We start from the raw sequence: 144,179 nt of genomic DNA, 5'->3' as shown, positions 1-144,179 counted from the left end.
CTGCCAGTATACCACTGACTTGTACCAGTACCAACCTGTCTGCCAGTACACCACTGACTTGTACCAGTACCAACCTCTCTACAAGGATATCACTGAATCAACACTAACCTGTCTGCCAGTATACCACTGACTTGTACCAGTATCAACCTGTCTGCCAGTATACCACTGACTTGTACCAGTATCAACCTGTCTGCCAGTATACCACTGACTTGTACCAGTACCAACCTGTCTGCCAGTATACCACTGACTTGTACCAGTACCAACCTGTCTGCCAATACACCACTGACTTGTACCAGTATCAACCTCTCTGCCAGTATACCACTGACTCGTACCAGTATCAACCTGTCTGCCAGTATACCACTGACTTGTACCAGTACCAACCTCTCTATGAGGATATCACTGAATCAACACTAACCTGTTTGCCAGTATACCACTGACTTGTACCAGTACCAACCTGTCTGCCAGTATACCACTGACTTGTACCAGTACCAACCTCTCTACGAGGATATCACTGAATCAACACTAACCTGTCTGCCAGTATACCACTGACTTGTACCAGTATCAACCTGTCTGCCAGTATACCACTGACTTGTACCAGTATCAACCTCTCTACGAGGATATCACTGAATCAACACTAACCTGTCTGCCAGTATACCACTGACTTGTACCAGTACCAACCTGTCTGCCAATACACCACTGACTTGTACCAGTATCAACCTCTCTACGAGGATATCACTGAATCAACACTAACCTGTTCACCAGCATACCACTGACTTGTACCAGTGCCAACCTGTCTGCCAATACACCACTGACTTGTACCAGTATCAACCTGTCTGCCAGTATACCACTGACTTGTACCAGTACCAACCTCTCTACGAGGATATCACTGAATCAACACTAGCCTGTCTGCCAGTATACCACTGACTTGTACCAGTATCAACCTGTCTGCCAGTATACCACTGACTTGTACCAGTACCAACCTGTCTGCCAGTATACCACTGACTTGTACCAGTACCAACCTGTCTGCCAGTATACCACTGACTTGTACCAGTATCAACCTCTCTACAAGGATATCACTGAATCAACACTAACCTGTTCGCCAGTATACCACTGACTTGTACCAGTAGCAACCTGTCTGCCAGTATACCACTGACTTGTACCAGTATCAACCTCTCTACAAGGATATCACTGAATCAACACTAACCTGTTCGCCAGTATACCACTGACTTGTACCAGTACCAACCTGTCTGCCACTATACCACTGACTTGTACCAGTACCAACCTGTCTGCCAATACACCACTGACTTGTACCAGTATCAACCTCTCTACGAGGATATCACTGAATCAACACTAACCTGTTCGCCAGTATACCACTGACTTGTACCAGTACCAACCTGTCTGCCAGTATACCACTGACTTGTACCAGTATCAACCTCTCTGCCACTTGTACCAGTACTGACCTCTCTGCCAGTATACCACTGACTTGTACCAGTGCTGTACTCTGCTGACCCAGATCCATGTAATTCCTCAGCAATCCCTGATGAAGGCTGATGTTTGATGCCTCTAACTGTATGGCCCTCTCGTAACATGCCAAGGCATATGTCAGCTGACCTGTAACAGCCAATAAAAATATCCAGAGTGAGGCACCTGTAACATGCACATGAAATGGGTTTTATATACCAACCTGAAACATATGTGGACATGATTTGTACGCTGCATTTTACAGTTGGTTATGACAAACTATAACAATTGGTTATGACAAACAAAAACTTCAAAAAGCTACGCAACAGATAAACAATTGCTTTTGTCAGTTTGCATTAGGAGGTAAATTTATTGCATGTGCTGATCAGCCAAATACCAAGTAGTAAATCTGAATTCATCATAATGTGCAACTCCTCATTCATATTAGAATAACAGCAAATACCTTTGATTTGTGGTCAGACACTCAGACTTTATCTCATGTACAATCCTATGAAATTGCAATAAATTAATAATGAGCATTATTTGTCTTCATAGACTTATCTTACACCCGCAAACCCCACCCTAAATACCACAGCACCACAGGTCACAGGTGAACCCACACATACATGTACACCCACCTGTGACCCTAGCACTACTCCCCACAACCACAATCACCTGTGCATTCATGGACAAGGATCTCCTCGTGAAGTGTGGCCTGGGAGTGACGAAGAGCTGCTACACCCTGAACTCCGTCAGCCTCTCCCATAGAGGCATAAAGTTGCTGTCAACAATACAGTACTAGTATTATCATCAGTTTATAGAACAGACCAAACCACAGTATGCAAGCACCAGACCCACATTTAATTCATAACCTTTCTTTTTGTTCGTCTGTTATTTAAACCCATGTGCAAGTCCCTATTTAACATGTTCAAAAGGCAACAACTCTGTATGTAACTAGTGTGGCGCAACCCAAATAGCGTGTTCACATGGTGACTGCCATGTCTACAAAGTTTCGTCAAAATCCAATCTGAAGAGTAGCAGCAGATGACACGGCGTTGACAAGATATTGATTACCGATAATACGTAGGAGGGAAAAAGTTTGCAAAAATAAAAAGTATCTTAGACAAAGTTTTCAATGGTCCGTCATAAAGATAATTACCTGAATTTGGAGAATTCTTTGTTTTTAAAACCAACAGAAATTTTGATAAACTATCAGTACCTGTAGAAAGTCCAGGTGCTCCTGTAAATCCTGCTTGGTGCTCGTGATGTAATGCTCAAAGTACATTAGTGCTCTTGTATAACCTTTACAGTTAAACGAGGCTTCTGACAGTCCCTCCAATGGGATGCCGCCCAGAAACTGACTGACAGCTTGATAACTTGCATCAGACAAGTAGGCGGGGTCTGAAAGGGACAACAACTTGAATCTATTTGATTGGTGTTTTACGCCGCACTCACAGCAAGTTATAAATCCTTGCTTTAACTGCATCTCCAAATATTAATTTATTTACTCGATTGGCATATTACCCCATACTCAAGAATAATAATGGGAGGAAATCGAGCAGGGGAATAACACACTTTCTCATGCCTGACCAGCAATTCTTTCAGGAAAGAACTAAAACTGTAAAAAGAGTAAATACAAATTTTACTCTTCCTAGAACAAAACATTTCAAGTGTAACTGTGTTTGAATGTGTCAAGTTGTCTTAACACCCATCGCTGCAGCCAGCTACTTAATTTTTTGGCCTGACTGCTGGGCCTTAATAAATAGATTAGCCAATATTCACACCATAAGAAGAATGCTGTTGCTTTACATGTTAGGCCATATCATATATGTTATAAGAAATAAAAAACACGCATTTCATGTATTCTCTAAGAGATAGACAAGAATATGTTGATTTACATGTTCATGTGGGACATAAATACTAGAGCATTTCACAGAAATATGAAAAATGTACTATGGTAGTCGATGTTCACACACCTCCCTTGGTGTTGCCAGCCTTAGCTGCGATCACTTGTGCTCTCCGCTGTCGCCACTTGTTCAGGTAATCGAAGATGGAGTACACTGTCTGCGCACTCATGTGGCGGAAGTCTGAAGCACTGCCATGGCGAGTTTCTGGTTTCTTCACCTGACTGATCACTTCCAAGATTTCTGTGTATAACTGAACGTAAGAAAAAAAAAAAAACACCTATTTCTTACAACTCATCATGAGATCGTTATGTAAAAGAGATAAAATCAATGACATTTCTGCAAGGTTTAGATTTGGAATCTAATCCTGATTACAGCCTTATGGGCTTGCATCAGGAAATCCTTACTTTCAACTTCGAAATGTTGGACAAATCATATACTATACTGTGCCTAAACAAACTTTGGCAATACTTTAACAACTTTCAATGTGGATATGGCATGCTGCTAAGTTTGCTGTTTCTTTTGTGACTATTAACAAATTCAACTCTGAAATATGAGGAAAATTTGAAAAGGAAAGCTAACTAACTACCCTTGTCTAAAAATTCACATTTTTATGGTCGCAAACACCTGAAAACTTTTGCAACCAACATTTCAGATGAATTTTCTTCAACATCCATTATGTCAAAGTATACAAACAGCATGCCATCACCTTTTGACCTGTCGGAATACAACTGCTTTGTCAAAATCAGCAGTAAAACAAAAACACTCATAACTTGTAAAGTTATTGTAAATGCACGAAAATGACCAAACCTTAAGCATGATCAGTAAATTGCCATGGTGAAGCCACTGGCCAAATTTGAATGAAATATTACTGAATTTAGTTTAAAAAAAAGAGCTCCATAATTTTGTCAAAAATGAACGAAACTTCAATCTGATCTCTAAGTTGTCAGGGTGAAGCCATATACCAGCTCTTGCAGACTCCTTCTCTGGCCGTACATGGGAAGGTCTGTCAGCAACCTGCGGATGGTTGTGGGTTTCCCCCCATGCTCTGCTCCGTTTCTTCCTGTTATAATGCTGGCCGCAGTTGTATCAGTGAAATATTCTTGAGTATGGCATAAAACACCAATCAATCAATAAATAAATAAATACTTTGATCACCAATTCAGGAACTTCAGAAATTCAGACAACAAAATTTCAAGACTAGGGCAAGCGCAAACCCGGGACAACACTTCATGGTGATCGTAAATCCCCCATTGTTACCAATCCGTGCGTATGAGCTGTCTGCCATACCTCTGTCCTGTCATCCTCAGTTCCATCTAGCAGCACGTAGAGAACAACATGGGGCAGTAGGTACAGCGTGATGTGAATGTCTTGTTTGATCTGGGCAGCGCAAGACAGGAACACCTTCCTCGCCTTGTCCTCCGTCACCTTGCAACAGATGAAGAAGTGTGAACAGGGGAGGTAATACAGGTATGTATGTTTGTTATTCACCATACTCCATACTCAAGAATTTTTTCACCTGTGCAATAGGATAGGTGGTGAGGTTTACTGGTGGAGTAAAATTTATTTATTTATTTATTTGATTGGTGTTTTACGCCGTACTCAAGAATATTTCACTTATACGACGGCGGCCAGCATTATGGTGGGTGGAAACCAGGCACAGCCCGGGGGAAACCCATGACCATCCGCATGTTGCTGACAGACCTTCCCACTTACGGCTGGAGAGGAAGCCAGCATGAGCTGGACTTGAACTCACAGTGACCGCATTGGTGAGAGGCTCCTTGGTCAATACGCTGCGCTAGCACGCTAACCAACTGAGCCACGGAGGCCCCTGGAGTAAAATGGAGAGGTCAATATAAATCACTCATTAGCAAAGGCACAATCTCTCTATACATGTGGTGCAGCATTGTTATCTGAGAGCAACGTTTAGTTTCCTTTCACTGCATCTAACGGTTTCTGGTTCAAATCCAGTTAATTCCTGCCAATCTTTTTCTCTTTCTCCTCCCCCCTCCCCCCCCCCCCAATTATCATGAACTTTATAGACATCAGGCTACCAGAAGTGATAAAATACTAGCAGCCTGGACCCTGGCAACACTGTTAGATTAAAGCTTTAATTTTTATATTATTTTGGCTGACAACCTATTTTTCAAACACAAAAACATTCCAAATGCATTCTAAAATGTAAGCCTACAGCTCCTGCCCATCTCAGCAACCTGTTTATTTCCAGCTCACCTTTGACGTGAGATATCCTGTCCATATGGTGACCCAGTCCTTGAACTTTGACCCTTTCTTACTCATGTAGATGGGCTTCTCCAGTTTTGACCAGTCCTGATTGCTTTGTAGGACATATCTGAAGAAGGGGGACAATTCAGTTGAGACTTACTTACTGTCATTACCTGTATTATTACCTGCACTTGGCAAGCATACGATGTAGGAGAAGCAACATCTAAGACTAAAATGTAAGCTCGTACAAATTTATATTTTTGTTTCACAGGTAAAATGAACCTTTTTTCCAATGACTGGTATAAAAATAAAAAGTAAACTGACAAATCATCTCATTTATGAGATATGTGGACTGTACCAGGAAATTTTCTGTTGAAGATCTGGAAACAAGGAATACAATCAGTACATACCTGGAGCTGAGGAGTGGCAGCAGTATCTCCTGGGTCTGCTCTGGGAAACGTCTCCACAGTTTATGTCCCGAAGATCCTGGTTCCTTATCTACTCCAATGTTATAAATCTGTAACAGTTCCTGCAGAGCCAGTGCTGAGCAGTTCTGTGTGAGGAAATGACAAACTGATGTTATAAATCTGTAACAGCTCCTGCAGAGCCAGTGCTGAACAGTTCTGTGTGAGAAAATGACAAACTGATGTTATAAATCTGTAACAGCTCCTGCAGAGCCAGTGCTGAACAGTTCTGTGTGAGGAAATGACAAACTGATGTTATAAATCTGTAACAACTCCTGCTAGCCAATCCTGAACAGTTTTGTGGATGGACTGATGTCATAAATCTGTAACAGTTCCTATAGGACAAGAGTTGAATAATTCTGAGGGAGAAAAAAAATATGTTCGGAAAACTCGAGCACATTGTGTGCTTTTAACAATTCTTGTACAGATAGACAAAGTAATCAGTTCTGAAGAGGGCAAAGTCTAAGTACCTAACCAGGTGTGGCTCACACTGCCTGGTTGTGTCCTGTTTCTTTCACCTATAAACCTGACCATGGTTATATCAGTAAAATATCAATCAAACCAATTAATAAGTAGAAGTGCACCTGTCTCAGGATGTCAAATCCCTTACCTGAACATCTGGCTCTGTCGCCGCAAGGAATGCCCGAGTGACATCATTGATCAGATCAAAGGCAAAGTTGTCATCATCCACACTGGCATGGAAATGAGCACTGTCCTGTTTTGGGTTGTTAGCAGCCAAATCCAGTCTGTAAAGATGACAACAGACCAGATCTGGGGTCTATTTAATTTTTCCAAGCTTAGCTTTCAGAAATGAATTTGTACTCTCCCATGTACTAACCTGGAACATGTTTTTATTATTTTTTTTGAGAATCTTATCCTTAAAATGTCAAAACTGTGTGTGACAAAAACATGTTTCCTTCAATCCTACAGTACAGCTGACTCCATATCAACTAGTTATTAATGAATAATGAATACCTTACTGTCAGAAAAGTATGTATCAATATACAAAAGTTACTATCACTAAACCAAATAAAGTTAATCTCCCATTAAGGTGGTTAATTTATGCTTAAATCCCATTCCACAATGTAAAATGCATATATACAGTACAGCTCAGACTAAAAGTCAATTGTTTACCGCTTGTATCGCGCTCTGAGATACTGAATAACACTCTGGCACGTGACAAACCCTCTACTGGGCTGTGCCAGAGACCTGCTGAGGCGCACAGGATTATTGTTGAAAGGCGTGGATAAGTAGTAGTACAGTCTCAGCTATTTCAACATATACTAGCCGTGAAAAGGGGCAAGTTTATCTTGCAATATGTAACTTACCTTTGCACAACAAAGTCAAATTGACTGAGTGAATAAATATGTGATCAAAGTCATCTACTGTCAACAGACAGCACTAATTTTGATATACATTTATATTATTCCATATAGAGCCATGCAACAGACATTTTCTAGCAAACTGGCCGAACCTTCCCATAAATTTCACAAACCAATGCAACTTTCTTGTGAATAAAGCACATGTAATAGTGCACGCTTCACACCTAGGACCTTGCCCCAACGCCGGCAGACAGCACTCTCGTGTGGCCGTGCCTCTGTATGATTTTTCATGCTCATGCCTTACCATTAGTCACGTTTGTATAAAGGTGACGTCTAAATGACATTGTGTATTCATATCACTGTAAGGATGGGCAGACAGCAGTCTTGTATGGCCGTGCCTCTGCTTGATCGTTCACACTCATGTCTTATCATTTGTCGCATTTGTATAAAGGTGACGTCTAAATGACATTGTGTATTCATATCACTGTAAGGATGGGCAGACAGCAGTCTTGAATGGCTGTGCCTCTGCTTGATCCTTCATGCTCATGCCTTACCATTAGTCACGTTTGTATAAAGGTGACGTCTAAATAACATCATGTATTCATATCACTGTAAGGATGGGCAGACAGCAGTCTTGTATGGCCGTGCCTCTGCTTGATCGTTCATGCTCATGCCTTACCATTAGTCACGTTTGTATAAAGGTGACGTCTAAATAACATTATGTATTCATATCACTGTAAGGATGGGCAGACAGCAGTCTTGTATGGCCGTGCTTCTGCTTGATCGTTCACACTCATGTCTTATCATTTGTCGCATTTGTATAAAGGTGACGTCTAAATGACATCATGTATTCATATCACTGTAAGGATGGGCAGACAGCAGTCTTGTATGGCCGTGCCTCTGCTTGATCCTTCATGCTCATGCCTTACCATTAGTCACGTTTGTATAAAGGTGACGTCTAAATAACATCATGTATTCATATCACTGTAAGGATGGGCAGACAGCAGTCTTGTATGGCCGTGCCTCTGCTTGATCGTTCACACTCATGTCTTATCATTTGTCGCATTTGTATAAAGGTGACGTCTAAATGACATCATGTATTCATATCACTGTAAGGATGGGCAGACAGCAGTCTTGTATGGCCGTGCCTCTGCTTGATCCTTCATGCTCATGCCTTACCATTAGTCACGTTTGTATAAAGGTGACGTCTAAATAACATCATGTATTCATATCACTGTAAGGATGGGCAGACAGCAGTCTTGTATGGCCGTGCCTCTGCTTGATCGTTCATGCTCATGCCTTACCATTAGTCACGTCTGTATAAAGGTGATCCTTCACATTCATGCCTTACCATTAGTCACGTCTGTATAAAGGTGACGTCTAAATAACATCATGTATTCATATCACTGTAAGGATGGGCAGGCAGCAGTCTTGTATGGCCGTGCTTCTGCTTGATCCTTCATGCTCATGCCTTACCATTAGTCACGTTTGTATAAAGGTGACGCCTAAATAACATCATGTATTCATATCACTGTAAGGATGGGCAGACAGCAGTCTTGTATGGCCGTGCCTCTGCTTGATCGTTCACACTCATGTCTTATCATTAGTCACGTTTGTATAAAGGTGACGTCTAAATAACATCATGTATTCACATCACTGTAAGGATCGTGTAAGCCTCATGTCAAAAGAACAAACAAAAAAGGACAACTCGAACACATTGGTTTATGTACAGATCAGACTCGGGCATCATGCAGACCTTTCACTATACACTACCTCTGGTTGACGGAAATGTAGGCCTAGGCGCAGCAAACGATGTTTTCCACAAATAACCTGAAATGGCTGGTGTATTTTTTTCTTAAATCTGACTGGTGTGTCTATGAAGCTTTCAAGATTAGCCTAAGTGACTGACTGTCCATACAAACATGCTCAGTTGCTGATTGATTTGCCGCCCTTAAAGTTGTACAGAAGAGGAATTTACACACAAACGGTGAATCCAGCCCCAGCAGCCAGTTTTGAGAAATTAGTTTATTCCTATTGTTTACGATTTTCAAACCCACAGAGTGTGTGTCAGTTAATAAAGTTTGACACTTGTGAGTATTACTTACTTACTCCAATACAACATACCTATTATTCTTCAATTTTGGTAAAGTGTCACCGCTGGACACTAAGCCTGCATGAGATGTCTATCTTAATCCCAGATTATGCCTACAGTGATCCACTATGTACGCTACTGCTGCTTATTAATCACCTATGATATTTTTTCACATAAGGATAGTAAACATCAAAACATTACAGCTTTTTACAGATGTAAGCTTTTCACAAACATTTTGCCACAACTTCACAAATAAAATTTGATATCTGAATTCAACTGGGTATGGATCAAATCATATTTTGTTAAGCATTAATTAGCAGAATTAGAATGAAATCCATGAAGGCATCTTGTATTAGGCCTAACACAGAGTCAGGAAAGAAAATATTTAAAGATTAGGTACACTGTGTCTGGTAAGCCAAAAGTTCGAGTAAAGGGTATTGGTGCAAATGGGAATTCATTAGTTCGTTTTTTTGTGATTCAAGTGAATCACTGTTTTTTCTTCATGCGTTTGCTTTTCCTACATGGTTTCATACCAGCTACAGATTCTCCACATAGACAAAATTTAAATTGTCTTGCAACATGTTTTTATTTTTTACCAGTTCTGTACGTGAAATTCATATTGTAATACTGCGTTGGTGTTATGCTTGCACAGCTTGTCAGCTTCAAAGTGTCAATTTAGTGTTCTAAATCACTGAGTGGCAGATAACTTCCCACTGCCAAATGATTTCTACAACAAGAAAAATCTTCTATGGAAGAAAAGAAAGACATTTGTCCATCATTTAACTTGTTATAGTAGATGAAGAATGAGCTCATTTTAGCAATTGTAGTGATCCATTACAAATCTCGCATACACTCACTCGTAAATCACTACATAAAAGAAGATTGCCACTTTGCGGTTAAAAACACACACATCAGATATTTTTACTTCAGTTTCACATATTGTTTTGTCTTTCAAAAATCTTTTTAAATCATTCTAGCAAAGAACTATATTTTCCGTCGTCAACTTTCCAGAGTCAGCGCGTAGGCCTACAAATGCTCAGCCACATGTGTGTGATCAGTAAGAGGAAGGATCACTGACTCTGCATGTGACTGTCTATCTACAGGCCCTCTACAAACTCTATACAAGACCTATATGATCGTGCTAATCTCCTGCCTGGTTTTGACTTTTAGCCTGAGCTGTACTGTATGTGATACAGCGTAAAAATCAGATATCTATCTAAAGTCTTATGAAGAAAGATGGGCAAGGTTCTTGGATACTTCGTACCACTTTTCAAAAATGGTGTCAAAACATTTGTACCCTGTATCTTACAATATAGGCTCCTAGTCCTATGGGGATACACATAAAACCATTTTTCCGTGGTTCTAAGTTCTCTCAAACTCTGACAATCTCAGGTATTCACACTCACCTGCCTGGGTCTATGGCACCTAACTCCCCCAGACACTCTGCATACAGCAGCTGGGCTCTCTGATCGGACTCCCTGCATCCTGTCAACAACTGATACACACAAACTGATGATAATAATTGCTTTATCAATTTGCAAAGAAACTATTCTTTACCACAGGCTCCCAAATACATGGCATACTAATAATTCATCATAACACATACTACATGTAATAAGATTTATGTAAAAAAAAAAACATTTTTTTTGTCTTTTTTTTAAAATCTATAATTACATGTTCTTAAATGCAGTAGAGAAAGCAATATAGGTTCTGCTGTTAGATGAATTACTCACCACGGAAACCAGCTGTGATATGATGGGGTCGGCTGTCTCATTCCCGATGATCAGCTTGTGAATGGCAGACTGCAAGGACAATAAAAACACCATATCAGACCTTCTCACAGAGCAATGAATATACATGTCTAATATGCTCTTGCTATATAGAAGATTACTTTAATACTATGACGGAGTGAGCAGAAGTTACAGTGAGAACAAGGCATTTTTTCTAATCCTATGAGGTGGCACTTGTTAACCAGGATCTTGAGCCATGGGTACGTCAAAAATGGACTGCAACGCAACATGTACAGCGTTACAATGCATCAGTTTCTACTCCAATGTCGTATGGTCTTTAATGTGATGTCATTATGATGAGCTAGGAAAGGGACATTTGAAGTCAATAAAATGACATCAAAGTCAAGCTGCCAGGCATTTGACACATCCCCATTTAAGCCTGGAAGTACACAAAAGCTTAATACAATCTCAAAATATTTTGACTACTAACAAAACTGAAAAGCCACAAATCTTGATAATCATTGTAGAAATCTTGACAGCTTCTTCTTCTTTTATCACATAGCAACAGAAACAAAAAGTATACAGCAAACAGAAATCCTAATACTATTCGATGATAGTCATCAAGCTGGATTGTAGAAAGCAAAGATAATATTGCTTCATCTGTTTTCGTATGTTGCATTGAATTAAGAGAAATAGCAGAATTCAACAGCATTAAAACTTCATCAGCCAATAAGACGAACTGCACTGAGAATGAGGCTCTACCTGATGTTGTTGTAGCAGCAGTCGGAGCTTAGACAGCGCATGAAGGCGGATGTCCAGATTCTCGTGCGTCACACCCTTCAGGAAATGAGTGATTTGAGATCTCACATCTGATTGGCTGAAATTACATGTGATCTGCATTTACTGGATTGGCGTTTCATGTTCACGTACTCAAAGAGTTTTTCACAAAGTTGATAAGCTTTATGGGTATGACAAATCTGAGTCCAGATTCATTGATTGAATTTTTAACTTATATTATGGCATTCACACTGCTTTACAATCATATCAGCTGCAGCATCTCACCTTGAGGGTCCCTCTGTTCACTACATGATGACCAGATTAGCAACAGTATCTCACTCTGAGATTCCTCTTTGTACTACTTGATGACCAGATTAGCTACAGTATCTCACTCTGAGATTTCTTTGTACTACTTGATGACCAGATTAGCAACAGTATCTCACTCTGAGATTCCTCTTTGTACTACTTGATGACCAGATTAGCTACAGTATCTCACTCTGAGATTCCTCTGTACTACATGATGACCAGATTAGCTACAGTATCTCACTCTGAGATTCCTCTTTGTACTACTTGATGACCAGATTAGCTACAGTATCTCACCTCGAGGGTCCCTCTGTGTACTGTTTGAGAACCATATTAGCATCAGACAGTTCTGGTATTTCTGGCAGAAAGTATATCTCATGAAAATGCCCATGGAGAACTTTCCTGAAATGCCAGTCAAAAGCACCAAATCAAACAAATATTTACCTTGCAAAAAACATGCATTGTGTCAAGGCTGGAAGGACTCATTTGTTGGGTAATTGTGATAAGCAGTCAGATAAATCAAATAAAGTATTTAGCATTGATTGTTAAAAATACTTATCTTAACTACATCTACATATGATGATGGTCAGGTGAATGGGTGGAGGTAACTGACATGTTTTATAAATGTACAGTGGTTTAAAGACATTATGGTGGGTGGAAACCAGGCACAGCCCGGGGGAAACCCACGACCATCCGCAGGTTGCTGGCAGACCTTCCCACTTACGGCTGGAGAGGAAGCCAGCATGAGCTGGACTTGAACTCACAGCAACCGCATTGGTGAGAGACTCCTGGGTCAATACCCTGTGCTAGCGCGCTAACCATCCTAGCCATGGAGGCCCCTGATGTACATGAAGTGTAATGTACATGTATTTATTTTGCTAACGCTAACCGACAGAGCCACAGAGGCCCCAAGTACTTGAACTGAATGCTTGGGATATTGTACATGTATTTTCTAATGTTTGTTCAGAAACCTACATCAATAAAGCTGGTGCTCTGACAACAGTTCCATACTACTACATGTGATAAAAAAAGGAGAAAAACTAATGCAAGTGTTCATAACCAATCAAAACATCACCTGTTCTCAACAATCAGAAAGTTAAATATGTCAGCAATTTGTCGGGGGAGTGTCTGAATGAGGGACAAGAGGGCAGCAATGATCTGTGAGAGGAGAGGCCCCAGGGACGGGTAATCCACACTGAAACAAACAAAACCCAGAGGAAATCATTCATCTACATTTTGTTCTTTACCTGTAATATCACACAAAAAGCAAATAACGGTAATGAAATATTATTTTGGTGCTGATAGTCATATTTTTCCAGTAGGATTCCATCTTATAAACCTCAAAATATATATCAGCTATAAGCAGAACATTACGAATCCAGTAAAATGAGTAAGTTAGTCTGAAACTATAAGTCAAATACACTAAATCTATGTATACCTGTTTCAATTTGGAAAAAATTTTCAGACAAATTTTTGTTTTTTTTGAAACTCCCCAATTCCTGAAAGTAATACTCAAGCACTGCATTTCTACAGGTCTTAATTTGCATCCACTGCTGAAAGTCATACAGTTGTGATACATTCCTTGGTGATAATTGTGAATAGGGGGATCCATATTCCTGATAAGTTTATACCTCAAAACGTACAATGGTGCATTTTCCCACATTCTGAAGTATCCTACCAGTAACATGGTGCGAGTTTACCTTCTTACCTTCTGACAAAACAGTTCCAGGCTCGACAGGATATTTCAGGGAAACCCTCCTCCGTCAGTTCTAAACTCCGCCTACAACAGATTAAACATAAATTAATAGAATACAAACTATCATTCAGTGACCTTGACACCGCACTCTCACAACACTGGTACCTCTGGGTCAGAATTTGACAAAATATTCCCAAATTCTGCATCTCAATATACAGAAGACTGATGCACTAATGCAGATAATACAACAGTCTGACAAAATCTGAAAATGTACGCATAATAATGCTGAAAAGAAAAGACAAGAATAGACAGAATGTATATATGCACCCATAAAGTATCCCAGATAAAGTTTAAAAAGCACTTCTTATTTCTGTGATGTTGCAAAAGAGAGATATCCAAGTGTAACCAATCAGATGCCTATTATTTCTGTAGACTGAGAATGTTGACGTCAAATGAACATTGTTTTGCGATCTAGGCACATGACTGTGGGATAAGGACATAATTCTGGTTCCTCTAACATGGCACCTCCCATGGCCTGGTGAGAATTCTAGATTAAAGCTTGATTGACATGGCTACAGAGGTCATCAGCTCAACGTTGTTTTGGGCGTTTTTGTCTCTTCCAAAACAACAAAGATTAAATCATTTGCTGTCTTTTCTTTTAATATACTATAGACTGAAATACTCATTTTTTCTACATACCAATGAGAATACAGATACACTGGCTTCTTTTAATTAATTAACATAATAGACTGATTTTACTCAAAAGAGTATCAAAAAGTATCAAAATTTCTTACTAGTCAGGCATAAACCTTGATGCCAGTCAAATTATTCTTTATTCTCTTAATCAAATAAACAAACAGAAGTCCAAACTAAGGTGATGAGCTGGTTTAAATGTTGACACATATTTGAGTAACTGAACAAAGAAACACTGCTGGCCTATGAATGCAGGACTTTTGCCACATGATGTACATGTACATGTAGTCCTGTTCACAAGCAAAAACACTAGAATAGACGAAACAGTGCGTGGACAATACATCAAGGGGAGGTAACTGCTGATACCTGAGCGTGGTGATCACTTTTAGCCTTACAGGTGTGATATGTTTCACCCCCATCAGCCTCATAATTGATATCAGGCTTTCCAGTGCCTAAATGAAGACAGAAAATAAATCTCCAATGAAGACATCACATATTCCAAATGGGACAAATGAAGGCTGAATACACATAAAGCTAACAAATACAATCAGTTTCCATCAGTCAAGTTTAACACCTTAATGGTGTTAAATTAATCTTTCACAGTTTTGAATGGACATACTCCTGGTAATTCTGGTAATATGGCTCAAAATAAGTCATTCAACCATAGAGTTAATAGGGTAGAAGATATACAACATGTTGATAAACATGTATTACTTCAGCAAAAATTATCATAGTTTGCATGGAAACAAGAGGCATTAGAGGAATGATTTGTTGGTAATTTAGAAAGTTCTAGTTCTCAATGCTCTTCTAAGAGATATTTAATTAAAATCCAAAGTAATGACATGTACAACTAACAAAATAGTTCCTTCAGAAACATCATCTTTATCTTTCATACTGATACTGTTTGTTAGCTCAGAAAATGTATTACTCGACCCACCAGTTTCTTGTCCTCTATGGGGACATGATTATCTGCCAACTGGACATCAAAGTAAGCCAGGAAGCCGAGGAGGCGGGGCTGAAGGAAATCGGCCTGTTGGCAAGACAACGGGCAGATATGAGAGGATAAGTCAGAGACACATGCATTCATAAGAAGTTGTGGCCAATAAAGAAAAGGAAATCCATTTGTAAGTCACTTGTACACAAAAGGCTGAAACTAAACTCAAGACTGACACATACTAAAGTACACATCTTGATCACACAAGCAAGAAAACGAAAATCTGTCTTTTTAAATTGAGAGATTTCTTAAAACAGGATGGATGATATATGAACATACCATTTCATTGGAGGTGTTGATTTCTCTGGGTTCCTTGTCATGTGATGCCAGCATCCTCAGACCCTGGAAAACCTGAAATCCCACAGTGCGTTTAAACCAGGATTTGCACAGGTGATAAGAAAATAAATTTCAGGACTCAAGAGACTAAATTCACCCACCTACCAGACTTCAAAATCTAAGTGATACATGTTGCATGTTACACTCGCACACAGGCCCTCAGTCCCTTTCCAGGATCTTTACTAAAAAACAGTCAATTTAAAGGACTTTCGAGGCCTGAGGTTTCTAATTAAAAAAAAAAAGTACTTCAAGGTTTTCAAGGACCTGTGCGAACCCAGTAAACAACACACAGTATTACTCGGAAAAACCATTATTATATTAGTACATCTGATGTATACCCAACACAACTGATAAACTAAACTGTACATACATGTATGTAGTAGAGTTACTGGCCTTCATGTAAAATATATGACTAAGTCTCTGCTGTAATCGTAAAATATAAAATTTTAATCACCTTACAGCCAACAAACATGGCTCATAAATACATTTATACAGAAACTATACAAAATAAACTACTACAATGTCTTTTTTTATTCTCCATACCAATATACAAAGTCCAAGTAAACACCTGTATACATCAACATGTATAATAAACAGATCTTCAAGATCTTCTTAGCTGTACTTTGTTTCAGGTTGAGTACAACACACTCCTTTGTACAAGTCTGAACTCCTCTACAACTCACCTGTTGATAGTTTGCACAAAGGTACAGCAGTAGCTCATTGTGTACCTGCTGGAAACGTAAACGCAGAAGGGAACCGAGCTCAAAGTCTGTCTCTTTCTGTTTAAGGATGAAGACAAACAGATAAAGAAATTACACATCCCAATCACAAACACATTCTTAATGCATATACTCTTATATCTTCAGACAACAGTGAGATGCAAGATCTGGCATAAATCACTCATTTATTCAAAGGGGAAATAACTCTGTTGCACAATGCCTCTGCTTGTAATTTACTCACTTAAATGATCAAGTTGAGCCCCTTTGATAAAGCCTATTTTTTTTCTTGTTCTTAATGACCAATTTACAGTAGCCGTTAACATGGAAAAAGTCCCTGCAATATCATTGATACCAGCTAATATACTCTACTGACAAATTTTGACACATTTATCCCCCTTACTATAAGGCCATTTGAGAGAATTTTGTAAAGTTCAATTAACTTTTCATCAGAAACCTTGAGTGTTGGCATCAAAAGTATCATTAAGGCCTTTATGTGCTTCCTGAAAGAGCATTTTTACATAAAAACATTGTGGTGAAATCCAGAAAAATATGGTCTATGATGCCCACTTTTTGACTTTTTTATAATCACCGTAATGTTTTTTGTCCTACATATATATACACTCTGGTTACTAGGACAAAGCTGAAGGGCGACGACATACCTGTAGAAAATGTAGAGCCTTCTCTAACTCTGCACCATGACACGACCTCACCAAGCATGAGAAGATGTACTGTGTGTTGTTTATCAGGATCAACTTACGATTCTACAAAGACAAGCAGGAAAAAAGACAAGCAACACTGATAAGAACATTTAGTTATGAGTGCACATGTAGTAGCACCAGTTCACGCTAACTCTTCACATGAATTATGCACAAATCGTTCTGACCATCTGCTGGGCAGGAGTTATCATGTAAAAAGCTCATTTTCACCCAAAAATGATTTGGACACAGAAGCTGACCTGTGGAAATTTTCAATGTTCGGGAGGTCAAGGATGTTGCCAATTTTCCTGCTTGCAATAACATTTATTCACAGCAAGAATATATGATATTACATGGGTGCGTTCTAGATCAAAATGCTTGGGTGAAAATATCTCATTAGTGTTTGATGCTAGAAAAAAGCTGTAAAGAAAGATACCGTGCAGCCACAAATTCATTTCTAAATGGTACTGTTTGAAAATAAAAGACGTACAAAAATGATTAAGAGCATTACCTTTGCCCCCATAGCAGTGGCCAGTATCTTGATGATGTTAGAGGCTGTCTGGGTCGCCTTGCTCACAAGGTATGGTAGCAAATATTTCTTAGAGACCTGCAGCAAAGATTGGGGAAAAAATTACAACAAAAAAGGCACGCAGACATGTGTACCAGTATCAGAAAACTTTTTAGTGAGATCTGTGTAAAACGGAGAAATAAGAACCAACTCTTAAAAATTTAGAAACAAATATTCCATATTAATAAATTTGACAGTGGTCAGTTGTATGGGTGGATGAATAGGAAGTGCCCGGTGCACACCACCGGGCTTTGACTCACAAACTTCCTCACATATGACATATACACCATAGTTGTGAAAACCAGTGGTTTTCAACATACATTTGACTGCGCATACGGCTTCACAAGTAAACCACTTATTGTCACGAAGGCAACACGACCAGTGAGAGGTTTGAATTAAGTGAGTATAAACACTGTCATAAGAATTCATACCTGTATAAATGATTTGAGATCTGGAAAGTCCAAGACATTAGTGACTTCCTGTAGGATGTGCTGGGCACCTTTTCCTCTGCTATCCTCCTGGGCATCATGCATCGCGTTTGCCAAGAACTGAAATATAACAACTCACTGACCAGACAAACGTTCATGATTCACCTCCTCCACACTGCGAATTCCAACCTACACAGATAGGGTACACCTAGGCCTTTCACATAACCCACTATTATATCCAGAGCGCTGTAGCCAAGGTAACCTAATACTAGCCTGAGACCTCGGTCTACCGGTGGCTTGTATATACTGAAACGTGGGGACCGCTGACCACCCTTTGCCCGAGAGCTATGTGAACCTGATTCCAGTAATAATGCTTACAATGAGCTATCTCCTCGTTTTGAATTTGTCCAGAATATACAAAAGGCACAGCAATTCTGAAAGCTAAATTGCTACTTTGCCACAATCGCTACTTGCCTTAACATCACCACTCTCTTGTAAATCTTAGCCAAAAGTCAAAAATAGGCTCACATTTAACAGGTTGTAGTACGCTGCCACATCTTTAAACTCTGTGCATGCGTAGCAGCAGTTGACCTTTCCGTGAAATATAAAATGGACAGGATGCCGAAGATAACACCTTTTTTAATGCAAAGTTGAACTTAATTTGACAGTTCGCACAAACTGTGGGATCCGTCATTCTACTCAACAGCCTTCAGTCAACTGTAAATTCGTGACTCCACAGTATCTGTCTATCTGACTTTCTATCTGTCAAAACTGACAGCCAGTTGATCAAATCATGGTAATGTTGTGAAAGGTCAACCACGCATGCGCGAGCAACAACCCAGTTTATAAGGTCACGATATCAACACGGCATGTGAGCTTAAGTCACAACTGTGAATTATCTTAGATTGACTTGGTGAAAATAATTTATTGGATTTTTACCCCACTGGTGCATGTATTGATTCATTTTGCAAAGATTTTAGTTATGTGGAGTTTCTCCACTCTAGGCTGTTCTTAAATACCAATATTTCAGCCTGGAAGACTCCTCTGCTGTGATATACGCCTAACCCCACATTAAAACATCACAGCCTAGATCCTTGGCTATTTTGATATCATTTCCCAATGAGATCCAACTTTTATTTAGTGCAAAAGTCCTGCATTGAGGATGATTTCTGAAACTTTCATATCTGATATAGACATATTATTTAGCTTTATCAGTGTCCAGCAACAATTAAACTGTGAATTAATAAGACAATCTGCCAAAAAATAATTAACAAAATTGCCGTTTGTACGAGAGTAACCAGACAGTGTAAGTATTCAACTAACAAGAAGAACATACCTGACACACTGGCTGTCGGAATCTCATAAACAAAGTCTGCATCTTCATGTCTTTGCTCTTGGCCAGCTCTTGAAGCTAGAGAAGAAGACATAACACTGAGCCTGATTGTAACTTAATACATACAATATTAACATTCTGAAAGGTTTGTCATTTTTATAAACCTGATAACAACATTGCGATGTGTTGTTGACACATGCATGTTCTTTGCTAACAGAATTTATTTATTTATTTATTTGATTGGTGTTTTACGCCGTATTCAAGAATATTTCACTCATACGATGGCGGCCAGCATTATGGTAGGTGGAAACCTTGCAGAGCCGGGGGAGAAACCCACGACCATCCGCAGGTTGCTGACAGACCTTCCCACATACATGTATGGCTGGAGAAGAAGCCAGCAAGAGCTGGTCTTGAACTCAAGCAGAATTTAAAATATCTGACAACTGTACTACAAAAAAATTGTCAGAAATGTCAGAATTGTCAGATTTTACTAGAAAGTCTGGAAATAATTTTTGAGTTTGTGCCGGATATCAAGGTTAACATTCCAGCTATTCATATTATTCAAAAAGTTACAATGTTATGCACATGGCAGTTTTGTCTTGTACCGAACAGTTGGCCCCTGCCAATATACTGTTTAATTTTTATTTTCTGACTTTAGAGGCTACACACCAGGAGGTATGCCGTGGCAGCCACAAGTGGGGCCTGAGACAGCATACTCTCCAAGAGGTTAATCACAACCACCAGCAGTCTGTCCCCCTCGGATACTCTGGAATAGACAACGTAATTGTGAAAAATACACACATAGGTGTCAAAATGTCTGTCTGAAGAAGATAACGCAATGGAGAGTCAACAAAGAAAACTGTCAAAATGTCTGTCTGAAATAGATAATGCATTGGTGAGTCAACATAGAAAAGTGTCAAGATGTAGAGAAGTATCAAAATGTATGTCTGAAGTTGATAAAGCAGCGGTGAGTCAACACAGAAAAGTGTCAAAATGTAGAAAAGTGTCAAAATGTTAGTCTGAAGTAGATAATGCAATGGTGAGTCACACAGAAAAGTGTCAAAATGTATGTCTGAAGTTGATAATGCAATGGTGAGTCAACACAGAAAAGTGTCAAAATGTATGTCTGAAGTTGATAATGAAATGATGAGTCCACAGGGAAAGGAGTCAAGATGTACATCTATGCCTGAAGTAGATAATGTAATATTCAGTAAAAAGGGTAAAGTGTCTGAACATGCCTTAGCTAGACAAGGTACTGTCTACACAAGCCTGCCATAGGCAATATAATGATGGGTCAACATGGAAGTACAATGGTCAGTCAACAGGAAAAAGTTTCATATTATGTGCAGATTAAATTCCGCTTTCAGGCAAGTAGTCAAAATGGCTATTACTATCACGTTGCCACCGTGTGCTACATGTTCTGTAAAAAATACCCCACTAAAATGAAGCACAAATACAATAAAAATCTGAAAGGTGCTTTTCAAACATCAAATTCTATGGTGGCCTGTTGGAACTCGGAGGATATTTAAGAAATGACATCCGTAATTTTTGTTTGAAATATGAAAGAAATAAATCAAATCTATTTCCTTGGACAGTCTTTAATGGTGCTTCATTTTAGTGTTTGGTATAACTTTAGCCGTTTTTCCCTGATGATGAAGGAACAGCTAGTCTCAAAAAGTTTAAACCACTTTGTATCAAACATCCTGTTCTAGGTTACATGTAGGTAACACTTAACCACATACAAATGTCACTGACTTGCCGAGGTTGCCCGAGGTCAGCAGGATAGTCTCCTGGAGTTGTGCATCACCATCCGCTCGAGCGCGGGAATACGCCTCCTTGACCCGGTTAAAAATAAGTTGGTCTGTGGTTGACTTTGAACATTCAGTTATGTCTCCTGATATCACCTGGCCAATCATCTGACTGCATAAAGGAAACAACCATAGTACATGTACATGCACGCCTTTCGTGTTAATCAGAAAATTGATGTTTTTTGATTGAACTCAAGATTGCTTCACTTCTACAGCTTTTTTATGGTAGAGTTTTCACTCTATATTGCTCTTTACCTGAAGTTTCGTCTGATATGATAATGAGGGTTTTCCCAATGCCGTGCTATACTACATGTATGTACTACCTGAATATTAATCTGATAATCACAGTCTTCCATACTGTGTACATTGCTCTTTACCTGAAGGTGCGTATGATATGATAATGAGGGTTTTCACAATGCCATGCTATACTACATGTATGTACTACCTGAATATTAATCTGATAATCACAGTCTTCCATACTGTGTACATTGCTCTTTACTTGAAGGTCAGTCTGATATGATGAGGGTTTTCACAATGCCATGCTATACTACATGTATGTACTACCTGAATATTAATCTGATAATCACAGTCTTCCATCCTGTGTGCATTGCTCTTTACTTGAAGGTTCGTCTGATATGATAATGAGGGTTTTCACAACGCCGTGGTATACTACATGTATGTACTACCTGAATATTAATCTGATAATCAGTCTTCCATACTATGTGCATTGCTCTTTACCTGAAGGTGCGTCTGATATGATAATGAGGGTTTTCCCAATGCCGTGCTATACTACATGTATGTACTACCTGAATATTAATCTGATAATCAGTCTTCCATACTATATGCATTGCTCTTTACCTGAAGCTTCGTCTGATATGATAATGAGGGTTTTCACAACGCCGTGCTATACTACATGTATGTACTACCTGAATATTAATCTGATAATCACAGTCTTCCATACTGTGTACATTGCTCTTTACCTGAAGCTTCGTCTGATATGATAATGAGGGTTTTCACAATGCCGTGCTATACTACATGTATGTACTACCTGAATATTAATCTGATAATCAGTCTTCCATACTATGTGCATTGCTCTTTACCTGAAGGTGCGTCTGATATGATAATGAGGGTTTTCCCAATGCCGTGCTATACTACATGTATGTACTACCTGAATATTAATCTGATAATCACAGTCTTCCATACTGTGTACATTGCTCTTTACCTGAAGGTTCGTCTGATATGATAATGAGGGTTTTCACAATGCCGTGCTATACTACATGTATGTACTACCTGAATATTAATCTGATAATCACAGTCTTCCATACTATGTGCATTGCTCTTTACCTGAAGGTGCGTCTGATATGATAATGAGGGTTTTCACAATGCCGTGCTATACTACATGTATGTACTACCTGAATATTAATCTGATAATCACAGTCTTCCATACTGTGTACATTGCTCTTTACCTGAAGGTTCGTCTGATATAATGAGGGTTTTCACAATGCTATGCTATACTACATGTATGTACTACCTGAATATTAATCTGATAATCACAGTCTTTCATACTGTGTACATTGCTCTTTACCTGAAGTTTCGTCTGATATGATAATGAGGGTTTTCACAATGCCATGCTATACTACATGTATGTACTACCTGAATATTAATCTGATAATCACAGTCTTCCATCCTGTGTACATTGCTCTTTACTTGAAGGTTCGTCTGATATGATAATGAGGGTTTTCACAATGCCGTGCTATACTACATGTATGTACTACCTGAATATTAATCTGATAATCAGTCTTCCATACTATGTGCATTGCTCTTTACTTGAAGCTTCGTCTGATATGATAATGAGGGTTTTCACAATGCCGTGCTATACTACATGTATGTACTACCTGAATATTAATCTGATAATCACAGTCTTCCATACTGTGTACATTACTCTTTACTTGAAGGTTCGTCTGATATGATAATGAGGGTTTTCACAATGCCGTGCTATACTACATGTATGTACTACCTGAATATTAATCTGATAATCACAGTCTTCCATACTGTGTACATTGCTCTTTACCTGAAGGTTCGTCTGATATGATAATGAGGGTTTGCACAATGCCATGCTATACTACATGTATGTACTACCTGAATATTAATCTGATAATCACAGTCTTCCATCCTGTGTGCATTGCTCTTTACCTGAAGCTTCGTCTGATATGATAATGAGGGTTTTCACAATGCCGTGCTATACTACATGTATGTACTACCTGAATATTAATCTGATAATCAGTCTTCCATACTATGTGCATTGCTCTTTACCTGAAGCTTCGTCTGATATGATAATGAGGGTTTTCACAATGCCGTGCTATACTACATGTATGTACTACCTGAATATTAATCTGATAATCACAGTCTTCCATAGTGCGTACACTGCTCTTTACCTGAAGGTGCGTCTGATATGATAATGAGGGTTTTCCCAATGCCGTGCTATACTACATGTATGTACTACCTGAATATTAATCTGATAATCAGTCTTCCATACTATGTGCATTGCTCTTTACCTGAAGCTTCGTCTGATATGATGAGGGTTTTCCCAATGCCGTGCTACACTACATGTATGTACTACCTGAATATTAATCTGATCATCAGTCTTCCATACTATGTGCATTGCTCTTTACCTGAAGGTGCGTCTGATATGATAATGAGGGTTTTCCCAATGCCGTGCTATACTACATGTATGTACTACCTGAATATTAATCTGATAATCACAGTCTTCCATAGTGCGTACACTGCTCTTTACCTGAAGGTGCGTCTGATATGATAATGAGGGTTTTCCCAATGCCGTGCTATACTACATGTATGTACTACCTGAATATTAATCTGATAATCAGTCTTCCATACTATGTGCATTGCTCTTTACCTGAAGGTTCGTCTGATATGATAATGAGGGTTTTCACAATGCCGTGCTATACTACATGTATGTACTACCTGAATATTAATCTGATAATCACAGTCTTCCATAGTGCGTACATTGCTCTTTACCTGAAGGTGCGTCTGATATGATAATGAGGGTTTTCACAATGCCGTGCTATACTACATGTATGTACTACCTGAATATTAATCTGATAATCAGTCTTCCATACTGTGTGCATTGCTCTTTACCTGAAGCTTCGTCTGATATGATGAGGGTTTTCACAATGCCGTGCTATACTACATGTATGTACTACCTGAATATTAATCTGATAATCACAGTCTTCCATAGTGCGTACACTGCTCTTTACCTGAAGGTGCGTCTGATATGATAATGAGGGTTTTCACAATGCCGTGCTATACTACATGTATGTACTACCTGAATATTAATCTGATAATCAGTCTTCCATACTATGTGCATTGCTCTTTACCTGAAGCTTCGTCTGATATGATAATGAGGGTTTTCACAATGCCGTGCTATACTACATGTATGTACTACCTGAATATTAATCTGATAATCACAGTCTTCCATAGTGCGTACACTGCTCTTTACCTGAAGGTGCGTCTGATATGATAATGAGGGTTTTCACAATGCCGTGCTATACTACATGTATGTACTACCTGAATATTAATCTGATAATCAGAGTCTTCCATACTGTGTACATTGCTCTTTACCTGAAGGTCCGTCTGATATTATACTCAGGGTCCTCTATCAGATCCAAGCAGGAGGTCAAAAAAGTTATAGCAGCATTCTTGCTCCCTTTGAACGTCATATGAGAGAAAATTTTGCCCAAGTTCTCTACCATTTCTAAAAAAATAAAATAAAATAAACTGAATAAGAAGACAAAAGCATTACATTTGCTTCTAACATTGATTTTTTGCATTTTAAGAGAAAGGTGAACAATCATGTGTCACAAACTGTCATACTCAAACTGCTGCCTTGTCCTTACAGAACATCATTACGACTTATTTGTTTCAGCTTCATTACTCTCATCAATTTCAGAAACGGCAGCATGAAGTTTAGGTCAAATGGTAAAATATGTACCACAAACTACAGACGACTTGTGCTCTATCTACATCTGAAACAACAATTTAACTGGAACTCACTTGTTTTGACTTCAATACTCTCTCCTGAGAGAAATTTCAGAAATGGCAGCATGAGTTTTGGGTCAAAGGGTGCAACTTTCTTGTCACTGTTATCAGCAGATGATTCTACAACAAAATGTGCAACAGGTATAACAGCATTCAAAAAAACGACAACATATAAATATTTCTTTTAAAGTAGAACTCCAACGATTTTATTTCACACTAAACATTCCCAAAACAATATTTATGCCATGTAAGTCTGAACTGCATTTACAAAAATTTTATGTGAACTAGTTCCATTTAAAAAAGCCCATTAAAGTTGGACATTCTGCCTATCTTGTCTACTGCACAGCCCTGGCCAGGTGACGTGTTGAAAAACCGTGCAAAGCACAGCCGAATCCATGCATTTGACCACCGAATGTGTGCTTTTCCAGAAGCTATCGTGTGATTTAATCTGTAATTTTACCCCTACGTGTACATCTTTTAATTAGCACCCAGAAAAGCATATAAGTAAAACAGTTTTACAACAAATATTTTCAAAGATAGGATACCGGAGATGTATTAGATCCGTGAAAAGCTTGTACAGCACAGCAATTGGGTGATACTACGACCGATCTTTGTGCACATATCGGCCACGTAGATGACACAAATGCGCTCCCGTCTGGTTTGTCTTACATGAATTGGACATCCACTGAATTATGGTAGTATATGTGGAGGATCTGGCATGGTTTCGCAGTTAGCAGACTATAATTTTATACAGCTAAGTTGAGCGATACCGGCTGTGACACAAAGATACATGGAGTCAGGCCAGTCGATTGTGAGTTACACCGACTACAACAGTCTGTCAACAACTTAACGGTGGTAAAACTAACAATCGAGCTAAGCTTTCTTGTTTAAAAAAGTATCACTGGCAACTATAAATAAGGCTTGAATTATAGTGAATGGAAACAGCGATTGGTAAAAATTTTACTTAATTTATTTGTTCCGGTGTGAACTGAGCTGGAGGGCTGCCCTATAGCCTCATGGCCATTGTAGGGCAAAGGCTAGTGGCTCCCTACAGTTCGTGTCAGCCTGCTGTTTCAAACAAGCAACTAGCTAAACAATTTATGCATTCAAGGAGTGAAAATCCAGAAGTCTTTTCCACTTGGCTTTTGTGGAGGATATTATAAGGCTTATCTTTCAGCCTTTTCTTTTAAAAGTTACGGCTGAATTAGCAAGTCTCATAGGACCACAATTGAATCCCTCCTAATCAAAGGGCGTTTCTGACGAGGTCTGGTCCATGTTCTGTAAATCTGTGCCATGTTTAGGCCATGTATGTAACTTTACAGTATCCTGCGTTGTGTTACTGCACTCACAAGCCGCACTTGGGCATGGAATAATGTGGAAATTATCCGTAAAAGTATAGCAACTGTTTCCTGCTCTGTGTTGTACACAGAGAACCCTCAGATGCCTGCAGGGAATGTACCGCCATGACGTCACAAGGTCAACGGTGGCTTGATCGTAGCGGGGTAGATTTTCTGATGTTTGATGACCAAAGTCTTCTGTTTTTGACATTTTAAACGATCAGAATAGATTCAGGGGACAACAAACTATTTGTCTGTAGTTTACAAGGCTCAGCACTGGGGATTCACTTCAAGTAATGAAATATTTGTGTTCATTTATATGTAATAAAATTTATTAAGAAAAAAATAACATATGATTTATGGCAATAAAACTGACCATACAAAATCCACGTTACAGAACACAAGGAATTCATGCACTGAGAACATAATACTGAAAATGCCACATGATCATTCTTCCCTCACTAAAAATGGCTTAACAGCAGATTAGCTTCTTCACTGTATCAAACCATGGTGAGTAAAGAACAGAAATTAAAAATAGAAGAAATACAAGAAGCTCCTGATCAGCTAATGTCTGTCTACCTGGGTTTGGGTTGGTTCTGCACACTGAACAGATAACAGTCACACACTGGGACACGGGCTTGGTGATGTCAGGCTTTGATGTCCTAGTAAAACAAAAAGCATTACAATAATACAATTACTTGTTTTCAGAATGTAAGAGTTGTTTAGTTGTAATTAACTTATTTGGAGCGATTTATTACATTTAATATCCATATCTTGTGTTATAGTATTGCGGAAGTTAAAATTAAATTAATCAGAACTGGTACATGTATATATGTATATACACATATACACACACACATCTATGTGTGTGTGTGTGTGTGTGTTAAGATTTTATGCCAAAAAAATAACATACTCTCAGTAATTTGATGAGATAGAAATAAGAAGTAATACAGTACAGCATAGAAGATAATATCATAAAGTATGTATACATACAAACAAACAGAGGCATGTTTAGAAAGGACACACGCCACGTCTCCTAACTGTCCAGCAATCTTCTCTAGCACCGGACTGGTTGTGGAATCCTGGGATATCAGAGGGCTGTAAGCAAATCAGCTTAAATACCTGAGTGACTGGCCAATCAAGCCACAAGAGAACAGTGACATGTCACATAGTCCATGTCACTCAACTAGTTTTGAATAACTTAAAATGTAAGAAAAAATTAACACCATTTAATACAGAAATACATACTTTGTTGCCAGCAACAGAAGGTATTCACACATAAGCAAAACCATAAATACAAACAACCTTATACAACACAATAATTCTTTTGCTTTACCTTCAAACAATTTACAATGCGGAGTCTGAGATGAACCAGTACTTGCCACACAGTGTCTGATATGAGGTAGTACTTACTAAGTAGAATGTCTGTGATGACGTCATACTTTCTGTTTGACATCTGCAAGTGTTGATGAAGTAGGACTTACTGTATGGAGTCTGTGACATAAGACTTACCGCATGAAGTCTGGTGTAATTTAGGGTTTACTATATTACGTCAGTGATGACGTAGGACTTTCTGTATGAAATCTGTGATGAAGTAGGGCCTACTTTATAAAATCTGTGATGATGTAGGACTTTCTGTATGAAATCTGTGATGATATAGGACTTACTGTATGAAGTCTGTGATGATGTAGGCAATGTTGGTTCCCAGCGAGCACAAATACAAGGGCAGATGCCTTAAGGCTGACGTCTTCACTTCCATGCGGCTGTCACTCTGAACATGACAATGGAAATTACAAAACTTCCAATAAATTTGCCCCACTGATAGAAATGGCGAATGATACATGATTATGAAAAGTAACGTTTTATAATCTTTCATGTCATATCTATATTCTTCCAACTTGAAAATGTTACAAATTGTTCTCAATACAAATCTTTCACATTGCGAGCTGTACTGAAAGTTGATTTGACTTAGAACGCCAAACTTGTGCTCAGGGGTTTTTAACTAATACAATGGGGGTTAGTTTTACAGGTGGAGGAAACCAGAATACAGCAGCTAAACCACAGACTTCTTGCAACCTTTCCTATATGTGATGTACCAATATTCACACCACACTGGCAGAAGCTTGACAAGTGATCTTCAACAACATTTAGTTTGTGAACATTTGCATGAAAATTGTCAACTGCTTATTGTCCCGAAGGCCCCACAGTGAGAGTGGAGAAATCGACAAATTCTCTGTCCATTGTTGGCTTTTTCCGAGTTTGAATTATTTATTTACTTGATTGGTGTTTTACGTTGTGCTCAATAATAGTACACTTTGCATTATGGTGTGAGGAAACCGGGCAGAGCCCGGAGGAAACCCAGAGTCATCCGCAGATTGCTGGAAGACTTTCCCACGTAAAAGTGGAGAGGAAGCCAGCATGAGGCATACTTGAACTCACAGCGGCTGCATTGGTGAGAGTCTCCTGAGTGACTATAAAGTGCTGGCATGCTAAGCCCCTCGACCATGTAGGTGGAGTTTGAATTATGAATGGATAACATACCAGGGCCAGGCATAACACACGAGCCCTCCATTTCAGCAGGACAGTTCTAGGAAAGCAGCTTAATGCATGAAGACACTCATCCAGTGTCTGCAAATCTGCACCAAGAAACAAATCACATAATTATGCAACGTGTTGCCCAGTGAGGACTTCACTGGCAAACAGGAAGGAAAATCTGACAGCATCGCAATGAAGCCATGTGTTTGGATGGATTCAAGCACACCACCTCAATGGTCAAATGCCTGGCAGTTGCAGTGAACAAGTCCGTTAACCTTTTAATGGATTTTTTACACGACAAACAAAAACGATTTTTTTCACGATAATATTACGAATGAAGGAAGACTTCTTCAAATTAATAATCTGGAAAAAAATGGTGAGGTTATTCAGTGAACTTCACTGTTCATGTCTACCCTCATTCCTCAACCACTTCACATTTACAAGAGCAACTTTCAGTGCTAATGATGCACACTTTTAATTTGATTTTGGACACAAAACTACATTGGTTGGCTGGACCAGTTTCAGGCCTTCACAAGAAGTATAATTTTATGAGTCAAGGAGGTATGCTTGAATAAACACCTTGCACACATGTGAAAAGCTTGAAGAATTACAGTATTTCTACTACATTTATCTGATTGCTGCTCGTGGTCTTCAACAAACATGAGACTGGCTTCTTGACAGCTACAAATCCCACCATGCAGTGAGAGAGAGTGAGAATTCTCTTAAGAACATTTAATAACACAAAAGCACAAGTGCTGAATTCCTAAGCATGTACATGTAGGTCATGAGTTAGTCACCTAGCCTTTGACTAAGGGCTGTAGCCAGGTCAGCCACCTGCCTGGAGTCCTCGGGGTTCAAATCCAGCCATCGGGACTCTGCCTGAAGACACAAGGGAGAAGTCATTTTAGTTGGGAGTGAAAGGCTCTAACTGATTTGAAGTTCTTCCAAGTGAATTCAGACTCTTAACATTTATTTTTTACTTTTGTTTTTTTTTCTTTAACCATTTTCTTTTCTATATTCTTTGCTGCACATCTGTGTACATAAACTTACAGTAAATGTTTCAAGCTCAAACCCTTTCGTCATTAAAGGTAAAGACAGTCCTACTGTATCATGTTGTTTGTGCAAATTTTGAGGCAGCCTTTGTTGGCATTAATTTACTGATCACCTCTGTATTTAAGAGGTACTGCACTAATTCCTTTAGGACCCTCTCAAGTCACAAATGTTCAGCTCCACAATTTTCTCCAGCATTCATTTACTCTACATAAAACCTTGTGAAACTTGTTTGCAGAGGCACGTGTTGCGTTTGTCTGTGCTCAAAAATAGTTCTATAACATTTCTGAGAGGTCACATGACACAACTGAATTTATATTTTACCTTAAGCGCTAAAAGAGTTTGAACGTCAAACAACTGGCAGGATGATGGTTGTGTAAAGAGTTTATCCTAAACTTGCGGTACTTCACTTGTATGCATATTCAAACCTAATCTACACACTTACAGGCAACCACATAAGACTGAGTATCCAGCAGAAAGACTGGAAGTGCTCTGACCTGAATGTTGTTGAGTCATGTACTAAAGAGGAGAAAAAGGAACATAAATATTCTTGTTAGCAAATAGGAATTCACACATCGGTCATCACAGGTGACAATGATTAAGAATGAAAACAAATGAAAAAGTTGAGTATTTACAAGTGTGGTGCAAAATGAACATTTTACAGTATCACTGTAATACACAACTTTTCTTCACTACATGTATGTTATTCTTTATTCTTTTACAAAACTTTCCTTACTCTTTTTTGCTTTATGATTTTTTTTTTTGTACTTTTCATTACACTTAATGAAACTTAAAAGAAAACACTGTGTGAGGATTGGAGACCTTGTGCATTCTAAGCTCTTGGTTACAACTATTAAACTTACCATGTAAAGCCAAGAGTCCTGACACAGAACGAGCCATTTTCTGTAGACCTCTATTCAGCTTGACCTTGTCTGAAGAACGAACCTGTTGACGGAGAAAAAGCCTCCACAGACAGAAAATCTGACACAAGTCTGACTCTGTGCAGAAATTCCAAAACGTGTTGGGAGAGACTGACCTAAAGGAAAACAAAATTAACCCAGTTTACACATGTAGATATGTAGATATGTATGTGTATCTACATGTGTGTATATGTATCAATGCTTGGGGCTTTACATCGTGCTGAACAATTTTACAGTCAAATGATGATGAGGAGTCATTAGGTGTATACATTTAGGGTGATTCCATGTCATCAGAAGTGCTGCGGCCACTGAAGTATCATGCTGAAGATATCCTGCAGTATTTTTCAGATGCCATCCCGAACATTTCCTTTAAAATTAATTTTGTCATACACAATACAGCACATCAATGATGGAATATCTCCCTTGAGTTAGCAAGCTCTACATCTTTACAAACACTCAGCTCAATACATGCAGTACTTTTTAAGATACCACCCCTAGCATTGCTCAGGGTATTACATAAGTTATGCCCGCTATTGGATGCCCACGTTGCTCAGGGTATGACATAAGCTATGCCTGTTACTGGATGCCCACGTTGCTCAGGGTATGACATAAGCTATGCCTGTTACTGGATGCTGACATTGTTCAGGGTATGACACAAGCTATGCCTCTACTTGGTACATTTTATACATGTATGTGAGCTAAAAGCCAGAGGAGACGTCAACAAAGTTGCCCTACCGTATTGCTGTTGCAGTGGGCTGGGCGAGAATACAATGAGCGCACACCTCTGTGAACACACTGACGGTTTCCAGGTCTGTCAGCCGTATATCCTAATAAAAAAAAAACAGAGAACCTGCATGATAACACAGAAAATAAACACAGCATTCAACCACTGTTCTGACTTTCATTCTACAATGATGTTCAATTTGACATCAATCTACACATAACTATAACAGAACAAGTAAATATTCTGTCCAAGTCAAAACGTTTTTAAGTTTTTTTTGTTAAAAGATCTAGAAAACAAAGATCCTAGCAGTGGCCTTATTGTTATACACACAAAGATAAAACCCAATCCCAGATCTTTTCTCGGTGAAAGTTTCAAGGCTATCCAGCCAAATAGTCCTCGAGTTATCCTCCAGACAAAGCTTAAAAGACACATGAAAAGGAACTATACAAGAAAGATTATGTTTCTATGCCACATGAAGAAAATTATGCCCCAAAATTCCATTCTGAGGGTATTTTTCTACCTCCTAATTACCCTCTATATTGTGCACATTTTCTGTCAACTTTTGGATTTTTTCAGAAATTACACCATCACTGATCTTGCTCAGGACTCAGTGAACACCCTGGAAGTGCCTCAAGCCCAGTGAACAGTGTCGCTACATTGTTGGCAAGGTGACATGTACACAGATACTGCATGGCATCTTCGAGCCCACTTAGCGCCCCCTCTGCGTCCCTACACCTGCACCCATTCGATCTGTTCCCCACACCCTTGCCCCCCGTTTTATCTGTCCCCCGAGTTCTTTTTAAACAGGGATCATCATTGAGATCACCACTGCAAGCAACTTAATTTCTGGACTGACCACTGGGGCCTTGAGAAAACTGTAATCTGAAACCATTTTTATCCCCAAAAGTGAAAATTGAAAAATTTATTTGCAAGGTTACACGTTATTACACATGATAATTTGCACATTAAGAAATAAAATCAAAGCGTTACATGTATACATTAATGGTCAAAACAGGACTGTTGCAGCCATCTTGTTTTTCAAACACCTTGGTCAAAACTTAAGCATTCTCTCAGTGATGTCGAACAAATGTCCCTGTTTGAAGGTAATCTTTCATAAAATGCCCAAGTTATATAATCCTGACAAAAAATAACTGCCAAACAAACAACACAGACATTTTGTTTTACGCATACAAGTAGACACTAATCACAGCTGTCATCACACCACTGACCATGAAGGTAATTAGTCAAGAAGTTCTCGAGTCATCGTACAGACAAGATTTACTGCAACAATGTTTGGTGCAAACAAAAACCAGACGCCCCTCCATAATGTTACACCACTGTGTGGAGGTGAACAGTGAAAAACAGACAAATCCATCATATGCTGATGAACTAAAACTACTTAACATCAGTGTCTCTTTCAAAGCTTACCTCACCACGATATGACGGAGATATTGCCAATGTGGCGTTAAGCCATAATCATTCACTCATTCAAAGCTAATCTCCTTCCCTGCACCTTTACCTTTCCACTTACCCGTTCTGCCATCCCTGAGAAAGCATCCCTGAATTTGGTGTACACAGATTGGAAGGTCTTTGAGTTTTCCGTGACATCAGCACGCTCTTCTACATCTGATACTTTCCTAATGAACGTAGATGAGAAGTGTTTAAGGGGTGAAAATCCAAGTGTATCATGCCATACCACTGATTCAAGCCAAATCGAACTTTCCCAAAGCAAAACAATAATATAACCATTCCATAACAAGCTCAGGAAAAAAATACAACAAAATCTTGCTAGGTAAGGAATTTCTTTTACCTTCCTTTTGTTCGACTTTTGGACAGTTTTTTCCTTTCCTCCTCACAGGAAAATACCCTTAATTTCTTGCTATTTAAGGAATTTCCAATACCTTTTCTTTGCTCAGATTTTGGGCATTTTTTTTGCATTTCGTGCTCCCATCTAATCTTTTTGCATTTCTTGTTCCCATCTAATCTTTTTATATTTCTTGCTCCGATCTGAACATTTTGAATTTCTTGCTATGTACAGAATTTCTAGTACCTTTTCTTTGCTCGACTTTTGGACAGTTTTTTGCCTTTCCTGCTCCCATCTCTCTCCTCTTCTTTCATTGGCTGCGAGGACCCTGTTGTTTCAGACGATTTAGGTTCTTCAGGTTTATTCGCCATCTCTGATTGGATACATTTGACAGCAGGACCCACAATACCCTACAAACACAATTACTGTCAGTTTTATTCGCCATCTCTGATTGGATACATTTGACAGCAGGACCCACAATGCCCTACAAACACAATTACTGTCAGTTTTATTCGCCATCTCTGATTGGATACATTTGACAGCAGGACCCACAATACCCTACAAACACAATTACTGTCAGTTTTATTCGGCATCTCTGATTGGATACATTTGACAGCAGGACCCACAATACCCTACAAACACAATTACTGTCAGTTTTATTCGGCATCTCTGATTGGATACATTTGACAGCAGGACCCACAATACCCTACAAACACAATTACTGTCAGTTTTATTCGCCATCTCTGATTGGATACATTTGACAGCAGGACCCACAATGCCCTACAAACACAATTACTGTCAGTTTTATTCGCCATCTCTGATTGGATACATTTGACAGCAGGACCCACAATACCCTACAAACACAATTACTGTCAGTTTTATTCGCCATCTCTGATTGGATACATTTGACAGCAGGACCCACAATACCCTACAAACACAATTACTGTCAGTTTTATTCGCCATCTCTGATTGGATACATTTGACAGCAGGACCCACAATGCCCTACAAACACAATTACTGTCAGTTTTATTCGCCATCTCTGATTGGATACATTTGACAGCAGGACCCACAATACCCTACAAACACAATTACTGTCAGTTTTATTCGCCATCTCTGATTGGATACATTTGACAGCAGGACCCACAATGCCCTACAAACACAATTACTGTCAGTTTTATTCGCCATCTCTGATTGGATACATTTGACAGCAGGACCCACAATGCCCTACAAACACAATTACTGTCAGTTTTATTCGCCATCTCTGATTGGATACATTTGACAGCAGGACCCACAATACCCTACAAACACAATTACTGTCAGTTTTATTCGCCATCTCTGATTGGATACATTTGACAGCAGGACCCACAATACCCTACAAACACAATTACTGTCAGTTTTATTCGCCATCTCTGATTGGATACATTTGACAGCAGGACCCACAATACCCTACAAACACAATTACTGTCAGTTTTATTCGCCATCTCTGATTGGATACATTTGACAGCAGGACCCACAATGCCCTACAAACACAATTACTGTCAGTTTTATTCGCCATCTCTGATTGGATACATTTGACAGCAGGACCCACAATACCCTACAAACACAATTACTGTCAGTTTTATTCGCCATCTCTGATTGGATACATTTGACAGCAGGACCCACAATACCCTACAAACACAATTACTGTCAGTTTTATTCGCCATCTCTGATTGGATACATTTGACAGCAGGACCCACAATGCCCTACAAACACAATTACTGTCAGTTTTATTCGCCATCTCTGATTGGATACATTTGACAGCAGGACCCACAATACCCTACAAACACAATTACTGTCAGTTTTATTCGCCATCTCTGATTGGATACATTTGACAGCAGGACCCACAATGCCCTACAAACACAATTACTGTCAGTTTTATTCGCCATCTCTGATTGGATACATTTGACAGCAGGACCCACAATACCCTACAAACACAATTACTGTCAGTTTTATTCGGCATCTCTGGTTGGATACATTTGACAGCAGGACCCACAATACCCTACAAACACAATTACTGTCAGTTTTATTCGCCATCTCTGATTGGATACATTTGACAACAGGACCCACAATGCCCTACAAACACAATTACTGTCAGTTTTATTCGGCATCTCTGATTGGATACATTTGACAACAGGACCCACAATGCCCTACAAACACAATTACTGTCAGTTTAATTTAGCATCTCTGATTGGATACTTTTGACAGCAGAACCCACAATGCCCTACAAATACAATTACATGTACCTCTTTTCAAGTTTTCAAGGCTTTCTGATCACAAACACATGTCTTTAACAAGAACAATTGCTAGGACAGTCCACATTTACCGAAAATCAGATGATTTTTTGGTTTTATTTTTGTTCTCTCTTCCAAAAATTAAAAAATATTCATTCTGCCCATAAAACAAAAATATTATTTGGTGTGGTTTTGTTATCACCTGGATTTCAGAGCACGTGCCCAGGTCCTTCATAAGGCCACTGATGAAGCTGCGCCTTACTCCCTCTCGACCAATCAGTGAGGGAGGTGTCAGTCTCTCCATCAAGTGACAAGAGAACTGACCAATGGCGTTAGTGAGGTCAGGACAGCGGAGATTATGGAGCCCGTGTTCTGCGAGAGTGAGAGCAACCTTATCGTAGTAGAGTCTCAGATCCATCAGTGAGAGTCTGGTGATAGATGTTGTATTGCTATCCTCTGTCACCACCTGTTCACACAGTCTGGCTGTACATTCCTCCATCTCATCAAGCTCACTGGAAAACAAGCAGCAAACACTTACAATTAACAGAATAAATAAATGAATGCTTGCGGTTTGACGTCGTAGTTAACATTGTTTCAGTTATATGATGACAAGGAGTCATTAAGTGTGTGTACATACATTGCGCCCTCTTGTGGCAGGCCGGGCGAGTGCAAATCACTTCTATGTGACAGTAAGTTTGTTCAAAACTAAATGGTTTGACTGAGGCCTTACTCCAATGGGTCCCCTTGTTCTCTCTCCATGCAGAGTCTTTCCAGAAGTGCTAAGTGACAACTGATGAAGTACTGGAGCAGATTGCCTGTGGGTAGACCATCTATCTGTATCACCCGGACCATGACCAGCAGGGACACCTGCAACATACAGGGACATGATTAGTAACACACAGCTGTAATTCTCCAAACTTTCCGCACATCTGCAAGATTTTCATGGAAGAATAGTTTGAGGCCATTATTCTATGTAGTCTGATAAATTTATACTTAAGGTAAAGACCTGAAATTGGCCAACTCAACCTATATAATTTTGTCTCTGAGATCAGATAAGGATGGTTTCCTCTGACCACAATGTTGGCTGCTGTTGTATAAGTAAAATATACTTCAGTACAGGGTAAAGCACAAATCAAATTAACACAGTACAAACAATGCACTGAAATATAGTCTATCATATGTGTAAATGTTGAGGAAATATGGGACTGTGATCAGCGGGACAAAACCAACCTGAAGCATCAATGCGGGAAGTTTTCGCTTTCTTATGAGTTAAAGACCATGTCAACTTGTCCTTCACCAATATAGCTTGTAAGTCTTCATGTTACATAATGGAAAGTTCGTCATGAACTGGCCAGCTTACATCTGACAAGTAGAAGTTTCCTTCACACATAAAACTGGCCACCATTATATAAGGGCAAAATTCTTAACAATCCTTGACAGTGCAATTAAATGAAGTCTTGAAATACACTGTGAGATTGTGACTTACAGATTTGAGCGGGTAATCTCCGTTCTCCAGGTGGCAGCAAAGAACGCTCCAGAAAAGCGGAATTCTGTTACTGGTGAACTGACAAACGTCAGGCACAAATCCAACCAGGATACGCCTACAAAGAGGAAAATGTGAAATCACACTAATTCTCTGAAGCACGTACACACTATCAGAGCTTTAGATTATGATATTAAAGGGTAAAATAAATTGTACCCAAATTGCTGAAGAAAATGTGTCAAAAGCTTTTGTCAATTATACTTTAGATAATCAATAAAACTTCCTTAATTGTAGAGGTAATGCCCAAACAAGATATTCTGACATATCCATTATGTATAAAGTGGTTTAATGCAGAAAGGATTAATTAAATTGACATTACATGCAAGAAGGGACAAGCCTAATCATTGACTCATGCACGATACCTAAGGAAAACTTACACGTAATAGAAATATCATAATGGTGAACTTGACGATTGTATTAAGACCAGCATCACATCTCATTTAAAGGTAAGACTGGAAATGGGCAGGAAGACTGCGTCAAATATTATTTTGTCAGTGGCATAGGACAAAACTGCCACACAACAACATTGTAACTTTTTCACAATGTGAATACCTGAAAGATTTGCCAAAGTATCCTACACCAACTTAATTATTTTCAGGCTTGAAAGGAGACATTTGCTTACATGATGTTGGTCTGTAGCAGCTCACTGGACTCCAGGCTGGAGAGGACATGAGGTACATCACTCAGACTTACCTCTGGTTGTTTACTGGCCTACAAGTAGGAAAAATATCTTGATCACTGCACAATAACAAGAAACATACCTAGATCACTAAGGCTCACATCTGCTTGTTTACTGGCCTACAACTAATAAATAAATGATGGCATGAAATTTACCTGTACTATGTCCGGCAGCTTGCGTCATGACAAGAAAGTTACCAGTCCTGTACCTGGAGTTAACTCTGCTGAGTCAGGTAAATTAATCATGTGATAAAGAGTTACCTTCCCTGAGGTAAGTCCGCTGTAGAATGAGTTATCTGCCCTTGTATCTGGAGTCAGCCATAAAATGGAAAGTTACCTACCCTGTGTCAGGTAAGTCAGCCATATAATGAGAGTTATCTGCCTAGTGTCGGGTAAGTCGGCCCAAGAATGAACGTTACCTACCCTCTGTCAGGTAAGTCAGCCACAGAATGAGTTATCTGCCCTGTATCAGGTAAGTCAGCCATAGAATGAGAGTTATCTGCCCTGTGTCAGGTAAGTCAATCACAGAATGTGAGTTATCTGCCCTGTATCAGCTAAGTCAATCACAGAATGAGAGTTATCTGCCCTGTATCAGGTATGTCAATCATAGAATGTGAGATATCTGCCCTGTATCAGGTAAGTCAATCATAGAATGAGAGTTATCTGCCCTGTATCAGGTAAGTCAATCACATAATGCGAGTTGCCTGGACTGTGTCAGGAAGTCAACAATGTAATATGAGAGTTACCTGCCCTGTGTCTGGTAAGTCACTTCACTAGTGAGGAAGTAAGTCAGCCATGTAAGTTACTTGCTTTTTCACCAGTGAGACGTACATGTAAGTCAGTCATGTAGCAAGAGTTACCTGGCTTGTGTCTGTGACACTCTGCTGCAGCAGGTGTAAAGGTACATGGAAGCTGGTGACAGTCCGAGTTTGGCCTTTGGACCGCTCAAACTGATCACTAAATTCCACTAATTCTGCAAATAAACAGACAGTTGTCAAAACATTTGTTCATGTTTTTTCTCACTTCACATCTTCACAATCAGTCATGTCAGTCACTTTCCATACAGAGTTCATGGTATAATTGTGAATTTGACACCGATGACTTGCCAATGGTTCTAAACCTAGAATCAATTTACTACTAGAGTACTCAGTTGATGTACTATTCTGGCATTACCATTAAATTCTATCTTTTTATAATATCTCAACTTCACATTGTCAGAATAACCATATATACCTGGTTTAAGATATGAATATGTCATCTAACTATGTACAAGGCAACAGCCTGACCTACCTGCCGCACAATGTATGAGCTCAGAGAGAATATTGTGGAAAGCAACAAGATCCCGCCACTTGATGACCTGTAGAAACTGTGAGATGGTGTCTCGGCACTTGTGATGCAGTGAGGCGCAGCCTTTGTGAGACAGCAGGCGCAATATCCGCGAAATACACCAACAGGTGAATGCTACAAATAGAACAAACATAAAACAGGAAATTATTTGATAGAAATGTTTGACAAAATGAAACACAACACAGCTGTAGACAGAAGAAGCATATCCTACATGGTGACCTTATCTGGGTTTGGACTTTGATTACAACAAGGTACGCACACAAAAAATTACGAGGATACTGTACCAGGATGATGAAGTCTGAACGCCCCAAGTATGATGAAGTCTGAGCACCACAAGTATTTCTTCCAGTGAAAAGTAGACAGACTTATTTATTTGATTGGTGATATACTCAAGAATATTTCATTTATGTAAAGGCATCCAGCATTATGGGGGTTAAAAAAGGAGGACAGATAACTCTTGAGATACAAAGTCTTGACCTATTTATCCATATACACTTATCAAGCAAAATTAACTATACACAATAATAGTTTATTATTTATATTTTGATGATTTTGTCCATCAGATTATGCCCCATTTTTTAGATTTTGTCATATGCAGAACTATTCTGTGATGTCGTACATGACCCTCATATGACACAATGTTTTACTGTTATATGATGTAGCAATGTAAAATTTATTGATTTATTTGATGGCAATCGATTTTATGGGAGGACACCAGAGTGCCTGAGATAAACCACCAACCTTAGGCAAGTAATGATGAACTTTCTCACAAGTGACATACTGATATGAACACTATATACTATATCACCGAGCTCCACCTCATCCCGATGTTCATGTTAACTCAACATGAGATTCCTTCTCATCACTGAGCTCCACCTCATCCCGATGTTCATGTTAATTCACCATGAGATTCCTTCTCATCACTGAGCTTCACCTCATCCCGATGTTCATGTTAACTCACCATGAGGTTCCTTCTCATCACTGAGCTCCACCTCATCCCGATGTTCATGTTAACTCACCATGAGGTTCCTTCTCATCACTGAGCTTCACCTCATCCCGATGTTCATGTTAACTCACCATGAGATTCCTTCTCATCACTGAGCTCCACCTCATCCCGATGTTCATGTTAATTCGGACCGGCCCGGATAGCACAGTTGGTAGAGCGTCTGCTTCGGGACTGGTAGATCCAGGATCAATCCTTGATCGAGTCACACCTAAGACTTTAAAAGAGGAAGTTGTAACTTCCTCACTTGGCGTTCAGCATGAAGGGGATAGTGCAACGACTGGTTGACCCGTATCAGTATAATGGCTCGGGCGGGGCGGCTTGCTTGCCTTCGGTAAGTCGTCTCAGTGAGGCAGCACTAAATAAAAGAGCGGTGGAAATCCGTCCTGCAACAAGGAGGCACATTACACGTACATGCACCCTAATGATTCCTTCGTCGTCATATGACTGAAAAATTGTTGAGAACGACGTTAAACCCCAAGCACTCACTCACTCATGTTAATTCACCATGAGATTCCTTCTCATCACTGAGCTTCACCTCATCCCGATGTTCATGTTAACTCACCATGAGGTTCCTTCTCATCACTGAGCTCCACCTCATCCCGATGTTCATGTTAACTCACCATGAGGTTCCTTCTCATCACTGAGCTTCACCTCATCCGGATGTTCATGTTAACTCAACATGAGGTTCCTTCTCATCACTGAGCTCCACCTCATCCCGATGTTCATGTTAACTCACCATGAGGTTCCTTCTCATCACTGAGCTCCACCTCATCCCGATGTTCATGTTAACTCACCATGAGGTTCCTTCTCATCACTGAGCTCCACCTCATCCCGATGTTCATGTTAACTCACCATGAGATAACTTCTCATCACTGAGCTCCACCTCATCCCAATGTTCATGTTAACTCACCATGAGATTCATTCTCATCACCGAGCTCCACCTCATCCCGATGTTTATGTTAACTCACCATGAGATTCCTTCTCATCACCGAGCTCCACCTCATCCTGGTGTTCATGTTAATTCACCATGAGATTCATTCTCATCACCGAGCTCCACCTCCTCCCAATGTTCATGTTAACTCACCATGAGATTCATTCTCATCACCGAGCTCCACCTCATCCCAATGTTCATGTTAACTCACCATGAGATTCCTTCTCATCACCGAGCTCCACCTCATCCTGATTTTCATGTTAACTCACCATGAGATTCCTTCTCATCACCGAGCTCCACCTCATCCTGGTGTTCATGTTAATTCACCATGAGATTCATTCTCATCACCGAGCTCCACCTCATCCCAATGTTCATGTTAACTCACCATGAGATTCCTTCTCATCACTGACCTCCACCTCATCCCGATGTTCATGATAAGCTCTCATCACTAAGCTCCAACCATCCCCATGATCAGGTTATCTTATCGTGAGATTCCTTCTCCTTGTCAGAGCTCCACCCCATCCCCATGTTCATGTCAATTCATGGGGACTCCATCCCTTCATTACTGAGCTGACCACAACCCCTTGTTCATTACAACTCACCATGAGACTCCTTCCCCTCTTCACTTAGCTCCACCCCATCCCCATATTCATGCCAATTCATGGGGACTCCATCCCTTCATTACTGAGCTCCATCACATCCCTATGTTCATTACAACTCACCATGAGACTCCTTCTCCTCTTCACTGAGCTCCACCCCATCCCCATATTCATGCCAATTCATGGTGACTCCATCCCTTCATTACTGAGCTCCATCACATCCCTATGTTCATTACAACTCACCATGAGACTCCTTCCCCTCTTCACTTAGCTCCACCCCATCCCCATATTCATGCCAATTCATGGGGACTCCATCCCTTCATTACTGAGCTCCATCACATCCCTATGTTCATTACAACTCACCATGAGGCTCCTTCTCCTCTTCACTGAGCTCCACCCCATCCCCATATTCATGCCAATTCATGGGGACTCCATCCCTTCACTACTGAGCTCCATCACATCCCTATGTTCATTACAACTCACCATGAGACTCCTTCTCCTCTTCACTGAGCTCCACCCCATCCCCATGTTCATCATCACTGAGTACATTCTGACCGTGGACAAAAACGGCAGGGTTCCGTCCGGCATACCAGCTCATCAGCTGTAAGGTTGGCACATATTCGCTAGCCTCTCCAATCCTTGCAATGGTAGAGGCAACTGTAGAGTAGAAATTAACTGATTTATTGATTTTCAATGCCATACTTAAGAATATTTCAGGTGCTCAACACCACTTGTTGTATCATTGTGCTCAACGGCCAGTCAACCATCATACCTCACCAGAAAGTAACAAAAATCTTGTGATCAGAAAGATGTCAGGATTGTCCTGCCAGCAAGGGATCTTAGGAAAGTCAATAAGAGAAACACTAACACACAATGTTCAATACACAATGTGTCCCATTTTGGGATTACAAAAATACAAAAGACAATGCAGATACATGTACCTCTTCTTCAGTCAGTGCACCATGGGTTGTTTCTAGGTGGCTCTCAGCAAGCTTTTCCACATGTGCAAATAATATAGTTTGATCAATCTTTGGTATGCCAGGAAAGTGAGAGAAAAGTACGTACAACTTGTGCTGGCTTCCAATGAATGTTACTTTGACACACATTTCCCATTGGCTGTGTGTATCCGGTGGACCACTTTTTTTGTTTTTTTTGATTGGTGTTTTACGCCGTACTCAAGAATATTTCACTTATACGACGGTGGCCAGCATTATGGTGGGTGGAAACCGGGCACAGCCCCAGGGAAACCCACGACCATCCGCAGGTTGCTGGAAGACCTTCCCACTTACGGTGGACCACTGAGTGAGCTTCAAACAAAGTATGAACTATATACAACAACGCACAGTCGTCTGACAACTGCGCAATGTTAACCCTTTCTGACCAGCTACAGAGGACGATTAAAACAGAAAACAATCCAAAACTAATCGTGCTGCTTGACTGCTTGAATGACTGGCTCTGATAATGGCGAATTTATATGTTTTACTGCTGAACAGAACTGCTCGAAAGGTGACAGGTCACTTTGCCAGTTGAATAACAGTAGGCCTGCATGCACTCTCTCGTCAATCAAAGGCCAATGCGAAAACAAGTAACACCTCTTTGAATACTGCTCACAGTAGAAATGTCATCTTCTTAGATGACCATCCCCCATTGTTTCAATCTCTGATCCAGATTACGAGGATTAGCGACACCACAGGAAACAAAAGAGAATTATAGCCACTCTTGATGATACCTGTTTGACGTGCTTGAGTAATTTCGGCCATATTATAACCTAGTCTTAAGATTTTTTTTCAGTATTACCTCGATACCTCGAACCCATCTTTGAAATAAATCCACGAAAATAAATTCCGGTGAATAAGAAATGCTTTACAGTAAGCTAATAAACCTCCGATCTGAATAAGCCTTGTCTTTTGCATTTGTAGACCTATGTATGTTTATTTTTTATGTAATATTTGTTAGTTCCTTTCTTTCTAATATTTATACCAACAAACAACTGAACATGTATGGTTTATAACTGTTTCACTAAATACCTCTGAGCAGGATAAGCCTTATCTCTCTATTTTGAACATGTTTACTCTTTGATATTATGCCTGTTAGTTCCTTTCTTTTCTTTAATGTAACAACCAACAAGTTGAGTTTCCAGTTGTAAAAGTTTGGATTTCTATGAATCCCTTAATTTATGTATATCTCATAGCCAAACCTATTGATATCTTTTTCATAAAAGATGGTTACCTGCATCTGTGTTGGTCAGGACCTTCTCCACCAGGATACTGAGCAGGCCTCTCACTTCCTGGACACTTGTGTTCTCATTTTTGGCACACCTTTGAAAGAAAAACAAAACAAAAACAGGAATCAACCCTCTATATTATTTGACACAAATGGTGATTCTCCTGGAAAACTTGAGTATGAATTACATGTTTCAGCAAGTAGTCATAATTTATACTATATTACTCCAAGCCATAATCTGGTTCTCCCAGTTTACAAAAGGATTTGCTGGAAAATCTTAATATTATCTATAAGATTAACATAATCTTATATATTAAAAGCTTAATATATAATATAATAATTTAAATTTTTATGAAAAAAATTATCGTTATTATTTTCTTTTATAAAATGTTACATTTATATATAAAAAATGAACATATACAAGAGTCAGGAACGTCTCTGTTAGGAACAGTTTAATTGGCTGAAGGTCTGTTACATTTATGTAAATATTTGAAAACTGTAACAGGTTTACATTGGTATAATTTTATACACTTACTCTCCAAGTCTGTGTGAGATGGCTAACACTTGTCTTGACATCTTTAGATAATTTCGCTTCCAAATGTCACCCAGTGTATACAAATCATGCTTCCTCACCGACCATAATGCTTACAGCTGTTAGCAATCCATCTGAAATTAAATATTTACGAAAAACTTACCATAAAAACTACCAATGTGCAATGGAGATTTGAAAAGGTGTAACAATAAGTACTGTTTAATAGTCTGCAAAGACTGACCAGCAGGTTAAGAAATATTTACACACGCCATGACTTGCATGAAAATGAAGTTTTGTAACATCTTGACGAATTATCCCACCTACATGTGCCATTTTAAAGTTTTGACACGCCTGCCTGTCAAAAAAATTGTCACATAATGCCGAACACCAACTCGATGGAACATGAGGTCAGTGCTGCTGGCACCCAAACTTTAATGCACTAAACATGCAAGTTCTATTTCATGAAATTCTGGCTTGCATTATGAAAACTAAAGTTGTGCCTACTGACAGCAATGGAAATAATAGTTTTCTGGAAGATTTCAATGCCAAAACAGTTATATTTCAATCCCACAAGTAGAACACTTGGATGTTGAATACAAGGTACTTGGTACCACCAAAGTTCTAGAAGTCAACGTGACCACAAGAAAGCAAGATAATTACTTTTGTCAGTGAGGATAGCAAATTAAGACAATTGTATTCGAGATTCCATAGAAAAATTGCCTAGAAATTAGCAGAGGTAATAGGTTAGATTGCCATAAGTGGGAAGGAGATAGGAGTGTGAAATCCTCAAAACTGACACGGAGAAGTTTTGGTCCAGTGTATGTACGCATGACGAAGCATATCACTATACTGACACAGATCGGATGCAGAAATGGACAAGGATTACTTACAACCGTGTCCTACAGCAAACAACAACAGCATGTTGAGGATAGCCCACTGAGAACCAAGCAGTGCAGGGTAACTAAGTCAATGTACATACTGCTGTTCTAGGAGAGGACTGCCTTTACTTCAATTAAATTAAATGAAGTCTGTTTTTAACAATTTCTGATATGTACATGTACCTGCCTCGACATTTAATCACTGAAGTGACGAGTCCAGTCTGTTCTGCAAAGATACATTTGTTCTGCACTTTACGAAACAAAGCAGTATTTTAAATCATTTCTAAAATGGCGGCATACCGATGACGGAGGAAATAATCGTTAAACCTGTCACTTAAGCTGGCCGCGTGGTCCGGTCTTGTTAGGTCAATTTCCATATATTTTATTTTGTAGTTGCCTGACTTTAGCACATCCGACTGAACAAAGTTATTTTAAAGAAAGAGAAGGAATATTTCTGTGGATTTTAATAACATTTCCACTCTGGAATGAATGGCAATAAGGGTCCTATATTCTCTGCCTGTAACAAAAATTGATGTATGCTGTAAGCTGTTCAAAGTGGATTTAAAGGCCCACGAGAATTTAGCGGCATGCACTGACTGTTTTTTTTTTTTCAATTCAACGATTAAATGTTGAGGCAGATTGTTTACAACAGACTCCAAGTTTAATATAATTGAACTACAGTGCCTCGAATGGGAAGGAGGTAAAATCCTCGCCATGTTTTGTGAGAGGCAGGAATGGCGTTTCGAAGAATGTCTGAACTTTAAAATAGCACCCTGGGTCCATCTAGCAGGGATAGATCTACTGTAGGTGGGTAGTTCTGTCACCACATGACACTTCACAAATTAACTATTGAGTGTTGACATTAAAACGTAACAGGGATAAAAGGCAATGTTGATAGTAATGGTACAGATCTACAGAAAGCCCGATACATCCATGTTATCAACTGAACTGAAGATCGATTTAGAAAACCTTCGGTATTTCTATTACCCATTTACTAAAAAATATCCTGAAAGAGACGAAAATTTACCATATCTACTGGCTCTAAACAAGACACATTCCCTTCGCGCCATTTGCGATATATCGTTGATGTGTTAGCCTTCAGAGCTGGAGAGTCATGATCAAGGGAGATAACCCGGAAATGTTTGTCTAAAGGTTAAAATGTTCTGTTTTTTTTTATGAAAACATCACTCATATGTTGTTAGTCTTGTTTGATAATGCCACACTATAACTAAAAAAAAATTTATTTAAAAAACAAATGAAAATATGTCGGTAATGCGTAAACTTCTCACAACTTGAATAACACACTTCCGTTTTTATCAAATACTGTTGTGTAAACATTTAGCGGTTACAATTTTAGTAGTTCCCATAAACTCCAACCCCGCGGATTTCAACCAAGTTCAAGATTTTGAGCAGGCTGACAGACGATACTAAAATCTGACGTAAAGATTGGTCTCCTCTGCCGCCGATGACGTAGCCTTGTCTTTTATTCACTGGTAATGATATCCACAACAACACAACAAATTAACATGGGTGTTCATCCCATTCCTTAAACTCCATCTAAACTGAACCTGCAAGTGCTGTTTTAGAATTCTGACATTCATGTACTGCAATGTGTTTTTCATTGTGAATATGCAATTACTATTTATGCTTTTTCAAAAATTACGTCACAGTTATCGGAGTATGTGCGCTGATAAAGCATAAATGAAGTACATACCCACGGCAACATCACAGAAGATAACGATGCGTTCTACTGCTCGTCCTCGAGTCTCCCATTTGTCACAGCAGTATTCATTTATGAAGTCTGCTTTCTTTAAACCTACATTTTTGAATTTAATGTGCAAAAACAATGCAAAGAATCATGTTCATTGAAAGTATTTGATACAGTGCACATAGTTGAATTGAATGACATTTTGAGGTTTGTACACCCAGCTAGTGAGAGATGTTAATTTATTCCAAACACATCTCTTTTTTTTGTATTTCAGAATAGGTAACCGCAAGGATAAAAACAACCATGTCCCGCACCACATTCAACAGCTCAGTGATGGGGGTTAGGACCCGTTCTGCCCTTCGTTCAGTGTTTGACGATAGAGATGTGTCAATGTTTACTGCCTCTGGGGACATGGGTAGTGTAACTGGAACGCCACTGTTGTCCAATGGCCGGAGTGGGGTGGGCATCTCTCAGGTCAAGAATATCTTGGAGCAGAAAATGAACAATGAAATACTGGAGGTCGAGGACAAGTGTAGCCCAGGACTGGCTAGGTTACGCATGACTCCAGGTTAGCTAACCACATTTCGGAATTGCCCAGTTTCTTCATATGATAATACTGGCCGCTGTCATATAAGTGAATTATTTTTGAGTTTGACGTAATACGCCAATCAAATAAATAAATAAAAAGATCACAGTTGGTGTTTATATCAGCAACACAGGATTTATGAGAACATGGAATATAATATATGTGGGAGCAGGCCAGTGCTGAGTGGTTGAGATGCCTTTCAATCTAAGTGTGGGTTCAAACCCAACTGTGGACTGAATTTTGTAGATTTTTTGACTTTGATAACAATCAGCAGTTGAGGAGGATCGGGTGGCAGTTTGTGCAGTGTAATTGCCATTGAAGGTCAGTTATCTTCCACCAATATCATATGGCCTGTAACTATGTATGTCACATGCAAATGTTCATCTGTATGTCACAGTGAGTTACCACGGGAACTCTGGTTTCCTCTACCCATGAAACAGACATCCACCATATTAGTGAAAAGTGTGGCAAAAAATATGGATGTGACATAACTGATGCCTTCTGTGTCATTACAGACAAACGCAGTATCTGATGCTTTAACACTATTTTAATTTTAAATTCTAAAAAAAAGTAAATCTAGCTTGTATTTTCCTGGAAAGTTTTATGATTTTTCATCTGATATATACTTCATATAGGGGTTTCTTTGCTGTTAAAAATAAATGATTCCTGATTGGCTGATGCATTCCATTTGTCTGCATGGTGATTGTTGTAAAGCTCTTTCTTCAGAAATTATGACAATCGTAAAGACTTTTTCTGCTTTGGTTACAGGAGGTCAGTTAAAACAGAAGCAAAAGATGCTGATGAAGAAGCATGAGGATGCCAGGAAGCAAGCAGACAAACTAAATGTTGGTGGAGGCGTGACACTGTGGCCAGAGATGGAAGACATGAGGCTGAGTCAGGGGGAGATAATCAGGCTTAGTCTTGGTTGTGTTGGGTTATTGCTTGTAACATTGGCCACTTTCTCCAAGCTTCATGGTATGTGTCAGTTTTTATTTGTCTTGATCAGTTCTTTGTAGACTAGGAGAGACTGAGATTGCCAAAATACATAGCCATGAATTTAATGCTGGTTAGTCAGTAGTGCTTTAGAAAAGTCTTCTCAGTGGCAAGTCACTTTGAAACAAATTCACGTCCACACCTATGTGTTAAAATACTATGATTTAGACTGTTAACTCAAATAACTCTCAGGCTTTGCTTTGTTACTGCCCATCCTATCAATCGTTTAAGCAGTAAAGAAAGTACATTAAAGGCCAAAGTAAGAAACAGGCAATTGATCTCATGATATTTTCAAATCACATTTATAGTTGTCATTTTTTTACATTGTGGGTTAAAGAATTTTTATTTTGTTTCTTGGGTGTGACTTCACCTGAAGGGAAGATATGTGCACATTAATCGCTTTGACTTATAAAATCGAGTCTGAAGGGCTGGATAGCTGCAACTGTCAGACTCTTGACCAGTGCATTTCTGTGTTCAAATCCAGCTCTTGTCGCCACAGACCTTGTGAAGGGTCATGCTTTACTCTTAGCACTTTACTTTCACACATAAACCTGACCGCTGTCATAAAAATTGAAAAATTATGATGTTTAACACCAATCTCTCATCCAGTCATCTCTGAAGATTGCAAAAGAAAAAAAAATGGCGACCAGCTTGTATTGATCTGATAAGTACATGTAAACAGCATATTTAGAGATCATTGGCCAGATCGTCTTTTCTATTACCCCAAACCAGAAGTGAAACTAACCCAAAGTTATTTTGTTTTCATTTGTTCTTTGCAGGAAATTTGCTGAGGCGTTTATGGCACTACACCAGTAAGTTTGTAACTTTCTCTGATCACCACCCCATAGACCTGACCTCAGAGGATCTCTTCCACAGTAGTGTCGTCAACTGGCATATACAGTACAGAAAACTACTGGTGAGTTCGGATGAGGATTCTGTAATTAAGATGAGCATATTCTAATTATGACTGATTGTATACCATGTGACTTTATTTCATTATCTAAAAGACTGACCTTAGAATGGATAGTCATTATTAGTCAGCTGGAAAACCTTTTAATGGAACTATATCATCTTAACGGCTATCTTAACTTGAGGCCATTTCCTCTTAATACCCATATTGGAGCGTTTTGGTGGCCTAATGGTTAGAGCTTCCACTGCGAAGTCTGGAGACCTGGGTCAAACCCGGGTCAGGTCATACCAAAGACTTCAAAAGTACTTGTTGCTGCTGTGCTTGGCGCTCAGTGCTGAGAGGTTAAAGCAAAGAAATAGAACCGGTTGGCTCGGTTTCAGTATAATGTGACTGGTTGGGGTGTCATTGTCCTGTGTCTTCGGCCTGCCACAAGAAGACACGGTATATGGACACACACCAAATGACCATTCGCTGTCATACGTAGGCTTATAACATTTCTGTACCAAGAATTACATCATATGTTTACCTGTGTTTACACTATCTTTGTACAAAAATTGTATTTTATATTTACCTAGCTCTACCTACATGTATGTGTATTATACACTTCTGTTACTCTATATGTATCCCTGTTATCAGACCTGTAAGTGGACTCCTGGCCTTTTGGCTCTGAATATTAATAAACCATAAACCATGAACTAGCATGACTGAAAAATTGTTAAGTATGGTGTAAAATCCCAGGCATTGATTGATTCATTCATTCTTTCATTCATCCTTAATACCTATATGTGTGGATAATTAGTAATATTAATGCTTGCTTAAATGAAAGGGTAATTAAAGAATTAACTCTGTTTAGCATTCAAGAAAACCATTTTGATTAAAGAATTAACTCTGTTTAGCATTCAAGAAAACCATTTTGATTATTAAGGTTTTTGGTGTTGAGCATAGCTTAAACTTGTTTAAATACACAAAATCATGATATTGTCAGAATGTAAATAATAAATAGAATACATGTTTTTATGTATGTCATTTTATGTGTTGCTTTCAAAAAAAGGCCTTATGACCAATAGTGAAGTAAAGATAATATTTCATTGAAATGTGAGAGCATATTTCCCAGCCACTCGCTATAATCAATATACATTATAGATTATTAGATGTAGACTTGCTGCTCCCATAATCTCTCCAGACTGGCCCCGATGGCTCAGTTGGTAGAGTGTATGCTTCTGGGTCAGGTCACACCTAAGACCTTAAAAGAGGAAGTTGGAGCTTCCTGACTTGGTGTTCAGCATTAAGGGGATAGTACAACAACTGGTTGACCACCTATTAGTTAATGGCTTGGGTGGGGAGGCTTACTTGCCTTCGTCAAATCGTCTCAGTGAAGCAGCACTAGATAAAAGAGCGGTGGAAATCCATCCTGCAACAAGGAGGCACATAACATGCACTCTAAGGACTTCTGCATTGTCATATGACAGGAAAATTGTTAAGCACAATGTTAAACCCCAAGCACTCACTCACTCCCATAAACTTTCCAAAACATGAAATCTGATAGATTGGAAGCAGCATTGGTTCTTTATGCCTGATAAACTTTAGAATTTAGGTATAATACCAGAGACATCCATACCCTAGGTGAATATGTCAATACTCATGGATAATTAAAGTTTAAGAGTTTTGACAATGATAGTAATGACGTCAAAGCATCACCAAGTAAATGCAAGAGCTTTCACAAGCTGTTGACCCACTTGCCATGTTCTTTGAAAAGTCGTTCAAAAACTTGTTAAACCTTTTAGATTTATGTGGTGATTCCTCAATTTCAATATTGTCAATGAATCCACATACAACTATGAGTCTAAAGCTTTAACAGTGTTTTCTTTTGTTGGGCTTTATATTAGTTTCCTACATCATCCTTACTTTATGTAGGGAAAATGTTGCAACTATTGAAATTTTTTGTCTCGTAGGTTGAAGTCCACCAGAGGTTTGACATGTCCAGCCTCTCTGTGGGCTACCAGCTGTATATCCTTATCTACATAACAGGTGTGGGTGTCCTGCTCTACTTTCTCTGGGACAGCATGTTCTCCACCAACAAGCTCTCACCCAGGCGCATCAAGACATGGTAAGGTTTAACATACACTCTTCTACAGTGTTGGGTGCACAAGTTGGGAATCAGAATTTCTAAGACGACATTCCCCTCTTCTTTTTGTTTTTTGGGGGTTTAATGAGACTATCAGCATGGTTAAGGTCCTGGCATGACCATGTATTCGGGTAGCTGGCTATTCCAAACGTACACATGTTAAAATGCTGTCTCACTGGTACACCATGCTTCAGATGCCAGACATGAAACCTAGTCCAGTGACAGTGTAGTGACATCTGTCCGAACACTACTTGGCCTGTCCCCTTGACTAAGGAGTTCCAAGATAAAGATTAACACTTTCACAGCATGGTTTTTTTGATAGAACACTTTTACTTATTATAGGTACGTGGCAAGGGTCTGACAGCAACCTGCGGATGGTTGTGGGTTTCCCCAGGGCTGTGCCCGGTTTCCACCCACCATAATGCTGGCCGCCGTCGTATAGGTGAAATATTCTTGAGCTCGGCGTAAAACACCTATCAGATCAAATCTACTTATTATAGGTTATAACTGCTAAGCCACTCCAAAGCAGTCTCTCTGGTGTGTTTTGTTTCTTCATCTATTGTTATTTCATACATGATTGTAGGGTGTCCCTCTTGCGTGAAATGCAGACATGGACACTGCTCATGGCATTCCTTATAACTGGTGTCCCTTCATTTATTGTTTCATACATATACATGTTTGTAGGGTGTCCCTACTGAACACTGCTCATGACATTCCTTTTGCTCTCCCTTCATGTGTTGTTGTTCATGCGTGTAAAAGTTTGTAGGGTGTCCCTGCTGACTGGAGTGGCAACTTGGCTCATGACATTCCTTTGGTTTCCCTTCATGTTTTGTTCTTCATACATGTAAATGTTTGTAGGGTGTCCCTACTGACTGTAGTGGGGACTTGGACACTGCTCATGACATTCCTTTTGGTGTCTGCTCAACAACTGGAGACAGCTGTGGAGGTAAACATTCTCAAACTCAGTGAGACTTTGGTAAGTCTTAAATTTGTATGCAGTGTTGTAATTTATTATTATTTACATGGGCATTTTATTAACTTATGCAGTTTGGAGCTAAAAAGAAGGCTTAACCTTACACCAACACTGACACTTTTCCCCCTGTAACAATACCTTGCCTTACTTTGTACAGGCGAGCTAAAAATGAAGTGCCTGAGTAAACCACCAATTTTCAGTAAGATAATGACAGGACGGGCCTACCGAACTGCATAAGTACATGTAGAAGACCAAGAAGGGTATTGGGTTCCTCTGGCGATTTGACCATTTCCCTGTTTTGTTGACATCATGCACACATTCAGATTGACTTCGTTCTGGCCTCCTGTGAACACAGATTTCTACAAGCCTTTCTTTCTAGCGCTACAGTTTCTTATGCAGTCACTTATTTAGATAAGCTTTTTGTCTATTTAGCTACTTTACCAGATTTATAGAGTGTAAGAATTTTACATGTTGTACCTTGGTGTATACCATTTTATCTAGTTTACACTGTATCTGTAGAAAGCTCCCCACATCTGTATTAGTACTTGGGCCTATGACACTGACCGATGCATGTGTCTTCCTATACTATGACGTAATGTTTAAACCATTAATGCAGACAGTGATTGTTGTCAGCTGAGTATTTGCTGAGCCAATCAGAGGGCTGCAGCTGCCACCCATAGTACATGGATTGCCAATCATGGGAAGCAATTTGCATATCAAAGCAAGTTGGTACTTGAACACCCCACAATGAAGTTTTTTTTATTACCATAGCTAAACATTTGCTCAGCAATTCACAGCATTGAAACTGTTCACTGATTGCCGCATGCAATTCACAATTTGCATATCAAAGATCACTGCCTAAGTTTTGTGCCTGAACTCCCCCCAATGACGTCTTTACCACCACCACCACACTTTACAGCTTTTATCTTTATTCTGATCCCATTGTCTAGTTGACTGCTATACCAGGCAAGCTGGTGGGATTGTCAGAATGCCTTTTGATTTTTTGTTTCATGCATAAAACTGACAGCCATTATATAAGTGAACATTTCTTGAGTATAATGACAATGAGCTACAATGCAAATAAACATATCCTCACTGACTTGCATGTAACTGTTTCAGGGGGATATTGTACACACAAACCTGAGGACTGACACATTCGAGACAGTACTTCAGTACTGGAGGACAAAGTGCCTCCCCCCAACCACCCACGGGGTGCTCACCATACTAGGAGTGTTACCTGTGAGGGATGTCATGTACTACCTGCAGTATTACAGTTTACCTGTCATCATGGCCCTGGTTACACCTGTGCTTCGGCTGCTCTTAGCCCTACGCAGTGTCTACACTGTAAATGTGTGATAGTTACAAGGGGAGTACACCAGTCTATTTGTATGTTTGGTCAGAGTTTTAAAACTTCAATGCTCTGTTGTGTTATGGATTAGGCAATGTATGTGGTTTATATTTTTACAATCACTGATGTAAGTGCTTGAAATTTACCTCCTTTATGAGCATGAATAAACATTCCAACAGCAGTTTCAACAGAATTTTCCTCAAAGGTGAAAATAAAAGTAGAAAGACTAATTCAACATTACTGGATTTAAACGTTATCAATGCCACTATAAAATTTGAGCATCAAATTTCTTTTGTTCTTTAATATTTTATTTTTAATTTATTAGTGAAATATTCTTGAACCCAGCCTGAAACTCCAAACAAAGTAATAAATAAATAAATTCATAATTCAATATGTGCTTACAGTTCATTGTACAATAATGTATATATCTTTATGGTTTTAAGTAATAGCCATCTCACATAATCGTTCAGGGTGTTGAGGCATTATCCAACCACTGCTGCTTAGTGACGGTTGGTGGTAAAACCAGTGCTGATTGGTAGGAGTACTACCAGTGAAGGTTGGTGTGAACAAAACCAATGCTGCTTGGTGTGAGCAAAACCAATGCTGCTTGGAGTGAGCAAAACCAATGCTGCTTGGAGTGAGCAAAACCAGTGCTGCTTGGAGTGAGCAAAACCAATGCTGCTTGGAGTGAGCAAAACCAGTGCTGCTTGGTGTGAGCAAAACCAATGCTGCTTGGAGTGAGCAAAACCAATGCTGCTTGGAGTGAGTAAAACCAATGCTGCTTGGTGTGAGTAAAACCAGTGTTGGTTGGTGCGAGCAAAACCAGTGCTGGTTGGTGCGAGCAAAACCAGTGCTGGTTGGTGCGAGTAAAACCAGTGCTGATTGGTGTGAGCAAAACCAATGCTGCTTGGTGTGAGCAAAACCAGTGCTGCTTGGAGTGAGCAAAACCAATGCTGCTTGGTGTGAGCAAAACCAATGCTGCTTGGTGTGAGTAAAACCAGTGTTGGTTGGTGTGAGCAAAACCAATGCTGGTTGGTGCGGGTAAAACCAGTGCTGATTGGTGTGAGCAAAAACAAATGCTGCTTGGAGTGAGCAAAACCAATGCAGATTGGAGTGAGCAAAACCAATGCTGCTTGGTGTGAGAAAAACCAGTGTTGGTTGGTGTGAGCAAAACCAGCGCTGGTTGGTGCGAGTAAAACCAGTGCTGATTGGAGTGAGCAAAACCAATGCTGCTTGGTGTGAGCAAAACCAATGCTGCTTGGAGTGAGCAAAACCAATGCTGCTTGGTGTGAGCAAAACCAATGCTGCTTGGTGTGAGAAAAACCAGTGTTGGTTGGTGTGAGCAAATCCAGCGCTGGTTGGTGTGAATAAAACCAGTGCTGATTGGTGTGAGCAAAACCAATGCTGCTTAGAGTGAGCAAAACCAATGCTGCTTGGTTTGAGTAAAACCAATGCTGGTAGGTGTGAGTATTGCCAGTGCAACATTTGTTGCCATGATACTAAATATGTGTACATGTCTCAACAATCATATTTGTATTTCTTCAACAAATGACAATAAAAAGGTTGAGCATTTTGGGAAAGGTAAATAAGTAATGAAAAAACTGAAGATATTGTATGATTGTCAGTGACCATGTTGTAATGTATCATGCAATAAAACCCCTGTCTTTCAATTTTATATGTGTTTATAAAGTTGTTTATTAACATTTTTTAGACATTATAATAACAATGAAATCAAGGCATCTCTACTTTAATTTTACATGTTACACAACTTTTGGATCCTATGCAGAAATCTTTATCAAATGAATGACAACTTTCATTTCAGTTTGAAATACAAGTTGTTATTCACCTGATCAAGATCCAGGCATGAGGATCAAAAATGTCTGTTGATATGCATTCACTTCTTCATTGTTTTTACTGAACCCTCTAACAACTTTTACTTTTAAGTCAGAAGCAGTATATATTACACATTGTTTAGCCACAAGTTTGTGACTTAGTAAAAATATCTATGAACATGTATATTTGAATTGAAGAAAGTGTCAGAGGAAAAACTAAGTTAAGTAATTATCATTAGATAAACACATTCATTTATTTTTAACAGAATATGTGTCTACCAACACATGCTTAGCTATTTGCACTATCTTACATACATTGGAAGCCATTTGTCCTCCACAAATGTGACATAGTATTTTTATGAACGTCACAAAGCGCTCATATTCAACAAATACAGAAAAATGCCTTGATCTCACATGCGAAAATCTGTGGGTTGCACTGGTGGGGAAAGTAATACAATGTAATGAAAAAAATCATCATACCAAAGTATGGCCCAAAGCTGTTTATAATAACGGACAAATGATTTTACATATTTAGTCACATATACATCTACTTAATACTAGCGTATGGATAGATCTCACAAATATAGAGTTTGGCGTGAAAACATTTCTTCATGTCAACAAATACCAAAATGTGGCAGAAAAAGCCCACCTTCAAATCTGCACATATAACTGAATATTTCTTGTTGAAAAAAAATCTTTAAAAATTAGTATATGTCAGTTGGGTTAAGGAAAATCAGGATTTTCAAGGTATCTAATCTTTTTCAAAATTGCCAAATCTAATTGTTTCACTAATGAATGTCTTGCAACTAGTGGAGGAGGTTTCAGTTGATTTTAATGGAAAAGATTCTCTTCCCTGCATATGTTAAGTATAGTTCCCTTAGTTTTTTTTTTTTTTTTTTTTTTCATTTTCACTTCAATACGCCAGCAAGAAAGTTCTACAGGTGTTAAATTAAAATGATAACATTAGACTAATTATTATGTGCAACTGGTTTCTAAGTGAATGTCAAGTTTTGTTCATTATTATTATAGAGTTGTTTGTACAAGATAAAATCACCTTTTTCTGACGGCCATCCAAGCATACATGTGCATGTGCATTCAAGACTTGCCCAGACTTGCTCATCCCAGCAAAATAACCACTTGTGAAGAGCTCTAGATCATGCCCTCTACCCCCCTGTTTTACACCTGTCACTGTGCTTTGTGAATGGACTACACTTGTTTAGCGTGTTAAGTGAGACAGCAGGTAGCACAGAGTAGTGGTTGTTTTTATAATATGAGCATGTCCAGATCTTCTTATTTAAATTTGTCAGTGGGAAGGTCTGTCAGCAACCTGCAGATGGTTGTGAGTTTACCCAGGGCTCTGCACTGTTTCCTCCCACCATAATGCAGTCTGCTGTTGTATAAGTGAAATATTCTAGAGTACAGCATAATAACACCATCATCAAATAAATAAATATATCTTATTTAAATATTTACACAGCAGTCATTTCTGTGTTATTTCACAATGACAAGACACAAGACATATACAAAACTAATGGCTTCTTAAGTTTTTTTTTTATTTCAGTCCTGTTTAGCTGACTTGTATAAAACCTGACACCAGTAACACTATCCTGAGTCTAAAAAATCAGTAATGACTCATGAAATATTATCCTACTTGTTAACCAATCTGTTTGTTTGAACTATTCTTACTTGTGAACAGCATGGCAAGAGAGGGCAAGATTTTTACCCCTGGAAAAGAAAGTTTATATATGTATATCAGGTAAATGTAGCACTTTATATATATAAAACATTAAACCACAATCCATCACAGTAGGGAGTTAATATTGAGTGGGTTGACAGAAGCACTGTGCAGATTCCTGGGGGCACAGTTGGTCTCCAGTTATACAGGAAAACTCTTTGAAGTAAAGCTTGAGGCTCTGTAGGGGGGTCATGGGCTGGCAGGCCAGGGGTGCAAACACACAATCCAATTTGATAAGTGTGTATATACATATTGGTATACGATCCCATAATTATGCCTCCTCGAAGTGTAAACGCTCATTCAGAAAATGCGTACAACCGTTAGCTGGATTTGGATGAAGTCCCTCGGTGTCTCTGGCATGAATCCCTCTTGCCCATTGTCCTTGGCATGCATTGTTAATCTGCTGTATTGATATCTACCTGTGCATTTGTGTCAGCATGTCGGCAAGCCTTTGACTGATCTCAGCCAAGGAGTCGCCGCTATGAGGGTAGGGCTAGAGCGCTGAGGCCACATGGTGGACTGTGAGGGGTTATAACAGGAGTAATTAGAAGATATTTAATAGACACCCAAGATAAATGAGCACTACCTGATCATTTCTGCTAACATTGAGGTATGTTAGGTGAGCTGTCTGCCTCCTGGCACCAGTCCGACTGGGAAGACTGGGCGAGAAGCATGCTGGACTACCCCTCAACACCCAGGGACAGCTTCCTGCCAGTTAACCCCAGGGAAACCTATCCCAGGGGACAGGAACATGCAGTGGATGACTGGACAAATGGGTTAAAATCAATGCCCTCTAAGATCAACAAATTTTGGTCAACTCCAGACTTTTCTGTCAAGAGGAAAAACTTGGTAAGTATTGTTTTTTTTGAAATTTCATTACTTGATTTGCTGCTCAGTGAATACAGATTGCTTATCAGTTTGCATACACATGACATCATGCTGTTAAATCTTAACTGCTGGTAGTATTTCACCTGAAGTTCGACAGGTAAAAATGCACTTTTAGAAATACATGAAGGTGTTGAAATGATACTGAGATGCTAACAGTTAAGTATTTTGTGATAAGAAATTAATGAAACAAAAAACTCTTTAAGTGGCCCTTTAAGGAAAATCAAGCAAAACATGTCACCTAAAAAATGCTAAATAGTAGATGAAATATGAAATGGGATGCTGTGTCCATATATATATATGTATGTATGTGACACATTGTATCTATGTGAATAACTTTTATAGTAATGTTATGTAATACATTTTGTACAAGTGTGACATATTTTACTCAAGTATTTGCTTGACTTGTATGGCATATGTCGTATTGTCTCAAGAGGTGGGGTTTAAGAAATGTGACACATTGTGCACAAGTATTCACATGACTTATATGGCATGTGTTATATTGTCTCACGAACTCTTGTGCGAGAAATGTGACACATTGTACACAAATATTCACATGACTTATATGGCATGTGTTGTGTTGTCTCAAGAACTCTGGTGTAAGAAATGTGACACATTGTAAACAAGTATTCACATGACTCGTACAGCATGTGCTATGTTGTCTCAAGGAGTGTGATGTAAGAAATGTGACACATTGTACACAAATATTCACATGACTTATATGGCATGTGTTGTATTGTCTCACGAACTCTTGTGTGAGAAATGTGACACATTGTGCACAAGTATTCACATGACTTATATGGCATGTGTTGTATTGTCTCAAGAACTCTTGTGTGAGAAATGTGACACATTGTACACAAGTATTCACATGACTTGTATGGCATGTGTTGTATTGTCTCACGAACTCTTGTGTGAGAAATGTGACACATTGTGCACAAGTATTCACATGACTTATATGGCATGTGTTGTATTGTCTCAAGAACACTGGTGTGAGAAATGTGACACATTGTAAACAAGTATTCACATAACTCGTACAGCATGTGCTGTGTTGTCTCAAGGAGTGTGATGTAAGAAATGTGACACATTGTACACAAGTATTCACATGACTTATACGGTGTATGTTGTGTTGTCTCAAGAACACTGATGTGAGAAATGTGACACATTGTACACAAATATTCACATGACTTATATGGCATGTGTTGTATTGTCTCAAGAACTCGTGTGAGAAATGTGACACATTGTACACAAGTATTCACATGACTTGTATGGCACGTGTTGTGTTGTCTCAAGAACACTGGTGTGAGAAATGTGACACATTGTACACAAATATTCACATGACTTATATGGCATGTGTTGTATTGCGTCAAGGACTCTGGAAATGAAAGAAATGTAACACGTTATATCCATGTGTATTACATAGTGGTGCATACATGTAGCTCATGTAATAGGGTTATATGACATGTACCGATAGACACATTTTCCTCTGCAGAGTGATCAGAAACATAACAGAAAAGACAACTACAATTTAGGTCTAATCATATTATTATATAAGAACATGTGTTAGATGTAATTTAGTTTATACCATTTGGTATATTTCAAAGAGAATTTTTCACTTGTTCAATCAGATTTTCCTCTTCATGTTTTAATAAATTTATATTCATTCCTTGGCTTCATAAGTACTGGTAATTGGTTTTGAAATTTAATTAAGCTGCCAGGGATCATAATAATTTAGGTGAATAACTGATAATAAGCTATAAATACCCTTTGTGTTAACTTCTGTGCCCCCAAGCTTTCTGTTCAGGGTTTATGTTTAGATTTATGGCTATTATTGTCTAATATTAGAGCAGTTGAGCTATGCATGCCTGCTTTCAGACTCTCTCCACAATGGTAATATTCATGTAATCTTCACCATACTGCATCCCGTCATGTCTAAGCCCTATTCTTATGAGACAATCTTTGTCTTGTTAACCTACTGGTAAGTTCTGATTTGTTTGCATTTGCTAACGGGCAATCTGCATCTGAAGTTGTGTAATTTAGTCCTCTCCTTTCTCATCCTCTTATTGGTAAGTATAATCAATATCCCACTTCCTTTCCTTTGTTGTCCATCCATTTTAGAACTGATCTTATTATATCTTTGATACTTTTTTTCTCCCCATCCACTTTTATAGGGGCGATCTCCATCTCACTATGTATACCTGAATACACTTCTGAATTTTGCAATCCACATAAGGCTAACCTACACCTTTACTGACTTTAGAACCAGCTTTCTTTTTTATGTTTTTTTCCCATCCTGTTGGCGGCATACTCCATTTGACTGCCAGTACATGTAACTTCAGTTCTTTTTTCCTGTCAGTAATAAAAAGAGCTCTGTGTAAACAACCTTTTCCCTTCCTTTCATGTTCTGTTTTCTATCAGATTCCTTTTTCTCTTTGGCCCAAATTTTTCTTTCCTTGGATCGTGCTTTCTTCCAACATCCACTTGCCATTGTCTTTAGTCTCTTCATGTACAGTTTTTCCAACACATATTTCCTTCTGGATGCTCTCCTTCCCAATACCCTCAGCTGACTGTCACTTTGAAGTTTCACAGTGCTTTCTCATTTTCACCACTTAAACTCTTTATGACCAAGCTCTTACAGTTCAGTTTTATGCATCTCAATACAACATTTCTCACCCATCACTCACTGTATCTTGTCCCTCTGAGCTTACCTCTATTATAGTTACTGGTACAATGTCTTCTTCATCACTGATCAACTCCATCCACAACTGTTCACATTTAACAGTTAACAGTTCATGCCTCTGGACACGCCATTTGGCCAGAATTTTCAATTCGGCAGGTTTGATTTGAATGGATCCGTTTTAAAATAATTGCCTTTAGACAGCACTACTCAATATTGTACACATGCTTGAATTTGTCAAAGCTGCGCATCCTTATTTGACTTGTTTCGTCCGTGCTTGTTTGGCCAGGCATTATACCCCACCTAACCTGTGGAGGTTTGTATTGGGGAACAAACCCCGACCCACACACATGGACGCTAATGATATTTATGGCTGACAAACTGGTCACATTAATGGGCTGTGTGTAAACAGTAGTGGTGATAGATTTACTGTAGCCGGGGACCTGCCACCCAGATCCACTAAGGAGGGAGCGACCTACCACACGCCCCATGGCCCACCATTGCTCTCCTTTACCTCAGGTCTTATACAGGTAACACAGGTCAGTTTACAGGCTACTTTGACATGCAGACTCGCATAACAATATCAGGTAGATGTTCTGTATATACACATTTTCTAGAAAGCTTTAGAATTAGTTTCTATTTTCTGATGGTTGTTTATATTCATATTTTTAAAGAGACACATAAGAGCTTGTTTACAGAAGAACTTATTCTTCCCTACAACTACAGTCAGATAAACTGTTTTAATGGATCATGGGATTTAAGTTTTGTGGGATAATTAGCATGATCGTGCATTTTAATGATTCCATTTAGCAGTCTAGAATTCCTGGACTGTGCATATTTTTGGAGTTATTTTGCAGTCTGTGTCTGTCAGAACTATTCCGTGTTCATAGTACTGTGTAGCTATGCTTGTTCCATTGAAAGCAAATTCAAATATTTCAAGTCTTTTTTATAATTTATTTTAATTGTTTAAATGTTGGGTGTATATATTAGGTTTCCTCATTAAAGTAGTTCAATAATACAAGCTATTTTGGGTAATGCTTTGTCCTACCCATAAATTAGTAGAAGGGTTGAGGTAGAAAGTCACCACTTGCCACCATTCACGTAATCTTACCATGTGTGCTTGTCCCAAATTCAAAACCTAATGGTAACTCATGGTATATAGAACTAAATATACATGTATGTAACACTGAAGGTAACAGTTTTTAATTATTTATGCAATGGCTTTATTTATCATGGGTAGGTTATGGCTGAGGTACATTTTTAGCTGCATATAACAAAGACATTTACTCTAGTCCTATACATACCGGTATTTAGGGCGTACCTGTACATATGTAATAGACACGCCTGTAGATGAAATCCCCATGAATAATAGTTAGTTCCAGAACCTGCTGATATTGGAGAAGACTCAAGTACATGTAGACACAGTCTGTGCTTACACGTCTCTGCATGTTTTGTTTTTTATCTGCCTCATTGTCTAATCATCATGGGTTTATTTCATTATTGGTTTTACAGAGTATAGTGTCATTTGTGGACAAACATGACATTTTTGTTCTGGTAAACACAGACATTTTAACAATCACCACTTCTTAGTCATGTGATAGTCTTATTGTGTGTGTTAATAATTAGCTGTTCAATAACATAGGATATGTCATACCTGGACAATTTACACCTGGGACTGTAAGGTGTGCATTGTTATGGCTGGCAGGTTAAAGGTCCAGTGGGCTGTTGCATAAAAGCAGGTCAAAAACAAGCAGGACTTATGGTCAAAATCTTGAAGTCTGATTAAACATTTCTTTTTGGATCTAGGGGATTGATTTTGGAAACAGTAAGCAGTTATGTGTAGACAAATCTGTCTGCATCACCATAGTCGAAACTTATGTTTCCAATATATACGTTTCACACTAAAGTCTTAAAAATAGGCTTAATTTAAAACTGACTCTGTAGAATCTGGCTCCAACATTGGTTTGCCAGCTGTTGGTAATAAAGTGGACGAAAGTTACATGTGTGAAAATGTTAATGAGAATTTATGAATTGTTTTGTGTGAATTGGGTGATGCATGTACTTAAATTGTCTGTGTTTAAGTTTAATATGATGCTTTACTTGAGACACTTTGGAATCTTTCACCCATTAATGAACATAGAAGTGAACAAGCCTTGAGTGTGATGTTAAACACCAACAAAGTAAATAGATATTTCATCCGTATTCAACTGTTCTCAACTTATTACTGTATTCATGCATTTCATTTCTGCACTTGCACTTGAGACTTAATCCCCTGTTATGGAGCATAGTTTACTTTTCAGGCCACACAGATTGGTTCTAATTGGTTAAATACCTTTCTTTAAATATTCTGCTCCTGACAGTAATGTTAGCCGTTCAGAATGTTTCCATTGTCCACTAAGGCAGGTCTGACCGTATGGTCATCTGTACACCACAGTTGATTGTCCACGTTTGTTGACTGTATTACATGAGCACACACATACCTTTTACACAACTCACACAAATAGATATTTGTGTAGCTGTTTAAATATTCCCCTCATTTTCAGTTGTTTAGTCCCGCAGACGTAAGTGTATATCTTTGAGAGTGGTCAGCCAAGCATCGATGGTTGTTTTCGTGTGGTCTTTTGTGTCCTTGGTCAGTTATACAATGGCAGCACTGACAGGGACAATAAGTTGTTCAAGCCTCTTGTCCACACAATTCTGTAAACATGGTGGCCGTTGGCGGGGGAATGCTTTGTGGCACCACTCTCAGGAAAGTGTCCAAACTTTATGTAAACACTGTTTGTTAATGGCTGAAAGGTTTTCATAAAGGAAGTCAGGCCTCATTGCCTATGGCGTTATATTAAATGATGTCATAAAACTCCATTTAGTGACATCATTCTGATGTAAAAAAATACATTGACAAGAGCCATGAAATGATAAAAAAAAACAAGGGTTAACTGTTTAATTCATTTGCAATTTGAAGCATTAACACATTCAAAAATCCCAATCCTGTTTTTTTTCCCTACAAATTGCATGAATTGTCACTTTAATAATAGCATTATGTATCTTTCATTATGATGTTAAAATGAGAAGAGATTAGACAGATTACTGTGTAGTACCTGTACAACAAAATATGTTCAGCAATATTTAACATAATTTGAGAATCTGATATTAGTGTGAGGTAATAATAAAAAGAAATCTGCTTCGATTTAGTTTCCGTTTAAAGTTTCTTCTTCTGTTTCATTTTATTTTTTTGTTACATGTTTGTTATCAACCATATTTGTATTACAGTACCAGTATGTGAATGATAAACATCTTACCTGTACAGGTGTACAGATTGTGTCCCTCAACTTTTATCACCCTCTGGTTCATTTAGTGGTGTGGATAGGTCTCCCCTGAGCCATTATCATACCCTCTGTTCTCTACTGTTCAAATATTGAGCCAACAGTTAGGGTGACTAGAGTCTGGGAGGGGGGGGGGGGGCTAATATGTACCTGTTTGTCAGGTGTGTTGTGAAGACAGTCCCCTGTGTACTAGGGTCCCTAGAGTGGAGGGATGTGAAAGGATAGCTGTGTAGCTAGCTGTGTTCTATCACTCACTTAATAACACTCAAGCTTTCTTTCAACAATTTCAATAAGTTCTGGGTTTATCTGACACGTTAAAGTGAAATCAGTAACAACAGCTAGAATCTGATATTATCCAAACAAATATCAGATTTCTTGCAGCAGAAAACTCTTTTTGAATGTTATTCTAGAAGATTGACTTCCCACTGGTTCTGCTCGGTTTCCTTCCACCATAATGCTGGTTGCTGTCACATCAGTGAAATATTCTTGAGTACGGAGTAGAACACCATTATATAAACACATAAATAAATAATTAGAAGACTGTTAATTATAATCTAAAAAGAATGTGCACTTCAATGTTGTTCTTGTACATGTATATGATATTTACGCCAAGTATAAAGCAATTAGAAAATTAATTTGCTTAGTAAGCCACCTGTGTATGAATGAATTTTTGAATGATTTATTCTGTTTTATACTGCTTTTGTAATTTGTTCCAATAAATCGCACCCTCCTATTTAAGTTGACTCTTCTTTGTGAGATGGGCCTCTGTGGCTCAGTTGGTTAGCGCGCTAGCACGGCGTAATGACCCAGGAGTCTCACACCAATGCGGTCAGTGTGAGTTCACACCCAGCTCATGCTGACTTCCTATCTGGCCCGTACTTGGGAAGGTCTGGCAGCAACCTGCGGATGGTCATGGGGTTCCCATGGGCTCTACTTGGTTTCCTCCCACCATAATGCTGGCACCGTTGTATAGGTGAAACATTCATGAGTACATCATAAAACACCAATCAAATAAATCAAATAAATAAATCTTCTTTGCAACATTTGCCTTGAATGTGATTGCAAAGGTATTGTTCTTGTTATACATTAATGGGTGAAAGATTCCAAAGTGTCTCAAGTAAAGCATCATATTAAACTTAAACACAGACAATTTAAGTACATGCATCACCCAATTCACACAAAACAATTCATAAATTCTCATTAACATTTTCACACATGTAACTTTCGTCCACTTTATTACCAACAGCTGGCAAACCAATGTTGGAGCCAGATTCTACAGAGTCAGTTTTAAATTAAGCCTATTTTTAAGACTTTAGTATGAAACGTATATATTGGAAACATAAGTTTCGACTATGGTGATGCAGACAGATTTGTCTACACATAACTGCTTACTGTTTCCAAAATCAATTCCCTAGATCCAAAAAGAAATGTTTAATCAGACTTCAAGATTTTGACCATAAGTCCTGCTTGTTTTTGACCTGCTTTTGTGCAACAGCCCACTGGACCTTTAACCTGCCAGCCATAACAATGCACCCCTTACAGTCCCAGGTGTAAATTGTCCAGGTATGACATATCCTATGTTATTGAACAGCTAATTATTAACACACACAATAAGACTATCACATGACTAAGAAGTGGTGATTGTTAAAATGTCTGTGTTTACCAGAACAAAAATGTCATGTTTGTCCACAAATGACACTATACTCTGTAAAACCAATAATGAAATAAACCCATGATGATTAGACAATGAGGCAGATAAAAAACAAAACATGCAGAGACGTGTAAGCACAGACTGTGTCTACATGTACTTGAGTCTTCTCCAATATCAGCAGGTTCTGGAACTAACTATTATTCATGGGGATTTCATCTGCAGGCGTACACGTGTGTCTATTACATATGTACAGGTACGCCCTAAATACCGGTATGTACAGGACTAGAGTAAATGTCTTTGTTATATGCAGCTAAAAATGTACCTCAGCCATAACCTACCCATGATAAATAAAGCCATTGCATAAATAATTAAGAACTGTTACCTTCAGTGTTACATACATGTATATTTAGTTCTATATACTATGAGTTACCATTAGGTTTTGAATTTGGGACAAGCACACATGGTAAGATTATGTGAATGGTGGCAAGTGGTGACTTTCTACCTCAACCCTTCTACTAATTGTGGGTAGGACAAAGCATTACCCAAAATAGCTTGTATTATTGAACTACTTTAATGAGGAAACCTAATATATACACCCAACATTTAAACAATTAAAATAAATTATAAAAAAGACTTGAAATATTTGAATTTGCTTTCAATGGAACAAGCATAGCTACACAGTACTATGAACACGGAATAGTTCTGACAGACACAGACTGCAAAATAATTCCAAAAATATGCATAGTCCAGGAATTCTAGACTGCTAAATGGAATCATTAAAATGCTCGATCATGCTCATTATCCTACAAAACTTAAATCCCGTTGTATAGGTGAAACATTCATGAGTACATCATAAAACACCAATCAAATAAATCAAATAAATAAATCTTCTTTGCAACATTTGCCTTGAATGTGATTGCAAAGGTATTTTACTTATTTATTTATTTGATTGGCGTTTTACGCAGTACTCAAGAATATTTCATTTATACGACGGCGGCCAGCATTATGGTGGGAGGAAACCGGGCAGAGCCCGGGGGAAACCCATGACCATCCGCAGGTTACTGAAAGACCTTCCCACGTACGGCCAGAGAGGAATCCATCATGAGCTGGACTTGAACTCACAGCGACTGCATTGATGAGAGACTACTGGGTAATTACGCTGCGCTAGTGCGCTAACCGACTAAGCCACGGAGGCCCCACAAAGGTATTTCATCTGAAATTAAATGTTATCAGAGTAAATACACAGTGATGATTGTGTTACATTTTTGTGTTATTTTATATGTGTATCAATTTTTAGCCTATGTTCTGCCAGAAATAAACTAATTAGGAGAGCCCATAATAATTTGCTCACAACTCTGTGACTTTTGGAATAATGTCACATGAAAGTGGCCTCCATATTTCATTCGTCTGCTCGTTAACAAAAAACACTACATTTTTTGAAACCTGAACAACATCTTCCCAAATACATTTCATTGGACTATTGTAAAGATTTATATATAATTTAATGACTTTGTGACTACTTTCACAAAGGAAACTAATGCTTTCCACAATTAAAGAGTACAATTAAACAAGGGGAGCCTGTTGACAAAAGTTTATGGAAAAAATGACATTTCAGATCACCATTTAGAAGGCTACATGTAGTTCTCATGGTTTCAGGCTAACTGATATAACTAGAGCTTATATCAGTTAATATCATTGTTCATGAGTTTCCAATTTATTTCTAACCCCCAAATGATAAGCTGTAAATACCCAAGGCACATCACCTGTATCTACTTTGTTCCCCTGTTTATTTCCTTGAGACAGGTAGGCTCTGTGAGTAAACCCCCGCATATAACCCAGGTATAGTTTCATCTTTCTGAAATCAGAAACCTCTACCAAGGGCATGTCAGTGGCGAGGTACAGGTGTGATTCTCACCTGTCCAGCTTATTGTCTGATGATTGATTGGTTTAATGTGCTGATCACTCCTCTGTGCTTACAGGAAGTCATAGCCCAAGTCATGCAATAGTATTGATTAGAATCCCATTAAAGGCTGTGTATGCTTGCAACAGTCCATTACAGTTATTAACGTGATGCTTGTCAGAGAATACTGTGATTCCAGAGATGACAGAGATTGGTTTTCATAGATGGGTATACATTTGGCTTTCCTGATATTTTTTCATGCATTGTAGAACAAGTGCATGAATATTCGTTTCTGTATACTAGTTGTAACTGAGTGATTTAGGCTACATGTCTCTCTTGAGACCACTAGAGATGGACCACAAAGATGCTGAGTTCAAATCCAACTATGGGAACCTGTGCCTTTTGGAAAAAGGTGTGTCATGTAGCTGGTTGTGTCTTATGGCAGAAGGTGCGCCATTTACCTGGTTGTGTCTTAAGGCAGGAGGTGTGCCGTGTGCCTTATGTCAGAAGATATGTCATGTACCAGGTTGTGTCTTATGGCAGGAGGTGTGCCATGTAACGGGTTGTGTCTTATGTCAGAAGGTATGTCATGTACCTGGTTGTGTCTTATGTCAGAAGATGTGTCCTGTATCTGGCTGTGCCTTGTGTCAGAAGATACATCATGTACCTGATTGTGACTTATAGCAGGAGGTGTGCCATGTACCTGATTGTGTCTTATTTCAGAAGGTGTGTCATGTAGCTGGTTGTGTCTTAAGGCAGGAGGTGTGCCGTGTACCTGGTTGTGCCTTATGTCAGAAGATATATCATGTAGCTGGTTGTGTCTTATGGCAGGAGGTGTGCCATGTACCTGGTTGTGTCTTATGGCAGGAGGTGTGCCGTGTAGCTGGTTGTGTTTTATGGCAGGAGGTGTGCCATGTACCTGATTGTGCCTTATGTCACAAGGTGTGTCATGTATCTGGCTATGCCTTATGTCAGAAGATATGTCATGTACCTGGTTGTGTCTTATGGCAGGAGGTGTGCCATGTACCTGGTTGTGTCTTATGGCAGGAGGTGCGCCATGTAGCTGGTTGTGTCTTATGTCAGAAGGTGTGTCATGTACCTGGTTGTGCCTTATGTCAGAAGGTGTGTCATGTACCTGGTTGTGTCTTAAGGCAGGAGGTGTGCCATGTACATGGTTGTGTCTTAAGGCAGAAGATGTGTCATGTACCTGGTTGTGCCTTATGTCAGAAGATGTGTCATGTACCTGGTTGTGTCTTATGGCAGGAGGTGTGCCATGTGGCTGGTTGTGTCTTATGGCAGGAGGTGTGCCATGTACCTGGTTGTGTTTTATGGCAGAAGATGTGTCATGTACCTGGTTGTGCCTTATGTCAGAAGATGTGTCATGTACCTGGTTGTGTCTTATGGCAGGAGGTGTGTCATGTACCTGGTTGTGCCTTATGTCAGAAGATGTGTCATGTACCTGGTTGTGTCTTATGGCAGGAGGTGTGCCATGTAGCCGGTTGAGTCTTATGGCAGGAGGTGTGCCATGTACCTGGTTGTGTCTTATGGCAGGAGGTGTACCATGCAGCTGGTTGTGTCTAATGGCAGGAGGTGTATATGTATTAAAGTAACTGTTTTTTCCGCTTGATGGATTGACTAAAAACTCATCCTATCTATACGTCACATTTGGGAAAGTTTGTTAGTAACCTGCCAAAGTGTAATTGTTTACCCTGAACATTTCGGTTTTCTTCACCCATAAAGCTAACCACCATCACATAAATGACATACGCATGACATACAGTGATTAAATAAATACATGAATCAAAACTCATCTGTATTTAAACCCAATAATCAACTGGTGGTGTCATATACTGATTCTAGCTATAAAGACATTAATGTGTCCATCTGTCTGTCTGTGCATACAGGGACCTCCAGATGAGCCTGACCTAGAGGGAATAACAGGTACCATGTACAACCCCATATATGGGAGTCGTCCCCCCTCTCGGGGCAGTGCCGGGGGCAGGTCTCCTTTAAAGGCAAACCATGACCTCAGACTGACCTTCCCAGACTCAGACAGTGGGTTTAGGTAAGTTAGTTTACTACAGGTGGTTAAATTTTGATAGCCACTTGCAAATACTGTATTTGCTTTCAAAAATTCTTATGGAAAAATACATTTTTAGAGGCAATTAAATGTCATATAAAACATAGAAGGTAATGAAGGTTTTCTATATACATGCATGTGTGGTGCAGTTAAGGCAGTTAAACTTTCTTGCAGTTCAAGTTTAAGGACCCGGTCAGGTGGCTATGGGCTGTCTTCTCTCACAGATGATGGTTTCGGATCCCCGCCTAGAAGCCGACTGATGAGATCCAGGTCACTGTCCCGTCTCAGTGATTCCTGTGAGCTAGAGTCTCCGCCCTTCTCCCCCCTCCCTCAGGACACTGGGTACAGACGACCCAACCTGACCGGAGCTGACCTAATCATCAAGGGGCTGAAGGACAAACTGGAGGAAAGTGAAAACAGAAGAACCGTGTTGATGAGTAAACTGAAGGAGGCTCAAAGTACACTACAGGTGGGTGGGGTCCAGGTGTAGTGATGATGAATAAACTAAAGGAGGCTCAAAGTACACTACAGGTGGGTGGGTCCAGATGTTGTGTTGATGGGCAAACTGAAGGGGGCTCAAAGTACACTACAGGTGGGTGGGGTCCAGGTGTAGTGATGATGAGCAAACTGAAGGAGGCTCAAAGTACACTACATTTGGGTGGGGTCCAGGTGTAGTGATGATGAGTAAACTGAAGGGGGCTCAAAGTACACTACAGGTGGGTAGGGTCCAGGTGTAGTGATGATGAGCAAACTGAAGGAGGCTCAAAGTACACTACAGGTGGGTGGGGTCCAGGTGTTGTGTTGATGGGTAAACTGAAGGAGGCTCAAAGTACACTACATGTGGGTGGGGTCCATGTGTAGTGATGATGAGTAAACTGAAGTAGGCTCAAAGTACACTACAGGTGGGTGGGGTCCAGGTGTAGTGATGATGAGTAAACTGAAGGAGGCTCAGAGTACACTACAGGTGGGTGGGGTCCAGGTGTTGTGTTGATGGGCAAACTGAAGGAGGTTCAAAGTACACTACAGGTGGGTGGGGTCCAGGTGTAGTGATGATGAGTAAACTGAAGGAGGCTCAAAGTACACTACAGGTGGGTGGGGTCCAGGTGTAGTGATGATAAGTAAACTGAAGGAGGCTCAAAGTACACTACAGGTGGGTGGGGTCCAGGTGTAGTGTTGATGGGTAAACTGAAGGAGGTTAAAAGTACACTACATGTGGGTTGGATTCTGGTGTAGTGTTGATGGGTATCCTGAAGGAAACTCAAAGGAGGTCTTGCAGCCTTAGTGTCTTAAATCATGAACTGAAAAATACACTGCTGGTGTTTTGAGTTGCGGTCTGCAGTGCTTCTACAGTACTCTGGAGGAAGCCCAAAGCTGAGTGCAAAACAGTTTGTGACAGAATTGTGTATGCATTGTTATTCAGGCTCAAGGGGACAGGCTAGACAGAATAGAGAACACTGCCAAAGAAAACGAATTTGTTGTGGAAGGCCTTAAAGTGAAGGAGCAGGTAATGTGGCAGCTACGATATTTGTTGCCTTTGTAAGTTAAGTTTTGTCATTTGAGATGTCTACCAGTACACTTCCAGTACAAGTCAAAGATAAGGACAGATAATTGATTTGTATTCTTTAACAAACCCAAAGGTTAATTCCTATTTCATGAAATTTTGTGAAAACAGAATTCAATAATTTTTCTCACAAATAATGGTTTCTTCAGTGTAACCCAGCCATTATTTTTTCTGAGAATATTTATTTGGAAAATGAGTTCAGTACCACATGGAAGAAGCTGTGCAAACAGTCACCAGATCATAGCACCTCCTACAGACCTGTACGTAACATGTTGTTGTGTACCTTCCTAGGAATACAGACAGAAAATCGGCAACCTGGAGAGAGAGCAAGATGAGAAAGACTTTCTGAGATTAGAAAATCTTAGGCTAAGAGAAGATATGCAGACGAGGTGAGTTCTTTAAGAGGCATATAGAAGTTGACTGAGTAACATCACAAAGTTTCTATATGGATACCAACTTCTGATTTTATTTTCAAGCATGTGAAAAATGCTAGATGACGATGTTAGAATGTACACTGAAACGTCGTTGAAAATAAAAAATCAGAAATTGGTATCCATATGGAAACTTTGTGATTTTAGACCAGGTGAGAATACTCATAATTACAGAGCCACCAGTCTGGGTCACTATCTGAATATGGCTGTTTCACTGACATTGATCATTACAGAGCCACCAGTCTGGGTCACTATCTGAATATGGCTGTTTGACTGACATAGATCATTACAGAGCCACCAGTCTGGGTCACTGTCTAAACATGGCTGTTTCACTGACATTGATCATTACAGAGCCACCAGTCTGGGTCACTATCTGAATATGGCTGTTTGACTGACATAGATCATTACAGAGCCACCAGTCTGGGTCACTGTCTAAACATGGCTGTTTCACTGACATTGATCATTACAGAGCCACCAGTCTGGGTCACTATCTGAATATGGCTGTTTGACTGACATTGATCATTACAGAGCCACCAGTCTGGGTCACTATCTGAATATGGCTGTTTGACTGACATAGATCATTACAGCGTCACCAGTCTGGGTCACTATCTGAACAAGGCTGTTTGACTGACATTGATCATTACAGAGCCACCAGTCTGGGTCACTGTCTAAACATGGCTGTTTGACTGACATAGATCATTACAGCGTCACCAGTCTGGGTCACTATCTGAATATGGCTGTTTTACTGACATAGATCATTACAGAGCCACCAGTCTGGGTCAGTATCTAAACATGGCTGTTTGACTGACATAGATCATTACAGAGCCACCAGTCTGGGTCACTATCTGAATATGGCTGTTTGACTGACATAGATCATTACAGAATCACCAGTCTGGGTCACTATCTAAACATGGCTTTGACTGACATTGATCATTACAGAGCCACCAGTCTGGGTCACTGTCTAAACATGGCTGTTTGACTGACATTGATCATTACAGAGCCACCAGTCTGGGTCACTATCTGAATATGGCTGTTTCACTGACATTGATCATTACAGAGCCACCAGTCTAGGTCACTATCTGAATATGGCTGTTTCACTGACATTGATCATTACAGAGTCACCAGTCTGGGTCACTATCTGAATATGGCTGTTTGACTGACATAGATCATTACAGCGTCACCAGTCTGGGTCACTATCTGAACATGGCTGTTTGACTGACATAGATCATTACAGAGTCACCAGTCTGGGTCAGTATCTAAACATGGCTGTTTGACTGACATAGATCATTACAGAGTCACCAGTCTGGGTCACTATCTGAATATGGCTGTTTGACTGACATAGATCATTACAGAGCCACCAGTCTGGGTCACTGTCTGAACATGGCTGTTTGACTGACATTGATCATTACAGAGCCACCAGTCTGGGTCACTATCTGAATATGGCTGTTTGACTGACATTGATCATTACAGAATCACCAGTCTGGGTCACTATCTGAATATGGCTGTTTGACTGACATAGATCATTACAAAGCCACCAGTCTGGGTCACTGTCTAAACATGGCTGTTTCACTTATCATTACAGAATCACCAGCCTTGGTCGCTGTCTGAACCTGGCTCACTTCTCATTACAGTCACCAGTCTAGGTCACTCTCTGACATGGGTGTTTGACTTATCATTACATTGTCACAAGCCTAGGTCACTATCTGACATGGGTGTTTGACTTATCATTACAGAATCACCAGTCTGGGTCACTATCTGACATGGGTGTGTGACTTATCATTACAGGATCACCAGACTAGGTTGCAATGTGAACATTGCTGTTTGACTTATCATTACAGAATCACCAGTCTAGGTCACTATCTGACATGGGTGTTTGAATTATCATTACAGAATCACCAGTCTAGGTCACTATCTGACATGGGTGTGTGACTTATCATTACAGGATCACCAGACTAGGTTGCAATGTGAACATTGCTGTTTGACTTATCATTACAGAATCACCAGTCTAGGTCACTCTCTGACATGGGTGTTTGAATTATCATTACATTGTCACAAGCCTAGGTCACTATCTGACATGAGTGTTTGAATTATCATTACAGAATCACCAGTCTGGGTCACTACCTGACTTGGGTGTTTGACTTATCATTACAGAATCACCAGTCTGGGTCACTGTCTGACATGGGTGTTTGACTTATCATTACAGAATCACCAGTCTGGGTCACTACCTGACTTGGGTGTTTGACTTATCATTACAGAATCACCAGTCTGGGTCACTATCTGACAAGGGTGTTTGACTTATCATTACAGAATCACCAGTCTGGGTCACTATCTGACATGGGTGTTTGAATTATCATTACAGAATCACCAGTCTGGGTCACTATCTGACGTGGCTGTTTGACTTATCATTACAGGATCACCAGACTAGGTTGCTATGTGAACATTGCTGTTTGACTTATCATTACAGAATCACCAGTCTAGGTCACTCTCTGACATGGGTGTTTGACTTATCATTACATTGTCACAAGCCTAGGTCACTATCTGACGTGGCTGTTTGACTTATCATTACAGAATCACCAGTCTAGGCCACCAGCTAAAGACACTCCAGTCACAGCACTGTACCACAGAAGCCGAGAGCAGCAAGAGGACCTCTTTGCTGGAACAGACGTCTAAAGCATTGAACTTACTAGAGGAAGAAAATGCTAAATTTCAGAAGGTTTGTTGAATAGCAGAAAACTCTTCAGCATATTTCCTGTAGTACCTCAAGTTTCTAGACACAGTAATCTCTATTGATGCATTTTTTGTGTTTTAGGAGAGAGATTCGGCTGTTTCAGAGATGAAGACTGCCAAGGATCAGTACCATGTGGTCAAGGCAAAGTTTTCTCTGGTAGAAGAGGAAAATGCACAGATAAAAACAACACTGAAAAAAATTACGGAGGTTTGTAATTTATGACATTCCCTGGGGCCTCCGTGGCTCAGTTGGTTAGCACGCTATCGTAGTGCAGTGACCCAGGAGCCTCTCACCAATGGGGTCGCTGTGAGTTCAAGTCCAGCTCCGGCCATAAGTGGGAAGGTCTGCCAGCAATCTGCAGATGGTCGTGGGTTTTCCCCGAGCTCTCCCTACTTTCCTCCCACCATAATGCTGGCTACCGTCATATAAGTGAAATATTCTTGAGTACCGGTACGGCGTAAAACACCAATCAAATAAATAAATAAATAATGACATTCCCAAGGCTCCCTATGGGATGAGACGAATAAAAAGTTATGGAAAATGAAGCTCATTCAGTGCCTTGAAATGGCCTTGAAATTCCTATTTGGCAATGTTTTGGTCTATGATTCATTGGTTGATCATGATTTGATTTGTGAAATAATATTATGCCACCATCATGAACAATGGGTACTGGTCAATGAATGCCAGCATGGGATGCCAGCTAAAGGTGCGCATTGAAATAATCTGGAAGAGATCTTGATTTTCAAATTCACAAAAATGAGTGGGAACCTTGCGTACTGAATTTGACCTAAAGAAGTCATTCATTTTGTTTTATTCTAATATTAAATATGTTATTAAATATAACTTGATGAAACCTACATTTGTCCAATAAGATGTTAACCTATCTTCCAAGTTAACCTCAAAATACCTTACAAAGAACACTCAAACTCAAAACACCTTAAAAAGAACTCTCAAACTCAGCCAAAAACATAGTAACATAATCATGGACGAAATTTTGGGACAAATATGCTATATGAGATCATGTATTCTTATTATTTTGAGACCTTCAAAGTCCGTAACTGGCCAACAAGCTTGTTGAATCATGAAATAAAAACAACCAGAACAAGAGGAAATTATTTTGTAAGTAACACGATTTTGTTTTAACAGATGTTTATGGCATTTGCCTTCAAGCTGATTGAATCCAGCAGCGGTTAGATGTGTGTTTCCAGAATACCTAATATGCTAATCTTTTGTGTTTCTGTAGGAATATCAGGCCTTGCAGGTGTCAGTAGGAGAGTCAGGGAATAAAGTAGAGGAGCTGAGTTCATTGGTACTGACACTGCGGAATGAAAATGAGAGATTGACCTCTACCTGGGAGTCAACCACACAGGTGAGTGACACCATTCTCAGGGTTAACCACTAAAGTTTGTTATTGACAGCAGATTTTTTCCATCTTTAGCTCACCTGTATGAATTACAGAGAGGTATTGTGAGAGGGTGCTGGTGGTGACAGTGGCAGTGTCCAGTTTGGTTAAATTTTTTGGCCAATCATAGGGTTGCTGTGGGTACCATAATATACAGATAGCCAATCATAGGGTTGCTGTGGCCACCCATAGTACACAGATAACCAATCATAGGGTTGCTGTGGCCACCCATAGTATACAGATAGCCATTCATAGGGTTGTTGTGGCCACCCATAGTACACAGATAGCCATTCATAGGGTTGCAGTGGCCACCCATAGTACACAGATAGCCAATCATAGGGTTGCTGTGGCCACCCATAGTACACAGATAGCCAATCATAGGGTTGCTGTGGCCACCCATAGTACACAGATAGCCAATCATAGGGTTGCTGTGGCCACCCATAGTACACAGATAGCCAATCATAGGGTTGCTGTGGCCACCCATAGTACACAGAAAGCCAATCATAGGGTTGCTGTGGCCACCCATAGTACACAGAAAGCCAATCATAGGGTTGCTGTGGCCACCCATAGTACACAGATAGCCAATCATAGGGTTGCTGTGGCCACCCATAGTACACAGATAGCCAATCATAGGGTTGCTGTGGCCACCCATAGTACACAGATAGCCAATCATAGGGTTGCTGTGGCCACCCATAGTACACAGAAAGCCAATCATAGGGTTGCTGTGGCCACCCATAGTACACAGATAGCCAATCATAGGGTTGCTGTGGCCACCCATAGTACACAGATAGCCAATCATAGGGTTGCTGTGGCCACCCATAGTACACAGATAGCCAATCATAGGGTTGCTGTGGCCACCCATAGTACACAGATAGCCAATCATAGGGTTGCTGTGTCCACCCATAGTGCACAGAAAGCCAGCCATCGGTAATGATTTGCATATCATTATTTTATCATTATCAGAAGTATTTTACCACATAGCTCAACATTTCCTCAGCCATTTGCAGGGTTGCAGTTGTCACCAATAGTACATGGATTGTCAAATACAGTTCATGATTTGCACGAACTGCCCACAGTGTCTTTTACCACCACAATGATTTATAACTCAATACCATGATATGAAATCACAGCTCTGCAGTCTTTATGCATACGATAAGCAGTCATAATAATTGACTGTATAATAATTTTGGCCTGTCTTTTTGATTTAATGGCAAGATATTGCATTATTTAATTAGGGAATAACATCTGTGTATGACAGTGTCAATCATTCTACTTTATTTTGATTTAGCAGTAAATATTAGAACATATTTCATGACTTGAACATTATGCACTTTTCAATCAGATGAGCTACCAGTATTCTCTGAATGCCTTGTTTTTTGTTTCCCTGTAATTATGTAAGTTTATTGATGTTATGCCAGGAGAAGCAGATGCTAGTAGAACAACAAGACAGACTGGAGGAAGTGCTGGGGGACTTGAGGTGTCAGTTGGCCGAGGCAAAACAAGAGAAGGACTCATCTCTGGAGGAAAAGCTGGAGCTGAAGAAACAACACCAGCAGCTGATTACGGACAAAGAGCATCTCATGAAGGTGAGTGGTACTGTTTGAATATTATCAGTGCAAGAGTTTTTGATCATTATGAAATGAATCAAAACTTTTTTAAACTTGTAAATTGATAGTTGCATGCATCATGATTACTTTCTTCCTGATATCTAAAGCAGATTTACAGTGCCTTTACACTCCTTTCTGGTTATTAGGTTTATTCTGCCTTTACTACTCTGTGGTTCAATTTACTCTGCATTTACCCATATCTGTTGAGGTTTTACTCTATATTTACCCATGTCTGATCAGGTTTTACTCTGCATCAACCCATCTCTGATGCTTTTACTCTGCGTTTACCCATCTCTGATCAGCTTTTATTCTGCATTTACCCATCTCTGATCAGCTGTTACTCTGCTTTTACCCATCTCTGATCCGCTGTTACCCTGTGTTTACCCATCTCTGATGAGCTTTTACTCTGCGTTTAGACATCTCTGATGAGCTTTTACTCTGCGTTTACCCATCTCTGATCCGCTGTTACTCTGCTTTTACCCATCTCTGATCAGCTTTTACTCTGCATTTACCCATCTCTGATCCGCTGTTACTCTGCTTTTACCCATCTCTGATTAGCTGTTACCCTGTGTTTACCCATCTCTGATCAGCTTTTACTCTGCGTTTAGCCATCTCTGATGAGCTTTTGCTCTGCGTTTACCCATCTCTGATCCGCTGTTACTCTGCTTTTACCCATCTCTGATCAGCTTTTACTCTGCGTTTACCCATCTCTGATCAAGTTTTACTCTGCATTTACCCATCTCGGATCAGGCTTTTACCTTAGTTAGAACCTTGCATGATTTTTTTTTTCTATTTTTCTCTCTTTTATTCAGCCTGGTCTTGAGTTCTCTTTACTCATCAATGATAGGACTTTATCTTTACTCATCACACATAATGTCTTCCCTTACTCATCAAACATAATGTCTTCCCTTACTCATCAAACATAATGTCTTCCCTTACTTGCTCATCAAACATAATGTCTTCCCTTACTCATCAAACATAATGTCTTCCCTTACTCATCAAACATAATGTCTTCCCTTACTTATCACACATAATGTCTTCCCTTACTCATCACACATAATGTTTTCCCTTACTCATCCTTGGTATTAGTTTGCCTTCACTCATGAAGTACCTGGTAATATTTGGTTTTAGTCAAATGACTTTGTTCAGGCCAATTTTGTGAAGGTACATTTGATGGTCAGTATTTGAAACATGATTTAAATGGTTTTTTCCTCCAGATTTTAGGATGTTTATACACGTTTTCTACATTTGTCTCTTTTTTCAAAACTGTGTTTTGTATTTTTTGTACCTATCCCTGAGTTTCTTCTTTTGTCTTGTTTCTTGTTTTGTTTTGTTTCTTCTTTTGTCTTGTTTCTTGTCTTTATCCATTCATAGTTTATTGTGAGTTGTATTTATGTGAATTCCTCAGAGTAAGATCAGCTTGGAGGAGCTGCTCAATGAGCAACAAGGGGAGGTAACTGCAGCACGACTGAACCGGAACAGAGGTGATGAAGAGCGAAGGCGACTGGAGGAGGAGCTTAAGGCAGTGAAGAAGGTGCGTATTCAAGCTAGTAATGTTTTTATTTGCCTTTCAAATTTATTCAGCCAGTACTTCACGGATTACCTCTTATCATTCCAACAGCAATTATTTGAAGAAAAGTAACATTTTTTTAATCCAGTCTTTTACAGAAAAAACCCTTATCATTCCCTGCATCAATATTTATTAGAAGAAAAATAGCCTTTCTTCAATAAGTACATCACTGAACAACCTTAATCAGTTTAATCATTACTTATTAGTTGAAAAAATACCCTTTTTTTAGTCATTCCATTTGTCAGCACTTATTTCAAGAGAAATAACCTTTCGCCATTACTTCATACGAAGTAAGGCAGAGTATAATGAGCTTGGGGGTGGGGGGGAAGTGCTGTTGGTGCCAGTGTCGGTGTCTGAGTAAGCTTTATTGTCTGGGTCAGTTAAGTAAGCTTTATTGTCTGGGTCAGTTAAGTAAGCTTTATTGTCTGGGTCAGTTAAGTAAGCTTTATTGTCTGGGTCAGTTAAGTAAGCTTTACTGTCTGGGTCAGTTAAGTAAGCTTTATTGTCTGGGTCAGTTAAGTAAGCTTTATTGTCTGGGTCAGTTAAGTAAGGTTTTTTGTCTGGGTCAGTTAAGTAAGCTTTATTGTCTGGGTCAGTTAAGTAAGCTTTATTGTCTGGTTCAGTTAAGTAAGCTTTATTGTCTGGGTCAGTTAAGTAAGGTTTTTTGTCTGGTTCAGTTAAGTAAGCTTTATTGTCTGGGTCAGTTAAGTAAGCTTTATTGTCTGGTTCAGTTAAGTAAGCTTTATTGTCTGGGTCAGTTAAGTAAGCTTTATTGTCTGGTTCAGTTAAGTAAGCTTTATTGTCTGGTTCAGTTAAGTAAGCTTTATTGTCTGGGTCAGTTAAGTAAGGTTTTTTGTCTGGGTCAGTTAAGTAAGATTTTATGTTTGGGTCTGCTAGTCTCACAGTTTTCACCTTTATGAAACTCGGTGGGAATGATGAACATGATGTGGACATTTACTCGTTTTGATTATAAATTAGGGATGTTTGCATTTTTATTAAAATTATCAGGTTTTGGACTTGTGGAGATGATGGACATGCTTTGAAGACTTCATGAAATAAATGATTTTAAATAATCAGGTGTATTTATATTTTAATTCTAATTATGAGTTTTTTGGCTTTTTGCCGTTTTATCTTAGCCAGTATTCAGTTTTGTTGGCCAGGGTAAGGTTTTCTTTTTGGGTCAGATATTCCAACAGGTTCCACATCATCTTTACGAAACTTGGTGGGAATGATGAACACGAGTTGGGGATTTACTCATTTTGAATAATTTGGGATATTTGCAGTTTTAGCTTGCTGTTTGGGTCAGCTGTTGTCAAAAGCTTTCACAATATGTTCAAACTTCTTGGGTTTGATAAACATACTTTGAAGATGTTGGCACACTTGATTTTCTTTTTTGGTAAAAACTAACCTGTTTTGGACTTGCTGTGTTCACATTCACCTCACAGGTGTATATATAGCCTCAGAGTAAGGTTTTATGTTTGGGTCAGCTTTTATCAGTTTTCAGCAGCTCAGTATGAATTAAATGTCCTGTCAACTTAAGCTGCCATTTGGACTGAAGCCATTACTGGAGAGTTGTGGGATTCCTCATTACCCTTGGTTTCAGTCAGTACTTTACTCAACAACACCTTATCATTCATCTGTCTGCTTTTATTTGAAGAAAGAAATAACCTTTTCATCAGTCAGTACTTCAACTTATCATTCCCTCTTGTAGTACTTAAATGAAGAACCCTAATTGTTCCCTCTGTCAGCACTTCGCTGAAAAGCAAATCAGTCCCTTTCTGAGGACTTTACTGAAGAAAAAAAATTTTTGGCTCGGGCAATAATTTTTCTCCTCTTGCAGTATTTTAAACAAAGGAAAACAATAATTCCAATCATCAGTGCTATACTGAAGAAAAAAACTCTTCACCTCAGTCAGTATCTTACTGAAGACACAAAAATCTTTTAGTGAATCAGTACTTGTACTTCATGAAAGTATAGTTTCCTTTCTCAGTATTTAACCAAAGAACACTTCCAGTGTTACTTGTATGTACCATATCACGTTGTCTTGGATACGAGTAAGGATGGTATTTTTTTTCCAGGTGAGTGAGGACTTGTCCAGTGAGTTATCTGGAGTCAAGGCCTCATACGAGAGAGCTGTAGAACAGGTTAACCTCCTGGAGAATGGAAAACGGATTGTAAATCAACAACAACACTTGTTGGAGCAGGAAGTTAGTCGTTTGGAACATGAACTGCAGAACGCTAAAGATGTAAGTGTACATGTCCATGCCCAGGCACATGCCTTGTCATGCCTTGTCATAAAAGGCTGATATCACACCAGTAAATATTTACTGTAATTACGCATGTTAAGATATGTCCATTTATTACTATTCAGATTTTTCTGCGATTGTGCATGGGATGTTTTTCATAAACTTAATGTTTGTTTACATGTCAGATTTACAGAAATTATTAATTTATCACTAATTTGTAAACACACAAATACAAAACATTGTCCTGTGTTAAGCATATAAAGCGGGTTTGCTTAACACTGAAATCAGGGGGAGATAATAGGTCACACTCAGGGGGAATAACTCCTGTGTTGTACTTGGTAATAGGTATAATTTATGTCTTGATTCCATTTACAGAACTTGCAATCCAAAGAAGCCGATTTTAGAATGGAGAGAAATCATTTGGAGGAGACTGCACAAAAGTATAAGGTGTGTTGAAATGAAAAATATTTGCTAACCTGTTTCATAGATGATATACGAGACAACAGAAAAAAAATCCTTTTTTAATTTGAGTGGATTTATATGTCATGTATCACTGTTAAATATGAAAAGTTTATAGTGAATCAAACATTATGGTTTATTTTTTCCCTTGATCCTTTAAAGGAACTTGGTTAAATGATATTTTTGCACATTCATTTTGATGCATCTTAAAGACACATTAAAAAAAGTTTTCATGATCAGAAAACTGTGTATTAAAAAAAAATTCAAGGAATTTGAAAATTTTCTTGAATAGAAATAAATCCATTTATCAAAAATTAGACCTACAAGGTAAGCTTTGTGGACCATATTTTTATTGTTAGACATCGACTCGTAGAATTTATTGTCTAAAGATTGGTATTAGCTACTCATTTGTTTGAAAAGCCAACAAAAGGGACACCTGGTAATCAACAGATGCTAGTATTGTATGCTTACATGTTGCCAGGATGAGCTGCGAGGTTTTAAGGTGGCTAAAGGACAGGCTGAGGATAAATGCAGAGAGCTGGAGACAGTGAGTTCATGCTAACAATATTTGATATTCAGTAATTGGTTGTTGTTGTAATGAAAATGTAATAGATCAAAAGAGTTGTTTGTGTGTGTAGATGACTTAGTTCTACATTCATTTGGTGAAAATTATGTTAATTTAGGAATAATTGATGTAACATACTGGCTTGATATGGGCACTTTATTGGTTAAACCAGAGTACATCCACTGTGGAGGACACTGAAGTTCAATCCTGAGTTAGGTTGTGCCTACATGTTAAGCTTTTTAAACTTGTTTTCTTACTGATGTCAATATATAGTGCATGCAGGAAGGGGCATCATATTATTATTATCATAATATTCATGGCACTTATTCCACTTTGACTCTCACCACAAGGAAACTTGTCTGTATGTTGTGAATGAGTTTTTCATCATACTTGGTGTCTTCAACATTCTGTTCCACTGAGGCAGCACTGTAAATATGTCAGCATTGAATCCAGCCTTCTACAAGAAGAACTGATGTCAAAAACAATGTTAAACCTAGAGCAAACAAGAAACAAAACAAAAAGTACATCACAATAAAACAAAGTAGATGTAAGTTTTCAATGGTTCTGACCTTTAAAGCTTTGGCTAAATGTTTCAGAAACTGAAACGAGCGAACGAGGAGTTACAGCAGAGCGTGTCAGTTCAGCAGTCTGAGCTGGAGTCCTGGAGGAACACCTGTGAGAGGCTGACTGGATCTGTCAGTCGTAAAGAGGCGGAGCTTCAGAGCTTGAGTGACAAGTGTGGGGACCTGGAGGATTTAGTAATTAGACTATTAATGTTACAGATTCTCGTCTGTGTTAGTCATGTAAAAAGTATATTTATATATGCGAAGGACAATCAGATTATCACACTTAAAGTGTCCTCTTGAAATATTCTATGTCCGCTACCTTATTTTATCCACACACAACGTACCCTGATCATCGGTGTCTGCCTCCAATAACAGGGAAAGCAATGTTAAACAAAATGTCAGAGGTGGTATCTTAAAAAGTACTGCTGGTATTAAGATTAGGGTTTGCACATATGTAGAGCACAGTATCACGAGGAGGATATTCCATCCTTGATTTGGTGTATACAAATTAAATATCATAAATTACTGAATTCCTCACTTAGTGTATTGTGTATTAAAATCAAAATTAAACAGAATGTTAAGGGTGGTATCTCATAAAAGTACTGCATGTATTGTCTTTACATGCGTACGGAGCACAATGACACAAGGGGGATGTTCCATTGCTGATGCTCTGTGTGCATATTAATTACCGTAAATTATCAAATTTCAGTATTTTATGCATAGACCTGAGGTTTGGCATTCATGTGTCTCCTATAGGCTAGCTCTTGGGTAGCCTTGCAACCAAATTTAGTTTGGTTTATACTGGATCACCATGCTAACTGAATACTTCAGTCTTCTCTCCTTCAAAGACATTCTATCTTTTGCATCAGATACATGTAACCTACTGTACAAGTAAAAACTGCACATTGCAGCCCCTCCTCCCTTCGTTCACCCCGAAGGACATATCTCTAATAATGGTTGAGTTTAAAGGATGAAATTATGCAAACAAGTTTAATACTAAGGCATTTCAAGCAATATTACACATCTATTAAGACTTTTTGATGAGATTTTAATTAGAGGTACAGATGTATAACTTATTGACTTTGTTTTTTCTGCTACCTGCTTTCTGTCAGGTGAGTAAGTTGAAGCGGGAGTGTAAGGTATATGAGGAACAGCTAGAGCAGTGCTTGGAGGCGGAGGATATGAGTGACAGGTCAGTCAACCAATCACAGCCGTTGTAAAATAGGGGCCAAGTTATTAGATGCATTTGCATTTATGCTCTTTATACAGCTGTACAAGTACATTATTGTACAGATAAAACTAAGGACATTTTAGGTCCATAAAACTGACAATCATCGTATATGTGAAATATTCCTAATACAGTTTGAATCCTAGTAAAGTATTAAATAAATAAATACTTTTAATTGCTGCAAGTATTATAATTTTGATATTGATTTGATACCGTTTGATACCGATAGGTTAACTCGTTATTCCCTTGGTTCACATTGCAGATTAAGAGAAGACAACAGACGTCTGTTACAAGAGAAAGCTGAAAATGAACAGATGATTCAGCTGCTTGAAATGCAGAAAGAAGTACTCACAAAAAGTGTAAGTGTGGGCATACTGAATGTGGAAAAAGGCAAAACTTGACAGCAAGTATGGATATCACATGCATCTCTAAACTCTGCATCAATGTTTTCCTCTATTTTTGTTTTTGTTTGTGCCTCCTTTACTGCTGTTTCTGCATAAAATCTTGTAATTGTTAACAGGATGCAAATGTGCGGATTATGGACTATAAATGTATTGAAGACAGCATGTCTGCGTCAGCATCATTGTCTGCAGCATGTTATAGGTGCTCTGCAGTTTGGGATTCTCAGCCATTACTCATATTTTTACCAGTACTGCTATGTAGACCTGTGTGTGTTTTTGTTGAGACAGTCAGAGAGTAACCTCGATCGTCTCCATGAAGTGGACCAGCTGATGGGCAGGATGGATCAACTACGCAGTGAGAACACACTCTTGAGGTATTTAATAAACATGGAATATTCCTCAAAAAGAGACATTTTGTTGATACACTCCGTAAGCTAACTTATTACTTCTTTTTTTTTATTTTTCATTTGCTGTTTTATCCTCTATTTGAAATCTTTAAATATTTTTTCAAATGTAAGGAGAAATAAAAGACAAGCTCATCAACAACAATCTTAGCATGCTGCCAATATACATATATTGTTTGAAAGTATTGATTTCTGGGTTATGAATTAGTGATAATAAAATATGTTCTTGTTTCAAGGGATCGAATGAAACAAGAAAAGTTGCAAGATAAGCTCATGAAACCTCAACAATACATATATTGCATGAAATTGTTGATTTCAAGGATATGAATTTGTAGTAAATTTGTTCTTGTTTCTAGGGACAGAATCGTAGAGCTAGAGAAATTGCGCGATAACCTGATGAGACAGAGAGACGATTCATTGGTGGTAAGACTTGCCCTCACAGAGCTTGTACAAAAATATTTAATTTCTCACTGATCCAGACTTTTTTTTTTTTTAAAAATCCATTTTAAATGTTTCTGATTTACAACCAATAGAAAACTGTTGTCTTTTTTTTTTTTGTTAGTGCCTGTGAGTGAATTCTTGACCAATTTGACTGAAGCAAAAGGTTTGGGCCGGTAATTTGTAGAATTCCCCCATTCAAATGGTGCCTTGATGATGATAAATAGTCTACCTGTGACGCTCTTGGGGCTGTTTGCTTAATCATGTTTCTTGAAAAACAATTGTCTTCTTTCGTGTATTTCACACATTGGAAAGTTCTTCAGTGACTTGCCGAAGGTTTGGTGGTTCACTCTGGGCACTGGTTTTCTCCAACTAAAACTTACTGCAAGTATATGACTTTAAATTGTTTTACTGTGGCATTTAATAAACGTGCAACAAACAGATAAACACGTGTTTGCAGAATAGCACCAGCTCTGTGTTCTACAGCTCAGACAGCAGACAGGGTAATGATCAGCTTAAGACTCTGACTGAACAGGTAGACCATTTACAACATGTCAACCAGGTGCTGACCAAAAACATGGAGAAACTGGAACAGGTAAGCACATTATCCTTGCCATTATGCAGAGGTCCCATCTTTTTGTCCAATCAGATCTCTGCAGAAAGTACATACATGTATACTAAAACATGTTAAATATGTCATATATTGACGTACACATTAATGATGCCACATGTTTGACAGGGCGCCCATTGCACATTGATATTGAATTATGCTCTCTGCATTACTTCTGGATTTTTCCTACATTAAAACATTGACGCAGGCATATGAAATCCATACGTGCTGTCATACACAGTAGCCTGACAACACCTGTGTCTACCTGTGGACTTGTGCTCAATCAGCTAACAAAGACAGAGATTCTGAACAAGATGCTCCAGGCTTTGAAAACTGAGGGGTACTTTTCAGATACACAGTATGTCAATAGTAATGATTTTCTGGAGTATGCTAAATGTGCTTTACAGGTGTTTATATGCCTCAAGTACTGCTTTGTTTTAACCAGGAAAATTGTGCTTTGCGATTGCGAGCCAATGTGAGCGCAGAATCTGTACCCAGAGAGAAGTTTGACAGGTAAGACAGCATTTGTATGTACGGGTGGATTGTCAGAATGGGACACTACAAATTTTAGAGGTATATGTATAATAAGATTGTAGTGGGTAAAGGGGGTGGGGGGGAGGAGCATGAAAGGTGGAGTGGTTACTGCTGTTATGAAAGTAATATGTCGTATGTTTTACCATAGAATGAAGGATGTAGATGTATTTCATTAAGAGTACGTGTAAGTCACAGCTGACATACATGTTGTATATGGCAGATTTATTTATGATGGCGGCCAGTTTATGTGAGTGGAGGAAATGGAGTACCTGGATTAAACCTCTGACGTTTAACAAATTACTGAACACTTTTCCCCATGTGACGTACAGGTATACACAATATATTGACAGAAGATATGTGGTCAATGAACGCTTATGGTCACCAAGTCACCACAAGCAGTGATTGTAGGGGAATCTACAAATTCCCTGTTTGAGTCCAGGTTAGGTTATACTGTATGGTGTAGGTTAGTGTGCCAGCATGTACACAATCTATAGGTCCAAGCTGAACAGCCAAAGCTTTATAACTAGGATTTTGAAATCTTTATTCTTCTTCTTCAGCATAGTGGGTAGAACAAGTTTTGGTCAACATACCTTATTGGGGTGGGGTGTCATGTTTGGTGTCATTTCATTCTAATGAGGCAGCACAATAGCTATATTAGCATGAAGACCCACCTGATACAGAAAGACACTTGTAATATGACCAAAATAATGTTGAAATCAATATTTTTTTTAATGTATTTGTTAGCAACATACTCTACAACTAACAGCTCTACCTCTGGTTGCAGACTACAGAGAGACAAGAGTGTGGTGGAGAATGAATTCAGCATGTTACAACAACAACACAAGGAGCTGACAGATCGTCATCAGAGATTTGTCATCAGTTATGGTCACAACAAGAACGACAGCAAGACAGATGGAGGTTAGTTGACAACAGTGCACATGAGAATGTTATCTTATAAATTTACTGTATTCAGTAATTTTTTTGATTGTTTTGCACTGTTTCCAAGACTCCTCCAATCATGCTATATAAAGCAGTCAGGTGTATGGGTGACGAATTCAAAGGCGATCACTAACATTAAGTATACTGGTATATCAGATGAAAGACCATTAAACACTGCCCAAGAGAATAGTTCATTGTGTTTTGTTTTTTTTTTAGAATTTTTCCAGCTCAGTATAATGTGTTAAAACATCAGGTTCTATGGTGATCTGTAGGGTGTAGGTCATGTCACATTTATACCTTAATCTTGAAACAGTTTGTTTCAAGGTCCATTTGGCGAATGCATTTAAAGATCTATACTGTAAGTATATGTGGGGCCTCCGTGGCTCAGTCGGTTAGCGTGCTAGCGCAGCGCAATGACCCAGAAGTCTCTCACCAATGTGGTCGCTGTGAGTTCAAGCCAAGCCCATGCTGGCTTCCTCTCCAGCCGTACGTGGGAAGGTCTGCCAGCAACCTGCGGATGGTCGTGGGTTTCCCCCGGGCTCTGCCCGGTTTTGTCCCACCATAATGCTGGCCGCCGTCGTATAAGTGAAATATTCTTGAGTACGGCGTAAAACAACAATCAAGTAAATAAATAAATAAGTATATGCATTTAGAATGATGAAATGTAGCAGTCTGTGGTTAAGGTGCAAAAAGCTGATGTGACAGCACTGGTCCTGGTATGGTCAGAAAGCTACTCCATAGCAGCCACAATTTTACTGGGTTTGATATAAAAAGAAATAAATGCAATTATTTTTGTGGACAGTGTTTAATGGTCTTTTATCTGGCTAACATTTATTCTTCACATTAATAGTGTTTTCTTTGCTGTTATTCATTGCATTATCTTCAGTCATTAATTGTCAGTGGGAATCCTGTAAATCTTCAACCTTTTCAACCTCTAAGGCACTTTTTTTTCAGTGAAATTTATACAAACAATTATGATGAAAATGACCCCAGAAATGCTTTGTTTGTGTCACTAAAGCTGCAAGCTTCATAAAACTGTACAGATGATTTTTGTGCACTCTGTAGTTCTCTAAGAATGTCTTAGAATGTTGTGGTCATAGTGTTGGTCGTAGTGTTGGTCTTAGTGGTGATCGTAGTGGTGGTCGTAGTGGTGGTTATAGTGGTGGTCGTAGTGGTGGTTATAGTGGTGGTCGTAGTGGTGTTGGTCGTAGTGTTCGTCGTAGTGGTGGTCATAGTGTTGGTCGTATTGGTGGTCATAGTGTTGGTCATGGTAGTGTTGGTTGTAGTGGTGTTGGTGGTAGTGTTGGTGGTAGCGGTGGTCGTGGTGTTGGTCGTAGTGGTGTTGGTGGTAGTGTTGGTCGTAGTGGTGGTCGTAGTGTTGGTCGTAGTGGTGGTGGTCATAGTGTGTTGGTCATAGTGGTGGTCGTAGTGGTTGGTCGCAGTATGGGGTTTAGTGGTGGTCGTAGTGTTGGTCGTAGTGGTGGTGGTCGTAGTGTTGGTCATAGTGGTGTTGGTCATAGTGGTGGTCGTAGTGTTGGCTGTGGTGGTGGTCATAGTTGTGGTCGCAGTATGGGGTTTAGTGGTGGTCGTAGTGTTGGTCGTAATGTAGGTTTTAGTGGTGGTCGTATTGTTGGTCGTAGTGGCCAGTGGTTGAAATGGTTGATGAAATAGGGTACACAACTATCCTTCTCCCTCAGTACAGAGTCATCAAATAAACAAAACAATTCTTGATTTTGCTATACAGTAGCAATCAAAGAAGTAAATCAATTTCCCATCTAAAGTAATTCAAGCCATCATTCATTCCGACGTTTGCTATCAGGGTGATGTTTTGTGCCATCATTCATTTCTACGTTTGCTATCAGGGTGATGTTTTGTGCCATCATTCATTCCAACGTTTGCTATCAGGGTGATGTTTTGTGCCATCATTCATTTCTACGTTTGCTATCAGGGTGATGTTTTGTGCCATCATTCATTCCAACGTTTGCTATCAGGGTGATGTTTTGTGCGATCATTCATTTCTAAGTTTGCTATCAGGATGATGTTTTGTGCCATCATTCATTTCTACGTTTGCTATCAGGATGATGTTTTGTGGGCAGACTGTTGATGGATTACTCATTTATTGCAAGAGTGGTAAATTCAGCTCGATCAGGTGACCACTGGGAATGAATTTATTTATTTATTTGATTTGGAATTTTTACACTGTACTCAAGAATATTTCACTCATACAACAGTGGCCAGCATTATGGTGGGAGAAACCCACGACCATTGTCAGCTTGATGCTAGACCTTCCCACTTATGCCCAGAGAGGAATCCAACATGAGCTGGGCTTGGGAATGAAATGGTATCCTTTTATTATTGTTTCTTTGTATTTCCTGTTTTGATCATTTTCATACTGATTTTAGCTAAAGAAGATTTGTTTAAATTTTGCCAGAAATACATTTCATTTGTTCTTGTGTCAATGAAAATTAGATTTTATTGAAAATGTTGGTCTTGGCAATTATTTATTTATTTTTTTTATCTTTGTTTCTTCTCTTAGGGAAGGAGAGAAGCAGCATTAGAGAAGAGAATGGCGTATTTACAGGGTCAGGTGATGCTCTCTGAGAGCAGTAAGAAGAGAGCTGAAGAAACTGCCAGCGAGTTCAGGGAGCAAGTCCGGAGATTGGAACAGCAGCTGGAATCCAGCCAGAATGGGTCAGTATTTTTAAAAACAAAAAGAATCTACAACTTGCTGCTTGTATGTACATGTATGTGTAGAGGGATTAAATATGTCTTCTTAACAATAATAATCAAAAACAATTTAAGATAACTGTAATCCTGTGAAAAATACATAAAGTATTGTGTTTCGTAGTTTTGTGTTTTTTTTACATGCAGATTATTAAAAAAATGTCAGTTTGTCTGAATTGCGATACATGCTTTTATTTGTCCTTTTCAAGCAGACACTCACCCTCTGAGGAGATTGCAGATCTGGAGAAGAGGCTGAGTGAGTCGAAAAAGAAGCGAGAAAGTCTTGAGGCTTTAGTCCGCAGTTTGAAACAGGTAGGGAGAAGAGACAGCGTGATGTATAATAAGTAATATAATTCATTTTATTTATTTGATTGGTGTTTTACACTGTACTCAAGAATATTTCACTTATATGACGGCGGCCAGCATTATGGTGAGTGGAAACTGGGCAGAGCCAGGGGGGAAACTTCTGACCATCCGCAAGTCGTTGACAGACCTCCCCACATACGGCCAGAAAGGAAGCCAGCATGAGCTGGATTTGAACTCCCAGCAACCGCATTGGTAAGAGGCTCCTCGGTCATTATGCTGCGATAGCACCCTAAAAAAAATAGGTAATATGTGCAATTTGAAGATCATTCAGTTTGCTGAACACATCACTAGATGTATGCGGTTTTGAATCAAGGCCCAGCTGAAGGATCAGATGTATAGTTGTGAACATTTGAAATTGATGACAATGATTTCTAGCCTTTGCTCGTTGATATGTTAATTTGTTCAAATAAACTCTTAAGATTATTCTTTTCAAATTTTACAGGAACTAATGCAAGACAAAAAAAAGGTAGGGTCATTGTTTATAAATTTGCTCTGAGAGGGAAAGCGCATTTATATACAATAACTCCTTTGTTCATTTGTCTGTGAGTTTGTCTCTCAGTTTGTCTGTCAGTTAGTCTGTCCATTTGTATCCTTGATACTGTGGCATGTTTTGGTTTTCTTTTTTACACCTAATGGTTTGTTTCAATAGTTCCACAAAATAAGGAACGCACATGTACATGTCTTCTTGACTTCTTGTCAGTGTAATATACACACTGTACTTTACACACATATTTTAAAAGCATTTTGCAAAGAATGCAGAATGTACATGTATTTCAGTAAGAGTATTAAATAAGTCACAGCTGACATATTTGTACATGGGGGCCTCAGTGGCCAAGGTGATTAGCCCACGCGGAGCAGTGACCCAGGAGTCTCTCACCAACTCAATCGCTTTGAGGTCAAGTCCAGCTCATGCTGACTTCCTCTCCAGCCGTACGGGAGGAAGGGCTGTCAGCAACCTGCGGATGGTCGTGGGTTTCCCCCCCAAGCTCTGCCCTAACCCTCCTACCATAATGCCGACTGCTGTCATTTAAGGGAAATATTCTTGAGTACGGCATAAGAAAACAAACCAAACAAATAAATAAATAAATACTTGTACCTGTAAATATTATAGGTTAGTATGGTTTGCCAAAGTGTAGGTGTGTACAGTCTATATTATAGCAGGAACTGTCAATTATATCTGACACGATGAAAAAATACACTACACAAAGGCTTTACAGATTTCAAATTTTTGGTGGCTTTGACAGCCTTTAGTATTATTTTTCAGTAAGTTACTGCCTCCTAAAGGCTTGATTACATTACACGTTTATTCTCTCGCTTTTATGAGAAGCATTTACATTTTAAACATTTCAGCCTCCTGTGGATGACACTGATGGAGAGCTGTGTCAGTTACATGAGGAGTTAGAGAGGCTGACTGAGGTTCTGAACGAGAAAGAGGAGCACATTGATCAGTTAAACTGCCAGGTAACAGATTTGAGGAGACAGCTACAGAAGTCCAGGTGAGGAAACCTTTCACTTTCTGTTTATAGCAAAGCATACTATTGTTCATGGAACAGTGGTGACAAACATTTCTGTGATGGAAAGGGAATGCTACCTGGTTAGAACATGTACCTGTGAGGAATATGTTCATATTCAGTCTGTTACAAAGAAAGACATTGGAATAATATTGAAATAGTGATTAAATACCAGCAAAGCTATCAAAGATTCATATATATATCTTATGGGTGTAAACATTTATGAGATATACACACATGAGTTCATTCTGATCTATTGGTTATATTAATATCCATGAATGGTGTGAGGGTCGGGTTGTGATTAAGATGTTTGTCTTCCATTTGTATGGAGGTCTTCAACCCCAGGGATCGCCACTATATGGCTGAAGTATTGCCGATGTGGCGTTAAGCCATAGTCATTCATTCATTTCAACCCCAGGGAATCCTTAAGATCCACCTGTCCACTTATGGCCTCTTATGGCCTTGCTGACAATAAGCAGTTAACAGCGCTGGTCAGTTTTAATAGTGGATTTATACAGAGCTTGTTGGAGATCACACTAATATTGCATACACTGTTTGTCTGTTTGTCACTTGTGGTAAAGTTTGACAGCTACTTGCCAAAGACTGGTGGTTTGCACCAGGCATAGAGGTCTCTATCCCTCACAAAACTAACCCCTGTCATATATACATGTATGTCAGGTGAAAAACTCTTAAATAATGTGTTAAACATCAATGAGATGAATAAATAAATACTTGTGCCTTGACTGCGAGACTTTCTTTATATGTTTTCAAATCTTTCAAAGTGCAGTTTAGTGCAGGATCTACAGACTGATTCTGTCCAGTTGGAATTGTTGTGCGATTTGTACATCATGGATAATCTGATTGTGTGTTTGACAGAGAACATCAGGCCAACCATGCCAGTGATCGGGAGAGAACTGATGCTCCTAAAGCACAGAAGGTTGACTCAGGTGGGTCCTGTTTCTAAAGCTTGATTTGCTTGGTCATTTCCAATATCTGGATGTGCCTAAATAAAAAGTTACGGGCAGGTGAGTTAATGGGGTATAGGATCACTCACCATACCATACTTAAGTGCATCCATGTCAGCAAGATAACTACCAGTATGTTTTCATCTTACATGAATGCTGTGTGGACATAATGCCATAATGATTCGTGTTCTTGAAAGGCATTCCACAGCGAACAGTTACAGCATTTGTCAGACATTTTCCCTCTTGTTCTGGTTATACATTTACATTCTCACATGGTTGTAAATGGCAAGCGATACTTTGGCCTGCATGGTAACATTATCTTGTTTTATTACATGTATGTCACTCAGAAAATGCATACCAGATATAGCCGTGGGATCAAGATTGAAACACTTGGAAAGGAGCCAGCCAATATATTCTTACATACATGCCATATATGGGAGAAAAACACAGATACTTGCTGAACATAGCACATGTAGTCAGCTTTTGATGTAATTTAATCAGACGTGGCGGTAACAATTTATCCAGACTGTAACAATTTATCCAGGCTGAAACAGTTTATCCAGGCTGAAACAATTTATCCAGTCTGCAGTAACAATATAACAATACTACAATATATGTATGTGATGAGAGAAAGAAATGTTCATAAACATCTGTTCTTACTTCACTCTTTGGGAAAAGGGATATTGATTTTGGTCAGTCCATCTGTCTGACACAGTTAGGTTTCTGTGTTATAACTGCCTCAAGTATAGTCTGATTTTGGTAAAGTTTTGTGTGCAGATACATTTTGTGAGCACTCTGATGAAGTTTAAAAACTAACTCTCAAAACTGGGATGTAAATTCTCTGAATGTGCTCATTTTTTCTTGATTTCTCTGTGTCACACACTATGTCAGCGTGTAGTGATATGTAGATCTCCAGGACTGACTAACTCAGGCTCAGGTTCACAACTCTAACTGGTATCATCTATTCTCATCTTCACGATTGAACAGATCAGGACCAATCCAGACTCAGCAGTGCCAAATCTGACAGGAAACCAGTCCCACAAACAATGTCCTCTCCAACTCCGGTTCTGTCTCAGCCCATGCCCCTTCTGGCCAAGTCAACAGGTGTTCCAACCAAGGTGGACAAGTCAGCGGAACGGCCAGGTGTGAGTAAACGACAGGTGAAGTCCAGCCCCATTGAGACCATTGTGGACACCCCGCAGCAAATTACAGGTAAACAATGTCCCACAAGGATAGTTACACTGTGGTATTAATCAGCTTGATGAGAAAGGGTAGAAGTGAAGTATAATAGAAGTTAGTTGCGCTAATTCTTTGTCTGAAATCACCAGGAAAGTAAGGACTAAGTTGGTTGCTTCTGTTGGTTTCTTAACTCGTTACATTAATCTGTGTGAAGGGAATCATGTTGCTTTTGCATCATCATGGACTGGCCAGTGGTCTACAGTGTGCCAGACTTTGGACCACATGTTCTTGCCCAGTGAGGCCAATGGTTGTGGGAAAGTTCATCAGCTACTTGCCAAAGGCTAGTGGTTTACTCTGGCCACTTCCATTTCCGCCAAGCAAAAACCCAAATACTGTCATATTCAGTGATACATCGTTGACTATTGGTGTTTAATACCAATGATATAAATACATAAAAAAAAGTACTGCTGAATTACCTATAAAAAAAGTTCTGGTTTAGAGCTGTCAAAAATCAAATGTTACATGTGTAGTTGTGAGACCAATCAGATTAATAGATTGTCATCAGTCCTAAAAGGTGTGTTTTGTTTTGTTTCTGGTGGATAGATCAGGTATTTAAGCCCCCAAGTCGCAATGTTCATCCACGTCTACAGACGCTGATTGAGCGCTACAAGGATGGCACTGAGGGAGAGGAGAATCAAAAAGAGGGTGAAGGTTCAAAGGTCACACCACGGGTCACAGGTGAGGGGTCAAAAGTCACAACTCCAGACAGGAGTGAGGGGTCAAGTGTCACATCTTCAAGGGTCACATCACAGATCAAGACACGAGGCTGGCCATACAATAAACTACCAACACAACCTAATGCCAGCAAAGGCAGTGTAGAGAAACCATTACGGGAAACAGGAAGTGCCAAAATAGGGAACACTGACATAGGGTGCAGTGCTAAGCATGCTGGAGACTCAGGATCTAGTAATGGGAATGGGGTCAAAGAAGGTGAACAGAAAGCCACATCGTTGATGGATTCCCAGGAACAGAGAGACATCAGTGCCTTGATACAGAAGTAAGTCTGGCTATCATATAGAGGTATGATTAACACATATCAACACATAGCTAACATATAAAAATGTAGTGAACATATATTTGTGTAAACATGAGGCTAATGCGGTTCACACATAAATGTGAGGTTAACTCATAAACATGTTCAAATTTCAAAAATATTTCTTGAGCACATTTTTTGTGTATCAATAAAGCTGTCAAAACACATACATTGGACATGTGCCTCCTGCAGTTGACTTTTAGCTCTGCAAAAAGCTTACTAGGCAAATTTCTATGCTGCTAACCTTTTAATATCGCACTGTATAAATCTTTCTCAAAGAAACTGTGTAGGTTCTCTATGAAGAATAATTTGATATTTAAAAGAACATTGAACTCCAGATTATGTTGATGTTTTGCGTCTGTTTCTTGTAGGCATGTTTCCGTCCCTAAGACACTACTGCAGGTCAAACCCCCAAAACTAACCAGTCAAGTGGTGGCTAGTCTTTTGTCCCTCGGCTCCCCCACATCTCCCACCCCTACCCTCACACCTCCCCTCAGCGCAACCCTGTGAGGAATTCAGGGTAGGCTTGTCTTTTTATGCTGCCGTGTGCCTTTCTCTCCTTTTCTTTCTCCTTTGGTTTGGCCTTGGGGTGATGGCCCTTGTGTGAACTGGCTGTGATTTGAACTCTGTATTATATCACTTCTTTCTTAATCCGATCACTTTTGCAAACAAGGGATTTTCAGTTAGGGTCTTCCTGTCGTTCGTCCATTTCTCTGCTTGTGTCTGTCATGCTTTGGTTTCTGTGCAGTACTTATTCCAAATATTTTTTAATTCGGATAAAATCATGCATGCAGGTTTACTTGCAGTACCTATGATTAAGTTTGCAACCCAGCTGGATAGGTGAATCAGTTCTGCTTATTTACTGAATTCAGTGATTCCCATTGGCTGTTGGTTTCCATGCGGTAACAGCCCTAAATATTGATTTTAATAATATTTTGTGTGCAAATTCATTTTGTAATCTCAGATCAAGTTTGAAAACCAGCTTATGTGTGCGTAATTTTGTATGGGTTGTGGGTGGCAGCTGTCTGGTTGGTGGGTGGCGGGTGTTTGGTATGTGGTTGGCAGCTGTCTGGTTGGTGGGTGGCGGGTGTTTGGTATTTGGTTGGCAGCTGTCTGGTTGGTGGGTGGCGGGTGTTTGGTATGTGGTTGGCAGCCATCTGGTTGGTGGGTGGCGGGTGTTTGTTGTGTGGTTGGTGGGTGTCTGGTTTGTGGTTGACTGGCAAAAATATAGCCAGAATTTGAAATCAGGTTGTCTCGTTTCCAATTTCTCCAGTTTTCTCTATCTTTCCCATATTAATTTTGTAAGAATAGGGCATCTCAAAGACACTGAAACTACCCTAGGATTAAGCCTTTGTTAAACTTTGTAGAGTCTGATTTCAACACTGGTCATGCATCTTGCTGAAATTCTTCAAATTGGAATATTTTACTGAAAGAAGAAATAAATATTTCGTATACATGAAGGTTTTAATCTCCAATGAGCTTGCTCTACCTGATATGTCTTTACCTCCTGTATCCGTGTGCTACTTCATAAACCTGAATATCTTTACCTCCTGTGTGTTTCTTCTACATCATATTCCTTACATGTATCTTACCTGCCCCATGTGTGATTGTCCTAGTGGCATACCTAAATGTCTTTACCTGTGATTGTCATGTTTGTGCTACTTGCTGTAGCTGAATGTTTTTACCTCCTGTATGCCTGTGATAGCAGAATGTCTTTACCTCCTGTATGCCTGTGATAGCGGAATGTCTTTACCTCCTGTATGCCTGTGATAGCTGAATGTCTTTACCTCCTGTATGCTAGTGATAGCTGAATGTCTTTGCCTCCTCTATGCTTGTGATAGCTGAACATTTTTACCTCCTGTATGCTTTTTGTGAAAGCTGAATGTCTTTACCTCCTGTATGCCTGTGATAGCTGAATGTCTTTACCTCCTGTATGCTTGTGATAGCTGAATGTGTTTTTTTTTTTTTTTTTTTGCTACATGCACTTCACAACAGCTGAAGGTCTTTACCTCCTGTGTGTTTGTACTTCTCGATATACCTGAACATCCTGTATCCTTTATGTGTGCTGATATTGTTTAAGGTATCTATCTACATGTACATACAAATGTCTTGTACCTCCCGTATGCCTATAGCCCGATGTCTGCATGTCTTCATCTTTTGCATGTTTGTGTCATTTCAGATATCTCAATGTGTTGGATATGTGATATACCTGACAAGCTGCTCCATCCACTAAGGCTAGCCATCCAGAGTAATACCATTACAGCACAGATCCAAACATCTACACAACACAGACTTTCTGCTTCAGTTGGGAAGAAGGACATGGTACAACTACCACATATTTCTACGTGTATGTTGGAAACAAGCCGGGTCCAGTGCGATCATTGTACCATGTGTCCCTTCATGGTGACAAGTTATTTCTGTATAAAGAGTTAATTCCTTGGGACATGGTTAAAATGTTCCAAGAAAACTCTTTCTACTGAGTCAGAGATAAATGGCTGTAAATAGCTCATCAGTATTATACATCTGCCCCACTCTACGCCGACACCCAAAGGTGTGTTTTCAGAACACCTGCCGTTTTAATACATGCATCAAAGCAGGATATTCTTGATAACTTCCCAAAATCCATGTAGGGTCCTCCGTGGCTCAGTCGGTTAGCGTGCTAGCGCAGCGTAATGACCAAGGAGCCTCTCACCAATGCGGTCGCTGTGAGTTCAAGTCCAGCTCATGCTGGCTTCCTCTCCGGCTGTAAGTGGGAAGGTCTGCCAGCAACCTGCGGATGGTTGTGGCTTTCCCCCGGGCTGTGCCCGGTTTCCACCCACCATAATGCTGGCCGCCGTCGTATAAGTGAAATATTCTTGAGTACGGCGTAAAACACCAATCAAAAAAAAAAAAAAAATCAAAATCCATGTACTAACCAGTGTGAGTAAATCCAGCATAAAAGATACGTATTAGTGTCTCTGATATGGAATTCACCAGCCCTATACAAAGGGAACTGAAATCTTGCAAATCACAAAACGGTGGGGCCCTCTACAAGAATTAAATTAACCAGTGATTTTAATATCAAGTGGTAATTAATAATAATAATAATAGCTGGCAAGGTAGAGGGTATTACTTTTTACAGGTTACATGAAATGCTTATATAATTATGTCTTCTGTTCCTGACAGGACATCCCGTGTATATAGTATGTTAAACTTGAACTCTGACTCGCTGTCAAACCAGGTAGTGACATAAGACTTCAGTTCATCAGCAATTTTCTGTGATATTTCTGTATATTTTATTTACATATTTTTTATTACTGTATTGATCTTCTCCTATCTTTAGCAGGCTAGCCCATTTGATTTGTTTTATTCGTTATTTATGTGCTATAACAAAGTGTTAAATACAAGTAATTACTCCATGCTTATTCTTAGCCTTTTTCATATACAGCATTTTTCAAATGCCTGTGCAAATCTCCATCCTTAGCCTGATATGTGTGAAATTGAATAAAAATTTCAGTACACATACAGATATTTCCCATGCTTTCTGTTCTCCTTGCCTGATACTTAACAGTATAAAAGCATTCATAATGAAGCATGGGTGAACCAGTGTAAGTATGCTGTGACTTACTAGGTGTCTACAGCATAGTGTTCCAGTGAGACAGCTTAATACATGCTGGTATATCAGAAATGCAACTCTGTGGGGATGTGACTGAAATCACTTTGGAAATAATGTTAAACCTCCAATCCAGCAAACAAACAGACCAATAGCAGTATAATGCAATAAACGCTGCTTATGTACTTATTTTCAGTACTGAATTATCATCACTTTATTTCTGTGCTACATTTACATAACCTGTGCAAGTCCTGCAATATCGTCCTGCAGAGGATGCACTGTGATATATACATATACACAATACAGCACTATTTACACTTGAGTATATATACACACGTATACATACTGTATACAATTGCACATAATCATTCATTCATATAAATGCACGTCACGTGTACTACCATTTAGGACACTGTCTAACATTCATACATATATACAGTTTCCATGAAGATATTTATATATATATGTGTGTGGCTGGCTATCACAGTTAAGCAGAATTGTCAATAGTAAGCCAATGTAAAAAGTTTTCAATTTACGGTTTCCAAAAAGGAGATCTTTTTCTGATATTTCTGAGGCTACAATCATTCTACCTCTTCACAGCATCTACATGCACGTTTCACATGTGCTGCCTCTCCTTCAGTCCCAGGTATTCAGCACCCCATCACAGAAAGATGCCCAACACTCCCTATTTTCCATCTGTGACACCCTCTCCTTCACTCCCATGTCTTTATAAAGCAGATGGTGAGTCACACTATCACAGAAAGATGTGTAACAGATTTGCACCACACTCCCCATTCTCCATCTGTGTGACAATTTCCTTCATGACCAGGTCTTTATAAATCAGATGGTACGTCACACTGTCACAGGAAGATGTCTAACAGATATGCGCCACACTCCCCATTCTCCATCTGTGTGACAATTTCCTTCATGACCAGGTCTTTATAAATCAGATGGTACGTCACACTGTCACAGGAAGATGTCTAACAGATATGCGCCACACTCCCCATTCTCTGTCTGTGTCACTATTTCCTTCATGACCAGGTCTTTACAAATCAGATGGTACATCACACTGTCACAGGAAGATGTCTAACAGGTATGCGCCACACTCCCCATTCTCCATCTTTGTGACAATTTCCTTCATCCCCAGGTCTTTTGCCAGCTGATATTTGACCTTCACATCTCTACAGCAGCTCAGTAACTTCTGCACCTGTTGCAGGGAGTGACTAGGTTTGTTAGCTAGCTGCTCATACCTGAAGGAAACACAACAATAATTTTCTAGTTAACTACTGGTACATGTAAACTTATAAAGTTACCCATATAGTGAACTATTTCTATTATGATCACTTAACATGAGTGTTTTATATCACTTACTTTGCTTGAGAGCTGTTCTTAACTGACAGTGAAAATTACACAAATAGAAAGGTTTCATAAATCTGTAGAAATGAATTTCATGAAATCTTTGTACAACAGTGGAATTTCCAAATCGAATGCTTTGCTTTAATAGATACATAAAATAGGAAAGTTTCTTTAATTATCTCTTCCCTCAGTTCAAAAAATCCTCGGAAGTTTTCTGTACCTTTCAACAGTCTCTGAAATCAGTGATGGCGTTAGTTTGACGTAGTTTTTGAACTCGGTGAAATACTTCATGTCTCCGTTGATGAGGAAATTTGTACAGAGAGCAGCTGCCCAGTCTGTCCTTCTGTTATAAGCATCGCTCACAATATATGCCTAGTAACAAACAATGACACAGTTTCAAAGCTCTATATCAAAAGGTTTATATAAAACATGTTGACCTCTGCCTTTTTACTTCGCCTAAAGATTGAAATAATGAGTACACTGTGATTTATTATATCTATTTATTATGCCGTTCTCGAGAATATTTCACTTATTGTATTACCATAATATAATACGAGGGCAGCCAGCATCATGGTGGGATGGAACCCACTATGATTTGTATTCACAATTATTATACTACTGTTGAGAACAAGACATAAATCTGTAATGCATACAAAATAAATGTATTAATATCATGAACAGTGTTTGACAGGAATCTTGTGACAGCCACAGAATTTGGTGAGGTTGAGGTATTAACGGATTTCAAGAAGGCCTGAGGCTTGAGGTTGAGGTATTAACAGATTTCAAGAAGGCCTGAGGCTTGAGGTTGAGGTATTAACGGATTTCAAGAAGGTCTGAGGCTTGAGATCGAGGTATTAACGGATTTCAAGAAGGCCTGAGGCTTGAGGTCGAGGTATTAACGGATTTCAAGAAGGCCTGAGGCTTGAGGTTGAGGTATTAACGGATTTCAAGAAGGCCTGAGGCTTGAGGTTGAGGTATTAACGGATTTCAAGAAGGCCTGAGGCTTGAGGTTGAGGTATTAACAGATTTCAAGAAGGCCTGAGGCTTGAGGTTGAGGTATTAACGGATTTCAAGAAGGTCTGAGGCTTGAGATCGAGGTATTAACGGATTTCAAGAAGGCCTGAGGCTTGAGATCGAGGTATTAACGGATTTCAAGAAGGCCTGAGGCTTGAGGTCGAGGTATTAACGGATTTCAAGAAGGCCTGAGGCTTGAGGTCGAGGTATTAACGGATTTCAAGAAGGCCTGAGGCTTGAGGTTGAGGTATTAACGGATTTCAAGAAGGCCTGAGGCTTGAGGTTGAGGTATTAACGGATTTCAAGAAGGCCTGAGGCTTGAGGTTGAGGTATTAATGGATTTCAAGAAGGCCTGAGGCTTGAGGTTGAGGTATTAACAGATTTCAAGAAGGCCTGAGGCTTGACCTTGAATATGCCTGACAGCTGCACATTTTCCTTATTACTTGTTCTGATGCTAATCAACCAATCCTTTTCAACATTAAAATTGCATCAGTTATCTTACAGGCACATGCACAAGAAGACCAATGGTTTATCCTCTGATATTTATTTATTTATTTATTTATTTGTCGGACTCAAGAATATTTCACTTGCACGAGCCCAAGGGAAACCTATGACCATCTGCAGGTTGCTGGCAGATCTTGCATGGCCGGAGACAAAAAACGCCAAGATAAGCTGGACTTGAACTTCCAGTGACTGCATTGGTGAGAGGTCCCTTATCCTCTAATATCAGTTCATAACTGGCAACTGGCAGAACACTTCTTTCAACCCATGAAATACAGAGGCTTTTCCAGATCTCTTCTTTATTTGATTGTTGCTTAATGTAATACTCAAGGATGTTTCCCATCTGACTGCAGTCTGTTATATAGGTGGAGGAAACAGGAAAGCCTAGGGTAAACCACAGGCCTATGGCAAGTTACTGAACACTTTCCCACATGTGAGGTACTGATACACACAGCATACTGGCGGAAGACGCATAATCTTCAATGAATGTCTTACTGGGCTTTGTCTTTGTCTTGTCAATTTGTCAACTGCTTATTTTTCTACAAAGCCACACCTCCAGCAGTCAGAGCAGGAGATTCTGAAAATTGCATGACCATGGCCAAATTTGAACCCACATCCCTTGTGTCCTACTGATTAAAAGAAAAGCACCTGTAACAGCTAGTCCACAGCCCGCTTCCCTCAAATCGTTTATCACTGTCACCAAAAATTCTGTGCCTCTTGCAAGATTAGCTTAGGAGTCGAATACCACTAATTAAAATGTTACTACTGTTCTTACCCATTAACAGGTAAGAATGAGGAAAGTTAACCATTCCTTGAGCTAATTTATATATTTAATGTTTGTCCACATTGGCTTACCTCTGTGAAGCGTGCGTGGTGTCGTATAAACATGGACGCCTCCGTGGGGGATAGGTTGATCAGGTGCACCCCAGAGGACAGTAGGTGACTCTGTAGAGCTACCAGGCGGGCCTGCTTCACACAGCTCTGGGCGTGACGCATACAGTTATCCTGTGGTGGGCCAATGACAGACTTCGTGACACAATGGCACTAACAGTAAACTTTAGATTCAATGATTGTAAGTCGAAAAATCACCACATATTAAATGTAAAAGAGTTGAGCCTTTTAAAGAAATTTAGACAAAGGAGGCCTTGAAATCTGAACATTTGTGTAAATAAACCCAGGCTTTCCAAGGATTAGTTATTGTTTTTCATTACACAAAATAACCTGAAACTGTTGAAAGTTATATAACCACAAACATACTTTGTTCTGATCACCTATAACAGCGCTATATCCTGTACCTTACAGAATCAGTCTGAGACATGTACTTGTACATGTACAGAGATTTATCTATGTAGCACATCGTAATTTGCACTCACAACTACGTAGGCTGAATGCCACAGCTCCACTCTGCATGTACCTGAATAACTGAGTGAGTGAGTGCTTGGGGTTTAACGTCGTACTCAACAATTTTTCAGTCATATGACGACGAAGGAATCATTAGGGTGCATGTACGTGTAATGTGCCTCCTTGTTGCAGGACGGATTTCCACCGCTCTTTTATTTAGTGCTGCTTCACTGAGACAACTTACCGAAGGCAAGTAAGCAGACCCGCCCGAGCCATTATACTGATACGGTCAACCAGTCGTTGCACTATCCCCTTTATGCTGAACGCCAAGCTAGGAAGTTACAACTTCCTCTTTTAAAGTCTTAGGTGTGACTCGATCAAGGATTGATCCTGGATCTACCGGTCCCGAAGCAGACGCTCTACCAACTGTGCTATCCGGGCCGGTCCCTGAATAACTGAATAACTGGATCACCTTAGTGCACGTGCACACGTTTCATCTACTGTCTTATAACAATTACAAATTCAGAATATAATGTCAAAATGTCGCCACGACAGGGCTGAAATACTGCCCATGTTGCATTAAGCCATAATCATTCGTTCATTCGTAAAATCCTCAATGTCTGACTCACCTTAATGTAACTGTCCGCAGCATCGGACAAATACTGAACGACCTTCTCCAGACTTGTCTTAGTGTCTGAGGAGTTTTCTGTTTAACATACATGAACAGGCATACATGATCACAATACTGACTTGCCAATATGGTTTTACTGTGGATGATACTTTGAAAACACCATCTTTTTAAACCAGCAGAATGGGTAGATTTATCTGACTAACACAGTTTGAATGTGGAATATTTCCAGCCAAAAGTATTAAAGGAGAAGAAAACATAAAAATGATGCAAATTTCAAATGAAAAGGTGTGAAAAATTATTTGCAAATATGGTATTATATATTTTTAAGAGAAACAAAATTTGAAAATATTTTTTGTACGGTGGGTATTTGGGACCATCTTTTGGTATATTTGCATAATAAAGTTCCATATTATGATGTGATGCATGTCTAATACATTTTTTTCGATGTAAATATGATGGCGATGCCGATTTGTGGGCAATCTGGTAATGCATCATTCATATATTAAAAGGACAATGACAGTCAATCCAGCTTGGGCCCTAACACCGATGTCATATACACTCAGCAGTCTTACCTAAGGGTTGAGTCTTGAGCTTGGCTAACTGGCGATAGGCGCACTCCTCTAGCATCTGAGCTATTTCTCTGTACATGGTAAAGTTCAGGGCCACCATTGTGAAGGAGTCACTGTCAGTGGAGTGAAACCTCTTTAGGTAATCCAACATGGCCACTTTTAACCTGTCCTCCTGACGAATAACAGAAAGAAAACGTACATGTAAGCTATAGAAAACAAATACTAAAAGGCTAACTGCCCTTTGTGCAGTACTAAACTTCAATTAATCAAACAGACTCATCGGACTGATAAACACCATACATTCAACATGTAGAATGAACTTTTTTCACAGTCTATGATTCACATCATTTAATGGGTTTCAAAACCAAACAAGCAGAATGACACATATGACATATATATTTACTTCACAACTCAGGACACATGTCATTTCCATCAAATTTACATGACTAATTTTGTGTAGGCAAAGCTTCTGTCAAAAATGCCACCAATGATTCACCTTTGTAGGTATAATATTTCTTCATAATTCATAAAATTTAGTTTGTTACTTTAAAAAGATGTCAATCCAGATAGCATGCGCTAAACCAAATACGAGTTCTGTTAGGAATTCTTTGTGTTGATGAAAATATTATGAGACTTGAGTTATCTACGAATGCTGGAAAGCTGAATCCAACCTTTTCCATGCCTTTCCTCAGCAGCAATTCAAACTGATGATTTTGTTTCAAGGCATCAAAGATGTAGGACATTTCACTGTATCTTCCTACCCCAGTCAGTAGGCGAATCTGTAACAAGCATAACATATTATATACATACCTACAGAACTCTAAATGCAGATGTCAAATGTAAGTATAGGTCTACAAGTATCCAGAACAAAATGTTTAGACATGGGCAGATATACTCTAAATGACCATAAATTTCTGACTGACTTGCCCATATTTCCTGATTCTGAGAAGTCTATTGATTGAGTAAGGTGTTTTGAGGTTTGCTTGGAATATGGGATGATATTCTACAAGAAAATTGTAAGTTTCAGCACCAAAAATAATATTTTGGGACATATATTCGATTCTAAAATGCACTTTTGTGGGCCAATTTTCAGGCCATTTAAGGTAAATCATTTGTAAATCTCCCAACAATAGCATTATTTAAGTGTTAATTAATTACTTTTTCTTGTAAGCCCTGGACACACCACTGGGCATTTACTATAGCATTATGCCAATCAGTTAGAATACATTTGATTGGTGTCTTATATAATATTCAAGAATACATCTATTTATTTCACAGGGGTTTCCTGTCTCACTGAGGAACATTTCACATGTTCGAACGTGGTCACCTTTATGATAGAAGGAAACCAGAGCAGTCTTCAGGACCACACATAAAAATAAATACCATCATACCAGAGAAATATCCCTGTGACAGCCGTGAACAGCAACTGTAGTAAGACATAAATCAAGTGTTAACAACAGGCTTTTTACCATAAGTGGGAACTCCTCAGCTCTGGCCAAGCACTCTGTCAGCACCCTGGCTGCCCTCAGGATGTTAGAAATACCTTCCATGTTACAGGCTAAACTGTGGCAGTCATGGGCCCTGATGAGCAGCTCTGTCTGGATGGATAACACTGAAAACACAAGCACAGTCAACTTAATATACACTTTTACACATGTATATAACATAGTGAAAATGGCCGAGTAGGTTAGATCATCTAATTAGCAAAAGGTTCAAGTCAAGCCTTGAAGCCTGGTTCCCATACATCCGGCGGATGATTGAAAATTGTAGACAGCTGATATTTACCTGTTTATTTATTTGATAGGTGTTTTACGCTGGACTCACTCAAGAATATTTCACTTACAGGACAGGGGTGGGCATTATGGTGGGACAAAACCAGGCTAGGAAAACCCACAACCGTCTTTTGCTGACAGCCCTTTCCATATACGGCCGGAGAGGAAGCCAGCATGAGCTGGACTTGAACTCACAGTGACCGCATTGGTGATAGGATCCTGGGCCATTACACCGTGCTGGCATGCCAACCACGGAGGCCACCTCTTTTGTACGGAAACAAAAACATGACAGGGGTGCAGACAGATCCAAAATAAGCTCCATATAAAGACATATTTTGTCAATTCATAATGATCAAATTTTTATCACATGAAGAGACACTCACCAGCCTGTGAAGGGTCAGCCTCATTCCCCGCCAGAGCGGCCACAGCGTCCAGTAACCGGTCACCCAGCATGGAGGGGTCATGACACAGACGTACAAGGTTAGAGAACTCTGTCGCTCCCTCTGCAGGGTGGAAGATCAAGTCTGAACTGCTGGTGCTACTGGCATCACCTGTAGTAAAGGAAACACTGAATACAGGCTTCTGTGTGATCAATCCTGTGTGATCAATAATATGATAACACACACACCAGCTATGAATTAAATGTAATTCTGTAATGAAAGTAAACATGTCATAGCTTCTGCTTGTATACAGACACCACAAACATGTTCAGCTTATCCTTTGCCCCTTGAAGTGTACATAAGTACATTAATCTGAAATGAGAAGAATTCATTATTTAGCCATAAATACCTGAACTGTTGAAGATTTTCAGAGAATGAACAATAGCATCAGAGAGAAACCCAGCCACCTGAAAATACACGAGTCAATACAAACAAATCAACAAGTGGTTAGGACTAAACACGTTCAATGTGAGAACGTAAAACATCAAAAATGAAAAAGAAAAATGGCAAGTGAATACAAGTCCCACAAAACAATTATATCTGTAACCAGACCATCACATTGTACAAAGCCTAAAATGCCTTAAGACCAATAATTGCTACACTCTCCCATAACGACTAAAGGAAGCAAGCGGTATCACTGAAAATTTTTGCCTTTGAGCTTCTCTGTATTTTAACAATGAAATATTCTGGAATGATCTTCCATTTATCCACGTATATTTATCCATTAATTTATCCATTGTGTCACTGAATAAAGAGCCATTGACAAAGTCAAGTTGATGATGCCCTATTCTGCTTTTAACAGTCAAATACAAAAAGGTGATCATCAGAAAGTCCACACTGAGCTAGAGATGGAAGGATAATCTTCAATGTCATTGATAAAAAATGTGGGATGAGTGATCCCCCCTTACCGCTGCATCACTCAGATCTCCTGTTTTCAGGTAATCCTTAGCCAGAATAAACCTATGTGGGTTAGTCTGAACCAGTAACATCTCCAGAATGGTAAAGTCATCACTGGCCATGACGTCTTCATAATCCATACCCAGCACCTACAACATGTCAAATGTACACACGCTCATCTGATTGTTCACAAGTAACTTTATATCTACAGGTAAAACAGCAAAGTCATCACTGACCATGACATCTTCATACCCCATACCCAGCACTACAACATGTCAAATGTACACATGCTCTGCTGTTTGTTCTCAAGTAACTTTATATCTACAGGTAAAACAGCAAAGTCATCACTGGCCATGACATCTTCATACTCCATACCCAGCACCACAACATGTCAAATGTACACACGCTCATCTGATTGTTCACAAGTAACTTTATATCTACAGGTAAAACAGCAAAGTCATCACTGGCCATGACATCTTCATACTCCATACCCAGCACTACAACATGTCAAATGTACACATGCTCTGCTGTTTGTTCTCAAGTAACTTTATATCTACAGGTAAAACAGCAAAGTCATCACTGACCATGACATCTTCATACCCCATACCCAGCACCACAACATGTCAAATGTACACACGCTCTGCTGTTGTCCTCAAGTAACTTTATATCTACAGGTAAAACAGCAAAGGCATCACTGGCCATGACATCTTCATAATCCACTCTCAGCACCCACAACATGTCAAATGTACACACGCTCAGCTGTTTGTCCACAAGTATTTTCATATCTACATGTAGAAACGTAAAGTCATTGCTGGCCACGGCATCTTCATTATCCACACTAGCATCTACATGTACAACTTACTCACCATACTTTTCCTGCAGGCTGTGAACACCCTCAGGCAGCATAGTACACTTAGCCATCTTCCATATCACGCTCTCACCTCTCCTATATCCACATCTACTTGCTCACCATACTTGTCCTGTAGGCTGTGAACACCCTCAAACAAAGCAGTACACTTAGCCATCCTCCATATCACGCTCTCACCTCCCCTATATCCACATCTACTTGCTCACCATACTTGTCCTGTAGACTGTGAACACCCTTAAACAACACAGTACATGTAGCCATCCTCCATGTCACGCTCTCACCTCCCCTATATCCACACCTACTTGCTCACCATACTTTTCCCGTAGGCTGTGAACACCCTTAAACAACAGGAGTGGCCATCTTCCATGTCATGCTCTGACTTCCCTATTTCCACACCTACTTACACAATATACTTATCCTGTAGGTTATGAACACCCTCAGACAACTCAAGAAACCACACTCCCTCTGATGCTCAACCGCCGTACCCCTATTTGCTCACCATGCTAATCCTGTAGGCTGTGAACACCCTCAGACAACAGAAGTAGCCATCCTCACAATGATTTAACAACTTCTCCAGGGTATTCACAGTCTCCTCCCTATCAGGGTCAGTCGCCTCCACAGCAGAGGCCAGGAAACCAGGTAAACTTGACACTGGGAAGGGAACATAAAAACCATGGTACAGATTAGAGGATAGTGAGGCATGGACATCTGTAGAAAAGTTCATCAATTACTGGCCAGAGGTTGGTGATTTACCCTGGCTTCATGCACCCACAAAACTGACTACTGTGGTATGTGCAAAATATTCCTGCATGTTTACTGCATCAAATCAAGTAAAATACAAAACACTTTCAAAATTAGCTGCAATCAGTTTTGCATGTTTATCACATTTAACCACGTTTAACACCACAAAAACTTACCACAAACCTTTCAGTTTAGAGAGTGTATGAAACCCAGCATGAAGTATCACAGTGTCATTAACAACATACATAGAATACACCTTATATTTGAATTCACCCAATTAATCACTTTCAACACAAGCATCAACAACAGCAAACCAAGAGTGCTTACAGCTTTGGGAGTGGGTCATCTGTCCAGCCATACTGTTCAGGCTCTGACGGCGGATGCGGCCTGTCGGAGGACTTGTCTGGAAGACCAATGTCCTTATATCAGAGTCCAGCTCAGCCACAGTTACCTCCCCCTTCGCCAGTCTCATACACGACTGAAACAAAAATGGCAAACGGTCAATCTACTGAAACTGCTGGTTTAATACAGGCCAAGCAGGCAAACGACTATCTTGTTGTGAAACGATCTGAAACTTCACCCAAAAAGACTGAAATGTACCTCACCCTGGCTGACATCAAGTACAATCAGTTTTGGGTGCTTTTTGTGCAAAACTAGATTATTTTCAACAGTTTGGGAAGAAAAGACTCACAAGCCTTTAAGTGGCACAGACAAATCATTCATAAGAAAAAAGGGAAAAATAAGGCCAAAAAAAGTCAGTTAATTGATTATCTTACAGTGAATATTATACTAAAATCAAAACTCAAAGGGCTTAGCTCATGCACAATTCAAGATATCAATTCGACAAGTATTTCTGTCATCAAAGCTGCAAAAAATGCAACCTTACACATGCACTTAAGCCTTGGATCTATATCACGCAACAAATACAATGTAGCTCTTTGTTACCAGTATAATGGCTAGGTTTCTGTTGTAATGCTGGAACACGGACGCCAGCTTAAATGCTTCCTGGATCTGTCCAGCACCCAGGAGTTCCTTCAGTAGCTCATCCAGCCCCTGCTTCTCCTGTTAGAAGTTAAGTTACTTCATGTGACCAACCATTTATGACAAACTCACCACAGATAACCTCACATCGTGCAATGTAAGTGATAAATGAATAAGTCTAGAATCCAATGTTTCTATGATTTGTAAACTGAATGGGTCATACAGATTGAGTTTTTCTTAATTCTTTCAGTACCACATGATCTGCCTTATAACTGGAATTAAGGGTCTACAAGCAGGTCAATACCTGACACTTCAATAATTAAATAGAGCAGAAAGGATTAGGTCATAATGTGGAAAGCAAAAATAAAAATACTTTTAGTTATACCATCCCATGTGTGTGCATGGTGTATGGTAGCTAACGCTAACCCTAATCCTAACTTATTAAGAAAGTGCTCTTCGATGTTGTGGATATGTAGGTTTAGTATGCTCACCATGTCTGTTAGAGTGACCTCCCTTTGTTCCTGACTGAGCTCTCCTGGTTGTGGCATCACCCCATACTGCAGCAAATGCCTTCCCCATTGTGGACTTGTTGGGGTGTTGGGAGTGCCTGGTTTGGAGTCCACAAAGTCAAACACTTCTTCAGGTTGTCCTAGCTTGGGGGAGAGGCCCTGAAGAGAACGAATAAGTGCCACTTTACATGATCACAAATGTAGAAGTGTGATAATCTCAATATACCTTGAAAGGCCTAGAGCTTTCCTCTTGGGTTTCCTTCCAACTACAGAACTGACGGCCATGATATAAGTCAAATATACTTCCATAGGAATAAAAATTCCTACAGAATAATATGAATAAATTCACATAATCAGTTATAAACAACGAATGCATGTTTATTTTGTGCATTCTTAATCTTTCAAATATCAAACGAAGAGATCCAGCTGATCCCATCACAAAAACTCACTTACTCAGCACTGTGGCTTGTTTACTTCATACAGTACATATACATGATCAGAAAGCAGCTGAACTACAGCATATGAACACATCACAAAATACTTCCATCACAAAAACTCACTTACTCAGCACTGTAGTTTGTTTACTTCATACAGTACATATACATTATCAGAAAGCAGCTCAACTATAGCATATGAACACATCACAAAATATTTCCAAACTCCTTTATATTGTTTTACACTTGCTCTCTTTATTCCTGTTAGTTTATATCAGGTTATTGTAATTTACTTTTCTTACACATATATCTCTCTTGATTTGATATGAAGTTTAGCATTTCTCAAGGGACGTGTTTTGATTGATTTTGACTGATTCATCCACCTCACAAGCCCTTTCATAGCTTTTTGTGAAAACAATTTCATTAATTTCTTATCGGACAAGTTTCAGTGATTGCATTAAAAGTATCATTTTAAGTCTTTATGCGCTTCTCACAGTGAATGTTTACATATCAAACAGTGCTTACATTTAATACATGTACATGTATATAGTATATGTGATAATTACACAGCTGCTGAATAAAAAAGCAAGTTGTCAAATCCAGTCCTAGGGGATCACCTGTATCTGCTGTAGTTTGGCCTCTAGCTTACACCTCCACAGACGGATGTAGATGTCTTCTCTCTGTCTCTCCGTTCCATCTTCTAGCCCCTCCCACAGGCTGTCATGTGACAGCTGATACAGGTAAGCCTCCTCTCTCTTCTCCAGTCCACACTCATTGATCTGTGTCTACAGGGAGTGGGTAAAACAGGCAACTGGGTATGTTAGTATGATAGTATGGCTTGTTTTTTTTTCTTAAATGACTGCAGCATGCTCTGAAAAATTCAGATTTCTATAATTTTTCTGAGTTCAGGTCAAAATTTAAACACCCAAACAAAATTACAAATGTAACTCCTCAAAGTGTTACGTAAAAATATATTTAGTTATCACTGTATTAAGAGAAGTACGAGGGGAAAGGACAACGAAAGATCTATCAATAGATGATAAATCAATTCTAATCTTTAAAAACCCATGAAATGTATTTGGATGCTACACCTGGAAGAAGTCCGCTATCACACTCCCCTGGACTTGATGTTGTCTGAACTTGTCCAGGCAGTTTTGCCAGAGTTTGCGCCGTGCTGCTGCAGATCTCCAGAGAGACCCTGACCTCATCTCAGACAACTCTTCTGTCACCTGTAACATCATAAGTAAGGCAACACACGGTATGAGGAGGGATTTGCCTGGACTAATGCGTATATGTGTGCATGTCAACAACCGTTACAGAACACATGCAATTAGAGTACATGAAACATAAAATGTACAAAAATGTGAATGGTGTTTTATGCCGTACTCAGGAATATCTGACTTACATGACAGTGTTTAGGTAAATGAAGGCTAGTGAGCAGAACCCCCAGAGGTATGTGTAATAAATGGAGGAAAGTAGCCAGACCAAGAAAAATGTGTGCAGGGCCCAGAGGAAAGTCAGCCGGCCCCAGAGGAAAGTCAGCCGGCCCCAGAGGAAAGTCTGCAGCCCAGTGCAAAAGGTGCGGAAGACGGAAGTATGCAGGAAAAAAGTGTGTAGAACTCAGAGGAAAGCGAACAGCCCAGAGGAAAAGGTGCATAACCCATCTGAGGAAGTGTGTATAGTTCAAAGGAAAAGTGTGCAGAACCCAGTGTAAAGTTAACATAGCCAGGGGAAGCCGTTTAGAACCCAGAGGAAACTATGAGTGCCTGATAAATTTTCTGGCTTAAGGCAACAACTAAATCAGCAATAGCAAAACCCAAGATGTTACTTGTCAATGTTTACTTGATTTCTGGGAAAAACCAAAAGTTAATTCAGCCCTCCTTCATACATGTTATACAAATGTACTTTTATATCAAACTTTGGATGCAGAACAAAACTCTCATGACAAAATAATACATTGTGTGATACTGTGAAAAAATACATTATTATAAACTGAACTGACAATGTCTGGTTTCTCAGAGCAGGGCATTACAAAAGGGAAAAAATAATTTAGTATAGTAGATTCTATTGCACAGAAACAAATTTAGTAATGAAAGCAAGATGTTACCTGAGCGACAGTAACATGCTGGTGATCTAGGCCGGCTATGGTAGCAAACTTGCGAGCTTCATCATACAGTGACCGCTCCTTCAGTCGAACAACAGCTGTCTTGCAGGCCGTCTGGTACTCAGAACTCGCCGACTCCAGCAGGTCAATGCAGGCCAGTTCTAGTCCAGTGTCAACAGCTATCTGATACAGCTTATGTAGCTGGCTGTAATCAGGTACTGCATAAAGATACAGAACAAACACAACACAGACAGTTTACACAGGCAGATTCCTCACAGAACAAATGGTATTTTGATATCATTTTGATTTCATTTATCAATATGTGTACAGGAATTGACCTCAAAACTGTCCTACTAAAGCATCTGAGATCAAATGGGCAAAATACCCAGTTTAGGCTTATGTCCATATAAAACAATCAGTTGTACATGTGTTTTTACAGAAGAAAAATTATAGAATGAATGAATGCTTCAGTTGTATGACATCGAGGTGGGAGGGAGAGTCCATGCTGCCACTGAAGTATTATGCGGAAGACACCAGATATGACACCCTACCCAGTTACATTATGCTGACACCACGCCAACCAGTCCTGTTCCCTTGCTCTAACCTCTCAGTGCTGACTGCCAAGCAAGGCAGCAACAAGTACCATTTTTGAAGTGTTTGGAATGACTTGATCCGCATTTGATCCCTGTTCACACAACTTCAAGCTGGCCACCAAAGTGGTGAAAAAATTTTAGACACTGAGCATTTATACACAAACTTATGTAAGTAAAACAAATGCATGAAATCATCCATTTTGTTACGTATAAGATTCGAATAAAGCTGAAACTGTACCTGGAAAACTGAAAACAGGTGCAATGTTGACTTGTTCCAGTACACCCAGAAACAGCATGGTTTCATACTGGTTTCTTCCCCTGGTCAGTTGTAGACAGATGGCGCTGTATGACACCTGCTCAAACCAGTCAATGTTCCCCAGAATGTAGCTGGCATCAGGTTGAACAGGACCAGGGCCACTCTTTTCACCATTTTGTCGAAACTGCAAGTTCATCAAAAACACATCCTACAGATACACCAATCATACACACTACATGTACATTACTTGTGCTTTTATCTGAACATCACGTATCTAGCAACACTGCATATCACCTTTCCCCATTTCCCCACAGACAACCTCACAGGTTGCTGACCATTTTACACAGTTGTCACTTACAGCAAACATGGCTTCCTTGAAGCTCTCCAGCATTTTTCTGGACGCTGCGTATTGTTTCCTTTCCTTAAACTCAGCATAAAACATCAGAAATGGCAGCAAAGGGGAATCCTACAATTAGAAAAAACACACATAAAAATGTGAGGGCATGTTTGACCTTGGCTGCTTAAAAAACAAGCACCCTCATCCATCTCTCAGTGTGCTTACAGCATTGAGAAAGCTATGACTAAAAAGGCCCAGGAACATGCTAAGTATTAGTAAAAAACATGGATTACATTCACTCTGTTAACCATTTCAGCAGCAACAAGATACCAGTGCAACAAAATAAAACCACAGTAACCTTTTATATAAACAGTACATTACCATGGTAACTTTAAGTACATTTAAATCTTACATGCCTTTGCAAGTATTGAAAGAAAGACGAAAAAAAAAAAAACAAAAAAAAAACAAAAAAGACAAATAAATAAGTAAGATCTCAACCAAGAAGTTTACAGCAATGGAAGAATTCATTGTTACTCTCAATGACATTTTCTTTATTTCGCATAATTTCAAACATTAACAACATTAATGTGGGTGCATGTATTTGTGTACCATCTGGAAAATGTCAAATCCTGTAGCGAGGGCAGTTGTCCACGACTTCTTGATGAAAATGTCCACAAGGATACGGAGCTCTATCAGTGTCCAGCGTGTTGCCACGACATCATGCTGAGCCAGAAACTCCTCAGATGTAACAGGATCCATCATGGCCACCAGCCAACTGCTCAGACAGGCCAGTCTGGTGGACTCCTGCCATGAACAACACGTGTACAGAATCTATCACTTAGTTTATTCGTGTTTGCATACGAAATCACACAGTGCCTTTCTGGCTCAGTTGATTAAAGAACCTATGACCAATTAGGTGCACATACAAATGCAGCTTTCTCTGTTTTCTCTGTCTGACTGCAAGATCTTTCGGCTTCTGGTGCACGCTCTAACCATTAGGCCACCAAAGCAGTCAAAAGATGGCAGTAAGTTTTCTGGGTTATGGAGTCCAGAATGGCCAGGATATACCATCAACATATGGCAAGTTACCAATAAACCTTCCAAAAGTGACACACAGATATTTATAGTCAAAGCTTTTCATCTGTTCAAAGCTATTCTGAAAAAGGTAATTATGTCTTCAACAGGTATAAATTGCTGGGACAGTCCACTTTTCCCAATAAAAATGAAATTTCAACCTTAAAGCCCTGACCTGTTCCTTAAGGCCCTGACCTGTTCCCCACCACAATATAATGTGAGACTTACATAATGTGAGTGATGTATCTTCATGTAAAAAACAGCACACATCAGAGTTCTAAGACTTACTGGGAATGATGCAGCTAACACAGCAAACAGGGGGTTCCTCAACACAATACTGTGAGAGAGCAAGGACTTCCACTGACATTTGCTGGTCACTGCTGCATACACAACTCCAAACACGTCATCTGGGGCTGATTCAACCTTCACAGAGAACACTGAAAACAGAAACAGAGATAAGCCATACTTACATGTAGGCTGTGGTGTGACTTTGGAAGCCAACATAGTTCTTTGTTAGATTGATTTAAAAGGTTTTCAAAGATTAACACAATACATGAAATTGAAGTACAACATCTGATGTGTGTATTTTTGATCACAAAATGGCAATCTTCTTTTAAGTAGTGATTTACGATTGAATCCATGGGAGAATTGCAATGGATCACTACGACTGCTAAGATTAGCTCATTCTTCATCTCCCAGAACAAGTCAGAAGATGGACAAATATCTTTCATTTCTTCTGTAAAGGGTTTTCCTTGTTGTGGGAGTCATTTGCCAGTGAAAAATTATCTGTTAATTAGAAAACCAAATTAACACTTTGATGCTGACACGCTGTGCAACAACAACACCAATGTAGTATTACAACATGAATTTCATGTACTGAACTGGTAAAAAATAAAACATGTTGCAAGACAATTTAAATTTTGTCTATGTGGAGAATCTGTAGCTGGTATGAAACCATGTAGGAAAAGCACCCACAAAGCAAACGCATGAAGAAAAAACAGTGATTCACTCGAAAGGTTTTTATCACAAAAAAAAGAACTAATGAATTCCCATTTGCACCAATACCCTTTATTCTTTTTGCACCAATACCCTTTATTCTTTATTCTATAAACTTTTGGCTTACTAGGCACAGTGTACCTAATCCTTAAATATTTTCTTTCCTGACTCTGTGCTAGGCCTAATACAAGATGCCTTCACGGATTACATTCCACTCTGCTAACTTATGCTAACCAATACAGGATTTGAACCAACACCCAGATGAATTCAGATAGGCCTGTTAAATTTTATTTGTGAACTTGAATGAAAGTTGAGGCAAAATGTATGTGAATAGCTTATACGTGTATCGATAACATAGGTTTACGACGTAAACACACCAGTCAGATTAAAAAAAATACACCAGCCATTTTGGATTACTTGTTGACAACACTAGAAGCTGCTGCTCGCCTGTCCGTTTACCGGAAGTAGCATACAGTGAAAGGTCTGCAGCCTGGTCATGCCCTAATTCTGATCTCAACATACATGTTTTGAGTTATCCTTTATTTTTTTAGTTCTTTTGACATGAGGTTTACACGATGTTTGCAGTAATATGAATACATGATGTTATTTACACGTCACCTTTATACAAATGCAATAAATGGTAAGACAAGAGCATGAAAGATCATGCCGAGGCACGGCCACACGAGAGTGTTGTCTGCCGGCTTTGGGGCGAGGTCCCAGGCGAGAAGCGTGCGCTATTGAACATGCTTTATTCACAAGAAAGTCGGGTCGGTTTGTGAAATTTACGCGAAGATTTGGCCAGTTTGCTATTAAATATCTGCAGCATGGTTTTATAACCATAATCAACGATAATCCTGCACGCCTCAGCACATCTCCGACAGCCCAGTAAAGAGTCTGTCACATGCCATGTCTGTCAAGTGGAGCGTTATTCAGTATCCCAGAGCGTGATAGGAGTGGTTAACAATTGACTTTTAGCCTGAGTAGTACTGAAAATCACCAAAGGAATACTGTTGTCATACATGGGAATACTCTGTTTACTGAAGGTTTATCCTGAAGACAGCAAGAGACGAGATAAAGTTTGACTGATTACCTTCATCATCTGTAACTCTGATCTCATCTTCTTCATCAGCTGCTAGGTGGCCGTCCTCTTCTTCACTGCTACTGGAATCTTGAATAATAAAAACGACGTGCCAGAAACTTCTCCCACATCAGAGGTTAAAGCCCTTGATATCTCAAGCTTTATGGAGGTTTTTCAGAGGTTAAAGCCCTTGATATCTCAAGCTTTATGGAGGTTTTTCAGAGGTTACAGCCCTTGATATCTCAAGCTTTATGGAGGTTTTCCAGAGGTTAAAGCCCTTGATATCTCAAGCTTTATGGAGGTTTTTCAGAGGTTAAAGCCCTTGATATCTCAAGCTTTATGGAGGTTTTTCAGAGGTTAAAGCCCTTGATATCTCAAGCTCTTCAAAGTGATGATCTTGACAAAAATTAAGGCCATCCTATATGATTTAAAGGTGTGAAATGTATTAGATTCTGTTTTTGGAGCTTTTGTAAAACAAAACGGAAATGGAGACTTTACAACAAACAGTCGTGTTCCTTATATTAAGAATATCTGCACGATTCAAAGTCATCTCTGACTCAAGACGAACTCAATTTGAGAGCTCTGCAAAAATGAGCTAATGACCAAACATTCTGACCTATTGTTATACAGTGGAAGTCAGATAAAGATTCTCTAGACGTATCCCAATTACACATCCTGCCAGTGGTTTGACTGTAACTAGTGCAAGGTGGAACATTTAATTTTTTGTCTGCCATATTCTCAGACCCCCCTATAAGGGACTTTATACCATCTGGTTTTGAAGGGTAGAAACATACTAGAGCAGCTAAAGCTGAGCCAGTGGCATGCTACTGACAACTGCTGGAAGGTTGGTACTGTAGCAGGGCTTGAAATAAGAATTCACACCAGTAACCTATTTGTAGGTTTCAGGATTAGGTTCACCTGTAACCCATTACATTATAGGCTAGGTTACAGTAACTGAATGGCCTGAAACTCTATTATCTGGGGGTATGTATTATGCAGTTATATAGCATTTATTCTCTATTCTTCATTCTCCTAAGTACATCATAACATCATAACGCCCAGTAATTATATAAGTTAGAAATTATTTTCTCAAATCAAAATAATGGTTTCTTCATTTTTTCTATTTTATATTAATGTTAAATTATAGTGATGTAAGTGTAATTTAGTTCATTTTAAGTTTTATACCAAGACGCCACAAAATATAAATTTATATTTTATGCAAGTCTATGGTGTTGATGTAAAAATATGTTTCCTTTTCTTAAAACTGAGTGCTGCATCATTATAATTAGCTACAATGATTTCTGAACATAGCTGTTATTTAAATTATTGTTTTAAAGATTTTAATAGAGCTCATGGTGGCACAGTGCAGAACTTCCATATGCCAAGAGTGTGTGACAGTAAATAAACCAACACTTAACCTGTCAACTGATCAAATGATAAAAGTGCATCATGTCAATGCCTCATACGCCACATTCTAGTTTTCAACACAATATGGTTTTGGATTTTAAAAAGAGACTTTGACTGGGAAGAAGATTCGAAAAGCAGTAAGTTCATTATCATAATTTTTCACTGTGGTTTCAATCTTGCTTTCTTTACACCATGAGTCCAGTTGCGGTGCATCACGCCAGTTATGAGAAATCATTCTGATCATGTAACGTCATCATGTAACTTATCATCATATAACCTCCATGTAACCTGAATGATCGTTCGCAGCTTATTTCAAACTCTATTTAGGCAGCGTTACACAAACACCAACTTGTACATGAAAGAGTTTTTGCTACCGGCACTGTATGGGCTAGAGAGATGGCAAAGTTGTGCCAAACATGTAGTTGTTGATTTACCGTGTTCCTTGGTCTCTCCTGTGATCTTGGCAAGCCCTATTCTTGTATACAGGGAAGAACGAATATCTCTCTGTACACCCTGGGCTCGAGCGAATGAGGTTGGTTTGCTGCTCTGTTCCAAGGATTTGGCTTGAGCATTCTCTATCACATAATGGAGGTGTTCTCTCAAAGGCCGGCTTTTAAACTTGTGTAGAAGTCCATGTAACTGTCAACAAACAAACAACCTATTACACCTGACTTCCAGCAGAATAACACATATTTGATTTATTTTATTGAACATATGAAGAGTTACATGAAGAGCATGCAAGAGTTACATGTAAACTCATTAATTCCAATACATTTAATACTAGTATATATGTGTTCAAGTTCTAGTGATAACTTTAGAACTGTTCTCAACAAAACAAGTTCTCACATGCTTGTGAATACACAGCAATTTTATGCTAGAAAGTGCATCAAGAGAACCACATTAAAGACATGAACAACTGACCTGGGGCCACTTTCACAAAACCACATTAATCAATTTTTCAGAACTATTCTCATAAATGACATTGTCTTATGGCACTATAACCCAGACAATGTCTTACGAAAAATTACGAGAAATGTGACTTACAAATTTTGTGAACGTGTCCTCTGTTCCTTAGGGTATTTTTACACCTGTGGGAAATACATCAAAAACACAAACCACTGACCTGCTCCTTAGGGAACTGGTGCATCTGTGACAACCGAACCAAGAACACAAACCACTGACGTGCTCCTTAGGATACTGGTGCATCTGTGAGAGCTACACCAAGAGCACAAACCACTGACCTGCTCCTTAGGATACTGGTGCATCTGTGAGAGCAACACCAAAAACACAAACCACTGACCTGCTCCTTAGGGAACTGGTGCATCTGTGACAACCGAACCAAGAACACAAACCACTGACCTGCTCCTTAGGATACTGGTGCATCTGTGAGAGCTACACCAAGAGCACAAACCACTGACCTGCTCCTTAGGATACTGGTGCATCTGTGAGAGCTACACCAAGAACACAAACCACTGACGTGCTCCTTAGGATACTGGTGCATCTGTGAGATCTACACCAAGAGCACAAACCACTGACCTGCTCCTTAGGATACTGGTGCATCTGTGAGAGCTACACCAAAAACACAAACCACTGACCTGCTCCTTAGGGAACTGGTGCATCTGTGACAACCGAACCAAGAACACAAACCACTGACCTGCTCCTTAGGATACTGGTGCATCTGTGAGAGCTACACCAAAAACACAAACCACTGACCTGCTCCTTAGGGAACTGGTGCATCTGTGAGAGCTACACCAAGAACACAAACCACTGACCTGCTCCTTAGGATACTGGTGCATCTGTGACAACCGAACCAAGAACACAAACCACTGACCTGCTCCTTAGGATACTGGTGCATCTGTGAGAGCTACACCAAGAACACAAACCACTGACCTGCTCCTTAGGGAACTGGTGCATCTGTGACAACCGAACCAAGAACACAAACCACTGACCTGCTCCTTAGGATACTGGTGCATCTGTGAGAGCTACACCAAGAACACAAACCACTGACCTGCTACTTAGGATACTGGTGCATCTGTGAGAGCTACACCAAGAGCACAAACCACTGACCTGCTCCTTAGGATACTGGTGCATCTGTGAGAACCAGATGAAGGGCAGCCACTGATCATCCCTGGCACAGGCCTCCAGGAAGCAGGTACTGTAAGGGAGCCGGCTGTGGTGACAGAACAGTAGAACCAGGTTCCATTGGAGGGCCGCCTCAAAACTTACACTACAAGAAACAAGGACATATTTTCAGAACTTCAATTTTACTGCCTAATGCGTTGAAGAAACCAAGCAAAACCCAACGCAGCTGTCACAAATATCATATAATCTCTCCAACAGAACACAGTGACTGAAACTGCAAAAGTGACATTAAACACACAACCAAAGGCAAGTCGTCTTACTGGGTAGCTGAAGGTCTAAATGTCTGGGAAAATGAGGGCCATGGAAACACAGACTAGGCATGTCATGCTAAACCACAGGAGTGCCACATATAATAAGTTCAATCACCACACATTGAATCATGGCAGTAAAACTGCTCTGACCTAAAGGACAGGTTTGGGGGAAGGACAAACTAATCTGTCCATATGAAATGTTGCTCCACTGTCATGGATTGACAACTGTATTTTTTTATCTCTCTGATTGATTTCTGTATTTAAGACCATTTTAGTAATATGATAGCAGTCAGGTTGTATTATATTATACATTCTTTAGTTATAACCTATGTCTTTAATTATATTAAGGATGGAGAACTGCACTACTAGAAGCACTGCCTTCCACTAAACAGCTCAGAAACCTTCAAGCCTAAAAATCAGTAGGCCTTTACCGATACCTGGCATGTTTCTCTCTGAGGATGGATGCCATTACAGCCTCCTCTAGACAGCTCAGAACCTGTCCTCCATAACTCCTTGGCCTTCTCAGACATGACAGCATCAGGTCAACTGGCAAATACAGACACCGTTGGGTCAAATGACAAATACACGAATCTTCAGATCAACTAACAAGTAAGTGAAATATCAGGTGAACTGGAAAAAAATATGAAACATCAGGTCAACTGACAAGAACATGAAACATCAGGTCAACTGACGAAAACATGAAACATCAGGTCAACTGGCAAAAACATGAAACATCAGGTAAACTGACAAAAACATGCAAATTCAGGTCAACTGGAAAAAACGTGAAACATCAGCTCAACTAACAAATATAAGAAACATCAGGTGAACTGGAAAATACAGGCAATGTTAGGTGAAATAGTAAATAAATGAACCTTCAGATCAACTAATATAAATAATGACACTTCAGGTCAACTGGCAAAAACAAGAAACATCAGGTCAGCTGGCAACATGAAATGTAGCAAAGCCACAATGAATATATATACATGTATATATTAATAACTAGAATGTGGATGAGCAAAATATCCTCCCTTCCATCTCCCAACAGTTCCAAAAATAAAAGAAAGAACACTAAGAAATGTCAGGACGTCATGTTACTTTAGTTTGGCTTGTTTCATGGGCCATTCATGGTAAGCACTGATTGCACTACTGGTACATCCAGTTTAAATGGAGAAATGTAGCAATAAAAGAATACCATGTACATGAAAATCTATTACTTCACTAAGTGCCTGAACATGAGCAATTATGAAAATAATTATTCGATTGTAATCATGCACAAGTCTGGATTACAGGCAAGAAGTTCAGTACTTTAGGGACAGTTGCATGAACAAAATCTGAATACATGGAAAACCACTATTATGCATAATCCTAAACGGGGCTAATTATGAAAATATTTCCCTGACTGCCATTAAACTTAAGTTTAGCATGCACAACTTCAGATGATACAAATAGGCAAGAAGTATGGTAAGTTTTATAAAAGTCGGCCCAGTGTTTGAGAGGAGATGCATGGGTAAGTTACATGGAAATAGATTCAGAACTTTGGATACAGTTGCATGGACAAAATCTGAATACATGGAAAAGCACCATTACGCATAGTCCTAAATGAGTGTAATTATAAAAATAATTACCTGGTTGCCCTTAAACTTAGGCATGCATAAGTTCAAATGATAAGTAAGACGTATCACTGAAATCAGCGCTGCAGTGTGTGAGATGCATGGACAAATGGACGTACAGGGTGATTCCAATATAAACATTACATGTACACATGAAAATCACTGACTTGTGTCCTGCTCGTTCTTGCGTGCAGAGTTCCGCCTGTCCTCAGTGCTCCCTGATAGACCAGAGTTACGGTGACGTAAAATGGTGTGTGTCACCTGAGCCTGGGTCCTCAGGTGACTACTGTCCTCTCCCAACATCTCTACAAAGGCCGTACAACCAGCAACCACCTGTTCATTGCTCACGTGTCTGATAGCTAAAACGGTCGCCACACGGTATGCCCAATTCACTCTGATCAGGGAAGAGAGACAGGCACAAGATAATGGAAACGAGGTCAATATGAATGCATTCGTTCAGATAGCAGGGTGAATAACTAACACGTACATGTATGTAACAGGGGACTATACGAAAGCAAGGCTTAGTTTCTGATACATAAATGTACACTCACATTTGCAACACTAATAAACTCAGGTTGTATAAATATGACAAGAACACTCTAAAGTTAAATCTGGATGAAATAGCCCAAACTAAATCAGGATGCCTAGTACCCCCCTCTTCCAAATTCATGTCTACAGACAGACAGACAGACAGACAAACAGACAAGGTAATTCTAGTATACACCCACCCCCACCCTCGTTTCGCTGAGGGGGTATAAAAAGTCTGCAAAACTGATCTGTCACAGACTGACACACAAGATGTATTATCCATCCCTTCACATAATATCTAAAGAGAACTAACACTAATACAATTCAGACACTACATGTACATGTAGATATGGTAGATATGTTGTCAGAATGAATTCAGCACAAAAAAAGCACCTTTTCTTTGTCACTGTTGTCGTTCCAGAGTCTAGCTCCTGGGCAAGGAAGGAGAGGAAGGCAAAGGATGGTCTCCCCTGACGGAGGTAGTAGGTGAAGCGGAGGCTGACCACCGGGGCGTACTTTGTCACGAGGTCCGGGTGCGAGAAATAGGGCAACTCCCTCATACATTCTGACCACCAAAATAGGACAGATCATTTATTTATTTGATTGTTGTTTCATGCAATGCATAAGAATTTTTGACTCATATGATGGCAGTTCAGTATTGTGGACGGAGAAAACTGGAGTGGGCATGAAAAACCTCTGACCTCAGACATGTTACTGATGATCATCCCCTACTTGTGATGTACAGATATGCACAAAATATTTGTGAAATTTGTGAAAGGAAGCATCCACTTCTGTACAAGACTACAATGATTGCCTTCTGTCAAAGTGGAAAGACAGTTAATAATGATGATTAGAAGATCAAAAAGCCAGACAAACAGAGTACGATGAAAAGTATTCTGCAAACAGCTTACTAATACATTTTTAGGCAAAATTAGGTAAATCTAGAACACAACGATAGCCATATAAAAAATATTCTAAGCACACAACACTGTAAATGCAACATATGCAAGTATCAACAATTTCAATTATTCTTTAAATGACACTATAGTCCAGGTTAACATGCACATGTACCGGTGTAGTTATTCTTCAACCTTTCACATGTTTGTAAGGTGTTTATTTAAGGCATTATTCTATTATTCAATGTAATTTTGTCTCCAAAATCAAATTAAATTGTGCGCATAAACTGCACTGAAAGTTGCTCTTTCACATGCGGAAAGGTTGAGGAATTAGAGTACATGCAACAGTTATTTTCTGTAAAGTTTTGAATGCTCAGATCCAAATGAAATTTAGCCCACCTTCTGCTGCCAGGTCATTTGTAGTCTGCCATCCAAATAACTGTGTAGGACAAAAAGGAGCACCTTTCTGTAACAGCAAAACAAATTTGAACTGAACCAGTTTGTCTTAATATGTCCACGTGCAGATGCAGCAAACGAGACATATGGTTTTCGGCATGTTTTTATCACCATTTTAGATGCGTTTGAACTGAAGTTATTTCTAATTTGTATCAACCAGAAAATCCCAAATATGATAAATAATGACTCTCTCCACACCAAAAAAAGTCATATTTCATTAGATTAGCTTCATGTACCATGCTTCTGTATAAAACTGACCCGAAGTAACTGATAGACAGTTACGTCTGTTTTCTCCAGACCAGCAACTGAGGCAGGGAAGAGAGCCTGGCTGAGCTTAGGGTATCTCTCTAACTGCTTCTCCAGGGAGGCAGGGACCAGTTTGCCCAGCAGTTTCTTCCTGCTCACCACTGTGTCCACCTAAAAGATTCCACAGCAAAAGAACAAAAGATTGCCTTTATGTCCATCTCAGTTACGTGATTACTGATTTTAACACTCTGAAAGTTTGAATGGTTTTCACAGCGAAGGTTTTAAATTACCTTGGTAATGAATAAAGGGTGTGCCCAAAATAAGAAGCCCCTAAATTATTCCAGTAACAGAGTGTACATTTTTAAAACTGGAACCTAAATGAATTTATATTAAAATAACAATATTTAACATTTCACATGCTTTTTAGGTAGAGACATTAAATTTGTTGTAGAATACAAACATTTCCAAAATGTCAACAGAAAATCAGTAGGAGGGAATGTCCAACTTAAAGTGAACATAAAGTCAGCCACTAAATCTGAATTAATAAAGTAGTATTCCAGAAATGTTCTAAAAATATTTTAAAACTCTGCACTGGTTATCAATAAAATAAATAGCAAACAATCGCCAGTACCTGGCAACTATTTGGTGACGCCATTTTACCGTGTTAGAGCTGTCTAGAGGGACGTTACAAACCCTAAGCGCTCTCCTGTACCACTGGTATTAAACAATGTGACAATGAAAAAATACAAACAGAAATGCCTGATACCCAACCAAAGGAGTATCAGCTCTGTTCCGTGTTCAAAGCGCCAATGTTTCTTTAGTTTGACGCTCGACACGGTGATGTACGTGGAAACAAGCGTCATGTTTCAAGCAGTCCTGCTCATACTCATCCTGCATGTGTATAAGAATTAGGCCTAGCTGGCTGTACCAAAGGGAATTTACCGAACATAGCATGGCCTTCTCATTTATTACAAACTCTTTCATTCAAATTTTGGGACGATATTTTCATAATAAGTCCGACTGCTAAGGAAAAACAATGCAAAGTCACAATATTTTTCTTCAAGCAATGACTCCAAGGCGGTTTTCCTGCTAGCTCACCCTGGCTCTCCCACCCAACATGTACGTATTGTGATATGGCCGCTGTTTTTCTGCGATAACTCTGTCCTATGTCCTTTTTTGTATGTATATGTAGTGGCAGACCTTTATGTTCACTTTAACAGGTAATCTAAGTCCTGCATAGATAATACCTTTTCTGCAAATTTCAAAGCAGGAGTTTTCCATTATGAACTAAATCTTTTTTATCTAATGACAATATTCATTCAAGAAACTTTGACTTTTAATAGCAAATCTTTCTTGGAATAACTGTTATAAGTAAGGCCAAAAATGTGGTCACTCACACCACATGGTGAATACAGAGCAGTTGCTATGGCAGCGAGTGGGTGTGTCTGCTAAACTCTTCCTCTACTTTTCCATTCATCAGGTTTGTATGATTGACAAAAGCGGCATTGGACAGGCTTGCCTTTAACATGAAACTAGGTACTGAGAAGAAAACAACAAAAAGTTTGTCAGAAATTGGAGATATATTTTTACTGTGTTCACCTCAAAAGCTTTAAATGGGGGCCACCTGCCACAGAGACATAAAGGCAGCATCAAGCATCTAGATGTTAATCTTAAACATGAAATTTAATAAAACATATATTTTTAACCACATATGTAAAGACAAAATGTCATATCTTACAGTACAATCCAGTGCAAATTACAGCTCTTAATGGAATTAGATACCTCAAAGATGGGAACAAATTCTGGAATTAAAGGACAGGTTCTTGATATGTGTCGTACCAGATGGATTTTTGGCCAAAGCATAAAAATTAGTGAGCACTGGAAGCCAAAACTGTTCTTCTGTTAACACCTCATCCAGGCAGTTCAGAGCTAAGGAAGGATCAAGGCTGGAAGAAGAATAACAACATGGTTACCTGTATACAATGTAGAACTTGTCAACAAGTGTCTTCTTATAGACAGGTCTGTGTGTGGAGAGCTTATAGACAGGAATCTGTACGGAGAGCTTACAGGTACATGTCTGGAGAGCTTATAGTTACATGTATAGAGAGCTTATAGACAGGTACATGTATGGAGAGCTTATAGATAGGTACATGTGTGGTGAGCTTATAGACAGGTACACGTATGGAGAGCTTATGGACAGGTATGTGCATGGAGGAGCTTATAAACAGGTACCCTGTATGGGGAGCTTATGACAGGTACATGTGTGGAAGAGGTTATAGAAAGGTACATGTGTGAAGAGGCTTATAGTTTATAGACAGATAGACGTATGGAGAGCTTATAGACAAAAGTCTTGATGGTGGGTTTACAAACAGGTGGATGTATCAAGAGTCAGTTTGTATATGTAAGACTTACTTTCACGTAAAAACCTGCTAACATATACGTACAACTGCCCCGAAAATCACCAAATCTTACCGGTAATAGTCCAGGTAGTCCACATGAGGGAGGGGAGGTTCTCTGTGCAGCAGTACTTGAGGAAGGCTGGGTGGAAGTGGGACAGGCTGAGATAAGCGCTGTCCTGGAGGGGATGGGGAGTTCTCATCACTGATCCTACCCTAACCAGTTGCGACAGAAACAGAGGAAAACACTCCAAGTCAGCCTTGCTGAATACACCGTACCTACGGACAGAAGAGCAGGAACTGGAAACATACTACTAACAGTGAAGACAGAAATACATGTATATTGTAGTTGTACACCAAATAAGAATCTCAGAATGCCGTTACTATAAACAGATCTCCTGAAACAGGCAATACAGTACACCTGAATCTACTACTTCCACACCAAACAGAAAATGCAGACCCACCATACCTGTACAAAAGGAACTACTGACACCATTTGAATGGAACATCTCAGGAGCCTCCATAGCCAAGGTGGTTAGCACGCCAGTATGACACAATGACACAGGAGCCTCCATGGCCGAGGTGGTTAGCATGCCAGTGTGACACAATGATACAGGGGCTTCTGTGGCCGAGGTGATTAGCACGCCAGTGTGACGCAATGACACAGGAGAATCCATGGCCGAGGTGGTTAGCATGCCAGTGTGACACAATGAAACAGGAGCCTACATGGCCGAGGTGGTTAGCATGCCAGTGTGACGCAATGACAGAGGAGCCTCCGTGGCCGAGGTGATTAGCATGCCGGTGTGACACAATGACAGAGGAGCCTCCGTGGCCGAGGTGATTAGCATGCCGGTGTGACGCAATGATACAGGAGCCTCCATGGCCGAGGTGGTTAGCATGCCAGTGTGACGCAATGACACAGAAGCCTCCATGGCCGAGGTGGTTAGCATGCCAGTGTGACGCAATGACACAGAAGCCTCCATGGCCGAGGTGGTTAGCATGCCAGTGTGACACAATGACACAGGAGCCTCCATGGCTGAGGTGGTTAGCATGCCAGTGTGACGCAATGACACAGGAGCCTCCATGGCCGAGGTGGTTAGCATGCCAGTGTGACGCAATGACACAGAAGCCTCCATGGCCGAGGTGGTTAGCATGCCAGTGTGACACAATGAAACAGGAGCCTACATGGCCGAGGTGGTTAGCATGCCAGTGTGACACAATGACAGAGGAGCCTCCGTGGCCGAGGTGATTAGCATGCCGGTGTGACGCAATGATACAGGAGCCTCCATGGCCGAGAAGGTTAGCATGCCAGTGTGACGCAATGACAAAGAAGCCTCCATGGCCGAGGTGGTTAGCATGCCGGTGTGACACAATGACACAGGAGCCTCCATGGCCGAGGTGGTTAGCACGCCAGTGTTACACAATGACACAGAAGCCTCCATGGTCAAGGTGGTTAGCATGCCAGTGTTACACAATGACACAGAAGCCTCCATGGTCAAGGTGGTTAGCATGCCAGTGTGACACAATGACACAGGAGCCTCCATGGCCGAGGTGGTTAGCACGCCAGTGTTACACAATGACACAGAAGCCTCCATGGTCAAGGTGGTTAGCATGCCAGTGTGACACAATGACACAGGAGCCCTCCGTGGCCGAGGTGATTAGCACGCCAGTGTGATGAATAGTGTCGCTGTGAGTTGACGGCCAGCTCATGCTGGCTTCCTCTCCGGCCTTATGTGAGAAGGCCTGACAGAAACCTGCAGATGGTTGTGGGTTTCCCCCAGGCTCTGCCCGGTAACCTCCCACAATAATGTTGGTCGTTGTCATATGAGTGAAATATTCTTAAGTATACAGTATAAAACACCAATCAATATTAAATGGGACACCTTTCATCATCTTCTTTTCCCTCAACAATGTCTTCATTAGGAGAAGGTACACACTAAAGATTTAATCACTTAGGATGCATGCATTCTTGTATGCTGTTAAGTTTTACGTCATACTTAAAAATTTTACTACGAGGTGTCATTAGGTTCATGTGCATATACTGTGTCTTCTTGTGACAGGGCGAGTCCACGCCACTAAAGTGCTACCGCCATTGAAGACACCAGACATGACACCCATCCAGGACCATTATACTAACACCGGGCCAACAAAGTCTTGACCTCTCAGTGCTGAGTGCCAAGCAAGGCAGCAACAAGTACCATTTTTACAGTCTTTGGTATGACCAGAGTTTGAGGCAGATGCTCTAGCCACTGAAACGGTCTTAATCACTTAAGCATTGTCTATTTTCCACTTCAGAATACTGACAGCACTTAGAGCTGTCATAACTCTTAATTATGTAGATCTTATACCACAACTGTAGCTGAATATGTCAAAGCTGAATGGGTTGTTTCTTTTTCACACCTTTCAGCAGCTTTCTGACAAGCAGTGATCATTTCTTATCTTAAGTTACAAAAGAGTTCTGGGTAATCAAAATTCTGTGCTTCAAATGTTGAATATCTCAGTTATACAAGGTACATGTACTTTCTAAGGACTGGCAATACTCACTGACTAACATGTTTTCAAGAGTAAGATTCTTTTGAAAGATTCTCATTTTTAGCTGATTTATTAAAGGAATAAGTTTTTTTGCAATGATGACAATATCACATACCTGGCACACTGATCTTGTAAAATCTGCCTCAAATAATCTGGACAGTTATCCATGTCCTCAATGATGTCTGCAGCCAATGGTGGAAGAGTTTGCATCTGATCATGGCGCACAGAATCTCCAAGAAAGCTGAATTCCAACCAATCCTGAAGCACCTTTCTGTTGCAGTGTGACAGGAAATAATCCCATAATACAGTGCTGTCAAAATCTGTCAGAGATATGTCTGTGAAGAGGAGAAAAGCATGATTTATATATCTATTTACCAGACAACTGGAGAGCAGGGTAGAAATATGGGATGCATACATGCACCAGTGCACCTAAATATTTGCCAGTGTATTCAAGGTCAGGGCATTTGTTTACAATGATTTCTTAATATTAATGCAGTAGATATTTCCATAATATGAATTGGTGCATGCAGATAATTGCCATTGCATGTACATGTAGATTATGTAGTCAGTCCATATATTTATGGACTTTTTTATGCCTTATCCTCATACTGGCTTCCTTTCCAGGGATTGAATTTAAGAAATAAAGTTACATACATCTAACATCTTGTCATTAAATCAACAAAAAAGACCAAAATGATTATACTGTCACAATTATGACTGTTTATCTCTACATAAGGATTGTAGAGCAGTGACTTCAAAATCATTGCAGTGGTAAACGACACTGTGGGGAGCTTGTCCACAAATTTACCACACAGGTCTTTGATATGCAAATTGTGAACTGCATTTGGCAATTCTTGTATTATGGGTGGGAACTACAACCCTGTGAACGGCTGAAGACATGTTGAGCTATGAGGTAAAACCTTCCTTGGTATGCAAATATCTACCAACAAATGGCTATGTGTATACCACGGTTGCCACTGCATTATGACTGGCCAACCAACCTGGACACCGCCACTGCCATCTGCAGCATCTGATCCTCCTGTCACAATAGCTCTCCTTAATTCTTACAAGCAAGTTAAAAACGGATACACTGTATACCAAAGTAAGGCAGTGATTGCCTGACAGACAAACATGACCGCAGCAATACACATTCACCTCCCAAAAGTCATACCTTTGCCAGATGCATCCAATAAAATTCTTTGCCTTCTTTGAAAATTCCAGTGCAGGAGCCAATCAAAAAGAACATGATCTGCTGGGCTGCCACGCCTTGTTTCCCCACTCCCCACCCTGAGGATACGACTTGGGGAGTCAGGCAGACATTCTGACACATCAGCTGTCTTCTCCCACAATCTGTTAAATGAAACATAGCACAGTGACATTAAGTGTGCTTTATTAACTGTTACTTAGTTATAAATAATAAAATCTTCTACTCGAGGGTCATTATAAGTCAGGGTTTCTTTCCACAAATCAATCATGGCATAACAAACCATAGAAACACATGTCTTCACCATGGAAACTTTATGGCAGTCATGGCAGTTACAATTAGCTAAGCATATGATCATTCTGCACAATTCAGACCTATTATTAAACATTATGTGGATGGGTCAATGAAAAAGTAAGACATTTTATAAAAGAAAGAAAATCTACTAAAAGATAGGATATGAATTTTGCATTATGACCAGCACGATGAACCCTGCATAAACCAATACATAATTTGAAATCAGATTTTTCATCAACAGGTTAAAGCCAATAAAACTGATTTTGTCCTGTCAACCCTCATATTCAATAACCTTATTATACTCCTGCAGACTTTTAAGATGGACAGCACTACAGAAGCTTTCTTGCCCCTGACCCTACATGTATGTCTTTAACTTCCTTGGTTTTGTAATCTGGGGTAAATACAGTGGTATTGTTTTGTGATCTGGTAAATACAGTGGCACTATTTTGTGCTCCGGCCAAATACGCTGGCATTCTTTTGTGACCTAGGTAAATACGGTGGCACTATTTTGTGATCTGGGTAAATATATGTACAGTGGCATTTTTCTTGTGATCTGGCTTCATACAGTGGTATTGTTTTGTGATCTGGGGTAAATACAGTGGTATTGTTTTGTGATCTGGTAAATAAAGTGGCACTATATTGTGCTCTGGCCAAATATCGTGGCATTCTTCTGTGACCTGGGTAATGCAGTGATATTGTTTTGTGATCTGGGTAAATATAGCATTGTTGTTTTGTGATGCGGGTAAAAAGAATATCATTGTTTTTTCTTTATCTGGTTAATACAATGTCAATCTTTACTGTAGACAGCCAAACAAATCATAAATGATGAGTATAAGCATTGTCATCCAAACATAAAACATCATGTGCCCTATTTACTAAAGAACTTGTCCCAATTTGTGCTGCCGAATTTTCGTCCACATTAATTTGTACTTCTGATAGACATGTATCTTCTCACCTAGAATCTTTTGCTGTTTGTATTTCTGCCATCTCTTTACCATGCAGTTCAGTATATGCCTCAGACAACAGATTGTAGAACTCCAGTACTGAAGACTGCTCTGTGGTCAGAGCAGTCAGTTTCTTCAATTCTCTCAGAGTGAAGTCCCGTTGTCGGACATCTCTAGAGAACAACACAAACTCCCAGAGCTTACCGGCTACACTAAATCCCTGTAATGGAGGATAGAACCACAGGTGACTTTTGGTGTTTCTCAAATCTCTACACAGCTAGATAAGTACTGACAGTTCTAAAGATTTAAATGTAAATGAAAATTCTTGATTGTTTTTTTTTTTTGGTGCAAAAATACACCTCAAATTGCACTCATGATTAAATTGCACCTTATGCATGATTCTCAGAATTCTACACTCCTTATACATTAGACAGGTGTTTAGAGGTTTTTAAGCTGAAATGTTTAAATTTCAGAACCAAATGTATTATTTTGTGACATTTATTTGAGTATAAAAATGCAAGTTTTTGGTGAAATTTAAGGTCATTGACTGCACTGTCTTTCTTGAAAGATAATTAACAATATATTCTACTCATTTCACTTTTTCTGATGCCAGAGTGTCACCCATTTTTAAAAGCTCTGTGTTTTGTTCACACTTAAGATCTCATTACAGTTAAAACAAACCCACAAAATCTGATTTAAGGACAAAGCTGGTTCACAAATATTTCAAATCCACAACTGTCACAGAAAAATGCATGACAATGTGTGCTATAGCCACACAAAACATTTGACTTTGAATTCCTAGCAATATAAATGATAAAGTAAAGCTTACACTGATCTAGCCAATTAAAAAAACATATACAGAAGTATGTCTTAGGATACACTTAGGAATCTTACCAGGGAAGATAGCAACTGTTTTGCAGACTCTATCTCCTGATTGTGCAGGTATTTTAAGGTTCGTTGCAAAGATGCATGGATAAAAGCAGAGTGTCCAGCCTTTTGTCTGTGACCACGCTGCGATAGATACTGCTGAACCGTCAGCATACTGTTCGAGATGACCCCTTTCTCAATCACATCCTGAACAACAGATGTACATGTAGAGTAGTACAGCTAAACATGTATCATGTGCATGCAATGATAGTCAATGTCTGACACTGACATAATAATTTGCTACATCTGAATTTGAAAATAACTGACAAATAATTACAGACTGCATATGTACACAAAACACATATCCCTATCTCCGCTTTTTGTAGGTACACAATGTTGAGAAACACACCCACATCTATGCGGTTAATTATGGCCTACCCACATTATAACACTTTCTACCAAATTTCCTACAAATATAACATTTCAAATAATGTGACCGAATTGGAAAAGCGAACAAATGGTCTTAAAAATGAAAGCAATGATCTTTAACAATTAATCATACCATAACAGCAGTGGAAAGAAAGTGTGCACCTACACTTACTTGATAAGGTTCTGAGATCTCTTGCTTACACCACTGACAAACAGGTGCGCAAACACCTACCCAGAGATTGAACAGGTGGAGTTGGACAGGTGTTTAACAGTATACTTACAAATTTTTCACCACTGTACGTACGACAGCCGTTAAATTAATAGGCAGAGTAACCCAGATTGCATGGTGTACACCCACAAACCTTCTGATCTTCAAATCAATATGCACCTTGCATAAAAAATATATTTAATGGAATTTGTATCAATTGAAAAAAACAAAATAAGAAGAGAGTAGTGAGCCCTTACGTTAGAGTCCATGTCGGCCCATTCTGAGTGTTCCCTCTGGGAGTCTGTCCCCACCCCCTCCTCAGTGTCTGCGGCCTGTAATGGCCGGGCAGTCAGAGCAGACTTAGCCAGCAGCATCCTCTGGAAGCGTCTCAGCTGGCCTATCTTTAACATCAGCTTTCCCGCAATCCCCTCCAGGACTTCCACCTCCTGACTCTCCTCGGGGAAGGGGGAAGGGGAGCCCCAGCAGTCGCGCACCACAACCAGCGCATCAGCCTGTAGTCCGTACAGATGATGAAGTGTGACTGACAATAGCTGCTCCGCAAACTGTCGTGACTGCGCCTCAGCAACGCTCTCCCTTACACACTGCACCAGGAGGTCAAGGGCTGGTTCCACCTGGCTGAAGTTCTCCTCATGACTGTATGACGGCACCCAGGAGAATGTCGCACTGCCATCAGCGCCATCTGAGGAAGGGGAGCTAACTTTGGTCCTGTTACTTGAGAACACTGCATGGGAGAAAGCAGAGTACTAGGCTGTTTTAGTTACTTTGCAAGAGACATATTGCTTAAAATTAAAAAGTTTTTTGCAGTAAAAAGTTCAATTTGTGAATGTTGGGTAGGTAGGTAAAGCTTTCTCCTGAAGTGTGGATTCTATGTATATAAAAGGGTATTTAACAGGTGAAAATTTTCTAGAGGTTATGTCTTGAAGAATATGTGTGCATTCATATAAATGCAAAACTTTGGCTGGTACCACAGCTACCAAAGAGCTTGTCTGTACATGAATGCCAATCCTCAGCTCAATTTGTAAAGTATGTCAATTAACACACATAAAGGGCATTCACAATGGAACATTCCCTCATCTTATTTTGCCATTATGAAAAACCTGAGCTCAATACATGCAGTACTTTTTAAGATTACCACCCCTAAAATTGACTTTACCAGTGATTCTAATACACAAGACACAACAGACTAAGCGGTGAATATTGTAATTTACCATAAATAATTCAACACAGAGCATCAACAACAAAACATGCCCATTGTGTTATTGTGCTTTAGAGGTATGCAAAACATGAACTCAGTACATACAGTACTTTTTGGAATACCACCTCTAATATTTACTTTAACATGACTTCCACCCCTATAGGACGCAGACACCGATGCTGATGCTTAGGGTGTGACAAAGTACAGGTGTGGTAAAAACTAGAATGTACAATGTAAAGGGTGGACATCAGCATAGGTCAATTGTACATGTATATACAGAGATTTAACACTTACAGTTTTCTTTGCTCTTGAGGAAAAAGGTCACAGTGTCCAGTTGCCTGTGTTTGAGACCTGTTTCCAGGGTGTTGATGGGAATTGTGCAGCGATCCCACTTGTTCAAGTGACACAACACATCAGCAGTCCCTGCTCCTCCGTATAACATGACCTGAAATTAACAACAGTCCCAAATTTAGAATATCTCATGCCTGTGATTCAGGAAAACTGAATTTCCACATAATTATTTTGACATTTTCACATGGCTAACCTAAGGATCAAGTTTAGAGATAATGAAAAACTCAGCACATGAATGTGTATAGAGGAAAATAGATAGGCCACAGCACAAGTTGAATGAATCAGCATTGACTTACACTGCTGACCAATTGTTCCTGACCAGCCAACTGACCCACTGTGGCTAGAGTGTTGGGTGTCAGTAATAAATGAGGATGTCCAGGAGCGTCTGATAACAGCAGTATCTCCCCAGGGCTGAATCTGTACAAAAAAAAGACACAGTCCAGGTAAATCACAGCACATCAACAATGGGACTCATCAAAAAGCACAAAAAATACAAGCTCAAGCCCACTATAAATATTCATGTCCAGATAATATATCAGATCTATTTCATAAAACACAACCTGTAAGCTGCATCAAATTTGCACATTTTACCCGATTCTAAGAGTTCCATTGATATTAGAAAGGTGTTTTTATGTTCATTTGGAAGGCAGTATGATATCATACTGAGGAAATGTAAGGTTCAGCATAGTGCCTCTGATAATGCACTTTTGGGGGCAAAATTTTATGTGATAATCAATGTCTTTACATGAACATGCACTTTATACAGTGGTCATGAAATTTCAAGAACAACAGCTTAACATATTACTAAGAAAGTTACCAATTCACACTCATGTTAAAAGATGATTACTACAGGTGTTGGGATAGTGTAAAGCATTCAAGAACTTGCAGTCACAAGATTTCCTCAAATTTTAATTATATATCTTATTCCTACATAAACTTGCCACGAAAAATTTGAAAATTTTGCGATACTGCACATACCCATGAATGATAACAGTGCCTTGAGTGGTGTTACAGATCCCAAGGTGGAATTCCGTCAAACCTCCTGACTTTACGTCAACACTATTTGCAGACACAACCACTTGGTGGATATTAGCCGTTAATGTTACATCCAGGGCTATCTCTTTCACGATCTTCAATTCAGATGTTAACACTGTGGTGTCAGTCACAGGTTGATGCTTCTTTCTGAATCCAGTGATAGCGGTTTTCCCATTCGGAGTAGTTCTCTTTGATCCTTCGTCATAACAACCGAGATACCATGGTGTTTGACTAGTGACTGAGTTTAAAGTTAGCAGCTCTGCCATCTGACTTCTCCAGGGTGGATCGCCTAAGGTGGTTGTGACAAATGTTTCTGCCTTAGCAGTTCTGAGAGTGGACAGCTCAGTGAATGTCTCATCACCAAGTGCACTACTCATATATTTCAAACTGGCTGGAAAAGCCGCCACAAAGCTCCTCAGACTCAAGTGAAAGAGCTGATTAGAATGGCTGATCAGGCAGAGATAATCCAAATCCTCTGACAGTTCCCACCAAACAAGCGCTTCTTTCGGAATGTGTTGGGCTAGGTCCAGCCATGCTAGTAACCCTCCACTGGTTACGCTGTACACAACTAGCAAGATTAAGGTCATTATGCAGTTGTGAACCACTGGTTGCGTATGTACTGTATATATTGTATGCTTTTAACCCATATTATTCATAAAGAGTAGATATATATCAGGGTTACTGTTGTTTATTAAATGTCATTCTATAAAAATATATGCTACGTAAAAATACAAAAACTACACAGGTGGAAAACCAAATCTCCAGATGAAAACTGCATTAGAACTTGCATGTCAACTCTTTCATATTTTTTCATGTACATGTGTACATGTGCTAAATTATGCTTGTGTTTCTGTCATACTTAACAATTTTTAGTATCATGCCAAAGACACCAGACATAACACTCTATCCAGTCAAATTATATTGACCAATCAATGCTGTTTCCTTGTTCTACCCTCTCAGCGTTAAGCAGAGAGGTAGGAACAACTACCATTTTTAAAGCCTATGGCATTACCCGATCTGGATTTGTCTCCCAACTTCAAAATCAAGTAATTGAAGCAAAAATTAAACTTGCTTATCAAGTTAATAGAAAGAAGCAATTAAAAAGTGCTGATGGCTAAACTGGCTACCGTTAGGCATGTAACAAACAATAACTCTCTTGCCGAAGTGTAAGTCTTGAATTACAAACCCCAGACATCCTAAAACATAACAAAACAAACAGTAGTGCAAACAAACTTTTTCAAAAAACTCAACAACTCAAGGATACAGAGTTTCTGACTATTTGAATCATAAGCCACTAGGACATCTCTCTTCACAGTCCAGTACGGGCAAGAGACTGGAGACCCGGGGTCAGCTGGGGAGGTATGGATATGGTTCAGGGATAGGACAGATAGCGCAGTCACCGGCTCATCTCGCCTCAACTGAAGGGAGACTACTGTGGAATTGCCACAGTTCAAACAGATGATATTTCCTCTGTAACTAAGCAGTTCCAGACTCGTTGGCACAACATCTACAACAAAACAGTATAAAGTAAAAAACTTACACATCTATGCATCAACACACTGTAGTTTTACCCCCTTAACTTTTAATTAAAGATGCTATACCAGAGATTTCGGACAAAAACAAAAAACATAATAGTATTTTCTAATCAAATCAAATTTTCCATATTTAGTGAAAATGACTTGAATTATTGTCTAGCAGTAAATACCAGACTTGTACTATTTAAATTGAAAAAAAAATTTAAATTCTAAAGTTACAATGTGACCCAAATTCTCATTAATTTATCAAGGTAATTATTTGGGATATTCTAAAACAGTCAAAATTTCCCCAAAACATCCCATATACCTTTTTAACTTCCTGCTTTTTTGTGTTTTTTCCCCCCGGTTCTTGCATGCGTACTGATACAGGCGATTTGCTGTTTATTGCCATACTCAACATTTTCTCATTTACTCAACAATCATACAAACGGAGAACAGAAGGTAGGAGAAAATCTGCATCTCACCAAATTATGGAAACCAATCATGACAAATAAACAAATGCATACTTTCACAAAACGTGTCTGCTTTGTGAAGTATAAGCACTCTGAACAATGTTCCGCTTCATAATATGACATGATTCCAAAGAAAATCTGGGTACAAAGGTTTGTGAGCTAAATTTAAACATGCCACCATATTTAAATGTCAAAGAAAACAGCTGACACATACACATTACAGCCTAATGTCATATATGCAGAGTGCATTTGTTTAGCTGTCAACCTTACCTCTGTTCTCTAGTAACTGTTTGATAAATGCTGCCTCATATGCATACACTGTCTCTAAAGTGCCACTTCTGAGAGTATAGACGGATATACCAAGGTTTTTGTCAACTACACAGAATGCTGGACACTGCACTTCATCCTCATCAACACCTGTATCTGCCAGCCAACTGAAACTGAAACCACCAGAAAACAGAGAGGTTAAAATTTATCTGACACTACTGCTGTAAACCAAAAACAAAACTGCTGTAAAACAAAAAAAATTTCCTATTTATTATGATTATTATTTGGGGGGGGGGGGGGAGGGGGCCATTATTTGGGTCATATTCACACAAGGTCTACTCAATAAAACTAGCTTACAATCTAGTAACGGATCCAACACCACAGCTGCGCTACATGCAGTTCTGATTTCCTGCTCTTAGTCTCACCTGTTACTCTTGAAATAAACCTGTCGTTTCAGGAGGGCAGGCAAGATATTATTTATTTATGGATTTATATATTTATCAATTTATTTATCTGATAGGTTTCACGATCATTGTATATCTATTCATTTATTCTTTTATTTGGGGCTTTTATGCTCTACCAGTACACAAGAATACTTTTCTTATATGATATCACAGTCAGAAATACAAGTGGAAGAAACTAATGGGAAAAGTGCAGTGGAAATCACCTGACCAGACTCACATTGTAAAGCTGTGTATGCAAAAGAAAATTCATGAAAATAAAGATCTTTGATTACCGGTAAGTATAATTTAACTGCACCAGAGTAAATTTCCACTTTCTTTCTAAGTTTTAAAATTCAATCTATAATTAAATTACTTTCAAAACAGCACAAGGTAGAAAATGCAATATACAATTAGGTGACGAACAAGACAGGCAATGTCAAGAAGTGTAAGGAAAATATCGGATGTGATAGTCACTAGGAGGCGTTCTTTTTCTGATCTGTTGCATTGATGTGCATTCAAACTGGACTGTACCTCTCAACACCCTCTATAACATGTCGTCCAGCTACGTTGTCACGAGCAATATCGACGACTGTTAACTCCCCACATGTGGATAAAAATGCAAGTTTATTACAAGCCAACGAAGGCAAAATACACTTGGCATCACTACATGGTAATGAAGTCTTGAATTTCTGAACGATGCATTTCATTGCTGAGTCCTCCATCGCGCTGTCTGCTTTCTATTCAGGTAAATCACATGACTTCTTCTAGAGACACCTGGCGGAAAGGAACCTAGCTGGGTGAACAAGGTATAAAACTTGTTACCAACACGGAAACAATATTTATCAATATTTGGTAAATCCCACCAAATAAACCCATAATCTAATGATATATTACATCTAACGTCATATTTACAACTATGAACGGTAATTGGTCATAAAAAGTAAATATAATTTATTTCTGATGCAGCCGTTTTCCATTCGTCTCAAAATTTTGTTTTTCTGCTGAGATTGGGTTATCTGCCCCTACGTTGCTTTTCTCAAAATGCCGGGAAGCGCACTTGTCAGTGAAATGGAGAAAGACAACCTTAAAAACGAGGAAGACAAGCTTGTGAGGCCAAAATACAACTGGAAAGATATCACTTCGGAGTTTCTGGAATCATGTTCAGATCTCAAGCTTGGTGAACTGATGCATGATGAAGTGTTTGGTCTGTTTGAAGCGATGTCAGCCATCGAAATGATGGACCCGAAAATGGATGCTGGCATGATGTGTAACCAAATCAAACGAAAAGTCATGACTTTAGAGAAGTCTGTTGAAGCAGGGACTGTCAAAATTAAGGATCTCTCTGCTGAAGAGCAGATTGGCATAACAGACGCCACTTTAGCCTGCATGGTAACTTGGCTAGAAGGCCATTCTTTAGCTCAAACTGTGTTTACAAATCTATATCTGCATAATCCTTACATTATTGAGGACAGGTGTACTAAGGCTATCAGCATGTGTTTCTTAAAGATTGTGGACCTGATTCGAGACCGCATTAATCGTGCTAATGTGTTTGAGGAGGAAGACTTCCAGCCGATGACATACGGGTTTAAAATGTGCGGAGACGTGACTGATGTTCGTGTCATGGGAATGATGAAGGAAGTAGAAGATGAATATAACCGTGTGCTGAAAAACACAAGAGTGAAGTCTGGAGAAGAACGAGATGCAGCCACCGAGAAAAAGCATGAGCTGGCAGTGGCGGTTCACACCCGCATTCGCTTTTACAGATTATTTCTGTCCATGCTGATTTCTTTCACGAAAGACAAATGTGAAGGTGTGCCTCAAGCACAGAAGATTCTCGAGCAATTGACTGAGCTCGTTCCTATCATGAAGAAAACGGAACCTTTGGGAATTCAGCCGGAACAAAGGGAGGTAACCAAAAACGACTATCCAACAATTATGGGGTTTGAACCCATCATTAACCAACGTCTACTTCCACCCACTTTCCCTCGATACACTGTCATTAAAAGTCGCTCTGAGGCTCTGTCGTACCTGGAACAGTTAGCAGACAAACTGAAGGTGGTTTGTGCACTTCCTTCAGTATCCTCCCTGCACAGCATTCTAGAGATATTCCTGGACTTTAGTAAATCAGCCCCTTGTGTGTTGTCCAGATCACTGCTACAACTGACTTTTCTACCTCCGAGCAGGAAGATTTTCGGCACGATTACTGTTGTGGATGCCATTAAGGACACTATTCGAAACTTTATAGCACCTCCGTCTCTTATTGCTAAGTCATTGCTGTATAACAACCCCCAGGCTAAAGAGTATGTGGATGGTTTCCTTTCACATGCTGTGCGGCCAATCTGTACCATCTACCAGATCACAGGACATAATCGTGCTCGACAGAGAGACAAGTGGGCTCATCTGATGGAGGACATGGCTTCGCTTCAGGATGAAGCTGACAAAGTAGATGCTTACCTGCACAACATCCTGATGAAGACTGACCCAAGTCGTCAACACCTGGCCTGCTTTGGCACCTGGGTGTTGTACCACACCCTACAGGTCATGATTCACTACACACTGTCTGGTTTTGAGCTGGAGTTGTACGCCACATATGAGTATCATTATGTTTTCTGGTACCTTCATGAACTGCTGTATGCCTGGCTTGCCTCGACTCTCACACGAGCCTCCAGCTTTCTCTCAGAGCACGAGGCTCTGACAGAACAACAGACGAAGGGGAGGAGTAACAAGAAGAACAAGAAGAAGAAAAAGCCAAAGCCGAATGGTAAAGAGTTGCTGCTCACACAGGGGGCACAGCAACTCTGTGGTGGGTACTATAAGGCTCTGGTCGGATTTCGTCTCGATGGCAAGATGAAACAGCCAAGCTTTGAATTTGACAGTGAAGAAGTGCGCTACACACACCGCTTCTCTCCCTTTGGTAATGTCATCACTCCCCCTATGGTTCAGTATACGCAGTTCTGCGAAATGTCGGATCTGAACCGATATGAGTTCCCGCTGTCTGCGGCAGAAATGTACTCTATGGCCTATAAGTGCTTTTATCAGGCTAAGGCTATTTATGAGTCCATCTCCAACCCCAGTGAAGAGGTTCAAAATCTGATTAAGATTGCCAAAACAAACTTTGTGGTCATGAAATTGCTGATGGGAGGACACAAAAAGGACTCCCAGAGCCCACCTGAGTTTGAGTTTAACCACAGTAAAGTGTTTCCGGTCATCAAAATCTGATCATTAGATAGAATGACTGCCTACCTGTATGTGAAATACGAACTTTAGAAACCTAGGCAGTGATAAGGTGTGTTTTCTTTTGAACATAAGAGGGCTCACAAACTGCTAGTATGGAACCCTGCTATAACATTTTTACAACATTCTGTTACTAATAATGCACATTCATGGTCATTGTATTTTATGTCGTACAAATAAGAAATGATCACAGAAGTTTTGGGTAATGTCATTCAGGTGCTGGCCACTCCAGGATTTCTAAAATATTATACTTGAGCTTTTAGTGTGCATGTAAAGTTGCAAACACAAACCAGAGTTGTATTCAAACTGGGACTCTGACCTGTCCAATAGGCAAAAGGTTAAACTTTAGTGTTTGCATTTAATATCTTCTAATATTGAGTGCAAATCATCAATTTTTGCTAAAAGACATTTTGGATCTTGTGGTGATTTGTATAGATCAATATTTTGACTGGTGCAAATTCGAGGTTGAGTTTTAAAATGCTCCTGAATACATCCCTGATGGGACAGCTCGGTTGTTTGAGTTTCCATTTGCCTTGCATGACCAGCCTATAACTTAACCAAACCATTGAATCAAACTATTAAGTGAACACATTGCTTTCCTGCACCTCTGAAAATATTAAAGGCAGTGGATTTCTAAAACCTCTGAAAGGCTATTGAGAAAGTTAATCTAAGAGATTTACCTTTTTTTTTCACTGAATTAAATAAAGTCAAGTATTTGGATACATTGGTGGGATTTATGGACACCTTTGACTGAGTTAGGGTGATGGCATTTTTAAGTTGACAATCTTAAGCATGGAGTGTTGTAAGTTGAGATATCCAAATACAGGTGTCCAACTGAATTTAATTCTGTGGGAAAAATATACTAGTAAGTTTTAGTTGGTTTTGCATTTTTGGTGTTTGTTGTAAATGTGTGAAGCTACATT

The 144,179-nt window shown here is 39.5% G+C and overlaps 9 protein-coding genes and 1 long non-coding RNA gene across 11 annotated transcripts in view; 5 read left to right on the top strand and 5 right to left on the bottom strand.

The window, feature by feature from the left end:
• LOC135472252 (serine/threonine-protein kinase ATR-like) overlaps window positions 1–25,718 on the bottom strand; it is a 62,975-nt gene extending 37,257 nt beyond the window's left edge. The window contains exons 1-26 of the mRNA XM_064751665.1: window positions 25,618–25,718; window positions 25,186–25,318; window positions 21,494–21,658; window positions 20,408–20,504; window positions 19,742–19,816; window positions 18,409–18,525; window positions 17,921–18,016; window positions 17,374–17,475; window positions 16,679–16,774; window positions 15,939–16,010; window positions 15,603–15,695; window positions 15,032–15,117; window positions 13,985–14,056; window positions 13,352–13,471; window positions 12,574–12,678; window positions 11,959–12,073; window positions 11,200–11,268; window positions 10,873–10,961; window positions 6,663–6,798; window positions 5,999–6,141; window positions 5,598–5,715; window positions 4,656–4,793; window positions 3,438–3,618; window positions 2,681–2,862; window positions 2,137–2,242; window positions 1,461–1,611 (exon numbers count right to left, since the gene is read on the bottom strand). Coding sequence (XP_064607735.1) covers window positions 1,461–1,611; window positions 2,137–2,242; window positions 2,681–2,862; window positions 3,438–3,618; window positions 4,656–4,793; window positions 5,598–5,715; window positions 5,999–6,141; window positions 6,663–6,798; window positions 10,873–10,961; window positions 11,200–11,268; window positions 11,959–12,073; window positions 12,574–12,678; window positions 13,352–13,471; window positions 13,985–14,056; window positions 15,032–15,117; window positions 15,603–15,695; window positions 15,939–16,010; window positions 16,679–16,774; window positions 17,374–17,475; window positions 17,921–18,016; window positions 18,409–18,525; window positions 19,742–19,816; window positions 20,408–20,504; window positions 21,494–21,658; window positions 25,186–25,318; window positions 25,618–25,669 — 2,909 coding nt within the window. The 5' untranslated portion in view covers window positions 25,670–25,718. The remainder of the gene's footprint in view (window positions 1–1,460; window positions 1,612–2,136; window positions 2,243–2,680; window positions 2,863–3,437; window positions 3,619–4,655; window positions 4,794–5,597; window positions 5,716–5,998; window positions 6,142–6,662; window positions 6,799–10,872; window positions 10,962–11,199; window positions 11,269–11,958; window positions 12,074–12,573; window positions 12,679–13,351; window positions 13,472–13,984; window positions 14,057–15,031; window positions 15,118–15,602; window positions 15,696–15,938; window positions 16,011–16,678; window positions 16,775–17,373; window positions 17,476–17,920; window positions 18,017–18,408; window positions 18,526–19,741; window positions 19,817–20,407; window positions 20,505–21,493; window positions 21,659–25,185; window positions 25,319–25,617) is intronic.
• Window positions 25,719–27,411: 1,693 nt separating this feature from the next.
• LOC135473566 (serine/threonine-protein kinase atr-like) lies at window positions 27,412–47,061 on the bottom strand. Its single transcript, XM_064753421.1, has 21 exons — window positions 47,007–47,061; window positions 45,105–45,235; window positions 44,576–44,664; window positions 42,830–43,003; window positions 39,754–39,924; window positions 39,324–39,436; window positions 38,408–38,496; window positions 37,729–37,843; window positions 36,973–37,109; window positions 36,445–36,754; window positions 35,945–36,010; window positions 34,219–34,382; window positions 33,700–33,805; window positions 32,180–32,271; window positions 31,388–31,560; window positions 30,970–31,043; window positions 30,272–30,353; window positions 29,481–29,575; window positions 28,607–28,710; window positions 27,933–28,037; window positions 27,412–27,601 (listed from the first exon to the last, which is right to left on the bottom strand). Exons 2-21 carry the CDS (start codon window positions 45,143–45,145, stop codon window positions 27,412–27,414), a joined length of 2,490 nt encoding a protein of 829 aa, XP_064609491.1. The 5' UTR covers window positions 45,146–45,235; window positions 47,007–47,061.
• A 298-nt stretch (window positions 47,062–47,359) lies between these two features.
• Window positions 47,360–55,219, top strand: LOC135473765 (uncharacterized). Of its 2 annotated transcripts, none has more exons than XM_064753651.1 (7): window positions 47,360–47,472; window positions 47,962–48,255; window positions 49,042–49,248; window positions 50,046–50,182; window positions 52,129–52,283; window positions 53,160–53,277; window positions 54,394–55,219. In XM_064753651.1, exons 2-7 carry the CDS (start codon window positions 47,991–47,993, stop codon window positions 54,628–54,630), a joined length of 1,119 nt encoding a protein of 372 aa, XP_064609721.1. In that variant the 5' UTR covers window positions 47,360–47,472; window positions 47,962–47,990; the 3' UTR covers window positions 54,631–55,219. The 2 variants fall into 2 exon arrangements, with proteins under 2 accessions (XP_064609721.1, XP_064609722.1); XM_064753652.1 differs by having other exon boundaries at window positions 47,368–47,472; window positions 47,967–48,255.
• Window positions 55,220–58,801: 3,582 nt separating this feature from the next.
• On the top strand, window positions 58,802–90,062 carry LOC135473565 (uncharacterized). The gene is made up of 22 exons (XM_064753420.1): window positions 58,802–59,038; window positions 70,527–70,687; window positions 70,877–71,171; window positions 72,123–72,206; window positions 72,555–72,652; window positions 75,263–75,407; window positions 75,504–75,629; window positions 76,666–76,791; window positions 78,243–78,410; window positions 79,840–79,965; window positions 82,080–82,247; window positions 82,623–82,694; window positions 83,188–83,253; window positions 83,868–84,029; window positions 84,950–85,029; window positions 85,328–85,424; window positions 85,755–85,840; window positions 86,227–86,293; window positions 86,769–86,903; window positions 87,364–87,431; window positions 88,237–88,370; window positions 89,476–90,062. Exons 1-22 carry the CDS (start codon window positions 58,802–58,804, stop codon window positions 90,060–90,062), a joined length of 3,288 nt encoding a protein of 1,095 aa, XP_064609490.1.
• A 2,773-nt stretch (window positions 90,063–92,835) lies between these two features.
• On the top strand, window positions 92,836–95,017 carry LOC135474030 (uncharacterized). The gene is made up of 3 exons (XR_010444613.1): window positions 92,836–92,977; window positions 93,869–93,939; window positions 94,945–95,017. It is a non-coding gene; the product is annotated as an uncharacterized LOC135474030 (long non-coding RNA).
• A 19-nt stretch (window positions 95,018–95,036) lies between these two features.
• On the top strand, window positions 95,037–96,739 carry LOC135473564 (uncharacterized). The gene is made up of 3 exons (XM_064753419.1): window positions 95,037–95,169; window positions 95,740–96,193; window positions 96,601–96,739. Exons 1-3 carry the CDS (start codon window positions 95,037–95,039, stop codon window positions 96,737–96,739), a joined length of 726 nt encoding a protein of 241 aa, XP_064609489.1.
• Window positions 96,740–99,151: 2,412 nt separating this feature from the next.
• Window positions 99,152–125,919, bottom strand: LOC135472624 (spatacsin-like). Its single transcript, XM_064752221.1, has 29 exons — window positions 125,862–125,919; window positions 125,547–125,613; window positions 124,645–124,816; window positions 123,891–124,117; window positions 122,551–122,659; window positions 121,788–121,947; window positions 120,155–120,359; window positions 118,326–118,403; window positions 116,528–116,676; window positions 115,775–115,969; window positions 115,187–115,294; window positions 114,811–115,012; window positions 113,983–114,197; window positions 112,967–113,104; window positions 112,493–112,660; window positions 111,424–111,600; window positions 110,897–111,013; window positions 110,279–110,429; window positions 109,710–109,861; window positions 108,354–108,491; window positions 107,795–107,852; window positions 107,389–107,556; window positions 106,703–106,845; window positions 105,905–106,012; window positions 105,237–105,405; window positions 104,663–104,739; window positions 103,548–103,697; window positions 101,398–101,549; window positions 99,152–101,071 (listed from the first exon to the last, which is right to left on the bottom strand). Exons 3-29 carry the CDS (start codon window positions 124,809–124,811, stop codon window positions 100,894–100,896), a joined length of 4,059 nt encoding a protein of 1,352 aa, XP_064608291.1. The 5' UTR covers window positions 124,812–124,816; window positions 125,547–125,613; window positions 125,862–125,919; the 3' UTR covers window positions 99,152–100,893.
• A 21-nt stretch (window positions 125,920–125,940) lies between these two features.
• LOC135472625 (spatacsin-like) lies at window positions 125,941–135,125 on the bottom strand. The gene is made up of 9 exons (XM_064752222.1): window positions 134,981–135,125; window positions 134,114–134,293; window positions 133,231–133,439; window positions 131,949–132,127; window positions 130,893–131,112; window positions 128,322–128,524; window positions 127,689–127,795; window positions 127,247–127,388; window positions 125,941–126,020 (listed from the first exon to the last, which is right to left on the bottom strand). Exons 1-7 carry the CDS (start codon window positions 135,095–135,097, stop codon window positions 127,779–127,781), a joined length of 1,125 nt encoding a protein of 374 aa, XP_064608292.1. The 5' UTR covers window positions 135,098–135,125; the 3' UTR covers window positions 125,941–126,020; window positions 127,247–127,388; window positions 127,689–127,778.
• LOC135473563 (spatacsin-like) lies at window positions 135,098–140,744 on the bottom strand (the record flags this gene model as incomplete). Its single annotated transcript, XM_064753418.1, has 7 exons — window positions 140,554–140,744; window positions 139,583–139,752; window positions 138,590–138,832; window positions 137,269–137,893; window positions 136,587–136,707; window positions 136,234–136,384; window positions 135,098–135,465 (listed from the first exon to the last, which is right to left on the bottom strand). Coding segments are annotated over exons 1-7 (1,869 nt in total), but the record flags the coding sequence as incomplete, so codon positions are not given.
• Window positions 140,745–141,091: 347 nt separating this feature from the next.
• LOC135472951 (N-alpha-acetyltransferase 35, NatC auxiliary subunit-like) lies at window positions 141,092–143,862 on the top strand. Its single transcript, XM_064752694.1, has one exon. The coding sequence runs from the start codon at window positions 141,208–141,210 to the stop codon at window positions 143,239–143,241; it is 2,034 nt and encodes a 677-aa protein (XP_064608764.1). The 5' UTR covers window positions 141,092–141,207; the 3' UTR covers window positions 143,242–143,862.
• Window positions 143,863–144,179: the final 317 nt, after the last annotated feature.

The sequence above is a fragment of the Liolophura sinensis genome, chromosome 8 (assembly GCF_032854445.1).
Source record: "Liolophura sinensis isolate JHLJ2023 chromosome 8, CUHK_Ljap_v2, whole genome shotgun sequence".
NCBI lineage: Eukaryota > Metazoa > Mollusca > Polyplacophora > Chitonida > Chitonidae > Liolophura > Liolophura sinensis.
This window is presented reverse-complemented; position numbering and strand designations above follow the sequence as displayed.

What these genes read in the sequence shown, in the direction of transcription:
- LOC135473566 (XM_064753421.1), bottom strand. Translation starts at nt 45,145, where the DNA reads ATGTCAAGACAAGTGTTAGCCATCTCACACAGACTTGGAGA. An exon ending in CCTGACCAACACAGATGCAG is followed by an intron (nt 43,004 to 44,575) that starts GTAACCATCTTT and finishes TCTACTCTACAG; the next exon opens with TTGCCTCTACCATTGCAAGG. An exon ending in GTGTCACAGACACAAGCCAG is followed by an intron (nt 38,497 to 39,323) that starts GTAACTCTTGCT and finishes TCCTACTTGTAG; the next exon opens with GCCAGTAAACAACCAGAGGT.
- LOC135473765 (XM_064753651.1), top strand. Translation starts at nt 47,991, where the DNA reads ATGTCCCGCACCACATTCAACAGCTCAGTGATGGGGGTTAGGACCCGT. An exon ending in TAGGTTACGCATGACTCCAG is followed by an intron (nt 48,256 to 49,041) that starts GTTAGCTAACCA and finishes CTTTGGTTACAG; the next exon opens with GAGGTCAGTTAAAACAGAAG. An exon ending in TACAGTACAGAAAACTACTG is followed by an intron (nt 50,183 to 52,128) that starts GTGAGTTCGGAT and finishes TTTGTCTCGTAG; the next exon opens with GTTGAAGTCCACCAGAGGTT.
- LOC135473565 (XM_064753420.1), top strand. Translation starts at nt 58,802, where the DNA reads ATGTTAGGTGAGCTGTCTGCCTCCTGGCACCAGTCCGACTGGGAAGAC. An exon ending in GACTCAGACAGTGGGTTTAG is followed by an intron (nt 70,688 to 70,876) that starts GTAAGTTAGTTT and finishes ACTTTCTTGCAG; the next exon opens with TTCAAGTTTAAGGACCCGGT. An exon ending in GCGGAGGATATGAGTGACAG is followed by an intron (nt 85,030 to 85,327) that starts GTCAGTCAACCA and finishes TTCACATTGCAG; the next exon opens with ATTAAGAGAAGACAACAGAC.
- LOC135473564 (XM_064753419.1), top strand. Translation starts at nt 95,037, where the DNA reads ATGCCCCTTCTGGCCAAGTCAACAGGTGTTCCAACCAAGGTGGACAAG. An exon ending in CACCCCGCAGCAAATTACAG is followed by an intron (nt 95,170 to 95,739) that starts GTAAACAATGTC and finishes TCTGGTGGATAG; the next exon opens with ATCAGGTATTTAAGCCCCCA. An exon ending in ATCAGTGCCTTGATACAGAA is followed by an intron (nt 96,194 to 96,600) that starts GTAAGTCTGGCT and finishes TGTTTCTTGTAG; the next exon opens with GCATGTTTCCGTCCCTAAGA.
- LOC135472624 (XM_064752221.1), bottom strand. Translation starts at nt 124,811, where the DNA reads ATGAGGGAGTTGCCCTATTTCTCGCACCCGGACCTCGTGACAAAGTAC. An exon ending in GAGATCTGAGTGATGCAGCG is followed by an intron (nt 107,853 to 108,353) that starts GTAAGGGGGGAT and finishes GTGTATTTTCAG; the next exon opens with GTGGCTGGGTTTCTCTCTGA. An exon ending in ACCACGCACGCTTCACAGAG is followed by an intron (nt 101,550 to 103,547) that starts GTAAGCCAATGT and finishes GTTTGTTACTAG; the next exon opens with GCATATATTGTGAGCGATGC.
- LOC135472625 (XM_064752222.1), bottom strand. Translation starts at nt 135,097, where the DNA reads ATGCTGCTGGCTAAGTCTGCTCTGACTGCCCGGCCATTACAGGCCGCA. An exon ending in AACAGTTGCTATCTTCCCTG is followed by an intron (nt 133,440 to 134,113) that starts GTAAGATTCCTA and finishes CCTCCATTACAG; the next exon opens with GGATTTAGTGTAGCCGGTAA. An exon ending in CAAACAGCAAAAGATTCTAG is followed by an intron (nt 132,128 to 133,230) that starts GTGAGAAGATAC and finishes TTCATTTAACAG; the next exon opens with ATTGTGGGAGAAGACAGCTG.
- LOC135472951 (XM_064752694.1), top strand. Translation starts at nt 141,208, where the DNA reads ATGCATGATGAAGTGTTTGGTCTGTTTGAAGCGATGTCAGCCATCGAA.